The sequence below is a fragment of the Malaclemys terrapin genome, chromosome 7, assembly GCF_027887155.1.
Source record: "Malaclemys terrapin pileata isolate rMalTer1 chromosome 7, rMalTer1.hap1, whole genome shotgun sequence".
In the NCBI taxonomy this organism is placed as follows: domain Eukaryota; kingdom Metazoa; phylum Chordata; order Testudines; family Emydidae; genus Malaclemys; species Malaclemys terrapin.
In genome coordinates, this window is record NC_071511.1 from 52,213,884 (window position 1) to 52,352,136 (window position 138,253).

Consider the following 138,253-nt stretch of genomic DNA (forward strand, 5'->3'; position numbering starts at 1 on the left):
CTGGAGGTGGCTGGTGGCGCTAAAACCGCGCCGCTCAGCTGGAGCCGGGTCAGGCCACCGCCACCGCGCACCACATGGAGCACTGTGGCTGGCAGCGCTACAGCCATGCTGCTCGGCTGGAGCCAGGCCGCACTGCTCGGCTGGAGCCAGGCCATGCCGCTGCCGCGCAGCGCCTGGAGCACCGGGTCAGGCTGAGCTCGCAGCCCGCTGCCCAGCGCATGCGCTGGCAGCGGGGAGAGATGAAGCTGCGGGGAAGGGGGAACAGCCAGGGACTAGCGTCCCCAGCCGGGAGCTCAGCAGCCAGGCAGGAGGGTCTCGTGGGCCACCATAGGGGGTGCCCACCCTGACCCGCCCCTAAGAGCCAGAGGGACCTGCCGGGGTGAGGTGGGGAGTCGAAGTCCCGGCGGTGCTTACCTGGGGCAGCTCCCGGGAAGCATCCAGCAGGTCCCTCTGGCTCCTAGAGGCGGGGTAGCGTAGCTGGGGGGGAGCAGGGGATTACCTGCCGCAGTGCGGGCAGCCCTCCTCGCGCCCCCCCCGCCCCAGCTCACCCCCACGCCGTCTCTGCCTCCCTGGGCCTGAGCGCGAAGCCGCCGCTTGCTTCTCAGCCCTCCCAGGCTTCCCGCGTGAACAGCTGATTCTCTGGAAGCAGGGGGGAGGAGAAGCGGGGCAGAGCGTTTGAGGGGGGAGGAGGAGGAGATGGAGGCGGAGCGGAGGTAAGCTGGGGCCAGGGGCGGGACGGGGAGCTGCCGGAGCACCCACGGAGTCAGTGCCTAAGGCACCACTTTAAATTTAAAAGCCCTTTTAGAACCGGTTGGACAACCGGTTCTAAAAGGGCTTCTAAATTTAACAACCGGTTCCTGCGAAACGGTGCAAACCGGCTCCAGCTCACCTCTGCCTCCGGCTCACTCCTGCAGAGGATGGGCCCTGGCCATCAGTTGTCTGTGCCCAGGTAGCCACACCTGCCCTCTAGTCCAGTGGCTCTTAACCTTTCCAGACTGCTGTCCCCCTTTAGGAGTCTGATTTCTCTTGCGTGCCCCAAGTTTCACCTCACTTAGAAACTATTTGCTTACAAAATCTGACATAAAAATACAAAAATGTCACAGCACTCTATTACTAGAGTTCTCATTTTGTCGGTATGAAATTTTAATTTGTACTGATTTCACTAGTTTTTTATGTAGCCTGTGGTAAAACTAGGCAAATATCTAGATGAGTTGATGTACCCCTTGGAAGACTTCTGTGAACCCCTGACTGAGAGCCACTGCTTTAGTGGCCTCTGCTTGATCACAGATCACACACACCTGTCCCACCCACTAGATACTTGTGCAACACATAGGGAAAATTGAGGCACACACATTATTCACACAAAACATTAAAACAAATCCCATTTAATCACAAATGTATGTAGATACTTCCCTGCGCTCCCTTTCCCATGCTCAGCAGCCTCATCCATGTTGGCTTGGCAGGACTGGCTAAACACTGCAGTTTCAATCAGTGCCTGGCCCCCTGCCATGTCTCCCTCCTCCTCCTCCTCTCCTGCCTCGCTGTTCACAGCTGGGGTCTCCTCCAAGGTGTCCCCAGTGGTCTCTGAGGTGTTGGTGGGCATGGAGCTCGTATAAGCAGCAGGTCTGTGAGGCACTACCAAATATCTGATTGCCATCCATTGCATGGCACTGCATGCCCCTTCTCCTGCAGCCCCTGTGCAACGTGATGGGCCGTAGCTGGGCCTGCACAGCCTCTTCTCCCTGCCAGCTCAGGAACTCCAGTAGCTCCAGGCAGGAGTGCATCTAAGCAGTTCTGGGTGTGTGGAGCTGGCCTGGGTGGTTGGGCAGGTACACACAACAAGCGTGAGCTGTCAGCTGTGCTCACTTAAGGTGAGCACTCAGAAAAAGGCATTTCAGAACCATGCAGGAGGTTAAAAGGTGGGAGAAGGGCTTCCAGACTCTGTGCCCCCCAGGCAGTGGAGGTCAGAATCAGGACTGGTGCTATCATGGGGACAGGGGCACTGTGGGATGGGTGTAGGAGAACTACTAGGGTCACACATTCTGTAATAGAACATGAGGGTTAGAAGGGACCTCATCTGGTCTAACCCCCTGCTCAAAGCAGGACTAATCCCCAGACAGATTTTTTTGCCTGAGATCCCTAAATGGCCCCCTCAAGGATTGAACTCACAATCCTGAGTTTAGCAGGCCAATACTCAACCCACTGAGCTGTTCTTGCAGTGTTGTTACAGCGTTGCTGTCCTGGGTAGCGGGAGAAAGGTGTGAACATAGACACACACACGGATTCACCCAGACCTCACTTTGCAATGTAGACCAGGACTTGCTGGGCAGAGCAACTGGGTGAAGCAGGCAGGCTGGGGCTCAGCCTCAGAGGTGCCCTGCCCTGGGCTCTGGCACACTGAGGGGACCCTCCAAGGATGAGGTGTAGTGCCACTCCTGGGGCTCCATGACAAGCCAAAGGCTGGCTCCCAAAGATGAGTTGTGTGCACAGGTGTACATATGGCCACCCTGAGCCCAGGGATGCTGCCGCAGGGGCTGGGAGCACCAGGCCGTGAGCACCCCACATTTGGAGCCGTGCTCCACAGCCCAAAATCCTGGGGAGCTGGGCAGGTGCCGCAGCCACGCTGTCATGGGCATGGCAGACACGCAGCCCAATGGCACCCTGCAGCTGACACCTGTATGAGTGGCACCAGGGGCCTTTGCTGGGATACGGGCACCTGGCAGCCCTGGAGTTCAGAGTGACTCACGTGTGTCTGGCTGGGGACCAAGAGGGGCTGGGAGTAGAATGGGGGAGGTGGGCCGGGTCCCATACATCCTGGCCACCACCCTAAGAGCGTGCAGGCCGGGCTCTCCCTGGTGCCCCAGCTGGGGGTGGGGGAGGCGGGAGCAAAACACCCAAAGCGCCCCAGCCTCCAGAGGGGCACGGGTGGCACAGAGATCCTATGAGGCAGGTCCCCCCGGGTTGCTCCACTCCCCCGTGTTAAGCCCCTCTCCCCGCAGCACTCCCTCGAGTTAATCCACTCCCCCCACAGCTCCCCCACGTTAATTCCCTCCCGAGTCCCCACGCCGCGTTAATCCCCTTCCCCTGCAGCTCCCCCGCGTTAATCCCCTCTCCCGCGTTAAACTCCTCCCCCCCGCAGCTCCCCCGCGTTAATCCCCTCCCCCGCTTTAAACCCCTCCCCCCGCAGCTCCCCCGCATGAATCCCCTCCCCCCCTGGCGTTAAACCTCTCTTCCCTCGGCGGCCGCATTTCCCAACTGCCGTGCCGGGGGCGGGCCCGGGCTCAGAGGCTGCGGGATGCTGCGGACGGGCGGACGGGCTATGTTGCGGGTCGGGCCCCGGGGCCGGGGGCCCGGGGCGGGCGGGCGGCGGCGCTGCTGCAGCTCCGGGCCGGTGAGCGAAGGCGGGGGGACCCCGGCGTCTGAGTGTGATCCCCACAGTCCGGCCTGTGATCTGCGCAGGGACTACCCAGGGCTCCGGTCCCCACTGCCCCGATACCCCTCAACGTCCACCTCCCGACTGCCCTCTCCACGGCCACCAACTTCCGCCCCCCAGATACCCGACACCCCCGACTGCCCACTGCCCCCAATTTCCGCCCTGAACCTCCTCCCACGCTCTCCACTCCCAACTCTTCTGCTCCCGACACCCACCCCCAACTGCTGCCCTGATACTCCTTAACTCCTGCCCCGTGATTCCCAGCCGACACCCCGGAATCCTTCCCCCCCCATCCCAACCCAGACCCCCTGACGCCCCCCGAATGCCCCTCCACCGACCTCTGACTCCCCTCCCGCTGCCCATACCCGACCCCCTGACTGACCCTCCACAGCCCCCAACTCCCCACCGCCCCAGTACTCCCTGACACCTTTCCCCTAATTCCAGCCCCTACTCCCTTCCTCTGATACCAAACACCCCTGAGCTCCCCCTGCTCATCCCTGACCCCCCACGGCCCCCCAAATCCCATCCCTGACCCCCCTACTGCCACCACCCCAATACACAACCTCCCCAACTTCCACCCCCCGGACTGCCCGTGAGCACCTCCTGCAGGCCCCTGACTTTGCACTCCCCCTCCTCCCCCCCGCCCATCTTGGCTTTGGGTTAAAAACAAATTTAATTTGTAGCCTGGGCTGCTGTAGAGAATCCCCCTGCCCCCTCCCCAACCTATCCCCCTACATGCCCCCCTCCTACATGTGCCCCCAAGCAGAGCCGGCTCCAGCTTTTTTGCTGCCCCAGGCAGCAAAAAAAAGCGCCGCTCCCCCCGAACCCCCCCAACCGAGCGCTGCGCCGTGGGAACCCTCCGCCGAGCGCCGCAGCCTGCCCCCCGCCGTGCCGAGCGCTGCCGGACCCCCCCCCCCCAGCGCTGAGCCCCGCGCTACCCCCCGCCGAGCGCCGCCGGAACCACCCCCCCCCCAGAGAGCCGCCCCCCCATGGAGCGCCGCGCGCAGGAGCCCGACCCCCCACCGTGCCGAGCGCCGCCGGACCCCCCCCCAGCACCGAGCCCCCCCCTCCTCCCCCCGCCGGAGCCCGCCCCCCGCCGAGCGCCGCCGGAACCGCCCCCAGAGCGCCGCGCGCCGGAGCGCCCACCCCCGCAGAATGCCGCGCCGCGCTCCCCCCGCTGCCCCTTACCAGGTGCCGCCCCAAGCATGTGCTTGGGTGCCTGGTGCCTGGAGCCGGCCCTGCCCCCAACTGGCCCCCCCTGTGTCCCCCTATTGCTCCACGAGCTTTCGGGACTATGTCCTCTGTGTCCACCACCCATATGTCTCCCGACTGTTCTTTGTACCCCCTGTCCCCCCTGATTGGGGTGCCCCCATACCCCTGAATACCCTGTCCCCTCAGACTACACCTCCCAACAGCTCTCTTTTTGCCCCTTCAGCTGCCCCCTGCACCTCTACCTGTGCCACTGCTGTGGTGGTGCCTGCCTTAGTGTGCAGAGAGTCTGCCCCGGGGATTGGGCTGAGCCTATGCTGATGCCAACTCTGAACCCTAATGATGAATGTGGACTCTCCCTACTGATCTCTCTGCAGGCAGGGTAGGGGTGGGAGACTGGCAAAGAGCAGGAGCCAGAGAGACCTGGCGGAGGGGGGAGAGAAGCGAGAGGCAGGGACAGCAGATACCTCCCCCTCAGTGACCTTGGACATGCCAATTACAGATAATGAAGAGCACGTGCTGGGCAAAGGGCAGGAGCTTCCCTTGATCTGTGCACACACAACCCTGGGCTGTCTGCGTGGGCACCCCGAATTCTCCCCCATCAGTAAATACAGCCCTCTTTATCCCCATCCCTCCCCGGGCAAGGATGCCCCCCTCTCCTCCATCCAGCAGGGAGGCACCATGGTCCCGAGCCTAGGGCTCTGGCTTTGTTTCAGTGGGTTGCGAGAGCCATGTCCATCATGCTCCAGGGAGCTGGCGCAGCTGTAAGGGGAAGTCCAGCCTTGTGCCGAGCGTTGGCAGCTCTTGGCACATGGGGAAGGGGATGCTGCTGCGGCACAGTGCTGCACCAAGGGGCCCCTCAGCTCCCCCTCAAAGCCATCTCTCTTGCTGGGCAACATGGCCCAATCCTGGGGGTCCTGGCGCCCCTACAGTGTGGGAGGCAGCACTACAGGAAGAGGTGGGAGGAGCCAGAAACCTGGTGGCTGAATGTTCCTGTTAGTCCAGATCTCTGGCTCTGGCACTGGGGCAGGTGCCCCTTCTTGAGCTTCTTGGAATAGCCACATGGGCTGAGACCTGCAGCCTGGTTCCGAGCTGGGGCCCTGGCAGCCAGCCCGGGGGCTCCTCTCCCTTCTGGGGCGCCTGGTGGAGCCCCCTCCTATGCCTCAAGATGAGTGTCCAAGCCAACACTGCAGCCTGAGGCCTCAGCCGGCACAGACATACACTGCTAAAACTTCTGGAATGGGAGCCCAGAGTGGGGGGCAGAGTGTCCTCCAGGCCTCCCCCATCTGGAGCAGGTCCGGCGGGGGCGGGGGGGGGGGCTCAAGCCCTCAGAGACTAAAGGGGAAAGCCTGGACTTTCCCCAACAAGTCCGAGGCAGTCTCCCTGGGAGCCTGCATCCCTGGGCCCAAGACATGCCTGGCTCTGGGGTTACTCTGTGGTGCCAGCAGGTGTCCCTGGGTCTGGGGCACAGCCCTGTGCACTGAGGCTGGCATTGGGCAGGGAGGCGTAGCAGGGTGGGTGGGGGGAGAGAGCCTGCAGCCCTGGGCGCACTCCCAGCCTGGGGGCAGCAGAGGGAGACCCTGCAAGTCAGCCCCAGAGCTGCTCAGGGAGGAGCTGCTGCTGCGCAAGTGTGGCTGGGGTACCAGCTGGTCTGAGCCATCCTCTCCCCGTCTGGGCCATAGGGGCGCTGCTGGGGGTCAGCTGCAGGTTCAGCTCTGTCTCACAGAAGGGTGCCCAAGCTCTGATGGCCAGTGCAGCCCTCGGGTGGTAATCTGCCCTGTGACAGGAACATTGCCCTGGGGCAGTGTCCATCGACATTTCCTGGCAGGGAGCCATGCTGTGCCCTGGACACATGGCTCTGTGCCAGGCGCTGAGCCCAGCCCCTCTTGCTGGGGGCGTTCTAGTGCCAGGGCTGGCCTGATACGGCCCTGTCTCGCCCTGCAGGACGGCCTGAAGCAGACGCCCCTCCACGCCTTCCACCGGCAGCAGGGTGGTAAGATGGTGAACTTCGCTGGCTGGAGCATGCCTGTGCAGTACGCGCTGAGCCACCTGGAGTCCCACCTGCACACACGCCAGCACTGCTCCCTCTTTGATGTCTCCCACATGCTGCAGGTAGCATCGTGCACCCCAGCCGCTCCCAGCCAAGGGTCCCCTGTGCTCACAGCCTGGCCACACGCAGGCCAGGAAGCTGTATGCCCCGTTTGCTGCCCACCCGTTCACCTTGTAGCCAAGCCCTAAGACACCCTGAGATGAGGAAACTGAGGCCCAGGCAGGGCCAGCCAGCACTGCCCAGAGTCAGATCCAAGGGGAGTGACTGGAGCTGTGGCCCTCCTGAAACAGGGCAGGGACTCAGCCAGGCTGCACAGTGAGTTAGGGCAGAGCAGAGAATGGAACCCAGGAATCCTAGCTCACTCGCTGCCCCACTTGCTTCGCTTGCTTAAAAGTATCTTAATACACAAGTACCTGACCCTGCCACCAGGGGACAGGGTGGGACTCTCTGCAATGGCGGGTGGGTTGGACTGGTGCAGGGCTCTCTGCAATGGCGGGGGGGCTGGACTGGCGCAGGGCTCTCTGTGACGCTGGAGGATGGGGAGTGGGGGGAGGGCCCGGCGCGGAGCTCTCTGCGATGCGGGGAGGGGCAGGGCTGGGGCTCTCTCTGACGGGGGAGGGCCAGGGCCAGCACTGGGCTCTCTGCGATGCGATTGGGCCGGGAGGTGAACTCTCTGCAATGCGGGGGACTGGGCTGCCGCAGGACTCCCTGCGATGGGGGTGGAGGGGGCTGGGCTGGCGCAGAGCTCTCTGTGATGGGGGCAGGGGGGAAGGGCCAGCGTGCAGCTCTCTGCAATGGGGTGGGGGCACAGGGCTCTCTCTGTGATGGGGGTGGGGAGTCTGGGCTAGCGTGGGGCTCTCTGCGATGGGGGAGGGGGGCAGGGCCAGTGCAGGGCTCTCTGTGATGGGGGTGCAGGGCTGGCATGGGGCTCTCTGCAATGGGGGAGGGGGGCTGAGCCAGCGCGGGGCTCCCTGTGGTGGGGGGCAGGGCTGGCAGGGGGGCTCTCTGCGATGGGCAGCGCAGGGCTCTCTGCTACAGGGGGGGCGGGTAGGGACGGTGGGGGGCTCTCTGCAATGGGGGCTGGGCATGTCTTGATGGCTATGGGGCAGGGCTGGTAAGCTGGTCTCAAGCTGTGCCCATGCTGCAGATGCCTGCAGCTGGCCCATGCCATCTGACGTGGGTCATGGGACTGGCATGAGGGGCTGTTAAATTGCCCTGTAGAAGTTCAGGTTTAGGCTAGAGCCAGGATCTAGGATCCTGTGAGGTGGGAGGGTCCCAGAGCTGAGCTGCAGCTGGAGCCATAACGTCTACACGGCAATGAAACTGCCCTGCAGCCTGAGCCAGCTGCCTGGCCAGCCAGCGGAGACAGACCCTCAGCAATGTCTCTTCCCCAGACCAAGGTGTTTGGCCGGGACCGGGTGAAGTTCATGGAGAGCCTGGTGGTTGGGGACATCGCGGAGCTGAAGCCGGACCAGGTATGTGGGGTGTGTGACGTCCTCCCCCACGCATGGCCAGGAGTCTTTATAGTGCCCTGGAGACAACAGCAGTGGGTCCTAGGGCAGCCTGGGCATGGGCAGAGCCACCACTGGGGGGAGCCCTGGCTCTAGACCCCCTCTGCCCCTGCTCTGTGTGCAGCAGCAGCCTGGCAGCTCCTGCCATGTGCCCGGTGGGGCGCTCAGCTTCCTGACAAGTGGGGGGAGGCGCTCACCTAGGAGCCAGTGTGTCGATCTGGGCCCAGCCAGCCCTGGTGGCTCTGTGACTCCAACACCTTCTGTGTCCCAGGGAGCAAATTGCTTCTCCCCTCTGGGGTAGTGACGCCATGTGGATAGGTCCCAAGTCAAATGGTTCATAACAAGTGCAGAAAATTGCCCCATTCATCACAGGAGATGTGGCCACCTCAGCTGCCCACCCGTCCTGCTCAGGCCACGGGATCAGAGAGTTGGGGGATCCCATAGCACACGTCCACCACAAAATCAACCCCATCCTCGGTTCAGTGAGAGAGAGACCCGGGGCTGGGCTAGAAGGGGCCTGCAGTCAGGAGCGAGGGGCACTGGCAGACGGGGAGATCCCAGTGCTGGGCTCACAGGGGCTGCGGTCAGGAGTGAGGGGCACCGGCAGATAGGGGAGCCCAGGGCTGGGCTTGCAGGGGTCTCTCACTGAAGGGCCATTAGGAGACGCTGCATGGCATGCTGGTGATCCGTGGCCTTGCCTGGAGTTTCTGAGGTGGGGATGGGCAGGTGTGTGCAGGTCTGCTCTGTGGCCTGTGGCTGCCCAGGCTCAGCATGGCCCCGCTTGCAGGGCACCCTGTCTCTCTTCACTAACGAGGAGGGAGGCATCCTCGACGACCTGATCGTGACCAGCACGTCGGAGCAGCACCTCTACGTGGTGTCCAACGCAGGCTGCAGGGAGAAGGACTGGGCCCTGATGCAGGTATATGTGCAGCTGGGCACCCCCTGCCTGGACCCCGCAGTGACCCCGAGAATGGGATCATTGCTGAGCACCTGTTCTCTCCCCGCTATGCTGGTGCTGCCCTGTTGGTGCCCATCCCCATGGGGCTTCAGCACTGGCTACCAGGGGGCTCCCTGAATGGCAGAAGCAGAAGAATCCATCCCCTGTGCAGACTGGAGGCAGGTCCGATGCTGGTCCATGGTCCAGCTGCCGACCTGGCCCTCAGGAGCTGGGCTCTGTCCCTACTCTGCTGGCCCCATTCCCACCTGCGCTTGTCTCCCTTCCAGGGCCGAGCAGAGGATCTGCGGGCTGCAGGTGGCGACGTGCACCTAGAGTTCTCTGAAAACGCGCTGCTAGCTCTGCAAGGTAATGGGCCGCCCACCCCGGGCTGCCAGCACGTCCCTGCATCAGGCCCTGCACTGACAGCCCCTTCCCCATTGGGGTCACCCTGGTTCAGAATTCCTGCCACCCCCCAAACTGATGGTGCTGGCTCTCCTGCCAGGCTGGCCAAGCCAAGGTAGGACTCCCCAAGTGCATGGGAACGGGGCAGGACACCCTATAGAGAGAAGCTGATGGCACACACCCCTCGGCCCTGTTGTGCTCCCCCCAATCCCCCGGTGCAGGGGGCAGTTGGTAAACACAGGCAGCACTGCCCTGGTACTGGGGGTTGCCAGGTGAGGGTCAAGGCCCATCATTCCTGGGCAGAGCTGTCCCAGAGGTGGGGGTGGGTCAGAAATGCTGACTCACTCAATCTCTTGCAGGCTGATGAATCTTGGAACGAAACCTGCCTGATGGGGGTCGGGCAGCCCTGTGGCTCAGTGCATGGCAGCCTGCCAGGCAGGCAGGCCCTGGCAGATTGGCTGTGTGGGGCAGCGTTGAGAGATCAGTGGGGGGCTGGCAGGAAATGCCCCGGGCTCTCTGCTCATTGGCCCATGGTGGGGACTCCATTTGTTCTGAGTCAGACATACTGAAACTTCCCGCCGGCTCCACCCCAGGTCCTTCGTGCGCTGCCAGGGTGGTGTGATGGGTTGGATCACAGAAAATCCCTTAGGAACTGCCAACTGATGAACTGAGACTACTTCTCTAAGTCTGTTTTCCCTGGCAGCTTGGGACTTCAGTGCCCTGCCTGGTTTGAGCCAGACATGCTAGCCAGCTGCAAACCCAGACCCAGGTCTGAACCATGTTCCCTAACTGCTGTAAGCTTAACTGAAAGCAGCTTAAGAAGTGTTCCTGTCTCTAACACTTAGATGCCCAGCTCCCAATGGGGTCCAAACCCCAAATAAATCTGTTTTACCCTGTATAAAGCTTATACAGGATAAACTCATAAATTGTTTGCCCTCTATAACACTGCTAGAGAGATATGCACAGCTGTCCCCCCCCCTTCCCCAGGCATTAATACATATGCTGGGTTAATTAATAAGTAAAAAGTGATTGTATTAAATACAAAATGTAGGATTTAAGTGGTTCTAAGTAATAGCAGACAGAACAAAGTGAATTACCAAGCAAAATAAAATAAAACACTCAAGTTTAAACCTAATACAGTAAGAAGCTGAATATAGATAAAATCTCACCAATAAGGCTCTTTTATAGACTAGCCTCCTTCTAGTCTGGGTCCAGCAATCACTCACACCCCCTGTAGTTACTGTCCCTTGTCCCAGTTTCTTTCAGGTATCCTTTGGGGTGGAGAGGCTATCTCTTGAGCCAGCTGAAGACCAAATGGAAGGGTCTCTCAGAGGTTTAAATAGACTTTCTCTTGTGGGTGGACACACCTCCCTCCCCCACGTAGAATCCAGCAACAAAATGGAGTTTTGGAGTCACATGTCCATGCATGACTGAGTTCCTTACCAGTCAAGCCACAATTTCTGGGAAAGCTCAGCTGTGGATTGGCATCTCCAAGTTCATTGTTGTCTTAAGTGTTTCTTGATTGGGCACTTACTGAGAATAGTCCTTTCTCAGGAAGCTGACCAACTGCTTCACTGAGGCTACTTAAGATTAAACAAGTACAAAGCCAATATTTGTAACTTCGAATACAAAAATGATACATGCATACAAATAGGATTAATAGATTCAGTAGATCATGACCTTTACAGAGATATGTTACAAGGCATATGTAGCATAAAACATATTCCAGTTATGTCATATATACATTCATAAGCATATTCCCATAAAGCATTATGGGGTGCAACATCACAGGTAGGCATCGCCCGCTCCATGCTCCACCTGCCCCTCTCCCCCAGATGCTGAGGCTTTCGCTGAGCTCCTCCCATGCTCTCTGTGCCCAGGTCCATCGGCGGTGCAGGTGCTGCAGACAGGCGTGTCGGACAACCTGGCCAAGCTGCCCTTCATGAGTAGTGCGGTGATGGGCGTGTTTGGGGTGCCAGGCTGTAGGGTGACGCGCTGCGGCTACACCGGAGAGGATGGTGTGGAGGTACCGTGCTGCCGGGCCCGGGTGGGGGAGGGCGGAGGTACCAAAACAGGAGCAGCCCTGGTGGGGCAGGGAGGGGGCGATGTGTCTCGTGGGTGGCACAGTGCTGGCTCAGGCACTGCCTGGTGGGATGCGGGAAGCTGGAACTTACCATGCCTACCATTGCTTGGCTCAGATCTCGGTGCCCATGGGGCGCGCGGTGGAGCTGGTGGAGCTGCTACTCAGGGACCCACAAGTGCAGTTGGCAGGGCTGGCGGCCAGGGACAGCTTGCGCCTGGAGGCGGGGCTCTGTCTCTATGGCAACGACATTGATGAGACGACCACGCCTGTGGAGGCGGCTCTGGTGTGGACACTGGGTAGGAAGGGGCAAGGAGCAGGACTGGCATGGTGGGGCCTGGGCACCTTAGCAACAGCAGTGAGGAGCACTGCGCACACACCTTGGAGGGGTGGGTGAGCCTGGCATGGGGACTGGAGGCTGGTACAGGGGTGCCAGCTGCCTTGGGGAATGGAGACATGGGGACAGTGAGAGCCCTTGTGGCTGGGGGGGATGGGTTGTGGGGCACTTGGTGTGTGGGGGGCTTGGCTGGGCCCCCAGAGTGCCGGGGCATGGGGGGTTGGCCAGGCACCCTGAGGGCCGGGGGTGGAGGTGGGACAGGGTTTGGAGCGCTGGTGGTGTGGGGGAGGGGTGCCCCACCCCCTAACTTGCCCTGTCTTGCTGCCTGCAGGGAAGCGGCGCCGGCTGGCTATGGATTTCCCCGGTGCCCCAGTCATTGTGCCCCAGATCAAAGGGAAGGTTAAGCGCAAGCGCGTGGGGCTGATTTCCACAGGCCCCCCCATCCGGCCACACATGCCCATCCTGAGCCCAGAGGGCAGGCCCATCGGTAGGTGGGGCGGGCAGGAGCGTGGCGCTTGGGGGGGTGCTTGGGCTTGGCTAGCCCTTCATTAGCCCACTTGCACTGGCCTCCCTTCCCCTCACTGTGCCACAGCCCAGGGGGCAGGACCCTGACCCTGACCCTGGCATGCTTGGCGTGGCCATATCCCTGTGTGACAGGCTCCGACCTGCAAAGCTCAAAGCTGGGCCCCACGTCAAGGAGAATGTAACAGCTGCATGTGTGGGGTCTGTCCAGCTGGGCCCCAGCAGTGGTGGGAGGCTGGCACATGTGCCCACACTAACCCACCACTTGTGCTTGCTGTGCCCAGGCAAAGTGACCAGTGGCTGCCCCTCTCCCTGCCTGAAGAAGAATGTGGCCATGGGCTATGTGGAGGGCGAGCAGAGCCGGGTGGGCACGGTGGTGGCAGTGGAGGTGCGGAAGAAGAGCTGCCCTGCCCTGGTCACCAGGATGCCCTTTGTGCCCACCCGCTACCACATGCTCAAGTGAGATGTGGCTGGCAGCCACGCCTCCCACCCACCCCAATCAATCAGCATGTGCCTCTCTTCACCACATGAGAATCCATGTCCCCAATCAGAACTCCCCACAGGACACGGGTGGCCCCACAGTGCCACCCGTTCAAGCAAGCCTGGGCCCCACCGGGGCCAAAGAGCCAACGTCCAGCCAAGTGCTGCACAGCCAATGCCAAGGGCCTGTGCCAAGTGCCTTCCAGCCCCATCTGAGGCCGATGCCAAACCAGGCCAGTCTGTTGGTTTTCTTGGGGGGGTGGGCAGCCTCTGAGTGTGCCCTCAGTGTCCAGACATGCTCTGGCCTTGCTGTATGTATACCACATGCTGCCAGTCAATGGGCTGGCAAGGTGAGAGTCCCTCTGCTGCCCTAGCCCGTCTGGGCATTCCCCCCATTTCTGTAATTGGGCTGTGATTGTCCATTAAAGACCCCCCTGACTCCACTCCTGCTCTGCCGCTCGTCTTTACCCATGCTAGGCTGGGGCTGTGCAGTGCCCAGAGGGCACGGCCTGGAGAGCAGTCTCCAGCTGCCACCGCTCATGCCTGGCTTCTGAGTATTCTGGGTCCCCCACTGGCCTGAAGCCCATAACCCCCAGTGGAACCTACCAGTGGCAGAGCTGGGGAGAACAGCTCAGGCTGGGCAGCCCAGCTCAGCCCACTGGAGACTTAGCCCTTGCACTGGGGTGGCACAGCACACTGCCCCCCCCCCCCCATGAGAAAGGGGGAGAGAGATTTGGGCACACTGGGGCTGTGGGTGAACCAGGGTGCCTAGGGCCAGTCCTGTGCCAGCAGGGCCCAGCCACAGGCCTGTTCAAAAACAGCTGTGGGGGCATGCCCCTCCCCCCAGGCCCTCTCCCCCCAGCATGGCAGGGCATGCATCTGTGTGGGGGGAGGGATAGTTCAGTGGGTTGAGCAGTGGCCTGCTAAACCCAGGGTTTAGGGATCTGGGGGAAAAAAAAAAAATCTGTCTGGGGATTGGTCTTGCTTTGAGAAGAGGGTTGGACTAGATGACCTCCTGAGGTCCCTTCCAACCCTGATATTCTATGATTCTATGCTGCGTGCTCCTGCCCTTGCCCCCATCCCTGCCTGGAAGAGGGTAAGTAGTTCAAGGCAGCTGCTCCAAGTGTCTGAAGAGCAACAGCATCCACCAGCTAGGACAGCATCTCCCTGAGGAGCAGGGGTCCCCTCCTCCAGGGACAGGGTCAGAGACAGCCAGAATGAATGCAGTCCCCCCCAGTAATTGAACAGCAGCATAGTCACAGCAGAGGGATTTAATCCAGCCAGCAGGTCACAGGAGCCTTCAGCCAGGGTCTGGCAGAGTGCAGAAGGACAGTAGGTGGCCCTGGGGCTAAAGGCCTGGGATACAGGTAACGGGCTCCAAGCCCAGTTGTGCCACCATGTGCCTGCCAGGCCATTAGCCAGGTGCTGCCTCTGAGCCCTGCCCCTTCCTGGGCTTGGAGATACCCTCGCTCACTGCAGGTGGGGCTGGAAGTACCTGGGTCCAGCTATTCCTACTGCCCTGAGGGGCACCCTGGCCCCTAGGCTGGGTTTGCCATGGGCATGCTGTTCCTGCTCTGATCCCAAGGGCTGGCACCTTGGCAGAGGGCACTGGCCTAGGAAGGCCTCACCTGGACCAGGCAGATGGCACATGGGGTGCTGTGTGGAAGCTGGCAGCATTACTGCCCAGGTGCCAGTGGGCTATCACTCCAACACTGCTATGAGACACAGCGCAGGGCAAGAGCAGCCAGGTGGTGCCCCAAGGCCCCCCACACCACCAAACCCCAGGTGTGGGGGGCAGCTCAGCTCTCTGCTCCCACACTGTGTAACCAGTGGGACAGCGCTGCCATCCTGCCCTGCATCTCCCCTGTGCCCAGGAGCAGAATCCTGCCCCTCTGAGGAGCAGCTGCAGTTGCCTCAGGAGCCAGGGTCACAGGGAGCACAGGAGTTCTAGCAGCAGGGAGTAGGACCTCCCACCTTGCCCGCTGGGGCAGAAAGTGGTACAAGTGCATGAGTCTCAGTCCCTGGGGGCAGAGAGGGGGCTTGGCAGCAGGGAAGGGAGGTGTTCAGGCAATTTTCCCTGGAAGGGGCTGGGGGACAGGAAGGCTTTTGGCTCATCGGGGTGGGGGCAGCAGTGGACAAGAGTTGGGGGGAGGGGCTCAGAGCAGGGCTCAGGGGCATGTGCTCAGGGAGGATTTAAGCTGGGCACAAGGACTACTGAGGCACAGACTACACACCACCCCCCATGTACACCTGTGGCCACTGCAGGGGCCTGTTTTGTCTGGGGCAGGCAGGGGGAAGGGCTGATGTGCTTGGGGCAGTGCAGATGCCCCCAGAAGTGACTGCAGGGGTGAGATAGGAGCTTGCCCTGCCTGAGCGGCTGTGCAGAGGCCAGCTGGGATGGGCACAGGCCAGCTGGCTGTACAGCTCCCTGCTGGCCAGGGGCTAGCCCACAGGTGACATGGCTGCGGTCTCCAACGCAGCGAAAGTGCAAAGCCAGTTTCTTTGGCTGGCAGCGCTGGGGCCCATGGGTGGAGCTGTCCCAGGTATACCCCTGCCCACCGGCGTATCCGTCCACGCCTCACTCTCGGTGCGTCTTCACAGCCTCATTGCTTGAGCTGTCCCTAAAGGAGGGTGAGAAGAGAGCAGGCGCCATAGGCAGAGCTTTGGGGCGAACCTCAGACACCTGAGGCTTGGCTCCTGCAGCTCAGAGGCCTAGAGCAGTGGGCAGCCCGGGGTCAGAGTGGTAAAGGATGGGTGGAGTCCTCTGGCAGGCACCACACATGCACACAGATCCTGTGGGGATGGACACTACCAGTGGGCACGCCAACCCACACACCCCGCTGCAGTTGCCTGGGCACGAGAGCCACCACTGGGGTGACCCCCACCCAGGACAGGCGTGGCAGGGCTCCCCCTGCTAACAGGGAAGGAGATGCCAGGGCTGGGCTTCTGCCCGTCTCAGAGCCCTGCATTCTGGCAGTGAACAGGCCAGGACCAGCTGTTTCTGAGGCCTGGGGCTGCACTTGGAGAAGGAGCCTTATGAACTGGTGAGGTGGGGAAGGCCAGAGTCCAGGCCTGTGAGCCCCCTGCTGAGTGGCGCAAGACTGAACAGCGGGAAGCACTCACCACGTGGGGAAATATGAGGCACCAGCGGGGGTTCCTCCGTTCTGGCCGCCTCTGCCTGGAAACAAGGCAAAGGAGCAGTCAGGGTGGGGCCAGGCAGGGCTCATAGCTGGGGGCAGGCAACAGGCACCTTGCTGAGGGATACTTGGGAGATGCCTAGCAGTAGCTCCACATGCCACAGCCAGGCCAGCACCTGATTCCCCCCCATCGATACCAGGGAGCTGCTGGGGACAAGCCAGCCCCTTCCATGCTGCCTGGGGGAGGACCTCTGCCTGGGCAATGGCGCAGTGCTCCTGGATTCTCCTCTGGGCGGGGTGGGGGCCCACAAGCAGCCAGGGACGTGCAGGGGTGTGTGCCCTAGTCCTCGCTGCCCCCTTCCAGCCTGTAGGTGAGACAGCGTGAAGAAGAGCACCATGCCCTGCCCCTGGTGGACTCACCCACTCCCCAGGGTCACTCAGCCCCATGTGCACCAGGGCTAGGCGCACAGAGACATGGGCGCAGCATCCCCTGTCCAGATTCCACAAGGAATGGCTCTGAAGCCTGGCACTATGGGACGAACCTGTGCACAACAGGCCATTGGGAGAGGGTGGGAAGCCAATCTGAACAGGCTAGCTGCCCAGACAAGCCCAAGAGAGCCTGAGCGCTACTCCCCCACAGTGTTATAATTCGTCCACGGTCTGTCTCCCCACCCCACGGCCAGGCCCAGCAGCAACCCCTGCGCTATGCCTTACATAGCTCGGAGCCCCAGTTCTCCCTGACAGCTGGAGCCAGGCCCACTCAGTCTGTGGGGCAGGCAGCTGCTAGGGCAGGGCCTGGCACAAGGTGCCTAGGCTGCTCTGCCCAGGTATGCTTCTAGGATCTGGATGCCAGGGACAGGGCTGGCTCCAACCCCAGACCCCCAAAGTACTTGGGACTGCCCAGGTCAGGCAAGATCGCCACAGGCACGGTACTTTGGGCAACGGTCCATCCTCCAGGGCTCCCCATTCAGAGCTGGCCCCTCACTGGGGGGCCAGGAACCAGAAACCAGGGGCCACTCTGGGGGCCGGGTCACACCACATTCCCCATACAATAGCCCAGTCAGTACCTGAGCGTCAGCCCTGCCCGGGGCAGGAGGTTCAGTTCGGTCGGTACTTGGCCAGCAACCCAGCCCAGCGGGGGATTCAGTTCGGGTCAGCACCGGGACGGCAGTCTGGCCCAGGGCTGGGGGGGTCGGTACCTGGTCGGCGGCCCAGCCCGGGGGTCCGATTCGGAACCAGGGCAGCAGCAGAGCTCAACCCAGGGATTTCGGGTCGGTACCTGTCTGGCAGCCCAGCCCAAGTGTTCGGTTTGACCCGACCAGGGGGGTTGATTCAGCCCGGTTTGCTCGGTACCTGGGCGGCAGCACAACACAGCACATTCCGGGGCGGGTTCAGTTCATCCCGGGAAATGGGGCCCGTACCTGGGCAGCAGTACAGCCAGGCCCGCAGGGTGGGGGACTCGGGCCCGGCCCGGGGGCTCCGTTCGTCCCGGTCGGTACCTGGGCGGCAGCACAGCCCAGCCCGGGGGGTTCGGTTTGGCCCGTACCTGGACGGCAGCAGAGGCGGCTGACGCGACCTCCGTGGAGCCGCCAGGCTAGGTGGATGCCCAGCAAGCTGAGGCCCAGCCAGAGCAGCAGCAGCTGGAAGAGCGCGGCCCGCAGGTCCTGAGCCGCCCAGTCGGCCGCGAACTCCTGCCCCAGCCAGGCCAGGCCCCGCAGCGCCCGGCCCGGCGCCTCCCAGCCCAGCCACGGTGCCGCCATCGCCCTGCGCAGGCGCCAATAGAGCACTGCACTGCCTCCCCTCCTCTCTGGAATGGGAGCACCCCGTGAACCTGCCCCGAGACAGTGAGCGGAGCCGCCGCAGCCCAGCCCCTCCTCCCACAGCCCACCCCCACTGGCCCCGCCCCTTCCCTCACAGCCCGCGTTTCCCCCCCCGCACCTGTTCCGCCCCTCCGCTGATAACCTGGCCCCCACCTGCAGTGGCCTTGCACCTCCTCCCACACTGACCCCCCGGACCTCCCCGCTCGGCCCCGCAACTGGTCCCACTCCTCCTCCCACAACTCGCCCGCCCCTGCACTGGCCCGGCCCCGCCCCTCCCCGCTCAGCACCAGATATCACAGCGGGGGAGGGACAGTGGGAGCTGCATGATGCCAGGTGGTCCCCTTTGCCAGGATACAGTCCATAGGTGCCATTGCTGCGGGTTACCAGACTTCCCCTTCAGCTGTACGCAGCCCCTAGCGCACTGCGCTAGGCCCTGGGCTGGGCACTCGGACAGGGTGGGAGGGGATGTGTCTTTGCTGAGGAGGAAGTCCTGGCTGTGTCTAGACCATGCCCTCCCTACACACTCCAGCGTTCCTGCTGCTCCTGCACCAGTTCGTGCCCTGGCGGCGCTCTGGCAGAGCTCCGGTATCCCCGCTGTCCGCGTACCTCCCTGCCCCCAAGCGGAGCTCTGGTGACGGTGACCCCACTGCCCGTGGCTCAGGCGTGTCTGTGCCTTTAAGAGGCTGAGCCGGGAGGTAGCTGTTCCTCGACTTGCCGTTTCCTGCTATCCTCCTTGAGCTTCTTCTCAGGCGCTTGTGTGGGCATCGGTTGGCTGGGTAAGTGCTGACCCCGCGCCTAGCTGGGCCAGGCAGGTTCGCCAGCCTCCCCCTTTGGGCATGAATCCCAGCAGCCGTGTTATCCCCACCTCTGGGCTGGTTCTGGGCAGGGAGCGGTGTCCGGTGGCTGGAGCAGAGGGCTGGGAGGCAGGTTCTGTCCCGGGCCCTAGAGGGGCTGAGCGTGGCCTGGTTGTGCGGGGCCTTGCTTACCCTCTGCCCATGGGGATAAGACCCAGGCACGGGGCAGGGATGTTTCTGCCCCCATATGCGTGGGCTCCTGGCGCCTGCCCCCTCCTCCTACTGGCATCACTTTGCAAAGCCCCTGCCCTGGTATCCCCAGGACCTTGCTGCTGTGCTGTGCTCTGGCTAGCTTTGTGCCCTGCAGGCCCCCATAATGTGATATGCAGTGGGGTGTGTGGCAGACCCCTGCCCATGCCGGGCGGGTGTCTAGAGGAGTCCCCTTCCTGCTGCATGGTGCCCAGCCCCACCTGACCCAGCAGGTGTGCTGTGCCTGGGCAGCGGGGTACCAGCCAGTCTGAGGGAGGCTACTGACTGCTCCAGTGGCCTTCATGCCAGCAGCTTCTTGTGCCATGTGCCCAACTTCTGCTAGGGTGGGTTGGTCTTTGCTGCCCCAGGACAGGGCAGCGCTGTGCCCATAGCTCCATCAGGCTGCAGTGAGGTGCTGGGATGAGGGTGCTGCCAAGCTAGCCTTGGGGGCTAGGAAGGGATTGGCCCCAGCTCCCTTCCCTCAGCCACAGTCTTTGCTCCCATCTGTCCCTGTGTGGCAGGCGGGCTTCCTGCAATGCATGGGGCGTGGCACGGGGACCGTCTGAGGCTGCTGCCCCAGGATTGGGGAGCTCATGGAATGCAGCCAACTTCCAACCATTGGCAGCAGCTCCCTTCCCCCTCCCCCTCCCATTGCTGGCCTTTCACTTTCACTTTCCTGACAGTCACAGGGCTGGGTCTGCTGGGGCGGGGCTGAGCTAGGGTGCCAGGATAGCACTGCCTTTCCCTCCTAATGGCCAAGCCCCTAGCTGCGTTAAACCTTACGGAGCCAGGCCTCTGCCGGGAGATGCTGGAGATGGGGTTGGAGCCCCTGAGCCTGCCAACCTGTGGCAGGGAGCATCCACCACCTCATGGGGTGCATTCCAGCATCCTGAGCGCCCGCTGCCCCTAGTGCTGCCCTGGTACAGCCAATGGGCTGGCCCTTTCTGGGTGACATCTGTGATGCCCCTTGGGTGCTCTGCACCATGGCTCTAGCCCAGCTTGGGTGCCAGCCACCTGCCAGGCCCTGACAATCTCCCCCATCCCTCCGGACAGGCTCTGCTGCCCACAGCCGTGTGTTAGCTGCCAGCTCTGGGACCCAGAGAGAGGAGCTGCCCACCCACAGCTGGGGGCTGGGCTGGAGCTGGACAGCTCTAGGGGGCCCAGGGCAGCCTGGCTGGCTGCGTGGAGCATCCTGCTGCCCTTTGCAGCCAGGAATGGAGCTGATGTGGAGCCACTAGCCCCAGTGGAGGATCAGGAGCAGGGCCCAGGAGTCCTGGCTTCCAGACTAGTTCTTTTCTCATGCAGGGCTGGGCACAGCCGCACCCACCTCACCCACATCTGCACTGGGCAGAAGCAGCATGAGGCGCTCCGAGAGCCTGGGCGAGATCGACGAGGGCCTGTACTCGCGGCAGCTGTGAGTGCTGGGCCTGGAGATCAGGGGGCACCTGGGGTCAGCCAAGGAGCATGCCAGGTGCAGTGTCCCAGTGTGGGTATGATGGGGCGGGGCTAGTGCGACAGGGCCGTGGTGGGAGAGGGGCCAGGGGCACTGGTGTGGCGGGGACATGTTGGAGTAGGGGCTGTGCCAGCTGTATGTTCTCTCCCCCACACGCCCACTGTGCTTGTCCCATAGCTACGTGCTGGGTCATGAAGCCATGCGGAGGCTGGCAAAAACTGCTGTGCTGGTGTCGGGGATGAAGGGCCTGGGTGTGGAGATTGCCAAGAACATCATCCTGGCTGGGGTGAAATCAATCACTGTGCACGACCCGGGCAATGTCCAATGGAGTGACCTCTCCTCGCAGGTACCTGAGGTGGGGGGGCAGGGCTTGGGGTCCCTCCTCTCTGGGGGCATGTACCTCCCAGCCTTGACTGGTCTGTGTTCATCCTGCGTTCTGGGGCTGGGATGCCACCAGGGCCCAAGCACGCCCATCTACTTGCCTGGTGCCAACCTGTCAGCAGCAGCTGCCACTCAGGAACTGCTCTGGTGGAGACCAAGGCACTGAGAGGGACTCCACTTCTGACGAGAATTGCACCACAACTAGCGACAGGCGTTTCTCCACAGTAGCCCTGTCCTGCCTCTGCAATTGGCGGCAGTGATTACAGGAGTGCTCAGTGACAGCCTCACCTGCTGACTCCCTGCAGCTGTCCCCCCCCCCCCCCCCCCCCCCCCCCCAAACCCGACAGAAGCCGCATTAAGCCTGAGTGCTTCCAAGTCCAATCCCGTCCCCAGCGCCTGGCTCTCCCAAGTACAGGGGAACGCCAAGAAGATCCAGCCCTGCACAGATGTGGGGCCACAGTTTGACCCCATCCCCCCCTGGCCCTGCACTGCCAGCCCGCTTTGACCTGGCCACGGACTGGGGTGGGGCAGGCCCAAAGAAGGGGATTTTTAACAACCCATGTGATTATTACTCTCTCTCCTAGCCGGGGTGGGCACAGGCTGGCTCAGCCCCAGCCCTCGGGCATTGTTCAGTTTAATCTCCTGACCAGGTTCAAGCGCTTAGTTTGGGGATCCTCACCCCAGCCAGGCTGGGTTTTCCCTTCAGTCCCTGTTGGGGCTCTCGGCCATAGCACTCAGGGTCAGTTTCTGTCTGGGAATTTCTCTGGCTTTTCAAACAGCCTGGGCTGGGGTAGGGCTGGCGCTGTGCAAAGGGGAGATCTGGATGTGGGGAGCCCTCTCCCTAAATCCCCTGGTCTCTTCTTTGTAAGGGCTCCCCCTGCACCAGCCCCGCTCTCCAGAGTGCTTGCTGAGGGTGTGGGGAGCCAAGGCTGCAGTGCCATGGGCAGCCTGTGCAGCCCTGATGCTCAAGGCCAGCTGCTAATGTCCCCCGAAGCAATGGGTGGTGCCCAGGTGAGCACTGCGACTGGGGAGGCGCGAGGGGGCTGTGTGCCACGTGACCAAAGCTCAGCCTATCGGTAAGGAGGCTGCGGCCGTGTCCTGTCACAGCAGAGGAGGGTTTCCCCTGGCCATGGGCTGGGGGCACTCCTCATGTGGGGCTATCTCTGCAGTTCTTCCTGTCTGAGAGCGACGTGGGCCAGAACCGAGCCGTGGCCTCCCAGCAGCGCCTGGCAGAGCTCAACAGCTATGTGCCTGTGACAGCCTACACCAGGGAGCTGTCCGAGAGCTTCCTGGCAGCCTTCCAGGTGAGATGGGGCCGTGGCTCGGGCACCCACATCTGTGGACTTGCAGGGGCCTCAAGCAAGCAGGAGCTAGGTCCAGGCTGCCGGTGTGGGGCAGCTGGGAGCTGAGGCTTGGCAGGTGTCACTCAGCTTCTGGAAACGGCCAGCATAACCAGCCTCAGTCTGGGGGGCAAGAGGGAGGATCCACAGCTGAGTCCGAGGGTGGCGGGAGCCGGGGGCGGGGGGGTCTGAGGGGCAGTCTGGGTTGGGGTCCCAGCTGAGCTAGGGTTGCCAGGCATCCGTTTTTTGACTGGAACGCCCGATTTAAAAGAGACCCTGGTGATTCTGGTTGGTACCGCTGATCAGATCATTAAAAGTCCGGTTGGCTCAGGGCTGGCAGGCTCCCTACCTTGCTCTGCGTGGCTCCTAGAAGCGGCCAGCACGTTCAGCTCTTAAGCATGGGGTGGCCATGGGGGCTCCACACTCTGCCCGCGCCCCGAGCACTGGCTCCGCAGCTCCCATTGGCCGGGAACTGCGGCTAATGGAAGCTGCAGGGGCAGCGCCTGTGGGCAGAGGCAGCATGTGGAGCCCCCTGTGGCTGCCCCTGCACCTGGGAGCCGAGGGACATGCCAACTGTTTCCGGGAGCCGCCTGAGGTCTGCGCCACCCGGAGCCCGCACCCTGAACCCTCTCCTGTGTCCCAACCCCCTGCCCCAGGCCTCAGCACCCTCCTGCACCCCAAACCCCTCATCCCTGGCCCCACCTCAGAGCCGGCACCCACCAGCCAGAGCCCTCACCCCCTCCCACACCCCAACCCCCTGCCCCAGCCTCGTGAAAGGAAGTGAGGGTTGGGGAGAGCGAGCAATGAGGGGAGGGGAGAATGGAGTGAGAAGGAGGCAGGGCCTCAGAGAACGGGTGGGGCAGGAGCAGGGCTTCAGGGAAGGGGCAGGCAGGGCAAGTGTGTTTGGTTTTGTGTGATTAGAATGTTGGAAATCCTAAGCTGAGCCCAGGGGGGCGGGGAATCTGGGGAGTGATTCCATCTGAGGCCGGGGTGGCAGGGAGTCTTGTGCTGGGTCCCAGCTGAGGGCTGGCTGTAGCTTTCGGAGTTCCTAAACAAGCAGTTTTGGGATTGCTTCTTCCTGCAAAGAACAATCCAGGTATTTACTTAGGGCTTGCACAAACGGCTATATGAGCACCCCCTTGTGGGCCTTCAGCGCACTGACCCATCTAGCTGGCACTGCCCAGCGGCTGGCAGGGGGAGTGAAGTTCCCATCTAGCTAATGCCAAAGCCAGTTGAGTGGCTGTGAAGTGGCATCAGGGAAACGTGCTGGCCCAGGGGGTGTGGCACTGTGCTTGGAGGCCTCTTCTGGGGGGGCACAGCCACCCCCAAGCCAGATCCCGGTTGCACTAATGCTGGGTCTTGGCTCAGGTTGTGGTTCTGAGCAACTCGCCACTGGAGGAACAGCTCCGCATCAGCGACATCTGCCATGCCTGCAGCATCCGCTTCATCCTGGCTGACACCAAGGGGCTGGCTGGGTAAGCGTAAGATGCTACCTGCACTGCTGAGACACATGCATGCCAGGTGCTCTGCAGCAGGGGGTGCTGTGGGGTGGGGCAGGAGCCCTGGCTATAGGGGGAGCCCTCGGCTACTCCCAGTCCCAGCCTCTCCCAGCAGGGGATGCTGTGGGGAGGGAGGTGCATTGGCCAAGGGTGCTGACCCAGCCCCTGCTCCTGCCTCTAGGCAGCTGTTCTGTGACTTCGGGGAGAACTTTGTGGTCGACGAACCCTCGGAGGCTGAGCCCGTCTGCGCCTACGTCCAGCAAATCTCGCAGGTACAGCCAGGCCGAGCGCCTTCACTGTGGCCTCGGCTGGGCACCTGGGGAAGCCTGTCTCCCCCCTCAGGGCCCGGGCCCCCAGCCAGGAGTCACCCAGGCACCACAGAGGGAACCCCAAGGGGCAGGAGTTCATCCCTTGCCCACCCTGGCCAAGCCTGCGCCATGACGAGCCGGCCAAGCTGTGATGGGCCTTGGCTCCTCCCTGTCCTTCCTGCTCAGCAGGCAACCCCCCATTCTTCGCTCTTGGGCAGGCTCTGTGCCCAGCATCCCTGCGGAGCCGTGCGATCTGGCTCCCTCTGGGCTGTGGGGCGCTGTAGGTCCCTGTCCTGGTGACTGGCTCTGCCACTGTTTCCTCAGTGTCTCCATCTTACGAGTCGGCCTCGGCCAGTCCTCAGTGACTGCCCCCCCACCCCCTTTCCCCCGGCTCAGACCACTGGGCAATACCCACACACCCATGAGACTCCCTGGTGACCCCCACATGCCCATGTGTCGTCCCCCCCCAGGCAACGTCCACATGTCCACCCCTAAGAGCACACAGGCCTTTTCCACCCTGGGGAACAATGTGACATATGGGGAAACTGAGGCACACATGGGCTTTGTAAAAAATTACAAAAATTCCCACCTTGTCACACCCTCCCCCACCCCGTAGCCCTCTCCCTATGTGGGTTGCCCCAGGGTCACCCTCCCTCCTGTAACCCCCTTGCCATGTGGCCCAAGTGGGGTTGCTGACCCCTTCTCTCTCCCCAGGGCACACCCGGGGTGGTGACCTGCAGGGACGGGCAGGGCCATGGCCATGGCTTTGCAGATGGCGACTTTGTGACGTTCTCCAACTTGGAAGGCATGAGCCAGCTGAACGGCTGCAAGCCCCACGCCATCCATGTTCTGGGTGAGCCCCCACTGGCTGGGGCCAGGAAAGCACAGGGTCAGGGATCCCAGGAACGGGGAGCATTGGGGGGACCCCGTTCTGAGGACCAGGGAGCATTGGGGGATCCCGCTCTGGGAGCAGGGTAGCACTGGGGGGGACCCTGCTCTGGGGGGAGGCCATTGCGATGGGGGCTAGGATGTAGTTTTTCACTGAAAGTCACTAGCCCCACCTCTCCGGGGCGGGGGGGGGGCAGAGAGGGATGAGGGCTTCCCTGCTGGCTCCCTGCTTTCAGCCCAGCCCCTTGTGGGGGCTGCTGGGCTCCGACCAACCCTCCGTGTGCCCCACCTGGCCCGTGTGAGTCCCCTAGTGCCAGGGTTAGGCTGGCCTTGGGCTCCTGGCTCTGGGTTGGGCCCTGGGCAGGTCTGGGCCAGGCCGAGATGGCAGAGACGCCCTTACACACAGGCCGTGCCCAGCTGCCACAGACTGCGGGGGCCCAGGGGCAGGGCCACAGGCTTACAGAGCCGGGGAGGAGTTGTGGGGACTCAGGGCCCCCCTCACCCGGGCACTGCCTCCCCCAGATGAGTTCACGCTGGAGATTGGGGACACCAGCTCCTTTGCCCCGTACCAGCGTGGTGGAGTCATCACCCAGGTGAAGGTGCCACAGCTGCACTCCTACGTGAGTATGCCCCCAGCTGACCCCACCCCCCACCACCAGGGCCCCCCATGGCTGGCCAGGGCCCCCCATGGCTGGCCAGGGCCCCCCATGGCTGGCCAGGGCCCCCCATGGTCCCCGTTGCAGCTGGCTGGGCCCCACCACTTTGCGCCTCCCCAGGGCCCCTGTGGCTGGCTGGGCCCCCCACTCAGCCCCCAGTTTTCTTCCCCGCAGCTGAGTCCCCAACTCTGCCCGCCCTGGGACTGGCTGGGCTGCCCTATGGCTGGCTGGGCCGCCCGACTCCCACCCCTCACAGATGGCTGGGGCCCACCCCCGGTTGCCCCTTGCTCCCCCCCTCCCACGGCTGTCCAGACCCTCACCCTGCAAATGGGTGCAGTGTTACAAACTGCTGCCCATCAGAATTTGCTGCTTTGCTGGGACCAAACATGTCCTTGCGGATGCTCAGTGTGCTGGAGCCGCTGGCCTCGCGCTGCCCCCCCCGGGGGACCTCCTGTTCCCTCGGTCTGGAGGGGGCAAATCGGGGGGGGGGCAGGCTGTGGCCAAACTGATTGCACAGGAGGGGCAAACTGCTGGAGGCAGAGGTGGGAGGGGACCAAATCAGGGCTGGGGTTAGGAGCCGGGGCACTGCCAGCTTGAGGCAGAAGGGATAACAGTTACCGGTGGCGGAGGGCATTTGGAGTGTGGTGGTGTCAAGGCTGAATCCCCACTCTGTCACTCCAAGTGCAGAAAGTGGGGGCCTGCAAGGATTCTAAAAATTACTACTGGAATCTCCAGGCTTGTATTAAACTCCCAAGGTTACAGCTTTTCTCTGACTTTTTGGCTTGGTAAATGCTGCGACTACCCAAATGCAAAAAAGCCCCTTGGACCCAGGAAGGAGCACTTGGGAATTCCTCCCTGTGGGGTACCCTGAAGCCCTTTCACCCTGCCCCCCTCCAAGGAAGAGCTGAGAAAGAAAACAAAGGAAATTAGCTGTTGCCACCAGCTAGTCAAACAATGTATGCACAAATCTCTTAGGACACCAAAAATCCAATTCTGTTCTTAAAAAGGTAAACTTTATTTAAAAACAAAAAGAAATAAAATACATATGGAACTTGGGCTTTTGCTAGATTTTAAAAGAGCAATTCCAAAAATCAAGCATCCAAAATAGCTTTCTTGGCGGTTCAGCTTAAAGGTTACAAGCAAACAAAGCATCTGAGGTTAGCACAGAGGAGTCCACAAGCCAATAAGAAATAACCCTAATCACGTCTTTTTAGACATTCCCTAATTGTACTTACATATCTGAGGCTTCAGATAAGTAGGTTTGAGGTATGAATTGATAATCTATAATCATACCTGGCTTAAGCTGCTTACACCATTGTTGCTCTGTCCCTGCAGCCCAGAGAACAACAGACAAAGGGAATATTTCTTTCCCAATTTTAAAAAGTTCTACCTTCCCATTGGCTATTTTGGTCAGTTGCGCACTCCTTTTCTTTTACCTGTGGGCTTTTTAACTCTTTACAGGTAAAACAAGTAAAGAACAGACCAAGAGAGATTTTACAGTCTGTCCATCAAAGGGAGCTACTCCCCCCCCCCCCCCCATGTATCACAGGGGAGCAGAGGGGCTTTTTGTTTCCTCTGCCAGGACAGTGCAGCTCAGCTCCTGTCTCCCAGGGCCATGCTGCCTAGCCAAGGCAGCTCTGCCTCAGCCGCTGGGATGTGCTGGGCGGCTGAAGGAGACTCCATTCAGTGCTGTATTTTGCCCCCCCCCCCCCCCCCCAAAGTGACAGTTGTCAGCCATGGTTTAGTGTACATGGGCATCCCGGCTCAGCTTCTCATTCTGCAGAATGCCCATCGCAAATTTGCCTTGGCCGCTGTTCTTTTTCCTGCTCTGGCGCCTGCCGCTGCCAGGCCAGTATCACTCTTGGCCATTCTTTATTTGAAAATGTTACCCCTGATTTCCCTTGGCACTTCATCTTGGGCCGTCCTTACCAGGGGGGCCGGGAGGTGGCACTGCCACTTGAGAGCAAATCACTGACTATGTGTCGCTAGTACCTTCAGCAGTCAGAGCTCACAGTGTTTCTGGAACAGCACTTCCTGTCTGTATGGTGACATTAGGTTTTAATTCTAAATTTCATCCTTTTCTCCTTTGTTTTAATCCACACGTTAATTCTTTGGACTCAGGACATCAAGGCTGGATGATTTCCTGCTTGGGTGTCAAACCTCTTCCCTTTCCTTTGATCCACCAATGGGGATTGCCTTCTCAACTGTTCCTTTGCTTCTTTAGCCGGCCCCCTGGGGCTTCTTCACGTCTCAACGGGTGTGTAGCACTTGGCTCCCAAATATTCACCCCAGGCCAGATCTCTGAAGGGTGAGAGCATCTCCGTGCCTTTGAAAATCCCACTAGCTGCCTAAATGCCTTTAAAAATCTGGCCAATAGGGCATTATACTATCGTGTATGAAGCCCTTCTGAAAAGGCAAATTGCTACTGCCATTGTTACTAGAGAGAAGTATGCAATCAGCAGCCACAAGTGTTCAAAAATTACGAGTTTTACGCCGGAAAGTCATGGAATTAAATGAACTAAATACATCGGTTTGGGGGGCTTGAATTTTACCTTTTTGTTCACGAGCCTTTCGGTTGCACTAGCTTTGTACTTTCTCTGTTCCCTCTCCCAAAGACACCAATGATCCAAAATGGACATAAATTCCTGTAACATCCAATCCCATTTGGGACTTCCAGGAACATGTGTTCCCTCTCCTGTCATCACTGAAAATTGATTAAAATCCTTATTTCTGTAAGTAATTTCCCCCCGCCCCGCGCAAACACCGGAATGCACATTAACACTTTACTCTTATTTCATTTGCTGCATGCCTAAATGTTGATTTTTCTGCTGAATTGTTTATACTTTTCCCTGCATATTTTAATGTAATGTTTTATATATGCTACATATTGTGTTACGATACATTTCAGTATCATCTGCTCTCTACTGCCGAAAGCAAGGATTTTTAAGGTGAATTATGCTGTTACTCCTTTGCATTGGCTGCCTTTTGGAGAAACTAAAATGCTGTGTCTCCACTATGTTTGCAGTGATGTTGTAGCTGTGTCAGTCCCAGCATATTAGAGACACGAGATGGGTGAGAGAATAGCTTTGATTGGACCAACTTCTGCTGGGGAAAGAAACAAGCTTTCGAGCCACACAGAGCTCTTCTTCAGCTCTGGAAACCAATTGAGAATGTCCTGGCTAAATTTAAGATTGAACAGATAGTTTTAGCGTAAGTAGTTACACATATTGTAAGAAACCATTTAATGTAGAGTGGCCCATTAACACCCCTGTAGTCACAGGACACAAAGGGAGAGGGGGTTAGTGGTTACAGATTGTTGTAATAAGCTATAAATCCAGTTTCTTTATTAAGACAATTTTTAGTGTCTAGCAAATTTATGAATGTAAACTCACAGGCTCGTCTTTTGAAGGAGTTGTGCAGATTTCCTGTGCGGCCGAGGACTGAGAGGTCAGACATGGAGTGATCGCTGTGTAAGAAGTGTTCACCCACTAGTGGCAGATAACATGTTTTTGTCCTTTGTCTTTTTCCTGTGCGAGTTCATTCCATAGAGATTGTCTGATTTTACCTGTATAGCTGTTAGTGGGACATGTAGAGCACTGGGTCTTCACAGGGAGATGCTAATGCAGAGGTGGGCAAACTACGGCCCGGGGGCTGCATCCAGCCCTCCAGATGTTTTAATCTGGCCCTCGAGCTCCCATCAGGCAGCAGGGTCTGGGGAGTGGGGTTGGGGGTTGCGTCACTCCGCGCGGCTCCCAGAAGCAGCAGCATGTCCCCTTTCCGGTCCCTACATGTAGGGGCAGCTAGTGGGCTCCGCACACTGCCCCCACCCCAAGCGTTGCCCCCGCAGCTCCCATTGGCCAGGAAATGTGGCCAATGGGAGCTGCAGAGGTGGAGCCTGCGGACAGGGCAGTGTGCAGAGTTGCCTGGCTGCACCTCCCATGTAGGAGCTGCAGGGGGGACATGCCGCTGCTTCTGGGAGCTGCTTGAGGTAAGCGCTGCTCAGAGCCTGCACCCCTGACCCCCTCCAAACCCCTTCATCCCAGCCTGGAGCAACCTCCTGCACCCCCAACCCTCATCCCCAGAGCCTACACCCCCAGCCAGAGCCCTCATCCCTCCCCCCCCCACGCCCCAACCTCCTGCCCACAGCCCCCTCCCACACCCTGAACTCATTTCTGGCCCTATTCCAGAGTCTGCACCCCTAGCCAGAGCTCTCACTCCCTCTCGCACCCCAACCCCCAATTTCAAGAGCATTCATGGCTTGCCATACGCTTTCCATACCCAGATGTGGCCCTGGGGCCAAAAAGTTTGCCCATCCCTGTGCTAATGCATATTAGTTCTCCCACAGTAAACTCACGTTTTCTTAACAGTGAGGACACAGACTATAATGCTAAATTAACCATTAGTATCTAGAGCTTGACAACTCGGATTCCGATTGTGTGGCTAAGGGCTTGTCTACACTTAAAACACTAGAGCATGCTGCTGTAGTGTTCAGTGTAGACACTACCTGTGCCAATGGAGGGGCTCTCTGGTCAGTGTGGACAATCCACCTCCTTCAGCAGCGGCAGCTAGGTCAATGGAAGGATTCTTGTGCTGTCTACCTTGGGACAGCTTAACTCTGCCGTTGGCGGGGGCATGGATTTTTCACATGCCTGATTGATGTCATTAAACCAACCTATTTCTCCAGTGTAGATGAGCCCTCGCGCTGCTGCTTCACCAGCACAGGGCTTTGTGTCAGACTGGCTGCAGGCCCTGCTATGGGCGTGCCATGGAACCCCAGGGAAAGCCTGTGAAACTAAAGGAACCTGAGGCTTGTCTTAGTAAGGGCATGTCTCCAAGGTGTGACACTAAAGGTGTGAAGCCAGGCCATGCACTGCTCCGAACCCCTGTGTGGATGCTCTTGTTCAGGGGCGAAGTGCCCAGCGTCAGTCAGGGCAGCCCCAGGAGGTTGGCGTCCATCCCCACCCACTGTTAATCATCAGGCCTGTGAGTATGTTGAATGTTGGTAAAAGTCTCATTCCTGTGACGGGGGCTCCACTGGGCTGGTGCCTCCCCTGGTCACTGGGGAATAGCTTGCTAGGTGGAGCCTCTTCCCGCAGTCGCAGGCCCTCCCTCCCTCCATCTCTGTCGCTGGGTCTGCGACGCCCCAAGCTGCTGCTGCCTCTTGGTGACTCAGCCTCCGGCCAGGCCACTACCAGCCCTTTCCCTTCCAGGCACCAGTCTCCCTCCCTGGCAGACTCCTTTTCACTGCCCCAGTGCCACTCCTCAGTGGCTGGCAGGGCCCCGGGCCTACTCTCTGCTCCAGGTTCTGACTCAGGGCCCCTCTGCTCAGCTGCCAAGGCCTGTTCCCTTTGAGCTCTCTCCTGGCCCTGTCCCTCTCTGGGGTTTGCCAGCCCCACAACACTTCCCCCCCCCCCCCCCCAGGGAGGGACTGTGGGCTACCTGGTCCTGTAGCCTCCCAGCCCTCCTCCCCCTGCCCAGTCGGGACTGCGGCCTTCCCCAGCAGCCCCTGTCTAGCCCAGCTGGTTCCTTGGGCTCCCTCCTACAGCCACCTGCTTCCCCTCTGCAAGGGGCGCTTGGGGATTAGCTCTGCCAGGCATTGCACCCTCCTCTGGCAGTGTCTTCCCCTATCCTGGCTCGCCCTGAAGCCCCTTTTGCCTCCGGCTGACTCCCTACAGGATTCCTTCTGGGGTTGCCAAAGCCCTTCCACACAAACAGCCTCAGGCAGTCTTCTGGCACCATATCTGCAGGGGCTGGCAGAGGAACCCGCCTGCTACTCGAGGGTCCAGTCTGGGGCCCCATACCTGGCAACTCTGGCTGCTCCCTGCAGCCCTTGCTCCTTCCCTGGATTCCTTCCTACAGCATCTGCCCCCCTTTACCCCTGGCTGTACCAGCTCCAAACCCTTCTCCCAGGAGTAGGCTGCTTGCTCTAGCCCCAACACCCCTCCCAGAGAGGGACTGCAGCCCCCACGGGTGCTAGCTTCCTACTCTTGCCCAGCAGAGTAATGAAATCCTGGCTCCTTCTCCGTGGGCAGCCTGAGCAGCTGATTGGCCCCTTACCTGCTTCATCCCTCCAGGCCTTGTGTGGGGTGCACACAAACACTCAGACTCCTGGAAATGCAGGTCTGGAAGGGACCTCATGAGGTCATCTAGTCCTGCCGCCTGCTATATATTACATGGACCGTCCCTGAGAGGTGTGTGTCCAACCTACTCTTAAAAGTCTCCAGTGATGGAGACTCCACAACCTCTTTGGGCAATTTATTCCAATGCTTAACCACCCTGACGGGAAGTTTTTCCTATTGTCCAGCCTAAACCTCCCTTGCTGCAATTTAAGCCCATTGCTTCTTGTCCTACCCTCAGAGGTTAAGGAGAACAGTTTTTCTCCCTCCTCTTTGTAACAACCTTTTATGTACTTGAAAACTGTTATCATGTTCCCTCTCAGTCTTCTGCCCTAGGTGGGATACTTTCGAAAGTACCAATTCAGGACAAATTGCTTAGAGCAGGGCAGTTACAGCTCAAGGCTGGGGTTCCTTTGCACACCAAGACAAACCAAAGCAGTCAAACAGTGAAGACTTTGGTTTTACCCCACTGGCTAACCATAAGTCATACAAGCAATTTCCTTAGACACTCCAGTTTCCCAGTATCACCACCAGTGCCGCTCATTATGTGGATGAATGGTTATGAAAATCAGTATCCCAGTACAAGGAAAAAGGTTCTCCCGATCCCACAAGACCAAGCTCCAGACCCAGGTCCAGGGCCAGCTTTAGGAAGTGCGGGGCCCGATTCGAATAGTTTTGACGGGGCCCCGGCAGGGATGACTCACCCGGCGGCACTTTGGGTCTTCGGCAGCACTCAAGGATGCCGCCAAAGACACGGAGCGATTGAAGCACCTGCTGCCGAAGTGCCACTGAAAACCCGGAGCGCCGCCGGGTGAGTAAAAATTAAAAAGGTGCCTAAGTTAGCCACTCTTCTTTAGAGCGCGGGGCCCTCTTCGGCGCAGGCGCGGGGCCCTCTTTGGCGCGGAGCCGGAATCGGGGGAATTGGCCTAAAGCCTGCCCTGTCCAGGTCCATATACAAATCAGATCTTACCCATGAATCACGCTGTTGCCAATCCTTTAGAATCTAAAATCTAAAAGTTTATTTCATAAAAGGAAAAAGATATCGATTAGAGCTAGAATTGGCTAAATGGAATCAATTACATACAGTAATGGCAAAGTTCTTGGTTCAGGCTTGTAGCAGTGATGGAATAAACTGCAGGTTCAAATCAAGTCTCTGGAGTACATCCACAGCTGGGATGGGTCATTCAGTCCTTTGTTCAGAGCTTCAGTTTGTAGCAAAGTACCTCCAGAAGTAAGAAGCAGGATTGAAGACAAGATGGAGGTGATGCAGCAGCCTTTTATAGTCTCTTGCCTGTTGAAGGACACCTTTTGTTCTTAGTGTGGAAAATCACAGTAGCAAGATGGAGTCTGGAGTCACATGGGCAAGTCACATGTCTAGGCATGACTTAATTTGCAGGCCGATGCCATTGTTTACATGTTAGTTTGAACGTTCCCAGGAAAGCTCAGATGTGGATTGGCATCTCCCAAAGTCCAGTGTCAGTTAAGTGTTTCTTGATTGGGCACTTACTGAGAATAGTCATTTCTCAAGAAGCTGACCAAACGATTCAGTGGGACTACTTAGAATCAAAACACATTGATATACAAGTACCTAGCCAATATTCATAACTTCAACTACAAAAATGATACAAGCATTCAGATAGCATAATCATACCCAGCAAATTATAACCTTTCCATAGTCACTTTATACGACAACTTTTGTACAATATTTGCTGCAAATATATAATAGTGGTGGCAACAATGATCTATACAGTCCCAAGTTCATATTAATAATGTAATAACTCCATTATGCATTATTAATGAAAACATTGAATAGTACCAGCCGCAGGACTGACCATTGCAGGACCCCATTAGATGTACCCTCCCACTATAACTACTCTTTGAGAATGGCTTTTCAGCCAATTGTACCCCCACCTTATAGTAGTTTCATCTAGACTAAGGGTGGCAAACTACGGGCCGTATCTGGCCCACAGGATTGGCACTCCCATGGTGCTGCAGGGGTAAGGCAGGCTCCCTGCCTGCCTGGCCCTGTGCCACTCCCAGAAGCGGCTGGCACCACGTCCCTGCAGCCCCTGGGGGAGCGGGGGGCAGAGGGCTCTGTGCGCTGCCGTCACCTGTGGGTACTGCCCTTCGCAGTTCCCATTGGCCGGGAACGGGAAACCACGGCTAATGGGAGCTTCGGAGGAGGTACCTGCAGTCGAGGGCAGCATGTGGAGCCCTCTACTCCTCCTCCCCCAGGGGCCACAGGGACGTGGTGGCGGCCGCTTCCGGGAGTGGCACGGGGCCAGGGCAGGCAGGGAGCCTGCCTTAGCCCCACTGAATGCTGCTGCCACCCCGGAGCCGCTCAAGATAAGCAGAGCCGGGCTGGAGTCCACACCCCAAACCCACCCTGCACCCCAACCCCCTGCCCTGAGCCCCCTGCCGCATCCCTCCTGCACCCCAAACCCCTGCCCTGAGACCCCTCATACACCCCACATCTCTCCTGCGCCCCAACCCCTTGCCCTGAGCACTTTCCTGCACACCTCACCGCCTCTCACAACCTGCACTCCGTCCTGCACCCCAACCCTGTGCCCCAGCCCTACAATCATGCCCCTGCATGCAATTTCCCCATCCAGATGTGGCCCTCGGGCCAAAAAGTTTGCCCACCCCTGATCTAGACCACTTTCTCCTAGTTTGCTTATGAGAATGTCATGGGGGACTGGGTCGAAAGTCTTACTAAAGTCAAGATACAGTAACTCCTTGCATAACGTAGTTATGTTTCTGAAAAATGCGACTTTAAGCGAAACGATGTTAAGCAAATCCAGTTTCCCATAAAAATTAATGTAAATGGGGTGTTGGGGGGGGGGAGGGCTTAGGTTCCAGGGAAATTTTTTTCACCTGACAAAAAACTATATATTATATAGATATACACACACTATATGTTTTAAACAAACAATTTAATACTGTTCACAGCTATGATGATTGTGAAGCTTGGTTGAGGTGGTGAAGTTAGAGGGTGGAAAAGGGAGGGATATTTCGCAGGGAATGCCTTGCTGCTAAATGATGAACTAGCACTTGGCTGAGCCTTCAAGGGTTAACACGTTGTTAAAGTAGCCTCTCATCAAGGCAGCACGAACACGAGGGAGGGGAGACAGCATAGCAGACAGAGACAGACACACACCTTGTGTTTGGGGGAGAGAGAGAAATGCACACTGCCCCTTTAAGTAAGCTGACCCACTCTTAAGTGCATTGTCTTTTTAAGTGGATCAGGAAGTTGAGACAGCAGCTGCTGCCCCAAGCTCTCTCTGTCTCTCTTCGTCTGTGTCCCCTTCCTGCTCTATATGGAGAAGGGGTAAGCGGGGTGAAGGAGCAGGGGGGAGGGGGGACACCCTGACATTAGCTCCCCCTTCCTCCCCCTTGCACAGCAAGCAGGAGTCTCTGGGAGCAGCTCCAAGGCAGAGGGCAGGAGCAGGACATGGCAGTGGGGGGAGGGAGAGCTGAACTTCCTATTGATAGCCTGCTGGGTGGCTGCAGCACAGGGAACTTAAGGGAATGGGGAGCTGATAGGGAGAGCTGATGGGGGGGCTGCCGGTCCACCCTGGTTACAAGCCCCCACCAGGTAGCTGCAACGGGCTGCTCTTCCTGCAAGCAGTGGACAAAGCAGGCGGCTGCCAAACAACGTTAGAAGGGAGCATTGCACAACTTTAAATGAGCATGTTCCCTAATTGATCGGCAACGTAACAACGAAACAACGTTAACCGGGACGACTTTAAGTGAGGAGCAACAGAGGGTCCTGTGGCACCTTTAAGACTAACAGATGTATTGAAGCATAAGCTTTCATGGGTGAATGCCCACTTTGTCAGATGCATGTAATGGCAATGCGTCTGACAAAGTGGGCATTCACCCACGAAAGCTTATGCTCCAATACATCTGTTAGTCTTAAAGGTGCCACAGGACCCTCTGTTGCTTTTTACAGATCCAGACTAACACGGCTACCCCTCTGATCAGGGCCGGCTCCAGGCACCAGCCGAGCAAGCTGGTGCTTGGGACGGCAGATTGAACGAGGCGGCATTCCGCCCAATCCTAGGGCATCACGGCCGCTTTTTTTGTTTGTTTGTTCTGCTCTGGCTGCCCTGTAGGGGGCAGCGGTGCGGAGGACGGGAGCACCCTGCAGCAAGCCTGGCAGGGCAGTCCTCGTCCTTCCCTCCCCGCCGACCGGAGTGGAGCCCTCCCAGCAGGCGGCGCGGCGGAAGGGGCTGCGTGGCAGTGCCCCGCTGTAGCCCTGGCCGCCCCCCTTCTCTCTCTCTCCTGCCCGCTCCCTCCCCCTTCCCCCCGCTAGCCGGTCCCCCTGCACCTGCGCTCCGGCGCACAGATCACTGGGTTTTTGGTTTGGTTTGGTTTGGTTTTTTTGCTTGGGGCAGCCAAAAAGCCAGAGCCGGCCCTGCCTCTGATACTTTGTTTGGAGTTACTGTACATCAGTTCTACTGCTCCTCTCCTGTCCACCGGACCAGCAACCCCGACGAAGCAGGAAGGCTGGTTTGCCATGATTTGTTCTTGACCAATGCCTGCTGGTGATGCCTTAGCCCCGATCATCCTGAGGGTGCTCACAACCGGCTGGTTTGTTCATTTGTTCCAAGGAGCAAAGAGAGGCTGACTGGTCTGTAATTCTCTCGTCCTCTTTGTTCCTCTTTATGGAGACTTAGGGCTTGATTCGCAAAGGGCTCGGTGCTGATGTCCCAATTTTAGGCTCCGCTGCAGTTCCCCAAACTCCCACCAAACGCTGCAGGCACCTGAGCTCAGTCGGCACCACATTGTCAGGTCAATGCTCCAGCGGTGCCCCCGGTTCCACGTGGCACGGGCGCACTGCTGCCATGCTCCAGCATCTGGGTGTCAGCGTCCCACCAACGCACCAGAACAATTTGCAAACCAGGCAGATGGGGGCAATGCTCATGGGGCATGTGGGCCCGATCTGGTCAGTGTGCTCAGAGGCTGTGCGCTAGATCAGGCCCCACCAGAGGCTGGCTGGAGGAGAGGAGATGGGGCACCATCCACCTTGTAACTGCTTGCCTAATGGCTAGAGCCACAGACCCAGGGTGGGGAGATCCCAGCCCCCTCCTCCCCCCCCCCCCCCGGTCAGAAGGGTTTGAACAGTGCACTAACCCCAGGACTACAAGGTGGGTCTCACCCGCCGCTGTGTATGGAGCTGCCTGACTCCAGAGGAGTCCCCGTTCATGGATCACCAGGCTGAACCTAATGTCTCCCTGCTCTGGGGAGTTAGGTGCTGAACTCTGTGAGGGGTGGGGCTTAGCATGACCCACCCAGCATACTGGCTTTTGGGGATCCCGCTCTGATCCCCCCCATTCTTGGCACAGAGAGTCTAGGTGCCCCACTCAGGCTGTGTGCACCGTGGGGTATTCCTGAGGCTGGGCGCTGGGACAGTGAGTGGGCAGTGCCCTCTGGAAATCAGCCCTGTTCCCCATGGCTAGAAACCGGGATTGCTGTGGTGTTAACATGGGGAACTGAGGTGCGGGGGCTGTTCTGCAGTGGAACTCCAGGGAGGGTGAGGCCTGAGGAGACACTGGGCAGCAGATTCACAGGTAGCGGGTGTAGGGGGGAGCGAGCACAGCAGGGAGTGGGCACAGCAGGCTCAGTGGGTGGAGTGGGCACAGAAGGGAGTGGGCTCATTGGGCAGTGGGCTCAGTGGGGAGTGGGCTCAACGGGCGCAGTGGGGAGTGGGCACAGCAGGCTCAGTGGGCAATGGGCTCAGTGGGAAGTGGGCACAGCGGCCAGCAGGCGCACATGGGCCCCAAAGGTGGAAGAACAAATTTGAAAACTTGACCAGTTTGTGTAGAAGTGATGGGGGGAGGGGCTGTGTAAGGACCAAGGCCAGTTTTCTGCCTAGATTTCCCCAACCTGTTCCTGGCGCTCCACATAACTCCAGGGCAGTGAACAGTGGTTATATGGGCCAGGGTCTAATCTGCAATGGCAAGAGACGAACACAGACAAACCGAGACCTGTCGGCTCTGCCAGATGCTCACCCTGCGCTCTGACACCATATTGGCCTTGCCCAGTCACACACACACATCTGGCAGAAGCAGCAGACAAGCCCCCGCCCCCCATCAGTAGCTCGAATGGTAGCCATTTATAACAGCCCCCAGATGGGCCCATCACCTATCTGCATCCGGGGGCCCTGGCGGAGGTGGGGGGACCATTCTGTGCCAGATCTCGGCCCAACAGCTCTTTGGGGCATTGGTGTGTGGGCCTGGCACCATGTCCTGCTGCTAGGCATGAGTCCAGGCCCTGGCATGGCTCTCAAAGCCTGGAAGCACCATGCCAAGAGCCTGTCATGGGGCAGAGTAGCCTAGCCCTGCCTGTACCCAGCTGCCTTGCTCTGTGGGAGGTGCGTCCCAGCCTGTACCCAGCTGCATGGGCAACACCACCCCAGACTCTGATCTCTGCCTGCAGGAGCCCCTGAGAGCCTCCCTGGCCAAGCCAAAGATCAAAGCCATGGACGACCGAGGGCACAGCTTGCACCTGGCCTTCCGGGCACTGCACGCCTTCGCTGCTGAGATGGGACGGCTGCCCCGGCCCAGAGCCCAGGTGAGGAGGGCCCTTGCCTGGGAGTCAGCCACCTTCTGGCCTCGTGCCCCCTACCTGCACCCTTCCCCCACTTGCACCCTATCCCTGCCTGGACCCAACTTGCACCTGTGCCCTGCCTGTGCGCCGCCCCTGCCTGGGTCCTGCCTCGCCCCCACCTGACCCATGCCTGTCCCTGCAGGCGGATGCGCAGAGGCTGCTGGAGCTGGCACGAGGCCTGACCGCGCACCAGGAGCTGCTGGATGAGGGTCTAGTGCGGACGTTTGCCCATGTGAGCGCAGGGGAGCTGAGCCCCATGGCCGCCTTCCTTGGAGGCCTGGCTGCCCAGGAGGTGCTGAAGGTGCGTGGCCAGGTTGGGGGCCCACGGGGGGAGGGGAGTGCAGGGCAGGGTGAGCCTGAGGCCTGGCTGCTGGCTTGGGGAGGGGCAGGGCCACAGCAAGTGCTTGGGAAGTGGGGGAGGGGTAGGAGGCGGGTTTCCAGACACTCAGACCTTGTGCCTGATATGTCCTTGGGTGTTGCCACATGCCAACGTGGACCAAAACCACTGGGTTCCTGACACAGCCACCAGGTGGCGTCCCGATCCAAGCCAGACTTCAGCTGCAGCCCACCTTTGTGGGTGAATTCAAGGAACGCCCTAGAGTTGGTCTCCTGGGGGATGGGAGGTGCAGCTGGGGCAGAAGGAGGCTGGGTTAGGCTGGGACTCATGTCTGGGAGAAGCTCGCTCCCTGGCAGCCACCTTCTACCCCAGTCCTGGTCTCCCCCCAGCTGTGTGTAAGCGGGGGATTGATCCTGCTATTGTGGGGAACTTTCCTGGCTTATACACCACCCCAGTGAAATGGATCCTCCCTCTCATTCCCTTTACCCAGAGGCCTGCCTGACCTCGAGAACACCCCTTCTACTCTCATGTGTGGCAGAATCCTCATAACCCCAACAAGGCTGGGCTCAGGATTCCTGGGGGGGCTCAACTCCCAACCTTGTTGTGGTCACCTAGGGCAGGGGCTAGGGTGTCCCCACTCCGGGGTGCTCTCTGCACTGGATGCTTCCCTGACTCACTAATCATTACATAAAGTTCAAAGTAAATACAATTTATTAAACAGCAATCAATTAAAAAATAAGGAAAAAACAGGAAAGGTGAAAGGAAAACCCATCACCCCACTCTGTGGCATGGGACCACCATAACCAGCCATCTCCGGAGGGTAAGGGAAGTTCACAGTCTGTTCCTCATACGGCCCAGGCCTCCTGCCCAGGCCCTGGCTGTGCTGCAGGGATGCTGTGGGTTGGACACTTGCTCTGGCAGGGGCCACACACCCTCAGGCTCTAGGTTGCAGGGCCCTTCTTCCTAGTGTCAGCCCCCCATCAGGGTTATGATCCCCCTCCCAACTCTTCCCTGCACTGGGTCTTCTGCCCAGGATCCCCCCCGCTTCGCTCTCCCCAGCTGCTTCCTGCACATGGCTCCGAACTGCCCCAGCTTCAGCCCCAGCACTGCTGCTGCTCTGCCTCCAGTCCCCTGGGCTGCTCCTCTGGCCCCTCTGGCTTCGGCTGGCATGGCTCTGCTCCCAGCTCAGCCTGGTCCCCGGCTCTCTCCTTAGTTCAGCCCCACTCTGTTCCAGGCATCCCCAGTTCACTGGAGGATGGGACCACTCTGCACTCCTGACTCCCTCATTAGCCTGCCCGCCCTGTCAATCAAGCTGACCTGGAGCATTGGCTTCTCCCCATTGCCCCTGGGGACTGTCAGTCTCAGGGTCCTGATTTCCCATCGACCCTTCCCCTTCCTTTTGGTACTGGGAGCTAGCAACCAAAACACCTCACTCAGCTTTAATAAGGGGCTAACAGTCCTCTTACATCTGCAACGCCAGGGCCGGCTTTAGGCACCGCAGGGCCTGATTCGAAGGAGCTGCCGCCAAAGCAGGGCCGGCTCCAGGCAGCAGGCACCCAAGCACATGCTTGGGGGGGCACCTGGTAAGGGGCGGCAGGGGGAGCGCGGCGCGGCATTCTGCAGGGGTGGGCGCTCCGGCGGCGCGGCGCAGCGCTCGGCGGGCTCCGGCGGTGCTCTGGGGGGGGGGTTCCGGCGGCGCTCGGGGGGGGGGGCAACGCGGGGCTCGGCGCTGGGGGTCCGGCGGCACTCGGCACGGCGGGGAGGCGGGCTCCGGTGTGCGGTGCTCTGGGGGGGGTTCCGGCGGCGCTTGGCGGGGGGCGGGCTCCGGCGGAGGGGGCAGCGCGGGGCTCGGCGCTGGGGGGGGGTTCGGCGGCGCTCAGCACGGCGGGGGGGCGGGCTCCTGCGTGCAGCGCTCCACGGGGGGGCGGCGCTCTGGGGGGGGTTCCAGTGGCGCTCGGCGGGGGGGCAGCGCGGGGCTCGGCGCTGGGGGGGGTCCGGCGGCGCTCGGCACGGCGGGGGGCAGGCTGCGGCGCTCGGCGGGGGGTTCCCACGGCGCAGCGCTCGGTTAGGGGGCTTCGGGGGGGCGGCGCTTTTTTTTGCTGCCTGGGGCAGCAAAAAAGCTAGAGCCGGCCCTGCGCCAAAGTCCTGCCACTGCCTTCGGCGGCAGCTCTATCGGCTGCCGGTGCCTTCGGCAGCACTTCAGCGGAGGGACCTTCCTCCGTGGCAGCAATTGAGCTGCTGCAGAAGACAGCAGCGAGACTTCGGTGGCAGCTCCTTCGGGACGTTGCAGGGCCCTCTTAGGGGCATGGGGCCCGATTCCGGGGAATCAGCTGAATCACCCTAAAGCCGGCCCTGTGCAACGCCCCTCACTCCCAGCCCTGGGCTCCCCCCAGATCTGCTGGTGCCCCTCACTTTTGCCCCACAGCCCCTGGCTAGCCCAGCCCTGGGCACCTCACCAGCTTTGCTGGTGCCCCTCACTACTGCCCCGCAGCCCCTGCTAGCACAGTCGTGGGCTTCCCCCAACTCTGCCGGTGCCCCTCACTCCCTTCCCATAGCTCCCTGCTAGCCTTGTCCTGGGCTCCCCTCAACTCTGCCGGTGCCTCTCACTCCTGATCCACAGCCTCCAGCTAGAATCATAGAATCATAGAATCATAGAATATCAGAGTTGGAAGGGACCTCAAGAGGTCATCTAGTCCAACCCCCTGCTCAAAGCAGGACCAATTCCCAGCTAAATCATCCCAGCCAGGGCTTTGTCAAGCCGGGCCTTAAAAACCTCCAAGGAAGGAGACTCCACCACCTCCCTAGGTAACGCATTCCAGTGTTTCACCACCCTCCTAGTGAAATAGTTTTTCCTGATATCCAACCTGGACCTCCCCCACTGCAACTTGAGACCATTGCTCCTTGTTCTGTCATCTGCCACCACTGAGAACAGCCGAGCTCCATCCTCTTTGGAACCCCCCTTCAGGTAGTTGAAGGCTGCTATCAAATCCCCCCTCATTCTTCTCTTCTGGAGACTAAACAATCCCAGTTCTCTCAGCCTCTCCTCATAAGTCATGTGCTCCAGACCCCAATCATTTTTGTTGCCCTCCGCTGGACTCTTTCCAATTTTTCCACATCCTTCTTGTAGTGTGGGGACCAAAACTGGACACAGTATTCCAGATGAGGCCTCACCAATGTCGAATAAAGGGGAACGATCACGTTCCTCGATCTGCTGGCAATGCCCCTACTTATACAGCCCAAAATGCCGTTAGCCTTCTTGGCAACAAGAGCACACTGTTGACTCATATCCAGCTTCTCGTCCACTGTGACCCCTAGGTCCTTTTCAGCAGAACTGCTACCTAGCCATTCGGTCCCTAGTCTGTAGCAGTGCATGGGATTCTTCCGTCCTAAGTGCAGGACTCTGCACTTGTCCTTGTTGAACCTCATCAGGTTTTTTTCTGCCCAATCCTCTAATTTGTCTAGGTCCCTCTGTATCCGATCCCTACCCTCTAATGTATCTACCACGCCTCCTAGTTTAGTGTCATTTGCAAACTTGCTGAGAGTGCAGTCCACACCATCCTCCAGATCATTAATAAAGATATTAAACAAAACCGGCCCCAGGACCGACCCTTGGGGCACTCCACTTGAAACCGGCTGCCAACTAGACATGGAGCCATTGATCACTACCCGTTGAGCCCGACGATCTAGCCAGCTTTCTATCCACCTTACAGTCCATTCATCCAGCCCATACTTCTTTAACTTGGTGGCAAGAATACTGTGGGAGACAGTATCAAAAGCTTTGCTAAAGTCAAGGAATAACACATCCACTGCTTTCCCCTCATCCACAGAGCCAGTTATCTCATCATAGAAGGCAATTAGGTTAGTCAGGCACGACTTCCCCTTCGTGAATCCATGCTGACTGTTCCTGATCACTTTCCTCTCCTCTAAATGTTTCATAATTGATTCCTTGAGGACCTGCTCCATGATTTTTCCAGGGACTGAGGTGAGGCTGACTGGCCTGTAGTTCCCCGGATCCTCCTTCTTCCCTTTTTTAAAGATGGGCACTACATTAGCCTTTTTCCAGTCATCTGGGACCTCCCCCGATCGCCATGAGTTTTCAAAAATAATGGCTAATGGCTCTGCAATCTCACCCGCCAACTCCTTTAGCACCCTCGGATGCAGCGCATCCGGCCCCATGGACTTGTGCACGTCCAGTTTTTCTAAATAGTCCCGCACCACTTCTTTCTCCACAGAGGGTTGGCCACCTTCTCCCCATGCTGTACTGCCCAGTGCAGCAATCTGGGAGCTGACCTTGTGCGTGAAGACAGAGGCAAAAAAATCATTGAGTACATTAGCTTTTTCCACATCCTCGGTCACTAGGTTGCCTCCCTCATTCAGTAAGGGGCCCACACTTTCCTTGATTTTCTTCTTGTTGCTAACATACCTGAAGAAACCCTTCTTGTTACTCTTAACATCTCTTGCTAACTGCAACTCCAAGTGTGATTTGGCCTTCCTGATTTCACTCCTGCACGCCTGAGCAATATTTTTATACTCCTCCCTGGTCATTTGTCCAATCTTCCACTCCTTATAAGCCTCTTTTTTGCGTTTAAGATCAGCAAGGATTACACTGTTTAGCCAAGCTGGTCGCCTGCCATATTTACTATTCTTTCTACACATCGGGATGGTTTGTTCCTGCAACCTCAATAAGGATTCTTTAAAATACAGCCAGCTCTCCTGGACCCCTTTGCCCTTCATGTTATTCTCCCAGGGGATCCTGCCCATCTGTTCCCTGAGGGAGTCAAAGTCTGCTTTTCTGAAGTCCAGGGTCCGTATTCTGCTGCTCTCCTTTCTTCCTTGTGTCAGGATCCTGAACTCGACCATCTCATGGTCACTGCCTCCCAGGTTCCCATCCACTTTTGCTTCCCCTACTAGTTCTTCCCTGTTTGTGAGCAGCAGGTCAAGAAAAGCTTTGCCCCTAGTTGGTTCCTCCTGCACTTGCACCAGGAAATTGTCCCCTACACTTTCCAAAAATTTCCTGGATTGCCTGTGCACCGCTGTATTGCTCTCCCAGCAGATATCAGAGTGATTAAAGTCTCCCATGAGAACCAGGGCCTGTGATCTAGCAACTTCTGCTAGTTGCCAGAAGAAAGCCTCGTCCACCTCGTCCCCCTGGTCTGGTGGTCTATAGCAGACTCCAACCACGACATCACCCTTGTTGCTCACACTTCTCAACTTTATCCAGAGACTCTCAGGTTTTTCTGCAGTATCATACCGGAGCTCTGAGCAGTCATACTCCTCTCTTACATACAACGCAACTCCCCCACCTTTTCTGCCCTGCCTGTCCTTCCTGAACAGTTTATATCCATCCATGACAGTACTCCAGTCATGTGAGTTATCCCACCAAGTCTCTGTTATTCCAATCACATCATAGTTCCCTGACTGTGCCAGGACTTCCAGTTCTCCCTGCTTGTTTCCCAGGCTTCTTGCATTTGTGTATAGGCACTTAAGATAACTCAACGATCGTCCCTCTTTCTCAGCATGAGACAGGAGTCCTCCCCTGTTGCGCTCTCCTGCTTGTGCTTCCTCCCAGGATCCCATTTCCCCACTTACCTCAGGGCTTTGGTCTCCTTCCCCCGGTGAACCTAGTTTAAAGCCCTCCTCACTAGGTTAGCCAGCCTGCTGGCGAAGATGCTCTTCCCTCTCTTCGTTAGGTGGAGCCCGTCTCTGCCTAGCACTCCTTCTTCTTGGAACACCATCCCATGGTCGAAGAATCCAAAGCCTTCTCTCCGACACCACCTGCGTAGCCATTCGTTGACTTCCACGATTCGACGGTCTCTACCCCGGCCTTTTCCTTGCACAGGGAGGATGGACGAGAACACCACTTGCGCCTCAAACTCCTTTATCCTTCTTCCCAGAGCCACGTAGTCTGCAGTGATCCGCTCAAGGTCATTCTTGGCAGTATCATTGGTGCCCACGTGGAGAAGCAGGAAGGGGTAGTGATCCGAGGGCTTGATGAGTCTCGGCAGTCTCTCCGTCACATCGTGTATCCTAGCTCCTGGCAAGCAGCAGACCTCTCGGTTTTCCCGGTCAGGGCGGCAGATAGATGACTCAGTCCCCCTGAGGAGGGAGTCCCCGACCACCACCACCCTCCTCCTCCTCTTGGGAGTGGTGGTCGTGGAACCCCCATCCCTAGGACAGTGCATCTTTTGCCTTCCAATCGGTGGAGTCTCCTTCTGCTCCCTTCCCTCAGATGGGCCATCTAGTATACTCTCCGCATTAGCACCTGTAGAGAGAACATGGAAACGATTCCTCACCTGTATCTCCATTGCTGGTGCATGGACGCTCCTCTTTCTTCTTCTGGAGGTCACATGCTGCCAAACCTCCTCACAATCCTTCTGTCCCTGCTGCGCCTGCTCTGAATCTTCAGAACATTGTGGCCGTAGAAGCATCTCCTGACGTCTGTCCAGGAAATCTTCATTTTCCCTTATGCAACGCAGAGTTGATACTTGTTTCTCCAGCCCTCGAACCTTCTCCTCCAATATGGAGACCAGCTTGCACTTTGTGCAGACAAAGTCGCTTCTGTCCTGCGGAAGAAAGACAAACATGGCACAACCTGTGCAGGTTACAACAGCTGATCGCTCACCTTCCATATCACCGTCCTCTTAGGAGCTTCCTCAACTGTTGCAGGAACTACTCGGAGAAACCTGCAGATGAAAGCCTCAGTGCGCTCTCCCTAGGCGAACTCCCAGGCAAACTCCCGCTGTTAGCCTCTGCTGTTCGCCACTCAAGGCCCAGCTGGAACAAAGCACTCCCAATTCACACTTTTCAAACAAACAAGCAAGCAATCAAGCACACGGTCAAACTGACCAACTGTCCCAGCAGCAGACACTCAGATACTCACCAACACAGCCCCCCTAATGCAGCACTTAGCGTACCTCCTCTCGGACAGCTCCCAGGCAAACTCCCGCTGTTAGCCTCTGCTGTTCGCCGCTCAGCTGGTTCGCTGCTGACTGCCCTTATATACCAGTCAGGCCCACTCAAGGCCCAGCTGGAACAAAGCACTCCCAATTCACACTTTTCAAACAAACAAGCAAGCAATCAAGCACACGGTCAAACTGACCAACTGTCCCAGCTAGCCGAGCCCTGGGCTCCTCCCAGATCTGCTGGTGCCCCTCACTCCCTGTCACGGAGTCACCAGGCGATGCTCTGGAACTACTCCATACGAAGCCAGTCAGGACTCTGGGGGAGCATGCCTCCCCTCTCTGAGCTTCTGTCTCCAGAAGTTTACACAGCTTCGACCTTCCTGGTTCTGACCTCGGAGCATTCAGCATCCCCTTCCACACCGTGTGCTTCCCGCAGTGAGTCCACCCGGGCGGGGTTCCTGGGAAAACTAGAGGGCCCTTCACCCCAGCTCTGCAGTCAGATGTGATTCTCAGCCAGCCAGTAAAACAGAAGGTTTATTAGTTGACAGGAACACATCGTAGGACAGAACTTGTTAGCACAGAAATCAGTGACTTTCAGCCAAGTCCATCTTGGGGAGTCCTGGGCCAGAAGCCCTGGACACCCCCTCTTCCAGTCCCCCCAAACAGACTGACAGCTTCCAGTGTCCCAACCTCAGATACCCCCGTTGCTCCTCCTTGTCTTTGTCTCTCAGGGCCAAGAGTCACCTGGTCATCACCTGGTTGCATCTCCCTCCTGGGTCTCAGGTTATGAAAAGCACAGGTCATAGCATATGTGCAGGCAGCTGGAGCAGCTTCACCTGCCATAGAAATCTCAGCCAAAGTCACACACACTTATTCCCACCACTGAGGTATTGGTGCAGCACACAGGGAAACTGAGGTACACACAGTATTCATGCAAAACAGTAAAACGGACATAGGCTCAACAGTAAGGCCTTGGTTACACTTGCAGATGTACAGTGCTGTGAGTTAAACCTGACTTTGTGCAGCTGAGTAGGGAAAACGCTGCAGTCTGTCCACACTGACAGCTGTCCAGCGCACTGTCATGGCCACATTTGCGGCAATTGCAGCGCTATTGGGAGCGGTACATTATGGGCAGCTATCCCACAGAGCACCTTTTCCCATTCTGGCGCCGTGGGTTGTGGGAAGGGGGCGTGGGTACGGGGGATTCTGGGTCCTGTCCCAGTGCCCCGTGATGCATCGCTTCGCATCCCAGAAATCCCTTTGTTTCCATCCACCTTTGGCGCCATCTTTCAACGGTTTCTGTGCAGCGCGATCTGTCTGCGGGAAATAGAGTCCGAACTGCTGAGGCATATGCTGACGAGTCTCGCCAGCACGTCACGTTTGGCTGTCGAACTATTCCTTAAGATCCAAAGTGACAGTGAGAATGAGGGTGAGGAGTCCGGCGATGCTATTGAGCTGTGTAACGCGTACGACACGAAATTGCTTGTGGCATTCACGGACATGCTCAGCACCGTGGAACGCCGCTTTTGGGCTCGGGAAACAAGCACCGAGTGGTGTGATCACATTGTCATGGATGTCTGGGATGACGAGCAGTGGCTGCAGAACTTTCGGATGAGAAAAGCCACTTGAGTGGGACTGTGTGAGGAGCTTGCCCCCACCCTGCGGCGCAAGGACACGAGATTGAGAGCTGCCCTGCCAGTGGAGAAGCGGGTGGCTATTGCAATCTGGAAGCTGGCAACTCCAGACAGCTAGGGGTCGGTCGCAAACCAGTTTGGAGTGGGAAAGTTGACTGTTGGAATCCTGTTGATGCAAGTTTGCAAGGCCATTAATTGCATCCTACTCAAAAGAACCGTGACTCTGGGTAACGTGCAGGAAATAGTGGATGGCTTTGCACAAATGGGGTTCCCTAACTTTGGAGGGGCGATAGATGGGACGCACATTCCTATTCTGGCACCACCCCACCTAGGATCCGAGTACGTTAATCGGAAGGGGTATTTCTCTATTGTTCTCCAGGCACTTGTGGATCACCATGGGCATTTCATTGACATTAACACAGGCTGGCCCGGAAAGGTGCATGACACACGCATCTTTCGGAACACTTGGCTGTTCAGGAAGATGCAGGCCGGGACTTTTTTCCCAGAGCGGAAGATCACGGTAGGGGAAGTTGAAATGCCCATTGTGATCCTTGGAGATCCCGCTTACCCATTAATGCCGTGGCTCATGAAACCCTACACAGGGAGCCTTGACAGCAGCAAGGAACGGTTCAACTACAGGCTGAGCCGGTGCCGAATGACTGTGGAGTGTGCCTTTGGCCATTTAAAGGGCCGCTGGCGATCTCTGTATGGGAAGCTGGACTTGGCCGAAAACAGCATCCCCGCGGTTATATCCGCGTGCTGTGCCCTCCATAATATTTGTGAAGGGAAGAGTGACAGCTTCACTTAGGCATGGACCTCCAAGGTTGAACACCTGGAGGCCGAATTTGCATAGCCACAGAGCAGGGCTATTACAGGGGCCCAGCGCGGGGCTGCAAGGATTAGGGATGCCTTGAGGGAGCAATTTGAGGCTGAAAACCAGCAGTGATATCTGGTGCCCTGCACGGGAGTGAAGTGCAGTAGTTCCAATCTTTAGGAATCAGTGTCTGCTTAGCAGACAAGCAGACTTGCAGTGCCTGTTTATTTCCTGGGCTAAGGAATCTTTTACTTTATGCAATAATAAAGAATGTTTTCAAAGCCAAAGAATCCATTTATTGAAAAAAAAAAAAAAGGGGGTGGAGTGGGGAACAGTACAATCACAGATTCGCTTATGTCCTGTCTGGTGTGCTGTGCAGTGAGTGCTGCACTTCAGGATAGCTATACTGCATGGTGATGGGGGTTGAGTGCAGAGGGTAAGGGTCGTGGTTTTCAGGGCTGAGTAGTGAAGATACTGGTGTTGGAGGCAGCGGGTGGCGTGAAGAACACGGAAGTTGGGGAAAGTGGGTTGGAGGTGACAGTGGGGCACAACGGAAAGAGTTTTGGTACAAGGGCTGCAGGGGGGGGATGGCGTTTGTGTTTGCAGTACTGCTCCTCTTTCTGCATGGCTACCAGCTCCTGGATAGCATCTCCTTGGGACTCCAGGATGCTTATGAGCTTATCAGTGCTTTGCTGCCGGTGCGCGGTGCTTTGCCGCCGGTGCGCTATGTTTTCTTGGCGGATCCTGCTTTCTCTCTCCCTCCAGTCCTGTGCTTTCTCATTCTCTTTAATAGATTGCCGCATCACTTCTTGCAGCATGTCTTCTTTGCCTTTTCGCGGTCTCTTCCTGAGTCTTTGCAGTCTCTGAGCAGGCGATAAGAGGGACGGCTGAGGTCTCAAGGTTGATGCAGCTGTATAGGCAAAATGCAACATTTAACAGAGGCAGCATTGTTTATACCAGACAGAGTAATGATTCCCCCCGCACTTAAGGAGTAGAAAACACACAGGGTCTACACAATAGCATAATTTTCCCGTCCAAAACAGAGCACACATATCCCACGGGAGCCTCAAAATGGTGAGTAAGGGGGACTGATTGTTTCAGGGCTGCACTGTCCTCTGGGTTTCTGTGCCTTGGGGAGAGCCAACAGCTTCAGGGGGCACCTACACTGAACACTGTCCCAACATTTTTCACAGGAGTTTGTCCTGGACGATATCTCGCTGCTGAGGGTGACCTGGGAAGCAAGGGAGGGTCTTCTACTGCAATGCGGCTTCCGCCCTGGCCCATATGCAGCTTGCCTGTGTGCAGCAATGGTCCCCCTGCCCCTCGCGGCACAGTGGCGCGGATACATTAGCCTGGCTGGGACAAGGACCACGGTGGCTCTCCCGATAAACCTGCGCAAGCGCATTGCACACATTCTGGATGAGACATTCGAGGAGATTACCAAGGCCGATTACTGCAATGTGATAAACCACATCAATGCACTATTCCGCATCTAGGCATGCATGCCTAACCCTCCTCTCCCAAAGAGCCCGCAACAAAAAAATTCCTTCCCGAAAAAAAAAAACCCGCTTACCGGGAACCTGCTCTTCTGTTTGTCCTCCACCAAGTACTGGCTGCTGCGACTGGCTACCTTCCTCCTGCTCGAGAAGAGCTCCTGACTGCATGGCTCCAGGGATTCTGGGGTGTCTCCATCCGGCCCACCACCATCACTCCCGTTTTCCTCCTCTTCCTCCTCCCCCCTCCCCCACTGTCTCTGAAGTGTCCATGGTGGTGCTCGGAGTGGAGGTGGGGTTAACCCCAAGTATCGCATCCAGCTCTTTGTAGAATCGACAGGTTGCGGGGGGAGCACCCGAGCGGCCGTTTGCGTCGTGGGCTTTGCGGTAGGTACTCCGCAGCTCCTTCACTTTAATCCTGCACTGCAGGGCGTCCCAGTCATGGCTCCTTTCCATCATGTCCTTTGATACCTTCCCGGAGGTATCGTAATTCCTACGGCTGGAGCGCAGCTGGGACTGTACAGCTTCCTCCCCCCGAACACTGATGAGGTCCAGCAACTCGCCATTGCTCCATGCTGGGGCTCGCTTGGTGCATGGAGGCATGGTCACCTGGAAAGATTCGCTGATAGCACTCCACACCATGCCGGGCTGAGCAAACAGGAAGGGGATTTTTAAAATTCCCGGGGAATGTAAAGGGTCATAGAATCATAGAATATCAGAGTTGGAAGGGACCTCAAGAGGTCATCTAGTCCAACCCCCTGCTCAAAGCAGGACCAATTCCCAGCTAAATCATCCCAGCCAGGGCTTTGTCAAGCCGGGCCTTAAAAACCTCCAAGGAAGGAGACTCCACCACCTCCCTAGGTAACGAATTCCAGTGTTTCACCACCCTCCTAGTGAAATAGTTTTTCCTGATATCCAACCTGGACCTCCCCCACTGCAACTTGAGACCATTGCTCCTTGTTCTGTCGTCTGCCACCACTGAGAACAGCCGAGCTCCATCCTCTTTGGAACCCCCCTTCAGGTAGTTGAAGGCTGCTATCAAATCCCCCCTCATTCTTCTCTTCTGGAGACGAAACAATCCCAGTTCCCTCAGCCTCTCCTCATAAGTCATGTGCTCCAGACCCCTAATCATTTTTGTTGCCCTCCGCTGGACTCTTTCCAATTTTTCCACATCCTTCTTGTAGTGTGGGGCCCAAAACTGGACACAGTATTCCAGATGAGGCCTCACCAATGTCGAATAAAGGGGAACGATCACGTCCCTCGATCTGCTGGCAATGCCCCTACTTATACAGCCCAAAATGCCGTTAGCCTTCTTGGCAACAAGAGCACACTGTTGACTCATATCCAGCCTCTCGTCCACTGTGACCCCTAGGTCCTTTTCTGCAGAACTGCTACCTAGCCATTCGGTCCCTAGTCTGTAGCAGTGCATGGGATTCTTCCGTCCTAAGTGCAGGACTCTGCACTTGTCCTTGTTGAACCTCATCAGGTTTTTTTCGGCCCAATCTTCTAATTTGTCTAGGTCCCTCTGTATCCGATCCCTACCCTCTAGTGTATCTACCACGCCTCCTAGTTTAGTGTCATCTGCAAACTTGCTGAGAGTGCAGTCCACACCATCCTCCAGATCATTAATAAAGATATTAAACAAAACCGGCCCCAGGACCGACCCTTGGGGCACTCCGCTTGAAACCGGCTGCCAACTAGACATGGAGCCATTGATCACTACCCGTTGAGCCCGATGATCTAGCCAGCTTTCTATCCACCTTACAGTCCATTCATCCAGCCCATACTTCTTTAACTTGGCGGCAAGAATACTGTGGGAGACCGTATCAAAAGCTTTGCTAAAGTCAAGGAATAACACATCCACTGCTTTCCCCTCATCCACAGAGCCAGTTATCTCATCATAGAAGGCAATTAGGTTAGTCAGGCACGACTTCCCCTTCGTGAATCCATGCTGACTGTTCCTGATCACTTTCCTCTCCTCTAAATGTTTCATAATTGATTCCTTGAGGACCTGCTCCATGATTTTTCCAGGGACTGAGGTGAGGCTGACTGGCCTGTAGTTCCCCGGATCCTCCTTCTTCCCTTTTTTAAAGATGGGCACTACATTAGCCTTTTTCCAGTCATCTGGGACCTCCCCCGATCGCCATGAGTTTTCAAAAATAATGGCTAATGGCTCTGCAATCTCACCCGCCAACTCCTTTAGCACCCTCGGATGCAGCGCATCCGGCCCCATGGACTTGTGCACGTCCAGTTTTTCTAAATAGTCCCGAACCACTTCTTTCTCCACAGAGGATTGGTCACCTTCTCCCCATGCTGTACTGCCCAGTGCAGCAGTCTGGGAGCTGACCTTGTTCGTGAAGACAGAGGCAAAAAAATCATTGAGTACATTAGCTTTTTCCACATCCTCGGTCACTAGGTTGCCTCCCTCATTCAGTAAGGGGCCCACACTTTCCTTGATTTTCTTCTTGTTGCTAACATACCTGAAGAAACCCTTCTTGTTACTCTTAACATCTCTTGCTAACTGCAACTCCAAGTGTGATTTGGCCTTCCTGATTTCACTCCTGCACGCCTGAGCAATATTTTTATACTCCTCCCTGGTCATTTGTCCAATCTTCCACTTCTTGTAAGCTGCTTTTTTGCGTTTAAGATCAGCAAGGATTTCGCTGTTTAGCGAAGCTGGTCGCCTGCCATATTTACTATTCTTTCTACACAATTTACTATTCTTTCGGTCACATGGTTGGTTACCTGAGGCCAGGGCAGTAGAGTTTGAACTGATGCCAGAGTGGCTAGAACAGGCATTGTGGGATACTGCCAAATAATTCTGGAGGCCATTCACAGTGCATTGGGCGGCCACACTGGTGCTGCAGCGCTGCAGCGGCAGCGCAATACTTGCTATTCCTCTCAGAGAGGTGGAGTACATGCAGTGCTGCAACCACGGAGATACAGCACTGCAAATGCCTTACCAGTGTGGACGGGGAGTGAGTTACAGCGCTGGGGGAGCCTTTACAGCGCTGTAACTCACAAGTGTAGCCAAGGCTTAAGACTCACATACAACATAACAAGGGAAAATCCCCACTTCGTCACATCTCTCCCCCTTTGAGACTGAACTGAGCAGAGTCACTTTAGCCAGTGGCCTGGGGAAGTTCAGGTCTCCCTCTCCAGGACAAAGCATCAGCTATAACATTTGCACTCCCCTTAACATGGACCTCCATCTCATACTCCAGGAGGGACAGACTCCACCTCAGGAGCTTGACTTTGGCCCCTTGCATCTGGTGCAGCCACGGCAGAGCAAGTGGTCCGGATACACAGTGAAGCACTGCCCAAATAGATCTGGCTGCTGCCTTTCAAGAACCCACCCCAGGGCCAGGCATTCCTTCTCTATGACTGCATAGCTCTGCTCCCGGGGCAGCAGCTTCCTGCTCAGGAACATGATGGGGTGTTTCTCCCCCTTTGCATCAGTGTGCATCGGCACCACCCCCAGCCCTGTGTGTGGGGCATTGGTGAACACCAAAGGTCTTGTCAAAGTTTGGGTTTCCCAGCACGGGGCCCTTGAGCAGATCCTCCTTCAGCATGCAGAGAGCCCTCTGGCACTGCCCAATCCAGATCAGTTTGTCTGGCTCACCCTTTTGCATAACTCAGTGATGGGAGCTGACTCAGAGCTAAAGTGGGGCACAAACCTCTGGTAGTGCCCCACCATTCCAATAAAGGCCTGGGCCTGTTTCTTAGTCTGGGGAGCAGGCCAGTCTCTGATCGCCTCCACCTTGGCCAACTCTGGCTTTAGGCAGCCGCTCCCCAGCTTGTGGCCCAGGTACGACACCTCTGCCATCCCCACCTTGCACTTGGCAGCTTTTACAGTCAGCCCTGCATCCTGGAGGGGACTCAGCCCCCTCTTTACCTTGGACACATGGTCCTCTCAGGTCTGGCTAAAGACATAAATATCATCAATGTACGTTAGGGTAAAATTCTCCATCCCCCTCAGTAACTGATCCACCTGGTGCTGGCAGGTGACCGGCGTCAACTTGAGGCCAAAAGGTAGGACCAGGGATTTGTACAGCCCCAAAGGGGTGACAAAAGCAGGTTTCAGCCTGCCATCTGGATCCAAAGGCATCTGCCAGTAGCCTTTGGTGAGATCTCTGGTCGTGGGGTACCAAGTCCTCCCCAACTTGCCTAGTATCTCATCAGGCCTAGGCATGGGGCAGGCACCAGATGTAGTGATGGCACTGAGCGTCCAATAGGCCACATAGAATCGGATCGACCCATCTTTCCTGGAGACCAGCACTACGGGAGAGGCCCCGGGGCTGGTGAATGGCTGGATCACCCCTAAAGCCAGCATGTCTCTGAGCTCTCCCTCCAGGGCCTGGGCTGTGTTCCCAGTTACTCTGAATGGGGAACACCTGATGGGAGGGCTGGCTCCCATCTCCACCCAGTGGACAGCTCGGTTAGTGAGCCCAGGCCAGTTGGAAAACAGCTGTTGGTATGATCTCTGATCTCTGCCTGCTGGGCAGAGGTTAGCTGGTCAGAGAGGGAAATTGATTCCAGCAAGGGGCCGGCTCCTGTCTCAGGGAAGAGACCCACACATGGCCAGTACCAGCCTCTCCCTGTCACAGTACGGCTCCATCATGTTGACCTGGTCCCCTCGGACTGTGAGCCCAGTTGTGCAGTTCCACCACATCGTTCTCCTCATTCAGCTGTTTGATGACCTTAGAGGGCTTGTCCCAGGCAGCTTGCAGCTTATTCTTCCTCACCGGGACGAGACCCATCACCTGGTCCCCGGTGCCATACGCTGAGTGATCGTACCAGACCTTCTGCCTCCCTTGGGCCCTGACTAGGTTCTCCCTGGCCAGACCCATGAACTCATCGAGCTTTTCCCAGAAAGTCAGTACATACTCCACTACTGATTCTCCATCGGGGGAAGCCTTCCCCTCCCATTCGTCTCTCACCAAATCCAGGGCCACCTTCTGAAAAGGCTCCACTGTGACAGGCAGGTGTCTCAAGGGTGCTTTACCCTTGTCCTGGGCCTTTTTCACCTCTGGACAAGGGAGCCCTGGTTGGCAGCTGTCCCACCCTGGCTGTGGTTCCCCACACTCAGCTGGGGTCTCCGATCCCCCTGGGCTCATCTTTTCCCCTGCTGTCCCAGTGAAGGCAGGCAGCAAGCCCGCTGCTTTGCTCACAGCATAAGAGCCAGCGTGAGCGGGCTGTGACGGGTTCGGTCACAGAGACCCCCTTGGAACTGTCACCTGATGTGCTGAAACTACCTCTGAGCCCATTTTCCCTGTCAGCTTGGGACTCCAGAACCCTGTCTTGTTGAGACATGCTAGTCTGCTGCAACACAGACCCAGGTCTGAACCACATCCCCAAAGCTGCAGGCTTTAACTGAAAACCACTCAGCAGGTACTCCTATCTCTAGCACCCAGACACCCAGCTCCCAATGGGATCCAAACCCCAAATAAATCTGTTTTACTCTGTATAAAGCTTATACAGGGTAAACTCATAAATTGTCCGCCCTCTATAACACTGATAGAGAGAAATGTACAGCTGTTTACTCCCCCGGGTATTAATCACTTACTCTGGGTTCAGTAATAAATAAAAGTGATTTTATTAAGAATAAAAAGTAGGATTTAAGTGGTTTCAAGCAATAACAGACAGAACAAAGTAAGTTACCAAGCAAAATAAAACAAAACATGCAAGTCTAAGCCTAATATATTAAGAAACTGAATACAGGTAAATCTCACCCTCAGAGATGTCCCAATAAGCTTCTTTCACAGACTAGACTCATTCTTAGTCTGGGCCCAATTGCTTCCCTTGGTACAGTCCTTGTTCCAGATCAGGTGGTAGCTTGGGGATTTCTTATGACTGGCCACCACCCTTGTTCTGCTCCACCCCCTTTTATAGCTTTGGCCCAAGGCGGGACTCCTTTGTCTCTCTTGATCCCCACCCCTCCTTCTAAATGGAAAAGCACCAGGTTTAAGATGGATTCCAGTATCAGGTGACATGGTCACGTGTCACTTTAAGACCTCATTCTTCATCACCCACAGGCTGGCCCCCACCCTTCCACGAGAAGACTTGCAGGTAAATAAACCATCTTCAACCAATTGTCTTAGTCAATGGGAGCCATCAAGATTCCAAGTCACCATTAATGGCCCACATTTTGCATAATTACAATAGGACCTCAGATTTAACTTCATATTTCTAGTTTTAGATACAAGAATGATACATTCATACAAATAGGATGAACACACTCAGTAGATTATAAGCTTTGTAATGATAGCTTACAAGAGACCTTTTGCATAAAGCATATTCCAGTTACATCATATTCACACTTATAAACATAGTTCCATAAAACGTATGGAGTGCAATGTCACACCCTCCTCCTGAACTTACTCCCGGAGTCTTGGACACTGTCCATGGCGGAGGCAGTACATGTAAAATTTCTGTTTGTCTCTGGTTGCACACCCATCCAGAACCTTTAAACCCTATAATGTCATTCATAGGTGTTCTAGCAAAGTTCTGGGTTTCTGGTCCCTGGGTGCCTGAAAACATGTTGGGGTGTAGTATTGCTAACAGTATGCAGATACACTTTAACAGATATTGCTAAGTGTCTTGGCATTTAGCCACCAATGCCATGAGGTGGTGTGCCTCCGTTTCTGCTTCCACACAGTAGTGTAGGCCTGTTATGCGTCTGCTGATGTGTCAAGCTCTAAGCCTGTTTACAGGTATTAGCTGAGAAGCATCAGGTTTGTGGTACTGTCTTGTTACAACCCCTAGCATGTACGGAGGTTTTTTCCACAAATCAGGTATGTCACACATCTTCAAAGCATTTACCATTAGCATCAACTTCTTTGTCACAGTATTCATGCAAAACAGTAAAACTGACATAGACTTTGTCTTGACCCATAGATGAAGTAGCAAAAGACACAAGATTAACAGCCAATTTATGACAGACAGACTTTGTTCACACAGTTTGGCTTCTTTAGTGTCTATTCCATTTTCCAATCCCTTTGTGTATCATAGTAGGTGCTCAGATACAGATTCTTCTGCCTCTTTGGAGAAGGCTCTCAATTCAGGCATGTGTTTGAGGTTTTGGCAAGGAAAGGATGTCCTGCAACCATGCCTGCCCTCGGTCCCTCCCTTTGGAAGACTCTCCCGTGTGCAGGGGGATGGGAAGTATCTCTCTGTCCCACTCAGCTCCAGGGCTCTGGTTACAGACAGGCAGGTATCCTGAGCTTAGCAGCTCCTGCCCCCTGCCAGCCAGGTTATTTGCATATTGACTGACCACTTCAGTCTCAGCCAACTGATTCCCTGGATTCAAATTCAAATCATCGGCCGTTACAGGAGCAGGGCCTGGATCCTGTCCCAAATAGACACAGTCATCCCACAACAGGAGGTCACAGTTAATATTTTGGAGAACCCCCAACTACCAGCCAGCCCGACCCCTCCGGTGTGTGCACAGGGATCTGGGCCATTGGCAGGGCGAGGGGCTTCATCCCTGGGACCTTCACCCAGGTCACACAGCCCCTCAGCATCTGGTGAGGCTGCGCCACCCAGGACCTGACAATAGTTCTCTCTGTCTCAGGATCTCACCACCCCAGGAATATCTCCCCAATGACCATCACCTTCCGCTCCCACTGGGGGTCTGAGGGGCCCGAGCCCAGGAAAGTCCACGCAGACATATGCTGGGGCAGGGAGTGAGGGCCAGTCTGCCACCCCGCCCATCTGGCTAAACAGCTCTATGGCCTTGGGACCCAGGAAGGGGGCTAGACACCGGAGCCTTTCCGCAGGGCCAGCCTGGTTCCAATTGCCAGCCTTCCCAAAGGCCATGAGACAGGCATCTATATCTTCCCCCTCCTTAACCTGGGGCAGCAATTTAGTGTTGAGGTTCCCTGTGGATTTGGCACCCCGAGGTCCATCCCCACTCACCCCATGGCGGGTCATTCTGCCTCTCAGGTCAACCATCACGAGTCCATGCTGCCGCTGTCTCTCCTGCTGTTCTGCTTCATGCCTTCCCTGCCTCTCATGGTCCTCTGACTCCTTCGATCTCAGCTCCAATTCCATCCATCTCAGATCCACCAACGGGGATCCTGGTAGAGACCCCCTGCTGGTCGGGCATGGGTCTTCGGGACACCGGCTGCTCCCAGCCTCTCTCACGCCCCAGCTGGGTCAGGAACCAGTGCGGGTCCTGGGCTGCCTGGCTGCTCTCAGCCTCTCTCGCAGCACCAGTTGAGTCAGGAACCGGCTCCTTACAGTGATCCTCCTCTTCCAACTGAGCAATCAGCTGTGCCTTAATGAACTTTCCAATATGCAGTCCTCTCTCTCTGCACAACTCTACAATGTCCTTCTTAAGGAAGTGGTTATAGGCCATCTCCATGCTGTTCCCAAGTAGTCATGGACTCACAGGCCTGTGCTCTCTCAGCTCCCCACGGTCCCTGGGAGGAACCCCTTCAATGCGACAGCACTTCTTGGGGGGTCCACTCTCTCTCGGAGTTAAGCCGTTGGCTCCTCCACCTCCTGGAACCTGCCACCAGTTGACACAGAGTCACCAGGGCGATTCTCTGGAACTACTCCATATGAAGTCAGTCAGGACACTGGGGGAGCATGACTTCCATCTCTGAGCATACTGTCTCCAGGGCAAGAAGCTTACACAGTTTCGACCTTCCTGGATCTGACCTCGGAACATTCAGCATCCCCTTCCACACCATGCGCTTCCTGCAGCGAGGTTGCCTGGGGAGGTTCCTGGGGAAGCCAGAGGGCCCTGCACCCCAGCTCCACGTCAAATGTGACACACAGCAAGCCGGTAAAACAGAAGGTTTATTAGTTGACAGGAACACAGCGTAGTACTGAACTTGTTAGCACAGAAATCAGTGACTTTCAGCCAAGTTCATCTTGGGGAGTCCTGGGCCAGAAACCCTGGACTCCCCCTCTTCCAGTTCCCCCAAGCAGACTGCCCAGCTTCCAGCAACCCAACCTCAGACACCCGGTTGCTCCTTCTTGTCTTTGTCTCACTTCCTGGCCCAAGAGTCAACTGGTCTGTACCTGGTTGCATCCCCATCCTGGGTCTCAGGTTATGAAGGGCATGGGTCATAGCATATGTGCAGGCAGCTGGACCAGCTTGACCTGCCTCAGAGGTCAACATCACACACCTTTATTCCCACCACCGAGGTGTTGGTGCAGCACACCGGGAAACTGAGGCACACACAGTATTCATGCAAAACAGTAAAACTGACATAGACTCAACAGTAAGACTCACATACAACATAACAAGGGAAAATCCCCACTTCGTCACGCTCCCACCCCACAGCTCCCTGCTAGCCCAATTCTGGGTTTCTCTCCAGCTCTGTCGGTGGTCCTCACTCCCGCCCCACAGCTCCCTGCTTGCCCAGTCCTGGGCTCCTCCCAACTCTGCCGGTGCCCCTCACTCCCGCCTCACAGCTCCCTGCTTGCCCAGTCCTGGGCTCCTCCCCAGCTCTGCTGCTGCCCCTCACTCCCGCCCCACAGCCCCCTTGCTAGCCCAGCCCTGGGATCCACACATAGCTCTGCTGATGCCCCTCACTCCTGCCCCACAGCCCCCTGCTAGCCCAGTCCTGGGATCCACACACAGCTCTGTTGATGCCCCTCACTCCTGACCCGTAGTCTCCGGCTGTGCCAGTGCAGGGTGCCCTAGTGAAGAGGAGCTAGTTGCTGCAAAGTAGGTGGCTGGGATGTGACAAGCAGGGCTCAACTGAGCCCCGCAGCTCACGTTGTGTGTGTAGCGCTGGGGCTGGGCAGGGTCCCTGACTCCCTCGTCTTGGGGACTGGCCTGCATGCTCACAGGGAGCCAGTGGCAGGATCCTGTTGTCTCTGAGCTACGTCTGCACAAATGGCCAGCAGGTGGCACTACCATTGCACAGGGTCAGGGGCCTGGAGGCTGGGGGTGCAGCCCCCCGCAGCGGGATGGGATAGGAAGGTCTGGGGGTGTTCAGGTCCCTGTTCCTGTGCCAGGAAGCTCTGCTCTGCTGGGCACCTGGTGATACTGCTGGGCCTGGCACAGTGTGCTGTGTCCTCCTGTGGCAGCCAGCCCATGGTGCTGCCAGTCTCTCTGCTACCCAGCGCAGCTAGCCCTGCTCTACAGGCAGGCACTGGCCAGGCATTCGGGGCCCCAGGAGAACTGACGTTGCCCATCTCGCTGTGCCCAGGCTGCCTCAGGGAAGTTCTTGCCGCTGGCGCAATGGTTTTACTTCGATGCGCTGGAGTGCCTGCCTGAGCAGGGCACCACGCTGCTGACGGAGGAGTCCTGTGCCCCGGTGAGTGCTGTGCCCACTGCCGCCCGCTGATAGACACAGCCTGGGAGCCACTGGCTCTGGGGCTGGGCCCCTCACTCAGCCCTGTGCAGGGATAGGTTGCTAGGCGTCCGGTTTTTGACTGGGATGCCCGGTCGAAAAGGGACCCTGGCGGTTCTGGTCAGCACAGCTGACCGGGCTGCTAAAAGTCCAGTTGGCACCCCAACCCTCTGCCCCAGCCCTGAGACTCTTCCCACACTCCAAACCCCTCAGCCCCAGCCTGGAGCCCCCTCCTGCACCCCAAACCCCTCATTCTTGGCCCCACCCCAGAGCCCACACCCCCAGCTGGAGCCCTCACCCCCTCCACACCCCAACCCTCTGCTCCAGCCCTGATCCCCCTCCCACATTCCAAACCCCTCGGCCCCAACCGGGAGCCCCCTCCTGCACCCCAAGCCCCTCATCCCCGGTCCCACCCCAGAGCCGGCACTCCCAGCTGGAGCCCTCACCCCCTCCTACACCCCAACCCCCTTCCCCAGCCTGGGGAAAATGAGCAAGTGAGTGAGGGTGGGGGAGAGCGAGTGACGGAGGGAGGGGGATGGAGTGAGTGGAGGCAGGGCCTCGGAGAAGGGGCAAGGCAGAGGTGGGGCCTCAGGGCATGGCAAGGGTGTTCGGTTTTCTGCAATCAGAAAGTTGGCAACCCTATGTGGGGAGCCAGCTGGGGGAGGAGCAGGGTGGGCCCTGCTGAAGGGGGTCAGTGTGGGGAGCCAGCTGGGGGAGGGGCGCTGTGGGGGAAGTTGGTTGGGGGAGGGGTGCTGTGAGGGAGCTGATGTCAGTCTGTCCCTCTGCTCCAACAGCGTGGCAGCCGCTACGATGGGCAGATCGCTGTGTTCGGGGCTGACTTCCAGGAGAGGCTGGGACGGCAGAAGTACTTCGTGGTGAGCAGGGTGGGAGAGGGGCCAGGAGGTGGGACGGAGGGCTGGGGGGCAGAGTGGGTGAGGCAGGGCACTCAAGGCGGAACCATGCTGACCTCACCTCCTCTCGCTAGGTGGGAGCCGGAGCTATTGGCTGTGAGCTGCTGAAGAACTTTGCAATGATTGGGCTGGCGGCTGGCGAGGGCGGGAGCGTCACCGTGACGGACATGGACACCATTGAGCGCTCCAACCTCAGCCGGCAGCTGCTCTTCCGCCCGCGGGATGTGGGTGTGAGTGGGGCGAGGGCCGGGCAAGGCCTTGACTATGATTGCTAACTGTCTAATCACACAAATCCAAAAGCCCTGCCCCGCCCCTTTCCCTGAGGCCCCACCCCTGCCACGCCCCTTCTCTGAGGCCCCGCCCCACTCGCTCCATCTGTCCCCTCCATCACTCATTGTCCCCCACCCACACTCACTTTCACCAGGCTGGTACAGGGGGGGCGTGTAGGCTTTGGGCTGGGGCCGAGGGGTTCGGAGTGTGGGAGGAGGCTCTGAGCCTGGGGGTTGGGGTGCAGGAAGGGATGCGGGGTGCAAACTCTGGCCAATGGGAGCTGCGGAGTTGGCTCTTAGGGCGGGGGCAGCGCATGAAGACCCCCTGTGCCTGCCCCAGGGGCTGCAGGGATGTGCTGTCCACTTACGGGAACAGCGCAGAGCCAGGGCAGGCAGGGAGCCTGCCTTCACCCCGCTCCGGTGCCAGATTTTTAGCACCTAAAATCTCTTGGCTTGGCTTCAGTAGCCTCCAGGAGATTGAGCCCAATTCTGGGAGACTCCGTTAGAAATCGGGAGAGTTGGCAACCCTAGCCCTTGACACCCTTCACTCTTAACCTGCAGCCCCCTGCTGCCCCAGCCCTGGGCTCCCCCCAGCTCTGCCAGTGCCCCTCACTCCCCGACCTGCAGCCCCCTGCTAGCCCAACCCTGGGCTCCCCCATCCCCCAGCTTTGCTGGTGCCCCTCACTCCCAACCCGCAGCCCCCTGCTGCCCCAGCCCTGGGCTCCCCCTTCTCTGCTGGTGCCCCTCTCTCCCGACCTGCAGCCCCCTGCTTGCCGAGTCCTGGGCTCCACCGTCTCCTAGCTCTGCCATTGCCCCTCACTCCCGACCCACAGCCCCTACCTGGGCGGTTCTGCATGGGGGATAAGGATGGGTGCGTCTGAGGGAGGGGGAGAGGGAGTGCAGCCTCCTGCCTGGCTCTGACTCTTGCCCTTTGTCCCCTGGCTGTGCCCAAGGGGTCCCTGGTGTGCAGGGCCGGCTTTAGGCTCTGCGGGGCCCGATTAAAAAGAGCTGCTGCCGAAGATAGTGGCGGGACTTCGGCAGCAGCTCAATTGGCTGCCGGTGCCTTCGGTGGATGGTCCTTCTTCCGCGGCAGTGATTGAGCTGCCGCTGAAGACAGCAGCGGGACTTCGGTGGCAGCTCTATTGGCTGCCGGTGCCTTCGGCGGCACAGCGGCGGAGGGTCCTTAGGGATGTTGCGGGGCCCTCTTAGGGGCGCGGGGCCCGATTTGGGTGAATCGCCCTAAAGCCAGCCCTGCTGGTGAGGGGTCGGGCGCCATCCAGGGGCACTGACTTTCCACAGCCTGGACCGTTATCCTCCCTGCCACTGGCTCTGGGCCCGGAAGCGGTCCGTGGAGCTGGCAGATAACAAAGGAGCAGCCCAGCCTGGCCCAGTACCTGGGCTGGGGTCTCCCTGGGGGGTGCAGCACCAATGGGGGTGGGGTTCCCTGGTCCCCCCTCTGCTCACGGCTCCCGTGGCCCTTGCAGAAGCTGAAGTCAGAGACGGCGGCGGCAGCGGTACGGCGCATGAACCCCACGACCAGGGTGACGGCCCAGCCGCACCATGTGGGGCCCGACACGGAGACGTTCTACGGAGATGACTTCTTCATGGCCCTGGATGGTGTGACCAACGCACTGGACAGCATGCAGGCCCGTGAGTGTCCAGGCACTGCCAGAGGCAGCCTGGCCCTGAGCGCCTGGGGCCACGCCCCTGTCACATACTCCCACTGCCCACACCCCACACCTTGCCATGCCACATGCCTGTGTCCCCACACCCACATTCCCACACCCCTGCCACATACTGCCACTGCCCATGCCCCACACCTCACCACGCCACATGCCTGTGCCTTCACGCCCACTGCCACATTCCCACGTCCCACCCCATACTGCCATTGCCCACACCTCACACCCTACATGCTTGTGCCTCCACGCCCACTGCTACATTCCCACGTCCTGCCCCATACTACCATTGCCCACACCCTGCCATGCCACATGCCTGTGCCTCCACGCCAATTCCCACGTTCCTACGCCCCTGCCACATACTGCCACTGCCCACGCCCAACAGTCCGCCACGCCACATTTCCATGCCCCTGCCACACCCACCCACCCACATCGCCAGCTTGTGCCAGCTCGCCACAGGCCCCGCCTGGCACAGAAACTGACCCAGGACAGGCACTGGGAAGAGGTTGCTGCTTCCTTCCCTGGCCTTGGCTCAGTCTCTGCTCTGCCTCCCTTGGCTGGGGCATTTCCTGGGGGTCTCTGCTGGGTGGAGCTTCCTGAGATCTCATCCGAAAGGCAGTGCCTCCTGGGGGGCTAGCAGAATGCACCCCAGGGCCTTGCTCTCTAGCTGACCCAGAGGCTGCCTGGGCGGGGGGAGGGGCAGAAGTGTGGCATCCCCATGAGCTCGCCACTTGTTTCCCACAGGGGCCTATGTTGACGGCCGCTGCATCCGCTACCTCAAGCCCCTGCTGGACTCGGGCACTGAGGGCACCAAGGGCCACGTGCAGGTCGTCGTGCCCCACCTGACGCAGCCGTTCGGAAGCCCCCCGGACCTCACGGAGTCAGCCGTGCCCCTGTGCACCCTGCGCCACTTCCCCAGTGCCATCGAACACACCCTGCAGGTGGCTGTCTCTCCCCGCTTCCGGAACCTGGGCCCTCTCCATCCTGGGCTTGGGACTGGCCCCTCCCCACCCCTGGCCTGGCCCACTCCTGTCCAGAGATCGGGCCTCCCCACCCCTGGCCTGGGCCTGGCCCCTCCCTGCATCCTGAGGTTAGGCCCGGCCCTTCCTCCCTGCCCCAGACCTGAACCCCCTCCAATCTGTGCCCTGTCCCCAGCCGGTGCCTTCCCCGACCCCAGTTGCCCAGTAGATGCCCGCCCCATGGTGAAGTCCCGGAGCCAGTGGCCAGGCTGCGCCATAGCCCTTCTCTAGCTGTCCGATGCAGGCCCAGGCCATCTGGGGCTCAGCAAGGGCAGGGGCGACTGTGCCTGCGGCAGGCCTGGGGAGCACTCTGATCTAGGGTTACCATTCGTCCGGATTTACCCGGACATGTCCTCCTTTTTGTGTTAAAAGTAGCGTCCGGGGGGGAATTTGTAAATCACTAAAAATGTCTGGGATTTCCCTCCCATGCAGAGCGAGGCACGGCTGGGAGGGCTGCAGCAAATTCAGCCACTCGCATGGGGCTCTGGCAGCCAGAGCCCTTCCCCCGCAGCTTGCCGGTCTGGACTCCGGAGCAGCTGTAGAGCTCCTCCTCCCCCCCTTCCCTCCCCACATTCTGAGCCGGCCGGCCTGCCAGGCCATTTGCATCGGCCTTGGCAGCTCCTCCTCCCCTGCAGCCCAGCGCCCCGCTCTGGCAGCACTGTGCAGGGTCAGGGACTGGGTTGTGTGTTGCGCTGGGGAGTGCAGCCACGTGTCCGGCTCTGCACAGAGCCCAACACCATGTTCTGAGCGGCGGGTAAGGGGGCCAGCGGGCAGGAGAAGGGGCAGGGAGATTTTGGAGGGGGCAGTCAAGAGACGGGGTGGGGTCGGGAGTTTGGGGGGGGGCTTTTTGGGGGGGTGGAGAAGGTTTTGGGCAGTCAGGATACAGGTAGAGGGTAGGGTCCTGGGGGGCAGTTTGGGGGGGTGTCTTAGGAGGGGGCAGTTAGGGGACAAGGAACAGGGAGGCTTAGGTAGGGGGTGGGGTTCTGGAGGGCAGTTAGGAGCAGGGGTCCCAGGAGGGGGCAGTCAGGGACAAGGAGTGGGGGGGGGGTTTGGGAGTTCTGGGGGAGGGCTGTCAGGGGGCAGGGGTGGGGAGAGGGATCGGAGCAGTCAGGGGACAGGGAGCAGAGGGGTTTAGATGGGTCGGTAGTTCTTGGGGGGGGGCTGTCAGGGGGTGGGGAGTGGTTGGATGGGGCGTGGGAGTCCCAGGGGTCTGTCTGGGGGTGGGGGTGTGGATAAGGGTTGGGGCAATCAGGGTACAGGTAGGGGGTAGGGTCCTAGGGGGCCAGTTAGGATGGGGGGAGGGTCTCAGGAGGGGGCAGTCAGGGGACAAGAGGCAGGGAGGCTTAGGTAGGGGGTGGAGTCCTGGGGGGCAGTTAGGGGCAGGGGTCCCAGGAGGGGGCAGTCAGGGGACAAGGAATGGGGGAGGGTTGGGGGTTCTGAAGGGGGCGGGAAGTGGGAGGGGCAGGGGCGGGGCTAGGGCAGGACGGGGGCAGGGCTCCTCCCGTCCTCTTTTTTGCTTGCTGAAATATGGTAACCCTATCTGATCTGCCAAGTGGCTCTCCGGGCACTGCAGTTCCCAGCCCTGCACTGGGCCCCTAGCCTCTGGCCTGCTTATTTGGCAGAGGAATGGGCTGTCGGGGCTGCTGGCAGGGCCTTCCTGCTTCCCAGCCAACACACTGCCCCTCCTGCCCACACGCTGCCCCCTACTCACATGCTGCCCCCCACCGACACAGACCCTTGGACATGCAGCCCCGCACCCTGCACACACCATGCGCACGGCCCAGGCCCTGCCTCTCTCCCTGTCTTGGGGCCTGGCACTAGGCCTTGGGGGCTGCAGGAGCTGTCGCCGGGCCCCCTCCTAGAAAGCCCCTGCCCTGGCCTCCTGCCCCTGCTCCCGCCCCACTGCTGGGGCTCTGAGCACCCAGCAGCCAGAGCATTTGGCCCTCAGCATGGGCCGCGCCAGGGGGCAGCATGGGGGTCCTGCCCATGCCCTGATAGGATTGGGTGAGAGTGGGGCAACCCCAGCCTGTGTGTAACTCACCCCCTCCCCTACAGTGGGCCCGGGATGAGTTTGACGGTCTCTTCAAGGTGCCTGCGGAGAATGTCAACAAATTCCTGGAGTGAGTGTGGGCCGGAGGGGGCTGTAGGGTGGCTCTGGGGGGTGGGGGTTGTGTGGCTGAAGGGAGCTGTGGGGGTTGGGGGGCTGAGGAGGGTGCTGGGGGGCAGGGGTTGGGCAGCTGAAGGTGCCTCTGGGGGGTGGGGGGCTGAGGGAGGTTCTGGGGGGTTGGGTGGCTGATGGGAGGTGTGAGGGTTGGGGACTGGAGGGGGACTCTGGGGGGCAGGGGTTGGGCAGTTGAGGGGGCCACTGAGGATTTGGGGGGCCGGAATGGGGCTCTGACATTGGGGCCTGTCCGTGGTCTCTGTGGCCCAGCGGCTCACACGTACCAGGGCTCAGGGGCCAGCCTGGAAAGGTCCAGGATGCCTGGGTTCTCCCTGGCTGGGTGACCCTCCCCTGCTGGCCCTGGCTCTGGCACTGTGCTGCACTGTGTGTGTGTGGGACTAGGGCTCAGCCTGACACTGCCCTGTACCCATAGGGACCCAGCCTTCCTGGAGGTACAGCGGACGATGCAGGATCTGGAGGGGGTGCGAAGCAGCCTGCAGGAGAAGCCACGCAGCTGGCAGGACTGTGTGAGCTGGGCCAGGCAGCGCTGGGAGAGCCTCTATCACCACACAATCCTGAACCTGCTGCACGCTTTCCCACCCGGCCATGTGAGCAGCACCGCGGGCACCCCAGGCTCCCATCCCCCCGGCTCAGTGCCCCGGACTCCAATCTCTCCCCCAGTGCCCCCAAGCTCAGTGCCCCAGGCTCCCATCCCCCCCCCCCAGCTCCCATCCCCCCACCCCTGGCTCAGTGCCCCGGTCTCCCTCCCCCACTTCCTGGCTCAGTACCCTGGGTCTCCTGTCCCTCTTGTTGAGCACCCCTGGCTACGGTCCCGGTCCCGCATCTCAGTACATCAGGCTCCGATCCTCCCGGCTAAATATTCCTAGTTCTGATCCCCCCCAGCTCAGTACTCCGGGCTTCAATCCCCCGGCTCAGTGTCCTGGGTTTCCATCCCCCCGGCTGAGTACCCCAGCCTTCAATCCCCCTGGCTCAGTGCGCTGGACTCCGATGCCCCCGGCTCAGTGCCCCTGGCTCCCATCCCCCCCCAGCTCAGTACCTTAAGTTCCCATCCCCCCCCCCGGCTCGGTAGCTCAAGCTCCCATCCCCCCCCCCCCCGGCTCAGTAGCTCGGGCTCCCATCCCTCCCCCTCGCTCTCCCCCGGATCAGTAGCTCGGGCTCCCATCCCTCCCCCCTGCCCCCGGCTCAGTAGCTCGGGTTCCCACCCCTCAGCTCAATGCTCCCATCCCCCCGACTCAGTACCCAGGGCTCCGATGCCCTCAGTTCAGTGCCCCGGGCTTCCATTCCCCTGTAAAGATGCTGCTTTTGGTGGGACACTTCTGAGAGTATCAATTCAGGACAAATTGCTTAGAGCAGGGCAGTCACAGCCCAAAGCTGCGGTTTCTCCACTTCTAAGGCAAACCAAACCAGACAGAGAGGGCTTTGGTTTTACCTCACTGCAACACATTAGTTACAAAATCACCATTAGCATTAACAACAAATCCATTGCAAGTGTCCATTTACAATCATGGTTGTCATGCCACACCTTTGGCTCAATACCATTGGAGTTTGGGCATTTTAGGGTTAACCTGTTGCTTCCCTTTGCAAAATTCAGTTTTTTCTTTCCTCCTTGTCCTGCAGGATCAAACCCTGATTTTTCTTGCTTAACAGAATTCACTGGCTGATGGGGTGGGCTCTCTGTGCTAACAGCTATTAGCAAGTCCTTCCCCTCCCAGCCAGACAAGTAATTTGCATTACCACAGACAGGAGCCAGTCCACCAGTTTTCATATCCTTAACTGCTATCATTTCCAAGGCTGGACTCTGTCTTAAAGAGATACCACACAAATCCAAAGAATCTGAGGGTGAGAGTTTGCTTGCTCTCCTCTGCATCCTCAAGCATTTAGCCATAAAACTGTTCTGCTTTGAAACACCAGTAACCAAATCTGTCCTCAGACCCTGAAGCACAGACTGCTCACTTAAAGAATTAGAATGGAGACATTCCTGTTCCAACACCATTGTCTTCCCAACAAGCTGGCCAAACACAGCCACTTGGTTATAGGGTTGCTCAACTTTCTTAACAGCTCTTACTCCATCTGAGACCTTCTCAAAGCTACCCACACTGGATCTTTCAAAAGGAAAGTCAGTGGATCCATTCACAACAGAAAATTTCTGGCTGTTAGGAACTGAAACTTCCTTGATTAAATCACTCTCACACCCTTCAGTTTCAGGGAACTGCTTGCACAGATTACCATGAGGATTCCTTTCCCCAGGAGCTTTTCTAAGCAGCAAATCACCCCTCACAGAAATTTTGCCCTTACCCTCTTCACCTAGGGTGAAGGAACACTTTCCTGAGCAACAACAGACTTTTTCTGGGTCTTACTTACATCCAGGATCACCTTTGGCCCATCAGGCAGATTTCTACACAATCCCCTTTCAGGCAAACCCATAGACTTCCTAGATAAAAGGTTAGAAACATTTCCTTTCCCTTTGCCACACACAACTTCAGGAATCCTTTCCTTCTTGCTACAAGTTTCCACACCATCAGTAGGTAACACAACCAAATCACCTTCATGCTCTCCTTGTGCCCTGGCTAGGGTATTACCCTGATTAGACAGAGTTGCTACACCCTTTACCAACCACACACTAGCAATAGGAAAAATATAAGCACCAGAATTGTCTGGTCTCTGGGATTTTGCTAAGACACTAACTGGATGCAACTTAGTTACAGTGCCATTCGCCCCAGTAGACACAGACTTAGGACCATTCCCTTCCTGGGCTTTAGTTGAATTCAGAACCAATTCTGAGACAACTGCACTATTCTCAACCATCACAGGCTGAAAGGCACCTTCTGTCTGCTCCACAGACAAAGAAGAGCTGGAGACATCTTTTTTACCAGACACACAGCTCAGGATTTCATTTCCCTTGTCCCAGCACACAGGGCTGTTCACAGACAACTTCTTGGAGACTGAGGTAGCTTCCTCCATAGGCAAGTCAATACCCCTGACAGATACAGGCACATTTCCTTCACTATCACTATTCTCCACACAGGAAACAGGTAAGGTATAGGGACATTCATCTTCCACTATCCCTGCCTTCCCAAACTGCTGACTAGACAAAGCCATCAGCTCACAAGGCTGCCTTGGCTCCTCCAAACTTTTCCTGCCTTCCTCTCCTTTGGCCTGGTCCCCACTAAGTCCCCACTTCGGACTAAGGTACGCAAATTCAGCTACGTTAATAACATAGCTGAATTCGAAGTACCTTAGTCCGAACTTACCGCGGTCCAGACGCGGCAGGAAGGCTCCCCCGTCGATGCCACGTACTCCTTTCGGCGAGCTGGAGTACCGGCGCCGACTGCGAGCACTTCCGGGATCGATCCCAGAACATCGATTGCGTGCCGCCGGACCCTCCGGGAAGTGAAGACAAGGCCTTTGTCCCAGCACACAGGGCTGATTACAGACAAAGACTGGGAGAGTGGGGCAGCTTCCTTACCAGGCACCTTGCCACTCCCAACAGATAAACTGCTCTTCTTACTACACTGAGCCACTGCCAGCAAATCACAGTTACCCTTTTCAGGTTCACTTTTACAAGCTGTACTAGCCACCAATGCATCACCCATCAAAACTCCACCCTTTCCTTCCTCAGTTAGGGCTTCCACCTGACCATCCACTTTAATCTGCTCCAGAGAAACATTTTCCTGCCCAATAAGATTTTGCTGCTCTTGATTTAACTCCAGATTCACTTCGGAGACACTAGACCGACATTCAGAAACTTCATTTACAAACAAATAGCTCTTCTCATACAAACCTTTGGAGCAACCCTCCCCAGGCAAATCATTGCCCACAATAGACACAGGTTTAAGATCATTCCTGTCCTGTGACTGACTACCTGGACTGAACAAAGCTTTAACATTTTCCCCAATCAAAAGATCCTTAGGCAATAACTTTTTTACACCAGCTATAACTTCATGCTTAGCACCATTCCATTCAAGGTGGATTCTGGCTAAAGGCACGCGTACAGTAAACTCATAGAGGACTACAACATTCACACTTTGATTTGGTAAATAATCTTCCTCTTTGACAAGATCTGCTTTAACAAGAGTGATGTTAGAAGCCATAATTTGCCCTAAACAGCTTTTACTATTGACTTTTACAGTCTCTGTGAATTTTTCATTACCACTCCCATACAGAGCATTGGCACAAGTTATGGAGCCACCCTTTACTGAACACACAGTAAAAGCATTTACATAAAAGGTGGCAGTATTGGGGTACATTTGGTTACACCCAGACAACTGCTCAGAGTTATACAACATACCAACATTGTTATAAACTGGACTTTCAAGAGGATACAATTTCTGTTTTTCTTCCCTTGCTTTTTTGACTTGGAGCTGAAATCTTTGCACTTTTGCCTCAGCTTCTAGTTCCTGCAATCGAATTTCCGTCAGTCTTTGTTCATGCTCAAGTTGCAGTTTACTTGCTGCCTTTTGCATTTCAATTGCTTCTGCCTTCTGATCACTGGCCATTAACAGATCTCTCAGTTCTTGATTTGTAGCTTTCTTTCTAAAGCTTATCCCCTTTTCTGAACGCAAATCTTTCAGGGCTTTTTTGTCAAGGCCCCCATAAGCTCTTTGCTCACCCATTGCAACTGTTCTTTAACCAACCAAACTCTCAATCCCAAAATTCAAATTTGGATAACGTGGGGTTCTGACCCAAAGCTTAATTGACCTGGTTCTGTGGATCCAAGCACGACTACGCCACTGTGACAATGCGGTTCTGGCGGAACCCAACTGAGAGTGCCAACTCAGGACAAATTGCTCAAACAGGGCAGTTACAGCCCAAGGCTGGGGTTTTTTCCACCTCTAAGGCAAACCAAACCAGCCAGACTAGGAGGACTTCGGTCTCACCCCACTGGCTAACCGCAAGTCTCACAAGCAATCTCCTTAGACACTCCAGTTTCCCAGTATTACTACCAGTGCCACTTGTTATGGGGACAAATGGTTATGAAAACCAATACCCCAGTAAAAGAAAAAGGTTCTCCTGATCCCAAAGGACCAAGCCCCAGACCCAGGTCAATATACAAATCAGATCTTACCCACAAATCACACTGTTGCCAATCCTTTAGAATCTAAAATCTAAAGGTTTATTCATAAAAGGAAAAAGATAGAGATGAGAGTTAGAATTGGTTAAAGGGAATCAATTACATACTGTAATGGCAAAGTTCTTGGTTCAGGCTTGCAGCAGCGATAGAATAAACTGCAGGTTCATATCAAGTCTCTGGAATACATCCCCCGCTGGGATGGGTCCTCAGTCCTTTGTTCAAAGCTTCAGCTTGTAGTAAAGTTCCTCCAGAGGTATGAAGCAGGATTGAAGACAAGATGGAGATGAGGCATCAGTCTTATATAGACTTTTCCAGGTGTAAGAACACCTCTTTGTTCTTACTGTGGAAAATTACAGCAAAATGGAGTCTGGAGTCACATAGGCAAGTTCCTGCATACTTTGCTGAGTCTCAAGGCATATTTGCCTTCTCTCAATGGGTCCATTGTATAGCTGATGGTCCTTAATGGGCCATCAAGCAGGCTAGGCAGAGCTAACACCAGTTTGTCTGGGATGTCACCCAGCAGCATAGCATAAGTTTGAAATACAGACAGTATAGAGCCAATATTCATAACTTCAACTACAAAATTGATACACACATATAGACAGCATAATCATAACCAGTAAACCATAACCTTGTCTTAGACACCCCATTTGACCCCCTTTATACAAGATTTGCGTGCCACTACAGGACCTTGGTTGCAACAATGATCGATATGGTCCCAGATTATATCAATAACGTCACACCTTCGTTGCAGCAATGATCTATACAGTCACAGTTCATGTCAATAATGTCACACCGCCTGGCTCAGTGCCACGGGCTCCCATCTCTCTGGCTCAGTACCTTGGGCTCTGATCCCTCCTGCTCAGTGCCCCGGACCCCGATCCCTCAGACTCTGATACCCCCGGCTCATTGCCCCGGGCTCCCATCCTCCCAGCTCAGTACTCTGGGTTTCCATCCTCCCAGCTGAGTGTCCCAGGCTCCCATCCCTCCGGTTCAGTGCCCTGGGCTTCCATCCCCCCGGCTCAGTGACCTGGGCTCCCATCCCCTGGCACAATGCCCCTGGATCCGATCCCCTCTGGCTCAGTACCCTGGGTCTCCGATCCCCCTTTTTGAATAGTTCTAGCTCCGATCCCGTGGCTCAGTACCTCGGACTCTGATCCCCCTGGCTCTATACTTCTGTCTCCCATCCCCCCAGCTCAGTGGCCTAGGCTCCAACCCCCTGGCTCAGTACTCCTGGCTCCCATCCCCCCAGCTCAGTGGCCCAGGCTCCATCTCCCTGGCTCAGTACTCCGGGCTCCCATCCCCCAGGCTCAGTGCCCTGGGCTCCCATCCCCCTGGCTCAGTGCCCCGGGCTCCCATCCCCCCAGCTAAAGTGCCCCAGGCTCCCATCCCCCCAGTTCAGTGCCCCCGGCTCCCATCCCCTTGGATCAATGCCCCTGGCTCCGATCCCCCCGGCTCAGTGCCCTGGGTCTCTGATCCCCCCTTGTTGTGTACCCCAGGCTCCGATCCCCACCTCCCAGTAGCCCCCGGCTTGGTATCCCAGGCTCCAATCCCCTGGCTCATACCCTGGGCTCTGATCCCTCTGGGCTCCAATCACCCCCAGGGCCTCCAGGCTCAGTACACCAGGCTCTGCCCCCTGTACTTCGCATGGATCTGGTCCCCCCTGAATTCCTGGGCTCTCATCCCCCCCGGGCCTCTATCAATCCACCTCTTGACGCCCTCCTAACCCTTCGGCCCTTGCCTCCCGGCCCCCCCAAACCCCCAGTGCACCCTCCCGCAGGGTCCCCTGAGCCCACAAGTCCCTTCTGCGTTTCCCACAATGGAGCTTCAGCTCCCTGGTTCCTATGACCTGCCCTGGAGCTGCACACGGGGAGGGGAGCCTCCATTGGCTGGGCCTCTTGCTGGCCCTGGCCTGACCCCTGGCTTCCCCTGTCCTCAGGAGACCAGCCCCGGGGTCCCCTTCTGGGCAGGACCCAAGAGATGCCCCCAACCCCTGGAGTTTGACTGCGACAATGTAAGTGGGGAGCAGGTGAGGGTGCCTGCGGGTGGGGGCTGGGGCTATGGGGGCAGGGCCAGTGGTGGAGCCAGGACCCAAGCTGCAGGGAGCTCTGTGCTGGGGCTAGTGGATGAGGCGTGGCCCCTGTTGGGGTGGTGCCTGTGTTAGAGTTTGGGTTATGGCGACCAAGGCCCAAGGGGTGGGACCCATGCTAGGGGCAGGGCTCATGTTGGGGGTGAGACTGTGAGGGGCAGGATCTGTGCTTGGGGCAGGGGCTGAGGGACCTGGGGGCAGGTGGGTGAGTGTGGTTGGGTGATGGCACCAGGTGTGGGCGAGTGGGCGAGGATGCCAGGCGTGGGCGGTTGGATGTGGGTGATGGTGCAGGGTACAGGCGGGCGAGTGGATGATGGTGCAGGGCAATGGTGGGTGGGCAATGGTGCAGGGTATAGGCAGCCGGGTGGATAATGGCACAGAGTGATGGTGGGTGGGCGAGTGAGCGCGGGTGACAGTGCATGGTACAGGTGGGTGGGTGGGCGAGGGTGCTGGGCATGGGACGGTACAGGTGGTGTGTGGGTGATGGTGCAGGGTAGAATCATAGAATATCAGGGTTGGAAGGGACCTCAGGAAGTCATCTAGTCCAACCCCCTGCTCAAAGCAGGACCAATTCCCAACTAAATCATCCCAGCCAGGGCTTTGTCAAGCCGGGCCTTAAAAACCTCCAAGGAAGGAGATTCCACCACCTCCCTAGGTAACGCATTCCAGTGCTTCACCACCCTCCTAGTGAATTAGTGTTTCCTAATATCCAACCTAGACCTCCCCCAAATATATGGAGAGATACACTTATCTTATAGAGCTGGAAAGGACCCTGAAAGGTCATTGAGTCCAGCCCCCTGCCTTCACTAGCAGGACCAAATACTAATTTTTACCTCTGATCCCTAAGTGGCCCCCTACAAGGATTGAACTCACAACCCTGGCTTTAGCAGGCCAATGCTCAAACCACTGAGCTATCCCTCCCCCCACTACAGGTAGGCGAGTGCATGATGATGCAGGGTGATGGTGCCGGGCACAGTGTGCGGGTGGGTGGACGAGGGTGCCAGGCATGGGCGTGTGATGGTGTCACGCCCTGCATCCCCCACTTCCTGCAATTCACTGTGACTCTAGCTAGCCAGTAAAACAGAAGGTTGATTAGACGACAGGAACACGGTCTAAAACAGAGCTTGTAGGTACAGAAAACAGGACCCCTCAGTCAGGTCCATCCTGGGAGGTGGGGAGCCCAGACCCAGGTTCTGGGCCTCCCTCCATCTCCCCAGCCAGCTCCAAACTGAAACTCCCTCCAGCAGTCTCACCCAGCCACACTACCAGCTCCTCCTCCAGCCTCTGTCCAGTTTCCCTGGCAGAAGGTATCACCTGGCCCCAACCCCTCCTGGGCTTAGGTTCCGAAGGGCAGCCGCCATCGTTTACGTGCTGGCCATCAAATATCATCCCTTAGTGATGTCACACCCTTATTGCCCATCACCATCTAGTATTGGTGCAGTACCCCAGGGAAACGGAGGCATGCCCCGTGTTAGCAGAAGACAGTAAACTAGTAAAACCCCCATGCAACATTACCAGGTTAATACTCCCTATTCTATCACAGATGGTGCAGGGTATGGGCGACTGGATGATGGCCAGGGCAATGGTGCCGGGTATAGGCGGGTGACGGTGCAGGGTACAGGTAGGCGGGTGGATGATGGCACAGGGCGATGGTGACAATGCAGAGCACAGGCAGGTGGGTGGGCACCGGGCGGGGGCGGGTGATGGTGCAGGGTATGGGTGGGTGGGTGATGGTGCCGGGTGTGGGCAGGTGGGCATGCGTGACAATGTAGGATAAAGGCGGGTGGGCGGACAACAGCGCTGGGTGATAATGGGGGGTGAGGGCATTGGGCATGGGTGCGTGACGGCGCAGGATGCGGGTGGGTGGGTGATGGTAAGGATGGGTGGGCATGGGTGCCGAGTGCGGGTGACGGTAAAGGGTACAGGCGGTAGGTGGGCGAGTGTGCCGGGTGTGTGCGGGTGATGGTTCAAGGTACCAGCAGTCGGGTGGGCAAGGGTGCTGGGTGTGGGCGAGTGACTGTGCAGGGTACAGGAGGGTGGGTGGATGATGGCACAGGGTGATGGTTAGTGGGACGGAGCAAGGAACAGGCAGGTTGGTTCATGATGGTGTTGGGCTTGGGTGACGGTGCAGGGTACAGGCGGGCGACTGTATGATGGTGCTGGACCTGGGTGCAAAGTACACACAGGCAGGTGGGCAAGGGCACCGGGCATGGTTGGGTGATGGTGCAGGGTACGAGTGGGTGCGTGGCCGAGGACTTCGGGCGTGGGCGGGTTACAGTGCAGGGTAGAGGCGGGTGGGTGCAGAGACAGACGGGTGTGTGGATGATGGCACAGGGCAATGGCACCAAGTATGGGCGGGTGCTGGTGCAGGGTACAGGCTGGCGGGTGAATGATGGTGCAGGGCAATGGTGGGTGGGACGGGTGACAGTACAGAGCACAGGCCAGCATGTGGGCAAGGGTGCTGGACATGGGTGGGTGATGGTGCAGGGTATGGATGGGCAAGGGCACTGGGCAATCATTTTGGGTGTGGGTGGTTGATGGTGCAGAAGGTACAGGCAGGTGGGAGAGGTGGGAGATGGAGGAGTGGAGCAGGGAGTGTAGGGGGAGGGGTCGGACAGGGAAGTGTGGGACAGAGGGAGCAGGGACTGCCCTCCCCCCCGCCTCGCCCCCGCGCTGAGCCAGGCTGTATTCACAGAGCACCCACATGGACTATATCATGGCAGCTGCAAGCCTCTTTGCCCAGACTCACAGGCTGCAGGTGCCCCGGGACCGGGCAGCTGCCAGGGAGACACTACGGGCCATGGCCGTGCCTCCCTTCCAGAGGGAGGTGGGGGTGCGGATCCCTGTCACGGAGGAGGAAATGGAGGAGGTGCCCGGCTGTGTCGGTAAGGGCCATGCTTGGGCCGCGGTGCCAGAGGCTGTGCAGCGGGGAAGGGAAGTGGGTGCCGGCCGTGGTAGGGAGCTCAGCCTGGTGCCAGTTGGGTGGGAGGGGCTCTGCCTGGTGCCGGCGGGCAGGGAGCCCTGCTTGACGTGGGTGGGGGGGGGCTCTATTCTGTCCTGTGGGAGTCGGCGGCCAGGCACCCCAGGACCCAGCACAGAGCAACCCATCACCCTCTGCAGACACCTGCAGGCTCGCTGGCCTGGCGTGGACCCTTCTGGAGTTGACATTTCCCTCGCAGGCGCCGCCTTGGACAGCCCCTGCCCACCAGCCTGCATCTCCATTTGTACCTGCTGCCCAGGGCGGGTGGGTGCCCCCCCACCTGGGCCAGGGGAATCCTGTCCCAGTCTGGCTCCCTGGGGAAAAGGGCACCCTGACTCCAACACCGCCCTCGCTAGGGCTCAGAGGGCGTTGGCACAGGCAGGGCTTGAGCCTGGCCTGTTCCTTGCCTGAGGCTCGGCTGCAGGTCCCATGCTGTCCCTGGGCCCCTCCGAGGTGTGTACTGGCCCCGATCCCCAATGGGCACCACGCAGGCCCTGCTCTGCTGGCCTGGCAGGGCTCCTGGCACCATCTCAGAACAGCCCAGGGCAGTGCCTGCTGGGGACATTGCTGTCCGTGGCTTCACCCCAGGACGGCGCTCAGCCCCAGTCTCCCTGCCAGAGCTGCCCCACCCTGCTGCTGGCTCAGGGGTTTCCTGAGTACCACAGATGGGCCCAGGGGACCAGCCCCCAGCTGCAGCCCCACTGTTCTCTGTGTCCCCTGCAGATGAGGAGCAGCTGGCAGCGCTGAGGCAGGAGCTGGCAGAGCGCAGACGGACATTGCTGGAGGGGGGGTGCAGTAGCACCCACCTCATGGAGCCTATCCACTTTGAGAAGGTAGCGGGGGGCTGCGCTGGCCAGGGTCACTCTCCCCCAGGTGCTGGGGTGGGGGTGTGCTGTGAGCCGTGGCTGGGGTGGGTGGCCGGCCTGGTTGGCATCGCCCAGGGGCTGGGGCTGCAGGAGATTCCAATGTGCCCAGGGGCAGCATGAGGGGCTAGGGTGGAGCATACGGCCCCATCAGCGGGCTGGTCTTTGCCCTGTGGGCGCTGTCTGGGTAGGGACTGTCTATTACTGCCACGTGAGGTCGGGCAGGAGCCAGTGAAGCCACGCAGGGTCGGGCAGGGGCCGGGGTGGGCAAGCAGGGTCAGGCAGGGGCTGGCATGGCCACGTGGGGTCAGGCAGCAGTTGGGCAGGGGCTATTGAAGCCACGTGGGTCAAGCAGGGGGCTGGCATGGCCACATGGGGTCAGGCAGACCCACGGGTCGGGAAGTGCCCAGAGTTGCCAGGCAGCTAGGTGTCCGTGTCACTCAGAACAGGGGTTCATGTCAGAGCCGTGCTGGGCACCCGTGTGCCCCCGCCCCCAGTTCTCATCACGCTCCTCTCGCACTGGCCCTGCAGGATGACGACAGCAATGGCCATGTGGATTTCATCATGGCCGCGTCAAACCTGCGGGCTGCGAACTATGGCATCGCCCCTGCCGACTGGCACAAGGTGCGGGGGGACAGTCCTCTCAGGGCCAGAGGTGGGGTGGGGGCAGGGCCATGCACCCCCAGGGACAGACAAAGGGCGGGGCCAGGGCCATGGGCCTCCCAGGGACAGACACGGGGCGAGGGTGGGGTGATGGCCTCCCCAGGGACAGATGAAGGGTGGGGCCGGGGCCATGCGCCTCCCGGGGACAGATGCGGGGCAATGGGCCCCCCTGGGCACAGATACAGGGCAGGAGTGGGGTGACGGTCCCCCCCCGGGCACAGACATGGGTTGGGGGTGGGACTACGGGCCCCCGGGAACAGACGTGGGATGGGGGTCGGATGATGGGCCCCCTCGGGACAGACACAGGGTGGGGTCGGGGCTGGGGCTATGGGCCTCCCTGGGGACAGATGAGGGGTGGGGGCGGAGGTGGAGGTGGGGCGAAGGCCTCCCCAGGATAGCTGCGAGGTTTGGGGCCCTGCGCCCGCCCTGGCAGCCGCTGCTGACACAGTTCCCTGTTGCCTGGCAGAGCAAGCGGGTAGCGGGCAGGATTGTGCCCGCCATTGCCACCACGACGGCGGCAGTGGCCGGATTGGCATGCCTGGAGCTCTACAAGCTGGTGTGGGGTCACCGGGACCTCGGCTCCTACTGCAACAGTTTCCTGCAGCTTGCGGAGCCGCTGCTCGCCCGCTTCCGGCCCCTGTCGCCCCCAGCCACTTACAAGGTGAGACCCCATGCCCGGCCTTGCCAATGACCTCCCCCGCACCCGGGCAGGGGTTGAGTGGCAAGGAGGGGGAATAGGCCCTCCTCAAGGGCAGCAAAGTCAGTGGCTGGGGGATGCCGGAATCTGGTGCCCGCGCCCTGGCAGTGAGGACTGGCCCAATGCCCCAGTGCAGCACTAGGAGCCACTGTGCTGCAGGGAGCAGGGTGAGGGTCTCCCCGGCAGTCAGGGCTGGCACTTATGCCCCAGTGCAGCACAAGGGGCGCTGTGCTGCAGAGACCCATACAGAGTCTCCCCTGGCAGTCACGGCTGGCTTGATGCCCCAGCGTGGCCCTACGGGGACTGTGCCCTGGAGGTACAGTGTGGGAATGGCCCCAGCCTGTGGCCGTGGGGAGGTTGGCACAGGGAAGGTGCGCCGAGGGTCCTGGCTCACTGTTACACTCCCATCTTCTGTGTGCTGTTATCGGCTCTGGGGTGGCTGCCTGGCTGCACCGCGTTCCTCCCCAGCACGGGCTGCATCTCAGTGGTGGTGGAGGGGAGCATAGCTCTGGACAATGGGCTGCAGCTGTAGCTAGGGATCCCCCACTCTGGGTGGTACTGGAGCAAGGAGAGCCACAGCTGGGGCATTGCAGGCCTATGCCTTGCCCTCTGCCTGGGCACAGGGCCCAGCATGTGAGGGGGGCCTAGACGCTGTGCGCACAGTGTGGGGAGCTGTCCAGCCCCTGACGCCTGGACCGTGCTGGGAGCCAGCATCCCAGGGACCGGGGCTCTGCCAACAGCTGCCTGGGCATGGCCAAGCAGCTTTCAGACAGCCCCTGTAGCCGCCCTTCTCTCTACCACGCGAAGCTACCCCTGACCTACCCCTGGCCAGGCCTTGCTGCACGAGAGCGCTGTGGGGCAGCAGGGGGAGCAGGCAGAGCTGTAGGGCATCGGGGGCGCGCAGGCAGAGCTGGGGGGCTCTGGGGCACCGGGAGGCACAGGCAGAGCTGTGGGAATTAGTTGGGGGCTGTAGGGCAGTAGGGAGCAGGCAGAGCTGTGGGGCAGTGGGGAGGGGCTGTAGGGCAGATGGGGGAGCAGGCAGAGCTGTGGGGGACTATGGGAGGCTGTGGGGCAGTGGGGGGAGCAGGAAGAGCTGTGAGGCAGTGGGGGGCTATGGGGAACTGGGGGAGCAGGGAGAGCTGTGGGGCAGTGGGGGGTTGTAGGGCAGCGGGAGGGAGCAGGCAGAGCTTTGGGGAATCAGTATGGGGCTGTGGGGCAGTGAGGGGAGCAGCAAGGGCTGTGGGGCAGTGGAGGGACCAGGTGAATCTGTGGGGCAGCAGTCTGAGCTGTGCGGCAGCGGGAGGCTCTGGGGCAGAGGGGGGAGCAGGTGCAGCTGTGGGGCAGCAGGGCCTGTAGGGCAGCGGAGGGAGCAGGCAGAGCTGTGGGACAGTGGGAGGCTGTACAGCGGATGGTGGAGCAGGCAGAGCTGTGGGGCAGTGGGGGGCAGTAGGGCAGAGGGAGGAGCAGGCAGACCTCTGGGGAAGCAGGGGCTGTAGGGCAGAGGGGGGAGCAGGCAGAGTTGTAGGGTAGCAGGGGCTGTAGTGCAGAGGTGGGACAGGCAGAATTGTGAGGATCAGTGGGGGGCTGTAGGGCAGTGCAGGGAGCATCAGATATGAGAGGCAGTGGGGTCTATAGGGAAGCAGTGGAAGCAGGCAGAGCTGTTAGGGGCTGTGGGGAAGTGGGGGGAGCAGGCTGAACTTTGGGGATCAGTGGGGGGCTGTATGGCAGCGGGAAACAGGCTGATCAGTGGGGCAGTGGGGTTTTGTAGGGCAGAGGGGGGAGCATCAGAGCTCTGTGGCAATGAGGGGCTGTGGGTAGCGGGGCAGCAGGCAGAGCTGTTGGGCAGCGGGGTTCTGTAGGGCAGAGGTGGGGGCAGGCAGAGCTCTGTGGCAATGAAGGGCTGTGGGGTAGCAGTGGGAGCAGGCAGAGCTGTGGAGATCAGTGTGGGGCTGTAGGGCAGAGGGGGGAGCAGGCAGAGCTGTGGGGCAGCGGTGGGCTGTAAGGCAGAGGGGGGAGCAGGCTGAGGTTTGGGGATCAGCGGGGGGCTGTGGAGCAGCGTGGGGAGGAGACAGAGCTGTGGGGATCAGTCGGGGGCTGTAGGGTAGCGAGGGGAGCAGGTAGAGCTGTGGGTATCAGTGGGGGGCTGTAGGGCAGTGGGGGGAGCATCAGATATGTGGGGCAGCGGGTCTATATGGAAGCAGTGGGAGCAGGCAGAGATATGGGGCAGTGGGGGGCTGTATGACAGAGGGGGAAGCAGGCAGAGCTGTTGGGGGCTGTGGGGGGAGCAGGCAGAGCTGTGGAGATCAGCGGGGGGCTATGTGGGGAACAGGCAGAGCTGTGTGGCAGCGAGGGGCTGTAGGGCAGGGAGGAGCAGGAGGAGCTGTGGGGATCAGTGGAAGGGCTGTGGGGCAGTCAGGGGAGCAGGCAAGGCTGTGGGGATCAGTGGAGGGGTTGTGGGGCAGTGCGGGGAGCAGGCAGAGCTGTGGGGCAGTGGGGGGAACTGGCTGAGCTGTGGGGCAGTGGGGGCTATAGGGCATTGGGTGGAGCAGGCAGAGCAGTGGGGGGCTGTGGGGAAGTGTGGGGAGCAAGCAGAGCTCTGGGTCAGTGGGGGGCTCTGAGGCAGTGGGGGAAGCAGGCAGAGCTGTGGGACAGCGAGGGGTTGTAGGGCGGGGGGCAGGAAGAGCTGAGGGGATCAGTGGAGGCGCTGTGGGGCAGTGCGGGGAGCAGGTAGAGCTGTGGGGCAGTGGGGGGAGCAGGCTGAGCTGTAGTAGGGCAGTGGGAGGCTGTGGGGCAGCGGGTGAAGCAGACAGAGCTTGTGGGGAGCAATGTGGGGCTGTAGGGCAGCGGGGGAGCAGGCAGAGCTGTTGGACAGTGGGGGGCTGTAGGGCAGAGGAGGGAGCAGGCTGAGGTTTGGGGATCAGCGGGAGGCTGTGAGGCAGCAGGGTAGCAGGGGCTGTAGGGCAGAGGGTGGAGCAAGCAGAGCTGTGGGGGGCTGTAAGCCAGCAGGGGGAGCAGGCAGAGCTATGGGCTAGCAGGGGCTGTGGGGTAATGGGGGGAGCAGGCGGAGCTGTGGGGGGCTCCAGGGCAGTGGGCAGAGCTCTGGGGATCTGCAGGGGACTGTGGGGCAGTTCTGGGAGTAGGCAGAGCTGTGGGGATGAGCCGAGGGCTGTAGGGTAGCGGGGGAACAGGCTGAACTCTGGGGATCAGCGGGGGGCTGTAGGGTAGTGGGGAGCCATGGGGCAGCGGGGGCCTGTGTGCAGAGCAAGGGCTGAGCACAGGGCCTGTTACTGTGGGGTGGGGGGCAGGAGCCATCTGTCTGTGGGGCATGGTGGGGAGAGGCTGTCTGTGGAGCCAGGGGCCATCCCGTCCCAAGTTTGGGTGCTCAGCATGGAGCCCCTGGCCATCTCTAGCTCTCCCCCTCCAGCGCCACCCAGCATCTGCTCCCGTCCCCGCTGTGTGCCAATGCCTGGCTCCCCGCGAGGTCTGGGACGGGCACCCTCCCAGCTCTTCTCCCCAGCAGCCTGTGCCGGACATCCCGCACATTCTTCTCCCCCATCTGGGATGGGCACCCCCCACTCTGCTCCCCTCCGCAGGCCTGACACTCCGCTTGAGCAGCAGATGTGGGGTGGGGGAGGCAGGGCCCTAAATTGGGACCATGTGGCGGGGGAGGAGGCAAGTTTCCTGCTGCACAGGAAGCGCTGACGGGAACCAGGCTGCCTGTGAGGGCGGGGGAAGGGGAGCCAGGCTGGCTGGGGCGGTGGGGAAGAGGAGGCGCCAAACATTTGTCTCTCAGTGTATTTCCACTAACACAGCCAGGTCAGCTACCGGCCTGCACTTGCCTTCCCGCAACCGCCCCCCTCCCCCCGGCAGTGCACCCCCCCAGGAGCAGGGCACCCCACAGCCTGGCCAGGACCCCAGCAGCAGCAACACCGCAGTTCCTGGGCCTGGGGTGCAATGGGGTTGTAGGCTGGTCCCAGCGTGGGTAAGGAGAGCACCCCCTACAGGGGCAAGGGGGCCAGCCCTGTGGGCCCGGGAGAACCCCCTGCCCCACATCCTGCTGCACAGCCCCTCATCTATGCTGGCCCAACCCGTGACAACCAGGGAAGAGTGCCCCCTGCTGAGTAGTCCAAGCTGCAGCCCAAGGGGGTCTGGAGTCCCTCTTAAGGCCTGGGCGACTTGGGGGAGCCCTTCCCTGGCTGGGAGACCAGTAGGGCCATGGCTCCAGCACACAGCGGCTGGCAGGAGAGTAGGCCAAGGGCGGCAGGGGCAGAGGCTGGCTTCCGTGGGCTCTACGCAGCCTGGCTGCCCTGAGCATGCTGAGCTCTGGCTCAATGTGCGGAGGAGCGGAGACGTCCGGGTCAGCGCCCTGCTGCCCTTGGGGGCAGGAAGGGGGCGCAGGCTGGCAAGAGTGGAACAGTCTCCTGCCAGCCAGGAGCGGCGCTTCTCTGAGCATTCAGGGGGCCTGGGGTCTTCGGCGGCGGGGGTCCTTCCACTCCGTGGCTTCGGGGCACTTTGGTGGCCAGTCCTGGAGTGAGTGAAGGACCCGCCGCCGAATTTCCGCCAAAAACTCGAAGCGGAAGGACCCCCCGCTGCTGAATTTCTGCCGAGCGCGGCAAAATGCCGCCCCCCAAATTCTGCCGCCCTAGGCAACCGCCTAGGGTCGCCTACTGGAAGCGCCAGCCCTGCTGCCAGCCCCCGTAGGAGCACCATCCCCTTGCCCAGAGGGGACCTGAGGTGCTGGGATCAGACGAGCTGCGCCAGGTTCCCCCAGCGGGGCAGCATTAGGCAGGACTTGAACCCAGGAGTCCAGGAGCACAGCTGGCATCTCCCAGGCTGGGCTGAGGGGATGTGGGGCAGGTCCCCCAGCTCCGTGTGGGGGCCAGAGGAGGAGCTGTGCCATGGCAGGCACAGGGTTAACTCTGCCAGGCTCTCAGGCTGCAGGTGGCGAAGGGGGTGGGGTGGGGGGAGCGGCCAGGTGCTAATGCCTTGACCCACCCGGGTGAGAAGGGGTGGAGTCCTGCTCAGCACTTGGCAAGAGCAAATGGCCAGGGCCAGCTGCAGCAAATGGCCAGGCTGTTCCACTCCCAGCACACCCAACCCAGCCCCAGCTGCCCATCCAGGGGCCATGCTCAGCTCTGCCAGGCTTGCTGCAGGGACTTTCTCAGGTCCTGCAGCCTCTGCGCCTCAGTTTCCTTACCATGAGCTCACTGCCTGAAGGGTGGCAGAGTGGCCAGGAGCAGGGAGCTGGGACTGGGCACAGTGGGGGCTCTGCTGGAAGGCAGAGCAGAGAGCCCAGCAGGGGAGGGGCAGGGGGCTAGCTTGCCCTGGGGCTGGCACTGAGTAGCGTGGGCACTAGGCCTGGGAGTTAAGCTGTGAGGCTGGGGGAAGTGCTGTGGGCTGATCAGTTGTGATGCAGGAGGTGGCTGGGGCAACTGTGCTGCCCCCTAGATCTCTGCAGCCCAGGGTGGAGCCAGCTGGGGCGATGCTGGCCCTGGGTTGGGGGGATGAGCCATGCCAGGGCCGAGCCAGTGAGAACTCCTGCCCCCGAACCCCAGGTACTCCAGTCATCTCCCCTTTGACAGCCTTGTGTGCCCTGTGTGCTCTCCCCACTTCCGGGCTGCCCAGAAAGGCCTGGCTTGTTGGCAGTCGAAGCCGCCCCCAGCCCCAGCTGGCTGGGTCCTGTGCAGGGCAGAGACCCGCAGGGCTTGGCAGAAGAAATGACTGATTGTGTGTGTGCGGGGGGAGCACTGCCTCAATGGGGCTTTGTGCAGGGCTGCCCCACCCAGCCTCTCCAGAGCTCAGCAGCCCAGACCCCCCTGGCGCTGGCAGCGCTGGCGGCACAGACAGCAGTGGGGGCCATGCCAGTCCCTCACCTCGGCAATGCTTACAGGGGAGCTATATGCCTGGGCACAGCCCACAGGGGAGGGGGGTTGTCCCCTGTCCCAGCCTGGCCAGCCAGGGGCTCCAGCGACCCGTGGGGAGGGCAGAGCTCATGCCCAAGTCTGCTCGGGGCTGTGCCCTGCCTCCACCTCCAGTGTTCCCCCCCTACCCCCCACAGGCCGTATGTCTTGCCCTGACTTCTGCATCCTGCCCGTCCCAATGTGAGGGGACGGGGGGCTGGGCATGGCCCCCATGCCCTAACACTGCTGCGCCCAAATGCAGGGTCCTGTTTGCACTCACCCTCACCAGCCAGAGGCCAGGACTGGGACAGGCATTGAGGAAGTGGGCTGAGTGCTGGATTGGCCAGGGAGGCTCTGGGCCCCACTGTCAGGATGTGGATTTTCTAATTCACATTCTGGAGTGATTTTGATTATTCTGAAAAGGAGGGAATTGCAAAAGGGACCAGCCAGGCAAACCGCCCCCTGGCTCGGCTGGTGCTCCTCAGCTCCAACCCGCAGCCCCTGCTAGCCCAGCCCTAGGCTCCCTCCACAGCTCTGGCAATGCCCCTCACTCCTGACCCACAGCCCCTGCTAGCCCAGCCCCAAGCTCCTGCCAGCTCTGGTGATGCCCCTCACGACCCGCAGCCCTGTATTAATGGGCAGCGCAGGGAGAGATCGGTGTGCCATTGTTGAGGGGCAGTGCCAGTGTACCATGGCCATGCACAGAGCTGGTGCTCGTGGGGGGGGAACAGATGGGGATACCCAGCTCCCTGGTCCTGTGGTGGCTACAGAGGGGTGGGGGGTACCGCCACATGCTGACATCAGCCTGCCCTTGTGTCCCCACCAGTATGGCCAGGAGACATGGAGCTGCTGGCATCGGGTTGAGGTGCCCGGGATCGGCGCCCACAGGGAGGAGCTGAGCCTGCAGGAGCTCCTGGACCAGCTGCAGGTGACCCTTCCCCCCACCCCCCGCCAGACCCTGGGCTGTGGGAACAGGCCTGTGCCCCCTCCATCCTGCTGACCCCCCCTTTCCCTCTGGGACCTGAGCCCTGTCCCCACTGCCTAGAGGCAGTGGCTGGGCCTTGGGCAGTCTGCCCCCACCCCAGGCAGGCACTCACCTCCCCCACAGCTCTCACCCACCCCCTACCCAGGTCTCTCTGGGGTGCCCACTGCCAGACATGGCTGCTTGGGAAGGTCTTGGCTGGCCCACTTTCTCCAGACAGCCCCCTGCATGCTGGCCTAGTCCAGGCACATCCAGTCTGGGACTTGTGCTGGGGGGAGCCACTGATGCTACCCAATGGCTAGAGAAACAGCCTCGTCTGGGGCTTGGGAGAGACCCGGGGATGGGGGGAGACCCCCCACTTACTCCTTTTTTCCTATTCCACAAAAGCCTATGGGAAGCGAGTGCCCAGTGCTGGGCCTGGCACTGACCTGCCTCATCCTTGTCGCCCCTCCTGCCTTACAGGGGGTGCACGGTCTGCCAGTGCGTACAGTGCTGTGTGGGGTGACCATTCTCTATGCCAGCTTCTGGGCCAAGCAGAAACGCGAGGCACAGCTCGCCCGCAGGTAGGCGTTGTCTGGGCCTCTGGGCTGGCACCCGGCTCTCCTCTGGCCCTGGGCTGGCTGCCCTCCCTCTGCAGGGGGCTGATGGGTCTGCAGCAGGGGGCATCACCCCACGAGCCCCCATCCCGAGTGAGGTCCTGGGGACCAGCACCAGCTCCCCCGCTACCAGCTCCTGCGTAACCCACTGCCCTTCCCCTGCCAGTCGCCAGGACTCCAGCTCCCCCTGCCCCTCCCTCCCTCTCCCCCTCTCCAGGGCTCCAGTTCTGCCCCCTGCTGCCCCTCCCCCCACTCACCAGGACTCCAGCTCCCCCCCTTCTCTGACAGCTGCATCACTGGCTCCCAGCCAGTCTGACCACTGGGTAAACATCCTGCTTCCTGCATCGGGACCCCCGCCCGGCCCCTTGCTGGCTGCACTCAGCAGGAAGGCCCTGAGGGCCAGGTGGCATTGCCCTCAGGCCTGGCCATGGGAGCTCCTCCAGCCAAAGACCCCTGCCAGCACCCCTGGGCTCGGCGAGGAGCAGGACTGGGACTAGGGTCAGCATGGGGAGGGGCGCTAGGGGAGCCTGGCGAGGGGCAGGGATCAACCCCCGCAGGGCTGACATGGGAAGTCACTCAGAGCTTGGGGTGTTGCCCCAGGCAGGCCAGCTGGATGCCCACAGAGAGGGGGTCTTCAAACCTGGCTTCGGGTGCTTGGACCCCAGCCCCCTCCCCAGCCAGGGCTGTGCTCACTGGCACTGCCAAGTCTCCACTGATGCAGGGTCGCCAGGGGGTTGACTGGCACAGCCTCTGGGCATATACACTGGGCCTGGTTCCTGCTGGATGTCCCGTGGCTTATTCACCCTTCCCCTTCCCTAGACTGACGCAGCTGGTGGGCGGCCCCTCTGGAGCAGCCTGGCCGCCCCCCCGGATCCTGGTGCTGGACCTGGTCTGTGAGGACCAACAGGACGACGACGTCTTACCGCCCGTGCATGTTCGGCTGCCCTGTGGCTGAGCGAAGCCTGCTGCTGGGCGTCTCCCTAGGCACAGACAGGCAGCAGGGGCTTGGCTGTATGCTACAGGGCCCCTGAGATGCTCAGCAGGACGCTGGCCCCCTTCTCACCAGCCTGGCAGTGGAGAGCCCAGGATGTAGATGGGCGCACTAGGAGCAAGGCCTGCCCCCACCCCCCTACAGCTAATAAACCCCTGCCCCGTCAGTAGGAGCCAGAGGACTGCTCATTCGGGGGGGGGGGAGGGGGGGAGGGGGAGGGTTGGGCAGTGCCTCCATCTGTTAACTCACCTGCTGCAATTCTCCTGCTGAAATGGGGAGGGGCATAACAGGTTCAATAGCCCCACTCCCCGGGCAGCTTCTGGAACAGCGAGGGGCCTGGCTGGAGGTGTTTCAAGGACCCCCTAGTCCCGGGACAGTCTGGCACCAGCGCCAACTCTGTGCCACAAATCAGGGTCCAGCCTGGTGCCGCCTCATGGGAGCTGGGCATGGCAGCCTCGGATGGGCAGGGGCAGAACAGCTTGGCACCCCCCACCAGCAGCTCCCTGGCAGCTGGCGAGGGAAAAGGGGGAAATCGGCATTTCAATGGGTGTGCCCTGTGCATGCAGCATGATTGTGCAGCACGCAGTGTATGCATGTGCACTGTGGGGGTGTGCATGTGCGTGCATTGATCATTCTGTGTGTGTGGGTGCGTGCACTGTGTGTGCACCATCTGGGTGAGCCAGGCTCCCTCCCCTGCCCCAGTGCAGGCTGCAGCCATCCAGGTGAAGCTGGCACAAAGCCCCTGGTGAGGACAAGAGCACACTGGGCCAGTGACGGGCTCTGGCCGTACCCGGCGCTGCCCCCTCTCTCCCAAGCATGGGCTCCGGCTGTGCGTTCCATACAAAAGCTGTTTGTTTATTTACATAGCCGGGTACAAATGCAGAGCTGGGACAGGAATGTGCCAGGGGTGGGACTAAATGTAGCCAATAATGTCATTGCAGATGATTGGCTGCCGGCTGCGGCTGTTCAGGAGGGCAGCAAAGCGGGTGCAGTCAGTGGTGAGCTTGGCAATGTCGCCGTGTGACTGGTGGAAGAGGGGTCCCTGCGCCCGCCCACCGAGGCCCCCTGGGCCAGAGAGGTGCTTGGGGCCAGGCTGGGGGGCGGTGGGGCCCCTGGGGCGTGCCAGGCTGGCCAGCTTGCGCCGCACGTTGCCCGAGAGGCTGAGTAAGAAGCTGTGGGGCTTGGCCAGCCGGCGGGGCAAGACACTCTCCTCAGGCAGGTCCATCCAGTTCTCCACCAGGTCGGCAAAGCAGTTATCACCCAGCACGAGTGGCTGCCGGTTGCGGCTCTGTGAGAGCAGTGCCACAGTCCAGTCCTGTGTGTCCGCCGGCTCCAGCACCCGCCACTGCTCCAGGCAGGCATCTGAGGTGGACTTGGGCCGGACCCGCCGGCCAGGGGCCTGGCTAGGGCTGCTGCGGAGGAAGCCCCCCGTGGAGAGCCTGTGTGCCCGCTGGCAGGAGGGCGGGGGGTTCCTGCGCAGCACTGGCCCCTCCTCCTCCCGCCACGTGCCCCCTGACACCTCCGAGTAGCCCGAGTCGAACTCCAGGCTCCTCTCACTAGCGGGCGGCGCGCACTCCTCCTCCTCCGCCAGCTCCAGGCAGCAGGCAGAGTCTGCCTCTGAGACAGCCGATGCCCGGTTCTCTGCAGGCTGCTCCCAGCAGGGCCGGGGGGGAGCTGGTGCCAGCTTGCGGGGGCCCAGCTGTGGAGCTGGGCCTGGCACCTGCTTCAGCTCATGCAGAGTCCGCATCATGCCCTGCATCTGGTCCCGCAGCGTGTCCCCCGCCGCCCGCAGGTACAACTGTGGGGAGAGGAACATGGTGACGTCATCGCTGCCCTGCCGGACTGGCCCCCCAGGCAGCATGGCTGGCCCATCCCCTATCCCCCTAACAGCTCCATCTCCCATCTCCATCAGCCCCATCACCATCCCAACAGCCCTGTCCGCCCAACAGCCCTTCCACCCACCATCCGTCCTGACACCTCCAACAACCCCATCTCCCCAGCAGCCTTGTCTCCCGTCACCTGTCCTGACACCTCCAACAACCCAGTCCCCCACCTCCATCAGCCCTGTCACCACCCCAACAGCCCCATCTCCCTCACAGCCCCGTCACCCGTTCCAACACCTCCAACAGCCCCATCCTCCGCCTCCATCAACCCCATCCAGACACCTCCAACAGCCCTGTCCCCCACCTCCATCAGCCCCATCAATGTCCCAACAGCAGCCCCATCACCCATCCCAACACCTCCAACAGCCCCTTCCCCCATCTCCCTCAAGCCCGTCCCAACCGTCCTGCCACCCATCACCCGTCCTGACACCTCCAACAGCCTCATCCCCTACCTCCATCAGCCCCGTCCCTGCAGCAATTGCCCCGTCCCCCACCTCCATCAGCCCTATCAATGTCCCAACAACCCTGTCACCCATCACCAGTCCCAACACCTCCCAACAGCCCTGTCCCCCGTCCCAACAGCTCCATCCCCCACCTCCATCAGCCCTGTCCCAACACCTCCAACTGTCCCGTCCCCTGCCTCCAACAACCCCATCCCCCGGCCCGACACCTCCAACAGCCCCATCCCCCGCCTCCAGCAGCCACGTCCCCTATCACTTGTCCCAACACCTCCAACAGCCCTGTCCCCTCAAAAAGCCCCATCACCATCCCCTGCCTCCAACCGCCCCGTCACTGTCTCCCCCATCCCAACACCTGTCACCCTGTCCGCAGTCCTGGTCCTCTCCAATGCTCTCCCAGCACCGGCCCAATGGCAGCAAGGCCCCCCGGAGCCAGGATGGGATGGACATTCAGGGATTATTGGCTGGGGCCCAGCCCCATGGGCCAGGTCGTTCCATGGCAGCGACCCTGTCCCCAGTGACCGGCTATGGGACACCAGAGTGCCCACCCCATCCACCACCTGCCACCCCACATACCCCCTGCCCTGTCCCCACGACCCCCATCCACCTCCCTGCCCCGTCCTCATGCCCTCATACACCCTTTACCACCCCACACCCCATCCACCCCGTCCTGTCCCCTTCCCCCATTCACCTCCCGCCCCATCCCCCATGCTCCCATCCCCTATCCCCACACTCCCCATCCACCCTCTGCCCCCATCCATCCCTGCTCCATCCCCACACCCCATGCCTCCTGCCATCCCCACCCCCTAGCCACATGCCCCTATACACCCCCTGCCACCCCACCCCCCCATCCATCCCCCTTACTGTCCCCACACACCCCATATGCAACCACAACCTCATATACACCATGCCCCACATCCCCTTCCTCTATACACCCTCTCCATGTCCTTCCCCCATACACCCTCTGCCCTTTCTCCACACCTCCCATAAACACCCCACCACCACCTATACACCCTGCCCCACACCCTCCCCCATCCCCACACCCTACCCCCACACAAATGCTGTTCCCCCCCCATGCTCACCAAGCACTGGCTGCAAGGAGCCCCCCTCTGATCCCCATGTCACTCAGCCCCCAGGGGAGCCCCCAGACAACTCACCAGGCTCTGGGCTCCTGGGCAGCGAGCCCAGCTGGGCCCAGGGCCCCCAAAGCTGGAGCTGAATCCCTGTCCCCTCTCTGGGTGGTCACAGGAGCTGCCCTGGGAGATGCCCGGGTTGGGCTGGGCATTCGAGCAGTGGTCTCTGTGGTTGCAGCAGTGTCTGCCCGGGTTGGGTGTGGAGCTGCAAGGGGGAGCCGCACACGCAGGGCCCCGCTGCCCGGACGTGCACTCAGCCCCGGGGCACCACTTTCCTGCTGCTCCTGCACCAAGTGGGCCCATCCCTGCCGCATGCTGCAGCATGTTGGGGTGAGCAAGCAGCTGCCCCGCCGCGTCGGCAGCTGCAGCTCCAGCCCCAGCCCCAGCCCAGCCCAGCCCAGCCGCTGGGACATGACAAATAGAGACGGCAGCTGGAGTTACACAAGCTGGGCCTGGCCAGAGACGCTGGGTGCCCAGGAGAGCCCAGCGCTGGGGGACAGAGGGAAGGGGCACCACATGGGCCTGGCCCGGAGCGGTGTGGAGGGACCCTGGCTCCCACCGACCCCTGGGAATTCCTCGGGGCTGGCATGTACCACTGGCAAAGGGCCATGAGCCAGGGCCTGGGGCAGCCGTGGGCCACACTCCACCGGGACGCGCCAGCAGCGCGGGATGATGTGCGCTCTGGGGGCCATCGGAGCTGTCCCACACAGCCAGCACAGGCATCGGGTCCGGGGAGGAGGGAGCTGAACTGCTCACCAGGGCCAGGCACACATGGGGCACCAGCCATGCCAACAGGCACCCTCTGATGGGATCTGCTAAGGTCCCCTTGTCAGTACCAACCCCTGCAGTCACACCCAGACGGCTGGGCAAACCTCGGGGCTGGGCAAACATCCCTCACGGACACACACGAGTGTGCCAGAACTGGGAACTGAACCCACGAGTCTGGACTCCTTGGCCTGGCTCTAACCACTAGCCCCCACTCCCGCCCAAGGCAGGGAAGCAAACCCTGGAGTCCTGACTCCCAGCCCCGCCAGGTACACAGAGGAGCGCGCTGTGTGGTAGGTGGCCAGCAGGGACATGCCGCGGCTGGAGTGCCAGGAGCCTTGCCAAGGGCAGGCCATGAGGCCATGGGAGCAGAAGCATTTGGGGCCTTAACAAGGCGATCCCGGCCTGAGAGGCTCCCTAGTGCTCCAGCTCTGTGCTTTGGGGTGGGGCTCCTCCTGCTTCCAGCCACCCCCACATCCCACCGTGCCTGCCAGCCACCACGCCTCCCCCTCCGCGCCCTGACTGAGGGCGTTGCTGCACTTCCCGCAGGGAAACACTGGCAATTCCAGAACTTGGCAGCTCAGCCCCTCTGCCTGTTGCAGCCCCAAGCCCTGGAAATCTCCTGCACTACTGCACCACGAGGGGCTGCTCACCCAGTCGCCCCGTGGCTCCACCCTCATGTCCCTGACCGTGAGCGATGGCACCACAGCTCGGGCTCAGTCCCTTTGTCCTAGAAATGAGTCGGTGACTCCCACTTGCTGGCTGAGGGCAGCTGGGCTGCAAGGCATGGGGTGTGCAGACTGCCCTGGGTCCTGGGGGGCTGGATGGACCCAGGGCAGGTCCAGCTCCACAGTCCCTGCAGGCAGGGCAGGGCCGGGCCCTTTCTCATTTGCTCCCGGCTCTTCTGGGCCACGCCAGCCGAGGTCCTGGCCAAACGCAGCCCTGCAGGGGGTAGCTTGGGCAGCTGGTCCCGGCAGCCTGGCATCCAACATGCCATGGAAACCGTCTATCATTTGGCTCCGCCAAAGCTCCAACCTGAACTGGGGCCAGGTTTGCCCAGAGCTACCAGAGGATTGAGGGCATCAGGGCCACATGCTCCCCAGGGGCCAGGGAAATTGCCCTACCAAGCGTGCAGACCCACATGGGCCCAGAGACAGCAGGGCTAGTGCCAGGGGCCCACTCCCATAACAGAGGCCATGCCCAGGGCTCCAGAACAGCCACAGGATCTGCCCGTTCATCCCTAGCCCCAGCCCAGGGACACGGCAGACCCTACAGGAGGGAGACATGGGACCAAGTGACAGGGCCCAACAGCACCTCTGCCACTGCCAGTCAGGGTTGAACTGGGGCCAGCTTGGGTGGATTGGCTTCCCGAGTTCTGACATCACTATCCCCTCCGGTGGATTGGCTCGCCCAGCTCTGATGTCACTATCCCGTTGGGCAGATTGGCTCCCCCAGCTCTGATATCACTATCCTATCACCCAGCAACCAGTTGTTCAGCAGTCAGCACTTTCTTGACATCAGATGTAAAACAACAAAAATGGCTTCCTGTGTCAGCCACCTGCGAGAGGAGGAACCCCTGCTGCTCCTCCCCTGCCCGCAGGGACCACCCAACCCCGGACACAAAGCACACGCGCCTGCTGCCCCATGCAGGTAAAAGTGCATGTGGGTGCCCAGAGATGTGTGTGTGTGTGTGTGCACAGCCCTGCCCAGGGACCCTGCCCTGCGCCAGCACAGCCCACCCACCCGGGGGCCAAAAACCAGGTTTTCAGAGGTGCCCAGGGACTTGGGGAGCCCTGAGACCAGCAGCGGGCAGTACCCAGGTCACATGGAATCAGGCCCCTGAGGCCAGCAGGGGAGAGGGGGGGCCTGTGCCTGGGTCACACGGGATCAGGCCCCTGAGGCTGGCTGGGGAGGGGGGGGGGGAAATCAGGCCCCTGTGGCTTCAAGCGTCAGTCCCCAAGTCCTTGGTCACGTTTTGACGCCAGTAACTGCGAGCGGGTCACACTCTGCCCCCCGCCAACGCCCCCAGTCCCCCACCTCATGGCAGGGCAGCCTAGCGCCCACCTCCCAGGGGGCAGTCAGTTCCTCCCCCGCCCCATGCAGAGAGGGCAGGGTTGGAGCCGGGCTGAGCCCCCGGGCATGGAGCTCCCGGAGCCAGCGGAGCAACAGGAGGGCTGGGGGCAATCCGGACCCTGCTAGGGTCCCGGGGGTCCCAGAGTCGGGCAGGCCCAATCGCAGGGGCTGGAGGTAGCTCTGGTCCAGCACAGCCTCTGGCCCGACACTGTGGCCTGACCCTGGTGACGCCCAGCCTGGGGCTGCCCGGCCCCCCGTGCAGCTCTGGGCACAGGAGCGGGCAAGGCTGGCATGTGCCCAGCGCGGGCAGGCGACCGAACCCAGCGGTGCCAGGCGTGGTCCGGGCAGAGCTGATCCCCAGTACTCCAGGCACGTCCCTGGCCTCTGCCCTGCATCCTCGGCGCCCTTCCCCGGGCTAGCCCCGCCGCTGCCAGGGGGCCGGCCGGACCCGCTGCCCTCCCGGGCCCAGCGCGCCCCGAGTCTGGCCACTCACCACTTCTGCCCGGAGGCGACCGAGCGAGGCGTCCAGCCGGGCGCGGCGCATGTCGGGGTTGGGGGGGGGCTAACCAGGCAGCCCTGGTGCGCGCAGGAAGCCCCGGGCGCCCCGCCAGCCCGGCGCTCGGCGCTGGCCCGGAGCTGCGAGCTGGATCCCAGGCGCTCGCTGTCCCAGGCCCGGCCCTCGGCCCGGAGCAGCCAATGAGCCCCGGTCTCCCCCGACCGGGGGGCCGGGCCGGGCCAATGGGAGGCCGCAGTAACATGACTCCTGGGGCGGCGGGGGCCTGAGTCCGCTAGGGGCATCCCCGGGACTGGCCGGGGCCAGACGGCGCGAGGGGCCCCGGCAGGGGGCCGGCCCCTCCAGCTCTGGGCAACCTAGGCACAACGGGTATCAACCCCCCCCAAGCCAGAGCACCATGGACACAGCAGCCCCGGGCACCAGCCCTCCAGCCCTGGGCACCGTGGGCACCAGCTCCACCCAGCCCTGGGCACGGAAGGCACAAGCCCAGTTGCAGAGCGCTGGGGGGTGGGCGCGGGGAACAGGCAGTTGCAGAGTTTTGGGAGGGCTCTGGGTGAGTGGGGGCTTGGGGTGAGCATGGGGTGTGGGGGGAGGAAGCCTGGGGGGGGGACAGGCATTTGCAGAGCTCTGGGTGGGCGGGGGGCTGTGGAGGGTGGATGCGGGGCTGGAGTGCGGAGGGGACAGGCAGTTGATGGGTGGTGGCTGGTGCTCGGCTGGAATCTCTGGGCAGTCCACACAGAGGGTGCCCCCACTGGGCGTGCTGAGATTGCAGGGACAGCTGATGGTAGACAGGGCCTGCGCTAGGTTTTTTGCTGCCCCAAGCAAAAAAAATTTTGGCTGCTCCCCACCCCAGCCCTGGACTCTCACGTCCCCACCCCCTGCTGCCCCAGCTCTGGGCTCTCTCTTCCCCCCCCCACACACACACACCCTGCTGCCCCAGCCCTGGGCTCCCCCCCCCCACCAGTGGTGACTCCGCCCGCTCCCCCCTCGCCTCCAGCCGGTCCGGCACTGGCAGGGTCGGGGTAAGCAGTGGGGCTCCCGGCCCGTGCCTCAGCCCAGGGTCCCTCCAGCCAGGGCTCCCGCCTCCAGGACCGTCTGGGACCCAGGAGGGCAGAGCCGGGGAATCGCCCTGGCAGGGGGCTGAGGAGCCGGGGCAGGGTAGCTCCAGAGGGAGTGGAGCCCAGAGAGCGGGACCTGGGCCCCACGGCAGCACCCTGCCCTCTATGGCCCTGCTGCTGCTGCTGCTTCTGGCTGCCCTGCTGCAGTCCCTGGACAGCTTGGGCCACTTCGCCCAGCCCCGCTGGGGGGCGGCCACCCTGTGGCACCTGCAGGCGGCTCCGTGTGCCCCTAGGGCGGCCCCCAGTGAGTGTCCCCCTCTGGGAGCCTGCCCAGCTCAGCCACAAGGTGCGGCACTGCTCCCCCGCGGCACGAACTGCAGCGGTCCCAGGGCGCCCCCCCCCGCGCACAATGCGCTGCTGCTGCCAAGGCTGGCTCTAGGCTTTTGCCGCCGGAAGCATGGCCGGCTCCAGGCACCAGCCGACCAAGCATGTGCTTGGGGCGGCACCTTGTAAGGGGTGGCCAATCTTGGGGTGGTGGGGGGCGCTTGGGTTTTTGTTGTTGTTGTTGTTTTTGTTTCGGCCGGGCAGCACTCGGGGGGTGGGTTGTTTGTGTTTCGGTGGCATGGCGTGGCACTGGGGGGGGGTGTTCCGGTGACGTGGCACAGGGGGGGTGGTGTTTCAGCGGTGCAGTGCTCTTTTTTTTTGTTTGGGGCGGCAAAAAAGTTAGAGCCGGCCCTGGCCGGAAGCAATCAACCAATAAATAAATAAATAAAAATGGCCAGAATGCTACCCTTGAAAATGTGCCACCCCAAGCACGTGATTGGTGCCTAGAGCCGGCCCTGGTCACAGAGGACCAGGCTGCCCCCTTTGGGGGAAAAGAGGGGCACTGTGTATGCAAATCGCTCAATAAACTAGTTTGCGTTTTGGCAAATAATTTGCATATTTGTATATAACCCTAAACTCCGTTTAAAATCTGTTGGTTTAGTTCTGGCAAGCCCCTCCTGCCATCCAGTTGCCAGACTGGCACCCCTGAGCTGGGGGAACTGCAAGGCCCTTCACAGCCACAGCACAGAGCTCCCCACACCTGCGGCAGCAGTAGACCGTTGTCCTTTGTGCCGAGCAGGAGAGTGCACAACCTGCCTTCTGCAAACACAAATGTTTGCTAGAATGTTGGAGCCAGGACTCCTGGGTTCTGTCCCTGCCCTGGGAGGGGAGTGGAGAAAAGGGGGAGTTCTAATGGGTTGGGGGGGTGGTTGGGATTCCTGGGTTCCATCCCTGGCTTTGGGCAGGGAGTGGGGATCTTGTGACCAGAGTACTGGTTCAAGCAGCATAGCCTAGCCCGTAGACATGGCACCTTCATTGGACAAGGCGGCAAGGCCACAGGGCAGAGCTGTGGGGCTGGTTGGGGCTGACCCTGCCATGGAGGGCTGTTTGCAGGCTCACACTGGGCTGTCCTGCTCCATGCCACTCCCTGAGCTCGCCGTGCCTTTGTCCTGGGGTGCCCTGGCATGGCAACAGCACGTGTTACAGCCCATCAGCCAGAGGCCCCTGCTTAGAGCCCAGGCCCCATGCTACTCTGGGGCAGCCCCATGGAGCTACTGGCGCCCCCCACTGGATAGAAGTTTACACAGCAGGATTTAAAGCAGTGGTCCCCAAACTTAATTTGTTGCAAATCCCCCTCCCTTTGGTTGTACTGTAATCTGTCTCTGCCCCCCAGGGGCTGGGAGCCAGGAGTCCGGCTACGGTTGGGGGCTGAGGTCAGGGACAGAAGCCGAAGCGGGAGCCTTGGTTGGGGGTGGGGCATTTTCCTGATGTGTTTCCTGCGTCCAGTCCTTCTGGCCTAAGGTGCCAGCAGTCTTCTGCCTGCAACAACTCCCTGGCTTAGGGGTCCCTGGTTCAGCCCCCAGTTCCAGCTCCCTCCCAGGGCGCGAACGCCAACCCCTGCTCCCTCCCAGTCCCTGCTCTCTCCCAGCCCCTGGCCCCCAAACCCTGCTCCCTCCCAGCCCCCAGCCCCTGACCCCTGTTCCCGTTCAGCCACTGGCCCCCCTGTGATGCTCTGTACCTCAGGGGAACACCCAGCACCCCCGTGTTCATCCTTGTAAAATGATTGTGTGGTATCTAAGGCAAAGTTTGTAGTGTTCGGTGTCTTCAGAAGGCTCATGATCCACTGAGCATTGTTGTTATAGTGATGTTGTAGGTTATAATTTCATATATATAATTATGAGGCTGAAAATGTGTCCTCGTGGCTTAAAATAAGCCCAAGCATAAACTCTCTAAGAACAGAGGGGCAGTTCACACCGCATCAAGGCATGTTTAGGACAAACCCAGCCCGGCCTCACAGGAACAAAGGACACTGGCCTAGGCAGCAACAAAGGATCTGTTGGACTCTCAAGTGAGATTTGTTATGCTTTGATTTATAATCACTTAACATTTATCTTTGCAGTTAGTAAGTCTGTTTGTTTATTCTAGCTGAAGCAGTGCATTTGGTTTGAAGCATGTCAGAGACTCCCCTTGGGATGACAAGTCTGATACATATAAATTTCTTTGTTAAATTGATGAACTCATATAAGCTTGCAGCGTCCAACAGACATAACTGGACACTGCAAGACAGCGGTTCCTAGGGTTGTGTCTGGGACTGGAGATATTGGCGAGTGTCATTCGGTTGCACAATCCAAGGAACAGCTTACATGCCAGAGGCTGTGCATGAACAGCCCAGGAGTGGGGGTTCTCACAGCATAGCAGGGTAAGGCTGGCTCCCAGAGTCAAGGATTGGAGTGACCTAGCAGATCACTGGTCCAGATAACACCAGGGGAACATTACAGTGGCACAGTGAGCAGTGTATATGTGCAGCTTGTTACTCCAAGTGGAGTTTACATTTTAAGCACTGATATTTGTGATTTTAAGTGAGTCTTAAGTGCAGTGGCTAAGAACAGTCAGGAGGAAGTCACAGTTTTGTTATTTTCTGTTTGCTTATTTCGGGAAAGGGAAGTAGGAACAGAAAAACAGGAAAGTGAGTGAAAGCAGTGAAGCAATTGCAAAGTTTGGGCTTTTTGGAATGAAGTCTGCAGAACAGAAGAGGGAGCACCAGACATTATTGTAGCTGAAAGAACTTGAGAGAAAAGGAAAAGGAAAAGAGGCAGCCAGAGAAGAGGCTGCATACAAAAGGGCCATGGTAGAAAAAGAGAGAGAGAGAGAGAGAGAGAGAGAGAAAAGAAAAAGAAAGAGAGAAAACACACCAACTGGACCTGCTAGAGAAACAGAAACAGAACCCCCGACTGCAAAAACTCCCATCAATCCAAAAATCCACAAATGGGAACATTTATGTCCTGCATACAGTGAAGATGATGATATTGCTGAATATCTGACTACCTTCGAAAGGCTGCATGTAATACATGAAATCCCTGATGATAAGAGAGTTCCTACCCTGATTGCAAGATTAACTGGTAAAGCTTGAAATGTATTTGTAACCCTTCTGCCCATCTAAGTTGGCAGCAACAAGGGCCGGGTTCTGTATCTAGGGGTTCCGTTTCAATAACGGAATGCAAAACCGGCTCGAGACCCCACCCAGTGACCTGGGACAATTACATACCACCCCCTGGGCGCCCCTAAGAGACAATACTTCCCCTCTCGCAAGCACGGAGTCTGAGTGTAACAGAAAATGTTTAATAACATGAGGTAAATGACATCAGCATTAAATTGGAAAAAACACCACAAACAGGATTCATAACACAAACCATGAGCAAAAAACCCACCCCAGCAAGTTGGGCTGTGTCCTTTCCCTTGGGTTCTTCAAACCAGCAACCCAAGGTTCACCAAAGTCCCAGAAGTCCAACAACCCCCCAAAGTCTCTGTCCCTGGTCAGTGCAGCCCCAGAGTTCAGGGGAGTGGGGCACGCAGGGTGTTAAGGGGCACCTTACGTGATCCGAGGCCGACGGGATTCCGCCGCAGCCTTCACCACGAGCCGCTCCACTCCACCAGCTGCCCCGTGAGCTGCTCCCGCCGTCCCACGAACTGCTCTGGCAGCTGCTCCACTCTGCTCACCGACCTGTGAGCCGCTCAGCTCTGCTCCACTTCAGCCGTCCCTTGGGCTGCTCCCACAAGGCTCCGCTCTGCTAGCTGCTCCTCCAGCCACTCCGCTCCGCTCGCAAGGCTCCACTCTGCTTGCTGCTCCGCCAGCCGCTTAGCAATATAGCTTCAGGCTCCCCCACTAGCTAACACAGCCTCAGTGATCTCAGCTCTTTTGTGATTTCAGCTCTTAGCGATTTCAGCAGTAGGGGAGCCCCACTGCTAGTGCACCATTGACCCAAAGTGAATTCAGCTCAGCAGTCAGTAACTAGACTTCTAATGGAATCAAATTTAGCTCTGATATTTAACAGTGGAGAGAGAGGATAGTGCAATTGGTGTTTCAACCCCTCAGAGAGGGGCCCATCCCATCAGGTACAAATAGGCTCTCTGAGCTGTGGTCCAAGTGTTAGTAGTCTCTTGGTCTATCCAAGGCCGTGATCAAGTGTCTTGATGTTTTTGGTCTTTTGGCCTCGGGATGAAAACCTTGCCTCTGCTTCTGGGACCTCGAAGTGAAAAAATTCTCTAAGTTATATCTGTTCCCATCCTCTCTCCCTTCACTGGGTTTTGTAACCCATGCCCCTTGTCAAGCAAGTGCTACTTAGGTAATGGTGAAGGACTCCCTCAGTCCTTCTGTCATACAACAGTTCCACTGGCCTTGATTCACAGAATCAGGGTAACAAAATTTTATTCTTCCTGCCCCAATAACAGAGAAACTGGGGATCCCACACCAGCCAAAGTAACCACTTTGAGTTGCTGTTGTTTCATGCCAGGCGAGTGGGTGTGCCTATGCAAACAAGATCAGCCCCTGCAGTTCTTTTCCACACTCGCCATAATTCACCACCAGATGTCAGGGTAGAGCTCATCCTGACTCTGCTTACATCTTCAATGGAAAGCCTATTGGAGATGCTTTAGACTATTGTAAATTTAAAGATACTGTTTTGTGAAGTTTTCAGATTACCCCTGAAACATATAGAGTTAAATTTAGGAATCTTAAGAGGGATATTGGTATGAGTAATAGGGAATATGTAAACAAAATGAAAGATTTGTTGGGAAAATAGGTGAGGGGTAAAGAGGAGGCAAGTTTTGAGGGAACGTTGGAAAGGTCCGGAGGGCCAGGGGTGGAGGGTGGGCGGGGCGTGCCCTCGTGCAGGACCTGGTTGAGGCAAACCTGAGCAGCGGGCGGCAAAGCGGCCCTCACCTCCTGAAGTATGCGCCGGGGAGTACAAGGCCTGGAGAGCCCCATGCGCTGAGCGAGCGTCAGGGGATCCAGCCAGTCTCCCCGGTCGTAGTCCAGGAGGTCTCCGACTCTAGTAACTTCTGCCAGGACCAACCTCTGGCGCACCGCGGGGGACTCCGCCACCTGCACACGGAGCTGGGGGTTGTGTAGCAGGGGCTCCGCGAGGAGATCTGCCCCCCACGGACCTGGTCGCTGAGAACAGTTTCCAAGTCCGGAGGAGGTCCTGGTAGAAGACCGGCAGCCCGGAGAGGTCTCGCAGAAGACCTCTCAGATCGAGATAAAAGAGCTGCTGGTCGTATCGGAGCCCTCGGAAGCGGCGCAGGAAGGCATGCGCCAGTACACTCCACGCCGGACTACCTGCACCATAAAGGAGCCTCTGCAGGGCCTGGAGGCGGAAGACATGGACCTGAGTGCGGAGGCACTTCAGGCCCTGCCCTCCCTCCTCCAGGGGCAGATGGAGGACCCCCGCAGAGACCCAGTACAGTCCTGGCCAAAAGAACTCCAGAATCGCCCTCCGGAGGTCGGCCAGGAAGCCCGGGGCCGGGACCAGGGTGTTGAGACGGTACCAGAGCATGGACAGGACTAGTTGATTGAGTACTAGTGCCCTCCCGCGAAGGGAGAGGCACCGGAGTAGTCCTGTCCATTTCTGGAGCCGCTCCGTCACCCTGCCCTGTAAACCTTGCCAGTTCTCCGGCGGAGACGGATGCATGGCAGAAAGGTAAACGCCGAGATAGAGCAGTGGACCCGCGCTCCACCGGATGGCCTGAAGCACAGGTGGCTAGGCCCTGTGTAGCGGGATGGTTACCCGCTCCTGCCCTGCGGGGCTTGAAACAGCCCAAGAGAGGCTGGGGCAAGAAGCCTGGGCTGATTGGGGAAAGTAGGCTCAGCTGGGGCCATGCCCCAATCAGGCCCAGCTGGCCCCTATAAGAGGCTGGGAGCCAGGGCCCAGTAAGACTCCCTTGGCTTGTAGGGGGAGAAGGACCTCGCTGTAGGGACCCAAGCAAGACACCTAGATTGGGAGCAGTGCTGGGGAAGGGCTAGGGGAGCTGGGAGCTCCAGCCTGGAAAGCCGCAGGCCTGACTATAGGCCGAATAGGTGCAGGGTTGCAATGGGGCAGCCCAGGGGTGGCCAGAGGCAGCAGGTCTGAACCCCTTTGCCTGTGATGAGTGGCTTATACTGCAGTCTGCCCCAGTGAATGGGGGCTAGATGGAGACTGGGCAGTAGCCAAGACTGAAGCGAAGTGGGGATAGTGGGTGGGGGTTCCCCTGGGAGGGGAGACCCAGAACTGTGGGGGTACTGCCAGGGGGCAGCACCCAGTTAAAGGGGCACCGGGGTCCTGGGAGGGACACGGGGGCCAGCAGTGGCAGCGAGACACTGGCCTGAAGGGGGCACTCCGGAGGCTGGATGCTTATTCCCAAGGACATCCAGCAGGAGGCGCCGCCAGGTGAGTCTGTGCACGCTTACACCCTGCATTAAAGTCTTGCGTTATTAAACAGAGGAGTTAGCCTGACTCTTGCTCTTCCTGGAAGACTAAGATGTCTGCTTTTTTCCCAACTTCCACACTCCCCCCTTTTGTGCTTCCAGCACAACTATCAATCTTAAACTTCCATTTTCATCAAACCTTGTATTTCTGACTCTAGCTCACATGGTACAACCTTCTGGGGTTTAATTGAATACAACAACAAAGCATGGTTAGTATGAATATGGAAGGTGCTATTATTAGTACATCCTTTACAACAACGATAACCTAACCCTAAACTCAACAACAATAAAAGCATTAACATTCCCATTCACGTTAACAACATTGTAATGATATGATGGGGTTGCTGTACAACCTTCGTCACAGAACACAATGCATAATACTTAGTACATAAAGTAGACCCTCTATAGGCTGTAAGAAAAGCATACTTTTCAATTTGATATATGTTTTGGAGTATATGAATTTGCCCTTGTAATTCAAAAATTTTCTGGGACCTCTGGTAGGGGTAAAAGCAAATTTTTGAATCGATCAGGTGCTAAGGCAGTCCAATTAAAGGGTATTTGGAACCTAAGGGCTGACTGTAGAATTCTATCTGGAGGCCAATAAATGATATTATTGCCTGCAGTAGTGGTGAGATTAAAATATATGTCTTGCAAAGTGGTGGCCTTAACATATACAAAGCTATCATTAGCTTGGAAAAGCAGGTGTCCTGTCAGGATAGTTTCTTGTCCCATACTCTCCCAACAAACATTGTCATGAACAGTGACAACTTCTCCGTGCTTCAAGTTTATGTACACACTGAAGTTGTGGGGGTTCTAACGCCAGAGTGTCCATTGACTCCCTATCCCTATCCAAATGTCAGGTGTTATTCCCGGAGCACTAACTATAAATCGATTAGGCATACCAGGTAGTTTAATTTCCCAAATGTCTTGGTGAATTATCCAATCCCACATGCATCCTCCCCATGGACCCAGCAGGATTCGGTATGTGGGAGCCCACGCCCCTCCAATCAGCCCGTATGCTTGGAAGGAGCACTGCGAACGTCTGCACTTCTGCCCAGAAAGTCTCCCAAGTATGTCTCCAGGGCCGCAGATCAGATGGCATTCCCGAAGCACTAGTAAGGGCAGTAGGCCAAGCTTGATGCTCAAGCTCACTCCAAATGGCCATGAACTGGTCATTCAGAAAATCCCTTTTTTCTAAACATTCCAGATCCCACTGCAATTCCTTTCCGGCCTCAGTGATATTCAATACCATCTCTGTCAACAGCTTCTGGGTCATGAAGCTAAGAGCAGAGATAACATGTAATTCACCAATCCCAGCCTGTACCTTGGTTAACTGTGCTCCAATAATAAGACCAGTGGCCTTTTCTAATTTCTCATTCTGTTGTTGGCCTTTGTAAATGTTCCAAATTGCTGCTGCACTATTGGCACCATCCCATAGGGATTACTAAGGTGTAAAGGCCTTGGCCATTGGGTTTCATCAGAGTATACAGTATTGTCTGTATTAGAATGTGTTATAGAGGTGGTAGTGAGGATAATGGCAGGGGCAGTGGTCATGGCAGCAAGGTGCCTTTCGTATTCATCATCTGAAAGCCAATTAGGGAGGGCTATACATGCTGAAGGTACTTGTCTGAAAGCACAGAGCCCAGTCCCTGGAATAAACCCAAACCACCACTCAATACCACAGTCCCAAGCGTGGTTCCCACAAGTTCCTCCCTGCCAGGTTACGATACTCCATCTCTTCCACCAGGGCCAATTCTTAATGTCATTTGTAGTCAAGAATCCCTGGACTTTGGCGGTTTCAGTGGAAGGCACATACCTCCTTCTTTCCTGGAACAGTGGTGGTTCAGAATCATACAGGGGAGAGGTTACCAGCACATCACCCTGTGATAACTGGGTTCCTCTAGCAGATGATGAATGTATGGTGGTTTTGTTAGTGAACAAAGGAGGGGTTACCAGCACTTCACCTTGTCCTTTTCTTCTGCTGTCCAGAAGGAGGAAAAAGTACGAGAAGGAGGGACAGGCTGATCGGCAGTCGGAGGGTCATCTTGAGGTGGAGGGGCCTTCTTGTAGTATGACGCATGGGTCCAGGCAGTTAGTTCTTGGCACTTTACAGCAGTGTTGGTAGTTAACAGGACTTAATAAGGGCCTTTCCAGCATGGAGTCAGAGCGGTATTTCATTGATGGACCTTTTATGTAGACCCAGTCTCCTGGTTCTAGCAAATGGCAGGGTTGCTCAGGATCCTTGAGTAGTGCTTCTTTCACCTGTGTATAAAAAGACCTGACACATTTCATTAATGCCTGACAATAATTAAGCATTGTGTCATCCATTAAATGAATGTCCATCTGGGCAAGGGCCAGACGAGGCACTGCTGGAAGTAGCATCAGGCTCCCTGTCAGGATCTCGTGTGGGCTAAGTCCAGTTTTTCGGTTGCGGGTGGCCCTCATGCTCATCAATGCTAATGGCCATTTTAAGTTTTTTTCTGCACAAATCTTGGCCAGTTTGTTTTTCAGAATCCCATTTTGATGTTTCGCTGTCCTGGCAGACTGTGGGTGGTGGGGGCAGTGGAGGTTGTGTTGGATCTGCAAGGCTGTACATAACTCCTTTACAATCTGTCCAGTAAAATGAGTTCCATGATCACTGTTGATACTCACAGGTATGCCAAACCTTGGAATGAAATCCTTAAACAAATGTTCACAACAGTCTTGGCATCTGCCTTTCTGCAAGGGAAGCCCTCAACCCAATTTGAAAATACATCAACTACAACAAACACTCATAATTACAATGTTTGATTTTATTCAAATGTCTAATCTGAATATTTACAAAAGGTCCCCAAGGGGATGTGCTGCTTTTCTAGCTCTAACTGCTTTTCCAATATTATGTTGCTGGCAGTATTCCAATATTATGTTGCTGACCCTCCTCCCTCAGTGAGTCTCCAGGAAAGGCAAATCAGCACTGTATGTGGCCAATGCTATTGCAAGCAGAGGCCGAGGGGAAGAGAAACAAAAGAAAGGAGCAGAGAACGAATGAATTCATCACTACAACTAACAAACTCAATGCAAAGATAAGAGGACTCCAGCCCAAGACCAGCTGCTACCTGCCAAGACAGAAGGGGGGAGGTCCAACCCCCCCCTCGACCAGCTGGGGGGGGGGGGGGGGAAGAACTAAGTGAGATACAGGGCTGCAAAGATAACTGCGAGAACAGTGAATGCCAAGGCAGAAAAAACAGTCTCCGGAGCCGCGATGTTTTGGAAAAGGAAAACGGATTTAAGACTACAAAGATGGAAAAACACCAACTACCAGGCAAATTAAAATTAGGTGCATAACAATCTCATTAACTGCAGCAATCATCCCTCCCCTTTGCTCGAAATAGGGTGAGAGCACCTGAGGCGCAACCAGGTGGCAGTCCGGGGAGATGCAAGGTGATCAGGGTGTAAAGTGCACCCAGTAGCACTCCAAAAACATTTCTCAGCTTGGCTCAGCCTCTGTCACATATCAGGAAATACTAAGGTTTTAATATAGTATCCAAACCACTTTGTATTCCAAGTTGGATAAAACAAGTATCTGCATTTAGCTCTAACCCTTCCATTTGGTTTTAAACTAGGCTGTCCTGTAGGACATTAAACACAACAATTCTAGCCACAAGACAAAACACCACAAGGACATAGGACACAGAACACAATTTCTATTGTGCCAGTAATTGCATGGTATATTGGATTGCTCTTTAGCTTGCATTAGCTTTCTCTAATTTTCTAAAAGACAAAAACATATTCCTACCCCTTCTGGGGCGATCAGTCATTGTTTAAAATATTTTATTCTTATACAAATGCCCTGCTGATTGCAGGCAAGACAGAGGAATTACCCCCATATTTTTCTGTGTTTGTTTCATAGGCAGGCCAAGTTTCAGTATCAGTTAGGAAACCCTCACCGGCACACAGATGCCCTGGCTCACTTTTAGATCCAGAGCCATTCACAGATTAAACTTTTACTTAAAAGGAACACAATTAACTTTTACCAGAGTTCTGATTGCCTGTTACCTTTAACTCCTATTTTCAAAAACACACAGTAATTCAAAAAGGAAAACATAACCTATTGTAGCCCCTTGGAGCCTAATAGGATTTTAATTAAGTAGCATTGCATATTTGCATTTTCCTCACTCCTTTTACAATATCCACTACACATGTTCTTTTCCTTGACATTCCTTTCATGAATTTGGGTGGTTATATTCCAATAGACTGTATGTTTTCTCTAATCCGACTAAAATGTTCATAACCAAATGATTTTAATTAAATAGTCTCTTTGCCAGGATTTATTTAGACATTTCTTTGGAAAAGGGCCCATTTTTCCTTCAGAATGGCTGCAAAGAAACCAAAAATTTTCTTTTCATAACATCTTTTCTTTAACATTGTACAAAATGTTACTGCTAATTCCCTCCAGCAACTACAGAGTTAACTTCTCACTCTTTCCTTAAATCACTTGCTTATTTTCCCAAACCAACACCCCAATCAACTCAGATTTTACCATTCAAATTATTTTTCCAGGGGTTTAAATTCCCCATGCCTATATTTACTGCTTTCCCTTAGTCCTGCCACCATGCCCCTCAGGGCTTCCAACCAGCTTTCCATTTTTTTTCTTCTCTGCTTGCCTGTTTGCTTGTCTGGGCCTGATCCTTTTTTCTTTGCTGCACCGTCCCTTTCCATGGGCACAGGCTCGTTCTACTAACAATTTAGCAACAGAGCCGGCACCAGCCTGGCAAGCAGGTGCTTGGCGCGGCCACTCCAGAGAGGGGCGGCATGTCCAGGTATTCGGCGGCAATTCGGTGGATGGTCCCTCACTCCTGCTCGGTGCGAAGGACCGCCTGCCGAATTGCCGCCGCAGATCGTGATCGCAGCTTTTTTTTTTTTTTTTTTTTTGGCTGCTTGGGGTGGCCAAAACCCCAAGCAGCCGGCCCTGTTTAGCAAGGAGGGTGGTCTTCTTAACTAACCCTCACCCCTCCTGGTCCTGTTCTTAAACATTCTCACTCACTAGGCTACCTGAGTCCTTCTCCCCCCCCCCCCCCCCATGAGGCTTACCACCTGGACAGAACGCATGGCCAATTGGCGTTTTAACTGTTCAATTTTTTCTAGCTGTCAGGTACACATCTCTTCCCTTTTTTCCCAACTCTTCTTATTGCCTGGTCCTGCTATGACCGGGGGTAGACCCACCTGCAACCTTTTTTTAAATCTATATCTATATCCTCACGAACACACTGCCCGGACTGGCCAGGCCCAAGGGTAGGAGAGCGAGAGAGAGAGAGAGAGAGAGAGGAAGGTTATCCTGTGCACAGGTTGTCCAGAGGTATGCTTCAAAAATCTCCCACTTGCTTCCACTCTTGGGTTTTTCACCCTGGGGTCCTTTACAGAGACCTTTGCTCAGTATTCCAGTCCAGGCCAGCTGCCTGGGCTTCTTCAGCATCCCCAAACCACATCGTCTCCCGGGTCGCAGAGGCAGACTGTTGGGTCTCGCTGGGCGGCCAACCTTTGCAAATGTAATCTCAGTCCTGTAACTTGTGTTGCTTTTGTTTTGCCTCTGCCTATATTTTTCACAGCCAGTTGGGTTTTTTGATGCTTGGCATGCAGAGCAAGGTAGACTGTGTTGATTCTTGACCTTGAACGCAGAGCAGCTTTCTCTTTATCTCTGGGCTAAGCTGAATTTTCAAATTAACCCGTTCCTTTCCCTCCTCGCTTTTAGCTGTAACTAATTGGGGATATAAAGGAGCTGAAGGGATTGATGAAGTGGTTTGGGTAGGGAGGCATCCGGATGCTTTACATTTTGTTTTTAAATCCTGCACTTGAGTCTTTGATTTTTCCTGGGAGTCCTTTAGAGTCCGCCTTCGAGACTCATGGAGTCTCTTTGTAGCTTCCTCCCACCAATAGACAAATTGCTCCCACTGTGTATCAGAGGCTTTTGGTGATGTGAGTGTTCCTCTGAGGTATGTGAGTTTAGCTAAATCAGAGGTACCTTCTACTGGGAATTGTTTAGATGGATTATCATGTGTGTAACAGTTCCAATTCTCTACATACCTGCAGGTTCTTGGGCCATAGTGCACATATATATATAATGTGCATAGGTGCCCTTCGATGGGTGGGGGACAGTCTTAGAATTTCCCCATGCCATTTTCCAATCACACACACCAGGGAGGGCATCCTGTCTGCTAGCGGCTCATAAATTAAAGAAAGGTCTCTCACTCTCTGGGGAAGGCGGGCATCCACTAGATCAGCGGCTCATAAGCTAGAAAGGACTTCCCACACACTCCGGGAAATGCCCTGTCCGCTCAGCAGCTCATGAGCTTAAAAAACAAAAAAATTCTCACTCTCTCTCATCTCCCTGGGAAAGGGTCCACTGGGGTCAGTAGCTCATAAGTAAGGTGCAAATTCCTATCCGCTGGGTCACAAGGTTCGGCTGACCTGACCCCTCTCCCCCCCCCCCCCCCGGCTTTCAGAACTCCCACGTGGGGTAGCCCTGGGGCAGCTGGAGTCAGCTTAGTCTTAGACCTGGTCAGCAGCTCATACCACTTTTTCAATCATACTCACACATTCATTCCCCATATCTAGATGCATCTCATTTAACAATAACCTTAATTCATTATTTCTGGACTCAATACAATTTTTCTCTTCATTTTGAGGCAGTAAAACCCCCTCAGCACCGGTGCATTAACCTTATTGGGGGTGGCAAACTAAGTCCCCAGCACCACATCAAACTAACCTACTTGAGGGTGGCAAAAAACTATTCCTCAGAACCAGGTAGCATAGAGCAATTTGTCCCAGAGGAGAGCTCAGAGAAGAGGCAGGGAACCTCAGAAACCATTGAGGTGGGTGAGGATTCCTGTGACACTAACACAGGGAAAGCAGTGTGCTTCCAAGTATGGGAGGGGCTGAGACTAGCTCCTTTCCAGCAGAAGGCAACATGCCCTCTAAGGGGCAGGAGAGGTGTTGAGTGATTAAAGAAACTGTCCCAGTTGTTAGCTGGCAGAGTTTTGCAGCTGAACAAGAGACAAAACCCTTCCCAGGGAGCACAGAGAAATGTGTCTTAGGTGGGGGCTGTGATGAAGTGGGGATTTTCCCTTGTTATGTTGTTTGTGAGTGTGACGTTATTGACATAAACTGGGACCGTATAGATCATTGTTGCAACCAAGGTCCTGTAGTGGCATGCAAATCTTGTATAAAGGGGGTCAAATGGGGTGTCTAGGACAAGGTTATGGTTTACTGGTTATGATTATGCTGTCTATATGTGTGTATCAGTTTTGTAGTCGAAGTTATGAATATTGGCTCTATACTGTCTGTATGGCAAACTTATGCTATGCTTCTGGGTGACATCCCAGACAAGCTGAGATTAGCTCTGCCTAGCCTGCTTGATGGCCCATTAAGGACCATCAGCTATACAATGGACCCATTGAGAGAAGGCAGATCCGCCTTGTAACTCAGCAAAGTATGCAGGGACTGGCCCATGTGACTCCAGACTCCATTTTGCTGTAATTTTCCACAGTAAGAACAAAGAGGTGTTCTTACACCTGGAAAAGTCTATATAAGACTGATGCCTCATCTCCATCTTGTCTTCAATCCTGCTTCATACCTCTGGAGGAACTTTACTACAAGTTTATTCCTGCAGTTTATTCCATCACTGCTACAAGCCTGAACCAAGAACTTTGCCATTACTGTATGTAATTGATTCCATTTAACCAATTCTAACTCTCATCTCTATCTTTTTCCTTTTATGAATAAACCTTTAGATTTTAGATTCTAAAGGATTGGCAGCAGCGTGATTTGTGGGTAAGATCTGACTTGTATATTGACCTGGGTCTGGGGCTTGGTCCTTTGGGATCAGGAGAACCTTTTTCTTTTACTGGGGTATTGGTTTTCATAACCATTTATCCCCATAATGTGTGGCACTGGTGGTAATACTGGGAAACTGGAGTGTCTAAGGAGATTGCTTGTGAGACTTGCGGTTAGCCAGTGGGATGAGACCGAAGTCTTAGTCTGGCTGGTTTGGTTTGCCTTAGAGGTGGAAAAACCCCAGCCTTGGGCTGTAATTGCCCTGTTTTAGCAATTTGTCCTGAGTTGGCGCTCTCAGTTGGGTTCCGCCAGAACCGCATTGTCACAGTGAGCCTATGTGAATCTTACTGTTTTGCATGAATGCTGTGTGCCTCAGTTTCCCTGTGTGTTGCATCAATGTCTAGGTGGTGGGAATAAGGGTGTGTGACTTTTGTGGAGGTTGCCCCAGCTGCCTGCACTGATGCCATAGCTGCCCCTTCATAACCTGAGACCCAGGAGGGGGATGTGACCAGGTGACTCTTGACCCAGGATCAGGGCTGCCCAGAGGATTCAGGGGGCCTGGGGTCTTTGGCGGCAGGGGGCCCCGGCTGCCGAATTGCCACTGAAGACTTGGCACTTCGGTGGCAGGTCCCGGGATGGAAGGACCCCCCCGCCACAGGTCTTCAGGGCACTTCAGCGGCGAGTCCTGGGGCTGAAGGACCCCCCACCACTGAACTGCAGCCGAAGACCCGGAGCAGAAGACGCTCCGGGGGCCTGGGCCCCGTGAGTTTTCTGGGGCCCCTGGAGCGAGTGAAGGACCTTTTTGGGTCTGACCTCAGAGCATTCAGCATCCCCTTCCATACCATGCACTTCCTGCAGCGAGTCCACCCAGACAGGGCTCCTGGGGAAGCTAGAGGGTTCAGCACCCCAACTCCACAGTCAGATGGGACTCTCAGCCAGTCGGTAAAACAGAAGGTTTATTAGTCGATAGGAACACAGTGTAGAACAGAGCTTGTTAGCACAGAAATCTGTGACTTTCAGCCAAGTTCATCTTGGGGGAGGGGAGCCCAGAGCCAGTGATCTGGTCCTCCCCCTGTGCCCCAAGCCAGCCAAAACTGACTCGCTTCCAGCTGCTTGGCACCTGCCCTCCCTGTTGCTCCTCCTCTGGCCTTTATCTCATATCCTGGGCAGGGCTGATGGGGGGGGGGGAGTGGGGCAATTTGCCCCAGACCCCACAGGGCCCCCCCCCATGAAAGTTTTGGGGCCCCTGGAGCGGGGTCCTTCACTCGCTCCAGTGTAGCTCTGTTCTACACTGTGTTCCTATCGACTAATAAACCTTCTGTTTTACCGACTGGCTGAGAGTCCCATCTGACTGTGGAGTTGGGGTGCTGAGCCCTCTAGCTTCCCCAGGAGGCCTGTCTGGGTGGACTCGCTGCAGGAAGTGCATGGTATGGAAGGGGAGGCTGAATGCTCTGAGGTCAGACCCAGGAAGGTGGAAGCTATGAAAGCTTCTTGCCCTGGAGACAGTATGCTCAGAGAGAGGAGGTATGCTCCCCCAGAGTCCCGACTGGCTTTGTAGGGAGTAGTTCCAGAGCAGGGGCCCAGAGGAGGAAACTGGGGAAGGAATAGTGATAGTACAGGAATGTCTCCTCACTGGTCACTTAGGGCAGAATGCTCAGGAGGATGGCTGGGGCAGCATCTGTGCACTCAGGCTGTGACCCAGGTTTTGAGAAGAAGCTGTGTAACTGACCTCCTGGAGGGGAGCAGTCGCACAGCTGACTTCTCAGGAACAGACAAAGGGGTGGAGGAGAGTACCCCAATCCAGGTCCCAATTTTTCAGGATGCTATTTCTGGTAAGTTTTTGGAAAGTAACTGTGTCTCTTTAAATCAAGATGCAGCTCCAATGCCTGTGCTAACAGAGGAGTTGGGTCCAGGAAATTGCCAGGTGGTAGTTTGCCAGAATACAAATGATCCAACTGACAGAGAAGGGGGTGTTTTTCCCCCAGGCTGGTGAGACACAGAGAGCAGTTATGGGGAAAGCTGCTGTGAAAAGGTGAATCTGATCAAAGGGTAAACACACCTAGCACAGATCACAGCCCTCTAGGGGATAGGGAAGGACTCAGTGCTAGGAGGGGGAAACACTGGGTAACCCAAAAGGGGAGCTGGATTTTCTGTATATGTACAGTCCTGGGGTTGGGAGACCGCTCCCCAAAGTCAATGTGCAGGATCCCCCTGAAAAACCTATCTTGCCAGACCCTGAGGCACCAAAATTAAGAGCCCACACAGCGGGGAACACTGGAGGGAAGGAAAAGCCAGTGATTGATTACACAGGAGAAAGTCAAAGGACTCCATGGATAAAGAACAAACTACCATAACCTCAAACTAGAATATCTGAACAGAGGGCGTGGTATCATAAAGATACTTGTAAACACACATCTGAGACACAAGTTTTGGTACTAATGTTAAGTTTTGGGGATAAGAATTTTGACATGGATGTTAAACCTTATGATAATACTTTTCAATTAATTCCTGTAAGCAGGTTTAAAGCTTATCACAGCAGAGAAACCATAAAAAACCTAGTTTGCTGTATGTGAATGGGGAAACTGAGGCATGCTGTCTCATGGCTTTAATGGCTGGATGCCAAGAGAACTATAACACAAACTGCCTTTGAGCTAGTCCAGGGGTGGGCAAACTTTTTGGCCTGAGGGCCACACTGGGGAATAGAAATTGTATGGTGGGCCATGAATGTTCACAAAATTGGGGTTGGGGTGTGGGAGGGGGTGAGGACTCTGGTTGGGGTGCAGGCTCTGGGTTGAGGCAGGGGATGAGAGGTTTGGAGTGCAGGAGGGTGCTTCAGACTGGGATTAAGAGGTTTGGAGGGCAGGAGGGGGATCAGGGCTGGGGCAGAGGTTTGGGGCATGGGGAGACGCTCAGGAGTGCAGGCTCCAAGCAGTGCTTACCTCAAGAGGCTCCCGGAAGCAGCAGCACATCCCTTCTCTGGTTTCTACGCGTGGAGTGGCCCCCGACCCTCAGAGCGAGGCCATGCGGCTGCTTTCAGGAGCTGCGTGGTGCAGCTCCCAACCCGGTGCCCCAGCTGGAGATCGTGGGCCAGCTTAAAACGGCTCGTGGGCTGGATCTGGCCTGCAGGCCATAGTTTGCCCACCCCTGAGCTACTCCGTGACTAACCCTCTTGCAGTAAACTAAGGGTGGAGGTGTGATGCTCTGTACTTCGGAAGAACTCCCAGCACCCCCATGTTCATCCTTGTAAAATGATTGTGTGGTATCCAATGCAAAGTTTGTCATGTTGGGTGTCTTTGGAAGACTCATGATGCACTGAGCATTGTTGTTATAGTGATGTTATAGTACTTGTTGTAGTAATGTTATAGATTATAATTTCATGTATATAGTTATGAGGCTGAAAATGTATTCTCATGTCTTAAAATAAGCCCAGGCAAAAACTCTCTAAGAGCAGAGGGGCATTTCACACCTCATCAAGGCATGTATGGGACCTGCCTAGTCTCACAGGAAGAAAGGATGCTGGCCTAGGCAGCAATAAAGGATCTGTTGGACTCTTGAGTGAGTCACCACCCTTCCTTTGACAGGTTTCAGAGTAGCAGCCGTGTTAGTCTGTATCCGCAAAAAGAACAGGAGTACTTGTGGCACCTTAGAGACTAACACCCTTCCTTTGGTCAGTTTGGGACTGCGATGAGGTAGTGCTCCCTGACTCTGAAAGGGAGGGGGGGCAAAGCCAAGAGTGAAGAAAGAACATGATAAAAGGGAGAGATGTTTGCTATGCTCTTCCTCTCTCTTCCGCCTACACCTACAGCTACCACACCAAGCGACTGAACAAAGGGGAGAGCCTGGCTGAAGAGCAACCAGCCAGCCTGTGGTGAGAAGCATCTAAGTTTCTAAGGGCATTCAAAGTGTTAAGATCAGCTTAAAAGTAAAATGCATTCTATTTCATTTGACCAAATCTGACTTATGCTTTGACTTATAATCACTTAAATTTTATCTTTTTGCAGTTAATAAACATTTGTTTATTCTACCTAGGAGGGTGGTGAAGCACTGGAATGGGTTACCTAGGAAGGTGGTGGAATCTCCATCTTTCGAGGTTTTTAAGGCCTGACTTGACAAAGCCCTGGCTAAGATGATTTAGTTGGTGTTGGTACTGCTTTGAGCAGGGGGTTGGACTAGATGACCTCCTAACGTCTCTTCCACAGAATCACAGAAGATTAGGGTTTGAAGAGACCTCATGAAGCATCTAGTCCAACCCCCTGCTCAAAGCAGGACCAATACCAACTAAATCATCTCATCCACGGCTTTGTCAACTCAGGCCTTAAAAACCTCTAAGGATGGAAATTCCACCACCTCCTTAAGTAACTCATTCTAGTGCTTCACCACCTTCCTAGTGAAAGTGTTTCCTAATGTCCACCCTAGACCTCCCCCTGCAACTTGAGACTATTGCTTCTTGTTCTATCATCTGCCATCACTGAGAACAGCCTAGCTCCATCCTCTTTGGAACCCCCTCTTCAGGTAGTAGAAGGCTGCTATCAAATCCCCCTCATTCTTCTCTTCTGTAGAGTAAACAAGCCCAGTTCCCTCAGCCTCTCCTCATAAGTCATGTGCCCCAGCCTCTGATCATTTTCTTTGCCCTCCGCTGGACCCTCTTCAATTTGTCCACATCCTTTCTGTAGTGGGGGGGGGGGGGGGGGCAAACTGGATGCAATATTCCAGATGTGGCCTCATCAGTGTTGAATAGAGGGGAATAATCACTTCCCTTGATCTGCTGGCAATGCTCCTACTAATGAAGCCCAATATGCCATTAGCCTTCTTGGCAATGAGGGCACACTGCTGACTCATATCCACCTTCTCGTCCACTGTAATCCCCAGGTCCTTTTCTGCAGAACTGCTGCTTAGCCAGTCAGTGGTGCATGGGATTCTTCCTCCAAAAGTGCAGGACTCTGCACTTGTCCTTGTTGAACCTCATCAGATTTCTTTTGGCCCAATCCTCTAATTTGTCTAGGTCCCTCTTTATCCTGTCTCTATCCTCCAGCATATCTACCACTCCTCCCAGTTTAGTGTTATCTGCAAACGTGCTGAGGGTGCAATCCACTCCATCCTCCAGATCATTAATAAAGATGTTGAACAAAACTGGCCCCTGGGGCACTCCGCTTGATACCGGCTGCCAACTAGACATTGAGCCATTGATCACTACCCATTGAGCCTGACAATCTAGCTAGCTTTCTATCCACCGTGTTGTCCAGGGATCTCAAACTCAAATCATCGCGAGGGCCACATGAGGACTAGTATGTTGGCCCTAGTGCTGCATCACTGAAACCTTTTCATACAACGATACAAAAGTATAGTAAAAAATGAAGAGTAATATAGTATGCTATTAAAAGTCAATGTATTAACTTTTTAAAAACTGTAATGCAAAGAGGAGTTTTAATAAAATATAGATACCTGTACCTATTCCTTAATGTAGATCATCAGTGTTACTGACCACATAACGGTCTATCAACATAGTTGTAATGGCAGGAACGTTTTAAAGTAACTATTCATAGAAAATACATTGCCACTTTTTACAATCTTCCCACCTACTCACAGCAAAGAATCATACATGCTGAACTTCATACCTCAGACTGCTCGTCTAGTCTATGAGGCCCCATCTCTTCCTGCCCCCATTCCAACCCCTTTCCCAAAGTCCCCGCCCCAACTCTGCCCCCTCCCTGCTCCTATTCCCACCTCTTCCCCAAATCCCTGCCCCTGCCCAACCTCTTCTCCACCTCCTCCCCTGAGCGTGCCTCGTTCCTGCTCCTCCCCCCCCGCCCCGGAAAATCCTAAGTGCCACCAAACAGCTGTTTGGTGGCGGGAAGCGCTGGGAGCGGGGACACAGCGTGCTCGGGGGAGCGGGAGCTGGGGAGCTTGGCTGCCAATGGAGTCAGTGCCTACAGCGGGCCGCAGGAAATAACTGGCCCCCTCCCGCCTGTTTAAGACCCCTGTTATAATCCATTCATCCAATCCATACTTCTTTAACATGCTGGCAAGAATACTGTGGGAGACTGTGTGAAAAGCTTTGCTAAAGTCAAGATATACCACGTCCACTGCTTTCCCCATATCCACAGAGCCAGTTATCTCATCATAGAAGGCAATCAGGTTGGTCAAGCATAGGGTGACCAGATCACTGACATGAAATATCGGAACATAGGGGGGAGGGGCCAGAGCAAAAAAAAAAACACCACTAAAAAAAAAAAAAGCCATTTTGCAGGTGCTGGGGGAATTAGCAGGCCCCAGCAGCGCCATGGCCATATGCAGCGCATCCCGCTGCCCCGGGGGGAAGGAGCCGCTAGAGCACAGCAGAGCGGGAGAGGCACGGGGCTCCGGACCCCGGCAGCGGCGGGGGAGAGCGGCTCAGGGCCGCGTGAGTGGCCACGTAAAGTTTATTGGCTGGGGGGAGGACCCCGGCCGGCTCCTCGCCCTGCTCTGTAGGGGATAGCGTCCCCGCCCCACGCCAGCATGTTTTGCCGGACGCCGCAGGCCAGGTAAGGAGCCGAGTCCCCCCTCGTCCTGGCTCCTCAGCTGAGCGGCATTCCTCCTCCCTCCCAGGCTTGCAGCTGTAATGCCGGCAGAAGCCTGGAGGGAGGGGGTGGTGGCCGGCTTCCAGTTCCTAGAGCTGGAAGCACCGGGCGGGCAGGCAAGGGGCCTGCTCCCCCAGGAGGGAGATGGGGGCGGGGCTCAGCTGAGGAGCCAGGATGAGGTGGGACGGCGGGGACTCGGCTCCTTACCACCCCCTACAGGGGCGAGGACCAGCCGGGGTCCACCCCGAGCCGATAAACTTTACATGGCCACTTGTGCGGCCCCGAGCCGCTCTCCCCTGTTGCTGCTGGGGTCCGAAGCCCCCTCGTCTCCCTCCTGGGGGAGCAATACCCTGGCCCGCTCGGTGCCCGTTCTCACCAGCATTGGAACTGGAAGCCGGCCACCACCCCCTCCTTCCAGGCTTGCTGCCATTACAGTGGCAAACCTGGGAGGGAGGAGGAATGCCACATGCTTGGGGAAGAGGCGGGGCCAGGGCGGGGATTTGGGGAGGGAGCCAATGGGGGAAGGAGGTGGTGGAGTCGGGGTGAGGGTGGGGCACGTGCCCTTCCGGGAGGGCAAAGTTGCTGGTTTGTCCAGTGTCCCGACCGCACATCGGTCGGGACACGGGACAAACAAGCAAATATCGGGACAGTCCCGATAAAATCGGGATGTCTGGTCACCCTAGTCAAGCATGACTTGCCCTTGGTGAATCCATGTTGACTGTTCCTGATCATCTTCGTCTCCTCCAAGTGCTTCAAAATGGTTTCCTTGAGGTCCTGGTCCATGATTTTTCCAGGGACTGAGGTGAGGCTGATTGGTCTCGTAGTTCCTTGAGTTCTCCTTCTTCCCTTTTTTAAAGATGGGCACACATAGGGGTGTGCTGGGTGTGCACAGGCACATCCTAATGCAGGGGTGGGCAAATGGCTCCACTCTCCTGGCAGCCTCCGGCCCCTCCCCCACATTCCCAGGCCAGCCCCCGCCTGCCACCACCCCCCGCGGGTCTTGCCTGTCACCCCCCAACCCCAGAGCATCCCTGCCTGAAAGAAAGTGGCGCGGGCTTCTCCCGTGCCTGCTTGTGCTGCACATTCCTGCTCAATGGCTGTCTGCTGCCCCAGGGTCCTAGTGCCCCCATCCTAAATGGCAGGGCAGGGCTGCCCTTCCGCCCTAACCCTGAACCTCTCCAATGCCCCAAACCCCTCAACCCCAGCCCTCATCCCCCCGCACCCTAATCTTCTTCCCCAGCCCTGGCCCTAGCCCTGAGCCCACTCCTGCATCATGAACCCCTCATTCCCAGCCAGAGCCCTCATCCCCCCGCACCCTAATCCTCTGCCCCAGCCCTGAGCCTCCTAGATCATGAACCCCTCATCGAAGCCACGTCACTGCAGTGCTGCCCAGGGCCTCTCCTGGATGCGGCTCTCTGGGCTCTGGGAGAGGGGGGAGGTTGGTGTAAGCAGCATGCTAAGCCCCTCTGAGCTGGGCACCCCCTGACCCCATCCCCCGCAGACCTAACCCCAGCTCTGAGCCCAGCCCCTCTGAGCTGGCCAGCTGGGCACCCCCTGACCCCATTTCCCCCCAGCTCTGAGCCCAGCCCCTATGAGCCGGGCACCCCCTGACCCCAACCCCCCACAGCCCTGACCCCTAGCTCTGAGCCCAGTCCCTGTGAGCCGGGCACCCCCCAACCCAGAGTCCAGCGCCCCACCCAGCCCTGGGCAACAGCCGCGCCACCCCAGGCAGCGACAGACCATTGGCACCAACCATCACCCAGTGACAGCCCATTATGAATTGCAAATGTATACATACCATTAAAGCATTTAATGTTTTAAAATAATGTATTTTGTGTATTTTCAAATTATTAAAATAATTTTTGAATGTATTTCACTGGTTATTTTTTACATTTCCAAATACATGTTACTATAGTATTGCAACTTTTTTTTATGGAAGCGGCCCCTGAAATTGCTTTGCCCCAGGCCCCCTGAATCCCCTGGGTGGCCCTGCCAGCGGGACCTGAGCTCCTCCCACTTGGCTGCAGCTCACAGCCCCGCCCGCTTACCCCGCAGCTCTGAGTGGGAGGAGCTCAGGCCCTGCTGGAACCACCACAGCGCTGCCCAGGGCCGCTCCTGGATGCGGTGCACTGAGGCGCTGGGGGAAGGCAGAGGTGGGGGGAGCCTCTGACATTCTCGTGGGGACCTCTGGGGCTAATTGCCCCACTTGCCCCCCCCTCTGGGCGGCCCTGCATCCTCAGCCAGAACCCTTATCCCCCCGCACCCTAATCCTCTGCCCCAGCCCTGAGCCCCCTCATCCTCAGCTCCACAGCCCTCACCCCTGCACCCCCTCCTATCCCCAAACTCCCTCCCAGAATGTGCACCCCCTCCCCCTTCCCACACACACCCTCCTGCCCCCAAACTCCCTCCCAGAGACTTCATCCCCTCCTATGCCCTCAGCCCAGAGCCTGCACCCAAACTCTGTCCCAGAGACTGCACCCCCTCACCCCCTCCTGCACACCCACCCGCTGCCCCAGCCCGGAGCCTGCACCCAGCACCCAAACTCCATCCCAGAGCCTGCACCCCAGACCCCCTCCCCCACTCAAACTCCATCCCAGAGCCTTAGGCAGGTGGGGGAGCAGAGTTGGGGGGGGCGGGTTCTGGGCTCCACCAAAATTTCTACAAACCTGCCACCCATGCGCAGGGCAGCATGTCTGGCTCTGCGCGGAGCAAAACATGCTGCTAGGAGCCTCATGGTAAGGGATCCGGGGCTGGTGGGGTTGGATAAAGGGTGGGGGCAGTCAGAGGACAGGGAGCAGGGTGGGTTGGATAGGGGGTGGGATCCCGGGGGTGTGGTTAGGGGTGGGGGGGTCTCTGGAGGGGGTAGTCAGGGAGCATGGGGGGTTGGATGGGGCATGGGAGTCCTGGGGTCTGTCGGGGGCCAGTGCCGGCTCCAGGGTTTTGGCTGCCCCAAGCAGCCAAACAAGCAAACAAACAAAAGCCGCGATCAGGATTGCGATCTGCGGCGGCAATTCAGCGGGAGGTCCTTTGCTCCGAGCAGGAGTGAGGGACCGTCCACCGAATTGCCGCTGAACAGCTGGACGTGTCGTCCCTCTCCGAAGTGGCCTCCCCAAGCACCTGCTTGGTAAGCTGGTGCCTGGAGCCGGCCCTGCAGGGGGCAGGCGATGGATAGGGATCAGGGCAGTCAGGGGACAGGGAGCAAGGAGGGTCCGGGGGGGGCAGTTAGGGTGGGGGTGTCTCTGGAGGGGCTTGTCAGGGGACAAGGAGCTAGGGAGGTTGGATGAGTTGGGGGTTCTGGGGGGGCTGTCAGGAGGCAGGGGTGTGGAGAGGGGTTGGGGCAGGCAGGGAGCAGGGGGTTTGTATGGGTCGGGAGTTCTGGGGGTCCTGTCAGGGGGTGTGGTTGGATAGGCGTGGGAGTCCCAGGGGTCTGTCTGGGGCGGGGCTGTGGATAAGGGTCGGGGCAGTCAGGGGACACGTAACAGGTAGGGTCCTAGGGAGGCAGTCAGGGGACAAGGAACAGGGAGGCTTAGATAGGGGGTGGAGTCCTGGGGGGCAGTTAGGGGCAGAGGTCCCAGGAGGTGGTAGTCAGGGGACAAGGAGCAGGGGGGGTTGGGGGTTCTGAGGGGGGCAGTCAGGGGGTGGGAAGTAGGAGGAAGTAGATGGGGTGGGGCTAGGGCAGGGCTCCCTGGGTGCACACCCTAATGAAATGTGCTGTGCATGCCTATGTGGGCACTATATTTGCCTTTTTCCAATCATCCAGGACCTCCCCAATTGTTATGAGTTTTCAAAGATAATGGCCAATGGCTCTGCAATCACATCAGCCAGCATACTTGAATGCATTAGATCTGGAACCATGGACTTGTGCATGTTCAGCTTTTCTAAATCTTAACCTGTTCTTTCACCACTGACGGCTGCTCACCTCCCCCCTATAATGTGTTGCCCAGGATAGCAGTGTGGGAGCTGCCCTTGTCTGTGAAGACCGAGGCAAAAAAAGCATTGAGTACTTCAGCTTTTTCCACATCATCTGTCACTAGGTTGCCTCCCCCATTCATTAAGGGTCCCACACTTTCCCTGACCTTCTTTTTGTTGCTAACATACCTGTAGAATCCTTCTTGTTGCCCTTCACATCCCTTGCTAAAGGCAACTCCAGTTGTTTTTTGGCCTTCCTGATTACGCTCCTGCATGCTCTAGGAGTATTTTTATACTCCTCCCTAGTCATCTGTCCAAATTTCCACTTCTTGTAAGTTTCCTTTTTGAGTTTAAGCTCACCGAAGATTTCACTGTTAAGCCAAGCTGGTCGCCTGCCATATTTGCTATTCTTTCTGCACATCAGGATGATTTGTTCCTGTGCCCTCAATAAGGCTTCTTTAAAATACAGCCAGCTCTCCTGGACTCCTTTCCCCCTCATATTAACCACTGAGAACAGCCTAGCTCCATCCTCTTTGAAACCCCCCTTCAGGTAGTTGAAAGCTGCTATCAAATCCCCCCTCAATCTTCTCTTCTGCAGACTAAATAACCCCAGTTCCCTCAGCCTCTCCTTGTAAGTCATGTGCCGCAGCCCACTAATCATTTTCGTTGCCCTCTGCTGGACTATCTCCAATTTATCCACATCCTTTCTGTAGTGGGGGGACCAAAACTGGACGCAATACTCCAGGTGTCTGCTTTTCTGAAGTCCAGGGTCTGTATTTTGCTACTCTCCTTTCTTCCTTTTGTGAGGAGCCTGAACTCAACTATCTCATAGTCACTGCTGCCTAGGTTGCCACCCACTTCTACTTCCCAACCCTAACCTTCTATGATTCTATCTGAAGCAGTACATTTGGTTTGAAGTGTGTCAGAGACTCCCCTTGGGATAACAAGCCTATCAATTTCTTTGTTAAATTGATGAACTCATATAAGCTTTCAGCGTCCAGCAGACATAACTGGACACTGCAAGACGGAGGTTCCTAGGGTTGTGTCTGGGGCCAGAGATATTGGCTAGTGTCATTTGGTTGCACAATCCAAGGAGCAGCTTATATGCCAGAGGCTGTGCGTGAATAGCCCAGGAGTGGGGGTTCTCACAGCAGAGCAGGGTAAGGCTGGTTCCCAGAGTCAAGGATTGGGGTGACCTAGCAGATCACCGGTCCAGATAACACCAGAGGGGAACATCAAACCCCTGACCCCTGCTCCCTCCCAGCCACTGCCCCCCACATCCTTTCTCCCTCACAGTGCCTGACACCCAGCCCCTGTTACCTCCCAGCCTCTGCTCCTTCCCAACCCCTGGCCCCCAACCCCTGCTCCCTCCAAACCCCTGACCCCCAACCCCCGGCCCCTCTCAGCCCCTGGCCCCCGACCCCTTATCCCCCCCAGCCCTTCCCCCCTGACCCCTGCTCCCTCCCGGCCCCTGATCCCTCCCAGCCCCTGACCCTGACCCCTGCTCCCTTCCAGTGCCCAGCCCCCTGCTCCCTCTCAACTCCTGGTCCCCAGCCCCTGCTGCTGGCGCCCAACCCCTGCTCCCTCTCAGCCCCTGGCCCCTGACCCCTGCTCCCTCCTGGCTCCCAACCCATGATCCCTCCCATCCCCTTCCCCCGACCCCTGTTGCCTCCCATCCCCTGGCCCCCAACCCCTACTCCCTCCCAGCTCGCGGGCCCTGACTCCTGCTCCCTCCCAGCCACCGGTCCCCAACCCCCACTCCCTCCCAGCCTCTGGCCCCTCCTCCCTCCTGGCCCCCAACCTGTGCTCCCTCCCATGCCTGCCCTCCCAACCCCTGCTCCCTCCCATCTCCTGGCCCCCGACCCCTGACCCCTGCTCCCTCCCAGCTCGTGGGCCCCGACCTCTGTTCCCTGCCAGCCCCAACCCATGCTTCCTCTGAGCCCCTGCTCCCTCCCAGCCGCTGGTCCCTAAGCCTGCTCCCTCCCAGCCCCCAGCCCCTGCTCCCTCCTGGCCGCCAACCCGTGCTCCCTCCCATGCCTTCCCCCCGATCCCTGCTCCCTCCCAGCTCCTGCCCCCGACCCCTGCTGCCTCCTAGCTCCCAATCCCTGTTCCCTTCCAGCTCCCAACCCCAGCACCCTCCCACTACGTGAACGTCAATCCCTGCTCCCTTCCAGCCCCAACTGCTGCTCCTTCCCAATGTCATGAAGTCACTGGGGCGATGCTCTGGAACTACCCCCTATGAAGCCAGTCAGGACCCTGGGGGAGCCTCATCTCTCTGAGCATACTCTCCAGGGCAAGAAGCTTACACAGCTTCCACCTTCCTGGGTCTGACCTCGGAGCATTCAGCATCCCCTTCCACACCATGGGCTTCCCAAGTGAGTCTGCCCAGATGGGGCTCCTGGGGAAGCCAGAGGGCCCTGCACCCCAATTCCACAGTCAGACGTGACTCTCAGCTAGCCGGTAAAACAGAAGGTTTATTAGTTGACAGGAACACAGCGTAGGGCAGAACTTGTTAGCAAAGAAATCAGTGACTTTCAGCCAAGTCCATCTTGGGTGGGAGGGGAGCCCAGAGCCAGGGCTCTGGTCCTCCCCCTGCACCCCAAGCCAGCTGAAACTGACTCGCTTCCAGCTGCCTGGCCCCTGCCCTGCCTGTTGCTCCTCCTCCAGCCTTTGTCTCCTTCCCTGGCCAAGAGTCACCTGGTCACATTCCTCTCCTGGGTCTCAGGTTATGAAGAGGCGGCCATAGCATCCCTGCAGGCAGCTGTAGCAACCCCCACAAAAGTCACACATAGCATCCACGCAAAACAGCAGGACACACACAACACAACAAGGGAAAATCCCCACTTCGTCACACCCAGCCCTTGGCCCCCGACCCCTGCTCCCTCCCAGCCCCTGGCTCCCAAATCTTGCTCCATCTCAGACCCATCCCCAGGACCCCGAAATCTGCTCCCTCTCAGCCCCTGGCCCCTGAGCCCTGCTCCCTGTCAGCCCCTAGCCCTCCAACCTCAGCTTTCCCATCACCATCTAGTATTGGTGCAGTACCCCAAGGAAACGGAGGCAAGCCCCGTGTTAGCAGAAGACAGTAAACTAGTAAAACTCCCATGCAACATTACCAGGTCCGTCACATCTATCCCCCCTTCGAGACTGAAATGAGCGGGGTCATTCTAACCAGTGACCTGGGGAAGTTCAGGCCCCCCTCTCCGGGACAACACATCACCTATCACGTTGGCACTCCCCTTCACATGGACCACCTCCATATCGTAATCCTGGAGGAGCAGGCTCCACCTCAGGAGCTTGGCACTGGCTCCTTTCATCTGGTGTAGCCAGGTCAGGGGAGCGTGATCAGTGTACACAGTAAAGTGTTGCCCAAATAGATATGGCTGTAGTTTCTTAAGGGCCCACACCATAGTCAGGCATTCCTTCTCTATGGCCACGTAGTTTTGCTCCCGAGGAATCAGCTTCTTGCTCAAGTACACGATGGGATGTCTCTCCCCGTTTTCATCAACCTCCATTAACACTTCATCCAGCCCCGTGTCTGAGGCATCGGTGAACACCATAAAGGGCTTGTCAAAGTCTGAGTTTACCAGAACTGGGCCACTGACCAGAGCCTCCTTTAGCGTACAGAGAGCCTTCTGGCACTCCTTGGTCCAGACCACCTTGTCTGGCTTCCCCTTCTTGCTTAGCTCAGTGATGGGGGCAGCTATGGAGCTAAAGTGGGGCACGAATCTTCGATAGTACCCCATCCCAATAAAGGCCTGGACCTGCTTTTTGTTTTGGGGAGCGGGCCAGTCTCTAATCGCCTTCGCCTTGGCTGGTTCTGGATTTAGGCAACCGCTCCCCACCCAGTGGCCCAGGTAAGATACTTTGGCCATCCCCACCTTGCACTTCTCAGCTTTTATAGCCAGCCCAGCCTAGTGGAGTTGGTCCAGCACTTATTTAACCTGGGATACATGGTCCTCCCAGGTCTGGCTAAAGACATAGATGTCATCAATGTATGCCATGGCAAATCTCTCCATCCCCCTCAGTAGCTTATCTACCAGATGCTGGAAGGTAGCAGGCACCCCGTTGAGGCCGAAAGGCAGGGCGAGGAACTCATAGAGCCTCAGAGTGGTGATAAAGACAGATTTCAGCCTTTCATCTGCGTCCAGCGGCACTTGCCAGTAGCCCTTTGTAAGATCCATAGTGGTAAGGTAGCGAGCTCCTCCCAGCTTGTCTAGGAGCTTGTCAGGCCTGGGCATAGGGTAGGCATCAGACACGGTGATGGCATTAAGCTTCCGATAATCCACACAGAATCGGATCAACCTGTCCTTTTTGCGGACCAACATCACAGGAAAGGCCCAAGGGCTGGAAGATGGCTGGATAACCCCCAAAGTCAGCATGTCACTGACCTCTCTTTCCATGTCCTGAGCAGTTTTCCCTGTGACTCGGAAGGGGGAGCATCTTATAGGAGGATGCAATCCTGTCTCCACCCGGTGGACAGTCAGATTAGTGTGTCCAGGCTGGTTGGAAAATAGCTGTCGGTACAAATGCAGCACTGCTCTGATCTCAGCTTGCTGGGCAGCTGTTAGCTGATCAGAGAGGGGAATTGTTTCCAGGAAGGAACCAGCTCCTGTCTCAGGGAACAGATCTACTAAAGGGTTATCTCCCTGCTCCTCCCAATGCCTACACACGGCCAACACGACATTCCCCCTGTCATAACATGGCTTCATCATATTAACATGGTATACCCGATGGCGGTGTGCCCAGTTAGACAGTTCCACCACATAGTTTACCTTCTTTAGTTGCTTGACAACCTTGAAAGGGCCTTCCCAAGCGGCTTGTAGTTTGTTTTTTCTCACGGGGATGAGAACCATCACCTGGTCCCCAGTGGCATAGGTGCAGGCCCGCGCCATGCGGTCATAGCAGACCTTCCGCTTCCTCTGGACTCCGGCCAGATTCTCCTTGGCCAAGCCCATGAGCTCAGCAAGTCTTTTTCGGAAGGTGAAGACATACTCCACCACTTTGATTGTCCATTGGGAGTGGCCTTCCCCTCCCATTCATCTCTCATCAGGTCCAGGGGCCCCCTTATCCTTCTTCCGTATAACAGTTCAAAAGGCGAAAATCCAGTAGACTCCTGGGGCACTTCCCTGTACGCGAACAGCAGGTGAGGTAAATACTTGTCCCAATCCTGTGGGTGCTGGTTCATAAAGGTTTTCAGAGTCATCTTTAAAGTTCCACTGAACCTCTCCACCAGCCCATTGGACTGGGAGTGATATGCTGAGGCCCAGATGTGCCGGACCCCACATTTCTCCCACCAGCACTGGAGTAGGGCTGACATGAAATTGGATCCCTGGTCTGTCAAGCCTTCCTTGGGGAACCCTCCTTGGCAGAAAATGATCAGCAGCGCATCTGCCACTGTGTCTGCTTTGATAGAAGACAAGGCCACTGCCTTGAGATAACAGGTAGCGAAATCTACCACCACCAGAATGTATTTCTTCCCCGTCCAGGTCGTCCTGCTGAGAGGCCCCATTATTTCCACAGCCACCTTCTGAAAAGGCTCCTCCATGATGGGCAAAGGTCTCAAAGCCGCTTTCCCCTTGCTTCCGGGCATTCCCTGCTCTCTGACAGGGGTCACATCATCAGCTGGGAAAGGTGTTGGAGAAGGAGAAGAATCGAGAGGCTGAGCTAGCAGGTGAATCAGAGCCCAGACAGGAGGGAAGTGACATAATAACAGAAGAAAAGGAGAGTTAAAGTAGGGCCCTGGGATGTGAGGAGGAAAGAAGGAAAGTGAAAATAGGTCTGGGTACACGAGCAGATGCCACCAGAGAAGGGAAGGAGAGAGTGAGGATCGAGGGACACTGAAAGGAAATTGAATGGTGAAAAAGGGAATTGATCCAAAAGCTGCGTGAGAAGCAGACAGCTCCTGGCAGGGGTCACGTCCCTGACCAGAGCAAGTGACTGTGAGAACATCCATGGAAGGAACACAGGTCAAAGTGTAGGGGAGAATTTCTGTATTTCTATTCTGGTTGTTAATACCCACACGCCATCTTGAATTCCTGACAACAACAATGAGGAATCCATCTTGGCTGCCTTTCTTCCCCCTCCTTAGGTACAGTTTCCTGCCCTTTTTGCCGAAAGGCAGGAAACTGGATAACCATGTGACATGTGATCTGCCCAGTAACAACAGGGCATATAAGGGCTAGCATGTCCGAGGGATGGTGCTGCCCATCTGAGTGGCAGAGTGCTGTACTCAGGTGCATAAGCCAGAGCACTGTGCCTTAGGGTTGTGGGAGGGTTTAACACAGTTGCATGCAAGGGTCAGCTGCTAGCTGCCACCCTCTCATCTGAATCTTACTTGCACCCATGACGCAGCAGAGAAGAAGGAAGAGGAATCACCAGCTGTCAGGGTTCCCTCCCCACTCTGAACTTTAGGGTACAGATGTAGGTACCTGCATGAAGACCCCCCTAAATTTATTTCTACCAGCTTAGGTTAAAAACTCCCCTATTGCTTGGATTAAGTAACGCTGCCACCACCAAGTGATTTAAACAAACATTTAGGGAGGGCCACTTGAAGCCCTACCTTCCCCAAATATCCCCCCAAGCCCCTACACCCACTTTCCTGGGGAGGCTTGAGAATAATATCCTCACAAATTGGTATAGGTGAACACAGACCCAAACCCTTGGATCTTAAAACAATGAAAAAAAACAATCAGGTTCTTAAAAGAAGAATTTTAATTAAAGAAAAGATAAAAGAATTACCTCTGTAAAATTGGGATGGTAAGTACTTTACAGAATAACGAAAGACTCAAGAACATAGAGGATCTTCCCTCTAGGCAAAACCCTAAAGTTACAAATCCAGGGATAAACCTCCCTGTAGACAAAACCTCCCTCTAGCCAAGGAAAATCACAAGCCAAAATAAAAGTAAGCTAACGCATTACCTTATTATTACTTACTAATTCTAATTGAGTTGGATTGCTTGTCTTCTTGATCTGTCTCCGGCAAGCACACAGAACACACAGATAAAGAACAGACAAAACAAAGCCTTTTCCCCCTCTCCAGATTTGAAAGTATCTTGTCCCCTTATTGGTCCTTTTGGTCAGGTGCCAGCTGGGTTACCTGAGCTTCTTAACCGTTTACAGGTAAAAGGATTTTGTGCCTCTGGCCAGGAAGGATTTTATAGTACTGTATATAGAAAGGTGGTTACCCTTCCCTTTATATTTATGACACCAGCATTAAGCAGAGTTACCACCTGCCTGTTGCCTGAGGTCCACTTCTCACCCTGCTGAGTCACCTGGTCGGTTCTGGACCCAATCCGCGCCGTGAGGTTAGGAGGCCCCAGACAAGCTGCAGGAAATGGTAGAGACCTTTTAAGTCCTCCATACCCCTTATCTGGGACCTGTCTTAGGGAGAGAGTAAACACTTTTGGTCACAGTCAGTATAGTTATAGTATCACCTTTACCTATTTACCTTGCTTACCTGTGTTGGGAGTCCTTTATAGCATACCCTGTTTACTTACCTTGTTGAACTGTTGTTAGTCTAATAAACATATCTGAGTTTTACTCCTGCACTCCTGTCACGGACTCCCAGGTCATGCCCACGCTTGGCCCCGTACAGTCCCTAGGAGGAACCCCTTTCAGTGTGAAAGCCCTTCTCAGGGATCCACTCTCTCTCAGGCGTTAAGCCCCTTTGTCTCCTGGAACCGCACCTCTCTGAGCCTTTAGCATGCCTGTCTGTCACCATGGGTCCTCTCAGGGAATCCACTCGCTCTGGACCCCAGGGCCTCCACACCCAGACGGAATAATGCAATCCTGTTCTCTAGACCGGAGCCACTCTCAGCCAGCATAAAACAGGAGGGTTTATTGAGCATCTGAACACAGCATAGGAAACTCTCAGGGCCCTCAGGCCTGGCCTCCCTCAACACAGTACATCTAAGTCTCCCCTGCATCCAGGTGGGCTCTGGCTGCTCTCTCTCCGCAGTCCAGAGACCCTGCGCTTTCCAGCTGGGCATCCAATATCATTGGCCCCAACAGCTCTTCCATCCCAGGTAAACAGGTCGCTCCTGGTCAGGTCACCGGGGTCCTCTCTCAGCAGCCCATAGTCCTCCCACTGACCACATCAGGCTGACTGCCAAGCTGGGATGGGCCTTAGTCTCCAGGTCACCAGTTGTTAGGGTTCCTCATCTCCAGGCCTTATCTGACCTTAGTGATCAATGGCTCCATGTCTAGTTGGCAGCCGGTTTCAAGCGGAGTGCCCCAAGGGTCGGTCCTGGGGCCGGTTTTGTTTAATATCTTTATTAATGATCTGGAGGATGGTGTGGACTGCACTCTCAGCAAGTTTGCAGATGACACTAAACTAGGAGGCGTGGTAGATACACTAGAGGGTAGGGATCGGATACAGAGGGACCTTGACAAATTAGAGGATTGGGCCGAAAAAAACCTGATGAGGTTCAACAAGGACAAGTGCAGAGTCCTGCACTTAGGACGGAAGAATCCCATGCACTGCTACAGACTAGGGACCGAATGGCTAGGTAGAAACACTGGAATGCATGGTGAAACACTGGAATGCGTTACCTAGGGAGGTGGTGGAGTCTCCTTCCTTGGAGGTTTTTAAGGCCCAGCTTGACAAAGCCCTGACTGGGATGATTTAGTTGGGGATTGGTCCTGCTTTGAGTAGGGGGTTGGACTAGATGACTTCCTGAGGTCCCTTCCAACCCTGATATTCTATGATTCTATGAACTTTGTCACATCTCTCCCCGCTTCGAGTCTGAACTGAACTGAGTGCGGTCACTCCAGCCAGTGACCTGGGGAAGTTCAGGCCCCCATCTCCGGGACACAGCATCAGCTATAATATTTGCATTCCTCTTAACATGGACCACCCCCATATGATCACCCTGGCAGATCAGATTCCACCCTAGGAGTTTGGCATTAGCCCCTTTCATCCACTGCAGCCACATCAGGGCGAGTGGTCAGTGTACACCAATGGTCCCCAACCTTTTTTGTCTGGCGGGCGCCAGACGATGAGCCACCGCGGACCGTGGCCGGCTGACAAGCATCCGCTGAAATGCCGCTGAGAAGCGGTAACGTCAATAGGTGTCGCCACCGAAATGCCGCCGACAAGCAGTGTCATCCAGAGGTGTCGCTGCTTGTCAGCGGCATTTCGGCAGATGCTCGTCCACCGGCCAGTACGCAGGCACACATAGATTCCCCGGCGGGCACCATGTTGGGGACCACTGATGTACACCATAAAGCGTTGCCCAAATAGATATGGCTGCAGCTTTTTAAGAGCCCATCCGAGGGCCAGGCATTCCTTCTCTATGGCCTCGTAGTTCTGCTCCCACAGGAGCAGCTTCTTGCTCAGGTACACAATGGGGTGTCTCTTCCCCTTTGGATTGGCCTGCATCAGCACTGTGCCTAGTCCTGCGTCTGAGGTGTGTCGTTGAACATCCTAAAGAGTTTGTCCAAGTCTGGGTTTACCAGCCCCAGCCCCTGGGTTAGAGCCTGCTTCAGCACTCAGAGTGCCCCCCCTAGCACTGCTCGGTCCAGACCACCTTGTCTGGCTTGCCCAACTTACCAATCTTCGTAATGGGAGCTAAAGTGGGATACAAACCTTCAGTAGTACCCTGCCATCCCATTAGAGGCCCGGGCCTGTGTCTTGGTTTGAGGAATGGGCTGATCTCTGGTTACCTTCACCTTGGCTGGCTCTGGCTTTCGGCAGCCACTTCCCACCTTGTGGCCCAGGTACAACACCTCTGCCATCCTCATCTTACCCTTTCTGGCCTCTATTATCTGTCCTGCATCCTGGAGGTGTCCCAGCCCCCTCTTCACTGGGACACAAGGTTCTCCCAGCTCGGCTGAAAACACAGATATCATGAATGTACGCCAGGCACAGTCCTCCATTCCCCTCAGTAACTGATCCCCCAGGCACTGGGAGCTGGCAGGCATCTCCTTGAGACCAAAAGGAAGGACCAGGAACTCAGAGCCCCATAGGGGTGATGGGAGCAGATTTTAACCTGGTAACTGGGTCCAAAGGCACCTGCCAGTAGTGCCTGGTGAGATTCACAAAAGTGAGGTAACGCCTCCCCTTGTCTAGGATTTTGTTAGTCCTGGGCATGGGGGAGGCGGCAAACACGGTGACGGTATTGAGCTTCCAATAGTGCACACCGGGTCTGATCGACTCATCTTACTTGGGGACCAGCACCACAGGTGAGTCCCAGGGGCTGGAGGATGGCTGGATCACCCCTAACGCCAGCATGTCACTGCCCTCTCTTTCTGGATCCCAGGCTGTTTTCCCATGACTGTGAATGGGGAACATCTCCCCTCCCTCCAGGGACAGCTAGATTAGTGAGCCCAGGCCAGCTGGTGCCCGGCTGTGGGTAGGGGTTAGCTGGTCAGAGAGGGGAAGTTATTCCATCAGGAGGTTGGCTTCTGGCTTAGGAGAGAGATTCACTCTCCCCTTCTCCTTCCCCTGCCCACACACATGGCTGTCAAAGCACAGTAGGGTGACCAGATGTCCTGATTTTATAGGGACAGTCCCGATTTGTGGGTCTTTTTCTTATATAGGATCCTATTACCCCCCACCCCCATCCTGATTTTTCACACTAGCTGTCTGGTCATCCTAAAGCACAGCTTCATTATGTCGACATGGTACAATTGCCCAACTGGGCAGCTCCAGCACATGACTCACCTCCTTCAGCCAGTTGCTGATTTCACAGGGCTCTCCCCAGGCACTCTTCGCACTGCGATGAGACCCCTCTTTTGGTCTCTGACCAGGCACATTGTTGTACCTGCTCTTTTGCAGTTCCTGGGCCCCGGCTAGGTTCTTCCTGGCCAAACCCATGAGCTCAGTGAGCTTTCCCCAGAACGATAGTTCAGAATCCACCACTGATTCCCCATTTGTTTCACATCAAGTCCAGGGGTGCCCTCCTTCCATACACCACCTCAAAAGGGTGGACCCTGTGAATTTCCAGGGCAGTAAATGTTCTGCAGCATCTCTCACTGGGTGTGCTGAACCCCCAGATGTTTAGCAGAAGGGACATCCCCCCGGTGGTACTTCTGGGGGACCACCAGACACCCTCTGATCCCCCAAGTCCAGTTTTCCCTCAGTCAGCCCTTTCTTGGTACCAGGTCGTTTCTCTCACCTGGATCCTTCCCCAGGACTTGCAACACCAGGACCCAAGGGATCATTCTGCAGCTAGGTCTAGAATTCAGCTGCTGGGATTGGGGCCAAGCCCTCATTGCTGTGCCTTAGTTTTCCCACCTCGGGACAAGGTCTTGGTCTCAGCCCTGTTAAGCCCTGTCCCTGGCAACTCACTTCCTCCCATTGGAGGTTCCACACACCCCTGCTGGGTGGATTGCCAGTGCCAGGCCAAGTGGCCCTCCCTGACTTCAGCCACAGGCAAGGACCAGGGCACCCTCTGGCCAGTTCTTCAGTCCATCCCCCATTATCACCTCTGCAGGTAGCTGATCATGCATCCCAACCTCTTTGGGGCCCCCATTCAGATGAGTCCTTGCTACAGAACCTTGAGTGGGGGTCCGACCACCCGCAGCACCCATGTCCCAGTGAGGGCAGGGAGTGAACCCACTGCTTTGGTTGCCGCATTAGAGCCAATGTGAGACACCTCTCCCCTGTGCAGGACTGTTGTCCCACTGAGCTCCAGGGGCTGGCTACAGACAGGCAGGTAACCAGAGCTTCACAGTTCTTCCCTTGTGTTACTAGCCAGGGGGGAAAGTACCCCCCTCCCTGCCGGCTGGGACATTTATGGGCCATTCACATGCTCACTGGCTCCTGCCCTCTCCACCTTCGGATCTCTGGGTTCAGCTCTTTGGCCGTTACTGGCACGGGGTCTGGATCCTGTCTTAAAGAGACACAGTCACTTCCCAAGAGTTCATCAAAGCTGATGTGCCCCAGTTAACAGCCCTGCACCCCGATCCTTCCTGTGTTTGCACAGGAACCCTGGGTGAATGGCTGCCGTCTGGGACCCTTTCCCCAACTTACACTGCCCCTCAGCAGCTGGTGAGTTTGCATTACACCCACAAGAGTCTCAGTCCCAGAATCTCTTTACCCCCTGAATATCTTCCCACTGACCCCCACCTGCCACTCTCACTGGGGATCAGAGGGGCAGGGCCTGAGCCCAGAAGTCACAAGCAGACATAGCTGTTGGGCTTGGAGTGGAAGCCTGTCTGCCTTCCCCTCTCCCCTGACCAGCTCTGCCCCAGGAGCTGGCTGGGTGACGGATTCCCAGCTCACTCTCTCAGCTTGTGTTACAGGCTGTCTCCCCTTCACCCGTTAACCCTTCGAGGGTTCTCTTGGGCAGAAATTTCCTGTGTCTTTGGGCATGACACCACCTTGTGTCCTTTTTGGCCGCAGTAATTACATTTCAGGTCCCTCAAGTCCCACGAGGGGGGTCGGCCCGCCCCGGCCTTCACGGGCACCCCTGAGTTGGGCTTCCTGGAGTCCCACCTTTGAGAGATCTCTGGGTGACTCCCCTTCTGAGTTCCCAATGTGGGCCTCCCTCTTCACCCCGATCTGCTGTCCACAAACTTTTCTGCCAGTGCCCCCACACTGCAATGATCTTTAGGTTAGCTTCCGGTCCACTAACCATATCTTAAGGTCTGGAGGGCAGATGTCATACAGCTGCTCCAACCCCACTGGGTTATATACGTCCTCAACGGTAGTGGCCCCTGTGCCCTTTCCCCACTTGCGGAGATATTCCCCCAGCAGATTGGTGACCTCCTTGTAGTTGACGCCTGAGGTCTTGCGTACACCCTGGAATCGTTTCCTGTACGCCTCAGGGGTCAGTTCAAACTTCAGCACCAAAGCCTGTTTGAATAGGTCATAGTCCCCCATCTCAATACCATCCATTTGGCTGAATGCCTCTATGGCCTTGGGACCCAGCAAGGACAGGGGCGGCAGGTTTGTATAATTTTTGGTGGTGCCCAGAACAAAGTCCAAGTCCAAGTCCTGCCCCTTCCCTCCTCCCCCACACCTGCCTTGTAAGCCAATATACAGTAACTCCTCATTAAAGTGGTCCCGGTTAACGTTGTTTTGTTGTTACGTTGCTGATCAATTAGAACTTTTTTTTCCGTGGACGTCTTGAAAATTGCTGAGGGTCTTGATGGACCACTTAATGATCTTTCCAAATGTTGTATGTACCGTTAGCTAACTATTGTAAAGCACCTTGGATAAAAGTGCTATATAAAAAAAACCCTAAATAATAATTAACTTTTTTTGTTCTACGCATAAAAGCACACAACTCATATTTTAATATCAGTAGTCTTAATCTTTCTAATGCGATGGATGTGCCCTCTCTCCCCTGCCGCAGCAGCCCCCAAGCTGGGATTGGGAAGAAGGGTTTTTTTCTCCCTCTCTCCCCCACCGCAGCAGCCTCTGAGCTCTGGCTGGAAAGGTGGGGGGCGGGGTCTCTCCCCTGCCACAGCAGCCACAGAACTGAAGCTGGGAAGGAAGGGGGTCTCTCCCCAGTAGCTGCAGCCCTGAGCCTCTTTCTCTGGCCACCGTAGCCCTGCATGTCTCAAATTCTCCCCATCCCCTCTTCTCACACCACTGCCCCCTCCTACCTACTCCCTATTCCTCCCAAGGCCACCACCTCACCTTACATGTGCATCTTCTCCAGGGTCCAGGCACCTAATTGGAGGAGCCACGCCTGTGTGGCTCCACTAATTAGGTTGGTGGCCCTTCATTCTCTCATGTGCGGCCACCCAGGAGTGCACCTTAGGAGGAACTATTCACGTACCACCTGTGGTGGTCCGTGGAGCACAGTTTGAGAACCTCTGAATTAGAGAACATGCTTGTTTAAAGTTGCACAATGCTCCCTTATAGTGTTGTTTGGCAGCCGCCTGCTTTGTCCACTGCTTGCAGAAAGAGCAGCCTGTTGGAGTGAGCTGGTGGGGGCTTGGAACCAGGGTGGGCTGACAGCCCCCCTATCAGCTCCCCTAAGTTCCCTGTGCAGCTGCTGCCCTTCAGACTATCAATTGCTGGGCAGTTCAGGTATCCCTCTCACCCACTGTCCTGTGCTGTTCCTGCCCTCTGCCTTGGAGCTGCTCTGGTAGCCTCCTGCTTGCTGTGCAGATAGGGTGACCAGATGTCCTGATTTTATAGGGACAGTCCTGATTTGGGGGTCTTTTTCATATGTAGGTTCCTATTACCCCCCACCACCTGTCCTGATTTTTCACACTTGCTGTCTGGTCACCCTATGTGCAAGGGGGGGAGGGGGAAGAGGGGTGCTGTTGTCAGGATGTCCCCCTCCCCCGTTCCTGCCCCCCGCATCTCCACAGGGCGGGGGGGACATGACAGGGCTCAGAATGGAGGCAGCTTGCTGGTAGCAGCTGCTGTCTCAAAAGTCTCTCTCTCACACACAGGGTGTGTGTCTCTGTCTCTCTCTCCCATGCTGTCTCCCCCCGCCCCCATTCGTGCTGCCTTGTAGAGTGTAAGGCTGGATTAACAACAATGTGTTAACCCTTGAGGGCTCAGCCGAGAGCTAGTTCATCATTTAGCAGTAAGGCATTCCCTGGGAAATAGCCCATCCTCTGACTCCACCACCTCAACCAAGCTTCACAATCATCATTGCTGTGTACAGTATTAAATTGTTTGTTTAAAACTTATACTTTGTATATATATAAAATATAGTCTTTTGTCTGGCAAAAAAAAAATTCCCTGGAACCTAACCCCCCATTTACATTAATTCTTGTGGGGAAATTGGATTCGCTTAACATTGTCTCACTTAAAGTAGCATTTTTCAGGAACATAACTACAACATTAAGTGAAGAGTTACTGTATATTTTTTTAAAAGCATGTAAAAATGTAAGGGCTCTGGGGTGGGGCTGGTGATGAGGGGTTTGGGGTGTGGGAGGGGCTCAGGCAGAGGGCTGGGGTACAGGGGTGAGGGCTGTGGATGAGGGGTTTGGGGTGTGGGAGGGGGCTCAGGGCTAGGGCAGAGGGTTGGGGTACAGGGAGTGAGGGCTCTGGGGTGGGGCTGGGGATGAGGGGTTTGGGGTATGGGAGGGGCTCAGGGCTGGGGCAGAGGGTTGAGGTGCAGGGGGTGAGGGCTCTGGGGTGGGACAGGGCTGGGGAAGAGGAGTTTGGGGTGCAGACAGGCTGCCCCAGGGCAAGGGCCAGAGAGGAGGATTCCCCCCAGCCCTCTTCCTACAGGCAGCAGCGAGCTCTGGGGGAGGCCCCCCCCCACTTCCCCTCTGCACCACACTCACCTCGCACCACTGTCACTGCATGTGCTCCTAGGGCCCCTTTCAGGTACAGGAAGCCCCCTTGTCTCCCCTGCGGTGAGTGCCGGGGAGGGGGAGCTACCATCACATGTGCACCTCCTCCCCTGTTGCTGCCCCTCACTGTAGCCTCACTGGGGGTGGGGCTTTCCCTTGTCCAGCGTGGTGCAGGAGCGGTGACTTCAGGTGGGGAGGGGGGGCGCTGTGCTGGTGGAGGGTCCCATTGGAAAATGAAAGGGTCTGAGGGGGAAGGGTTAGCCTGCCCTGGCAGTAGTGATTGGGGGGCACTAGGACCCTGCGGCAGCAGTTGATGCAGGAGGCAGCATGGAGCTGCAGAGGAGAGACTGAGATGCTCTGCTCCGGGGACCCTGGAAGGCAGTGTTGGGGGGGGGGGCAGCAAGTGGGGGCCAGGGGACACTCGGGGGAGGCGCGTGGGGGCGGCAGGAGGGGCCAGGGGAGAGACCCAGCCCCAAACATTGGTGGAGCTGGGCTCCTGGGCCTGGAATATTGCTGGAGCCCAGGCACCATGAGCCCATATAACTCGCCACCTATGAGCAAGGAGGTCAATCTGCGAGGTCAATCTGGTTCAGATCACAAGCCTTCTCAAAGGCTGTGAGGTAGGCATCAATATCCCCCTCCCCCATAAACTAGTGCAGCAGTTTGGTGTCTAGATTCCCCAGAGAACTGGTGTCCCAGGGCCCTTCCCCATTTACGCCCCCCAGCAGGCCCTCTTGGCCCATCTCTCCTCCAACTCCAGTTCATGTTTTCACTGCTCATGTCAGCTAGCCTCCACTCCTCTGGCTCCAGCACCTTCACTCTAAACTCCAGTTTCCATCTGTTCACATCCACTGAGGGGAAACCAAGTGGGAAGCCCCCCTCCTGGCTGGGGAACTGGGTCTATCCCAACTGCTCCCTGCTACTCTCTGGAGATCCCGGAAACCCCGCTGGGATCTGAACCTTGGTCCTCGGACTGGGGTCACTCCCTACCAGTCGGGCAATAAGCTGCTCCTTAGTGAGCCTCCACATGCTCAGCCCTCTCTCCCTGCACAGACATGCCAGGTCCCTCTTACAGAGCTGGTTATAGGCCATTTCTGTGCTGGTTCCTTCAATTCCCTCATTTTATTGCTGGCAGCCACTCATTGCAAAGTGCCTGTGCTCGCAGACAACTGTCTACAGGGAGCATCCACCAACCATCCTCTGCTACCACGTTGTCGCGGACTCACAGGTCGTGCCCACTCTTGGGCGGGGCTCCTGGGGAAGCACTCCAACCCTGCAGTCAGACGTGACTCTCAACCAGCCGGTAAAACAAAAGGTTTATTAGTTGACAGGAACACAGCGTAGGACAGAACTTGTTAGCACAGAAATCAGTCACTTTCAGCCAAGTCCATCTTGGGTGAGGGGAGCCCAGAGCCAGGGCTCTGGTCCTCCCCCTGAGCCCCAAGCCAACCGAGACTGACTCGCTTCCAGCTGCCTGGCCCCTGCCCTGCCCGTTGCTCCTCCTCCAGCCTTTGTCTCCCTTCCCGGGCCAAGAGTCACCTAGTTGCATCTCCCTCCTGGGTCTCAGGTTACGAAGGGGCAGCCATAGCATCCATGCAGGCAGCTGGAGCAACCCCCGCAAAAGTCACACACCCTTATCCCACCACCTAGACACTGGTGCAATACACAGGGAAACTGAAGCACACACAGCATTCATGCAAAACAGTAAGACTCACATAGGCTTACATACAACATGGGAGAATCTCCAGTACATCACAAGAAGGCCACGAGGTGAAGAAACCGGCTTGTGGCTAAGGTCTGTGCAAAGAGGAAGAGCGAATCTATGGAGCACGGCAAGCCAAAGGGAGGCAAAGAACAGGACAGCATGAGCAGAGCTGGACTTCCACCCAAGACGGAGAAGTTGATTCTTCTTGCAGTGACCTAACCTATTGTAGATACTCTCTTCTGTTGCTGTTCATAACAATGCATTTGATGCTAGCCGCACAGCGTGGCCAAGTTCCCCAAGCCTCATAAGCTGTCCCCCCAGGTTATTATTACCAAGAGTAGGTCTTTGGCAATGGTCTCTATTATTTATCCTCTGCCCCTCCTCCCAGTTAGCACAGCCAGGAGGGGTCTTTGATCGTATTTCTGGCAGCCCACGTTACCCACAAGTGAATGGGGAGGTGGTGGGAGCTGTACAGACAGCCAAGAAAATCCTGCAGCAGGAAGATCCATTCCTTGCTCCTTTGGGCTGCAGATAAGCATTGATAACAGCTTCTGGCTGTTGTCTAGCACAAGGCAGCTCAGAGCTGCTGTTCGGGCTTTGCCAAAGAGCCTAACCCCCAAGTGGCGAGGCACGAAGAGGGGCCAAATCAGATAAAGGCACAAAGAGCTTATGGAGGCTTTTACAACAGACCTCGCTCAGCTCGAGAAGCGCCAGGGTTAGCGCCCAGGGGCTGCGTTTGGGTCAAACTGAATGGAGAGAAACGCAGGAGAACTTCAGAATTCATTGCCAAGCACACCAGTGGAGAGCGACTCAGGAATCATAATGTGTCTGATGGGGGGCATCTTCATCACCCCACCAAGGAGAGGCAAAGGCTATCCAGAGGCCAAACTATGTTTTCTCTCAATCAGTCGGGGCAAAGGAGAATCAGGGAAGTGGGGAGGAATCACAAGTAAATTGGAGTTAGTTGTTCGATTGTTCTCCACTGACAGGGCCTGGGATCCTAATAACACTCCCATTGTAGGTAACAATGGACATTTCTGAAAACACAGAATCTGGAATAGAAAACACAAGGCCATAGAACCCAGCTCCTCTATCCATTCCCTGTCCCGTGGCTCCCATTCGCAGCCTCTGCAAGCCAGAGTCTGGAGGAAAAATTCTTCAGCTGCTTAGCCACATCTATCACAGGCAGGGTATGGGCAGTGAGCCCTGGTAACTGGAGCCAGAATGGGAGTTGGCTGGGTCAGGATACAGGGAGGTCAGAACTAGGAGTTGGATGCCAGGCAGGGCCAGTTCTAGGTTTTTTGCTGCCCCAAGCAAAAAAATTTTTGCCTGCCCCCCACCCCAGCGCTGGGCTCTCTTTCCCCCCCCACCCCTGCCACCCCAGCCCTGGGCTCCCCATCACCAGTGCTGACTCCGCCTGCTCCCCCGTCACCTCCAGCCGGTCCGGCGCTGGCATGGTCAGGGTAAGCAGTGGAGCCGTGCCTCAGCCCAAGGTCCCTCCAGCCAGGGCTCCTGCCTTCAGGACCATCCGGGACCTGGGAGGGCAGAGACGTTGGATCGCCCTGGCAGGGGGCTGAGGAGCCGGGGCAGGGAAGCCCCAGAGGGAGTGGAGCGCTGAAGAGCGGGATGCGGGCCCCACGGCAGCGCTCTGCCCTCTATGGCCCTGCTGCTGCTGCTTGTGGCCACCCTACCGCAGTCCCTGGGCAGCTCGGGCCACTTCGCCCACCCCGACTGCGGCGCTGGGGGGCGGCCACCCTGCGGCACCTGCAGGCGGCTCCTTGTGCCCCCAGGGTGGCCCC

The 138,253-nt window shown here is 57.4% G+C and overlaps 4 protein-coding genes across 10 annotated transcripts; 2 read left to right on the forward strand and 2 right to left on the reverse strand.

Moving 5' to 3' along the window:
- Positions 1–3,230: 3,230 nt before the first annotated feature.
- Positions 3,231–13,404, forward strand: AMT (aminomethyltransferase). 2 transcript variants are annotated; one of them, XM_054036187.1, is made up of 9 exons: positions 3,231–3,391; positions 6,587–6,754; positions 8,087–8,167; positions 8,991–9,122; positions 9,428–9,506; positions 11,378–11,568; positions 11,741–11,921; positions 12,291–12,446; positions 12,766–13,404. In XM_054036187.1, exons 1-9 carry the CDS (start codon positions 3,296–3,298, stop codon positions 12,942–12,944), a joined length of 1,263 nt encoding a protein of 420 aa, XP_053892162.1. In that variant the 5' UTR covers positions 3,231–3,295; the 3' UTR covers positions 12,945–13,404. The 2 variants fall into 2 exon arrangements, with proteins under 2 accessions (XP_053892162.1, XP_053892163.1); XM_054036188.1 differs by having other exon boundaries at positions 3,232–3,391; positions 11,423–11,568.
- Positions 13,405–14,217: 813 nt separating this feature from the next.
- Positions 14,218–17,952, reverse strand: TCTA (T cell leukemia translocation altered). 2 transcript variants are annotated; one of them, XM_054036189.1, is made up of 3 exons: positions 17,645–17,952; positions 16,085–16,139; positions 14,218–15,582 (listed from the first exon to the last, which is right to left on the reverse strand). In XM_054036189.1, exons 1-3 carry the CDS (start codon positions 17,856–17,858, stop codon positions 15,540–15,542), a joined length of 312 nt encoding a protein of 103 aa, XP_053892164.1. In that variant the 5' UTR covers positions 17,859–17,952; the 3' UTR covers positions 14,218–15,539. The 2 variants fall into 2 exon arrangements, with proteins under 2 accessions (XP_053892164.1, XP_053892165.1); XM_054036190.1 differs by having other exon boundaries at positions 17,520–17,952.
- Positions 17,953–18,183: 231 nt separating this feature from the next.
- Positions 18,184–86,762, forward strand: UBA7 (ubiquitin like modifier activating enzyme 7). Of its 4 annotated transcripts, none has more exons than XM_054035411.1 (25): positions 18,184–18,694; positions 20,267–20,375; positions 20,592–20,760; positions 21,965–22,099; positions 23,504–23,610; positions 23,816–23,906; positions 24,657–24,795; positions 25,353–25,450; positions 38,044–38,178; positions 38,357–38,515; positions 59,564–59,671; positions 60,502–60,582; positions 60,693–60,848; positions 62,372–62,537; positions 63,308–63,504; positions 65,638–65,702; positions 66,177–66,351; positions 72,775–72,849; positions 75,620–75,809; positions 76,595–76,737; positions 77,299–77,391; positions 77,897–78,091; positions 84,854–84,955; positions 85,472–85,572; positions 86,425–86,762. In XM_054035411.1, exons 2-25 carry the CDS (start codon positions 20,320–20,322, stop codon positions 86,558–86,560), a joined length of 3,072 nt encoding a protein of 1,023 aa, XP_053891386.1. In that variant the 5' UTR covers positions 18,184–18,694; positions 20,267–20,319; the 3' UTR covers positions 86,561–86,762. The 4 variants fall into 4 exon arrangements, with proteins under 4 accessions (XP_053891386.1, XP_053891387.1, XP_053891388.1 ...); XM_054035412.1 differs by having other exon boundaries at positions 76,601–76,737; XM_054035413.1 differs by having other exon boundaries at positions 60,693–60,842.
- Positions 86,763–87,430: 668 nt separating this feature from the next.
- Positions 87,431–93,584, reverse strand: INKA1 (inka box actin regulator 1). 2 transcript variants are annotated; one of them, XM_054034591.1, is made up of 2 exons: positions 93,402–93,584; positions 87,431–88,394 (listed from the first exon to the last, which is right to left on the reverse strand). In XM_054034591.1, exons 1-2 carry the CDS (start codon positions 93,450–93,452, stop codon positions 87,510–87,512), a joined length of 936 nt encoding a protein of 311 aa, XP_053890566.1. In that variant the 5' UTR covers positions 93,453–93,584; the 3' UTR covers positions 87,431–87,509. The 2 variants fall into 2 exon arrangements, with proteins under 2 accessions (XP_053890566.1, XP_053890565.1); XM_054034590.1 differs by lacking the exon at positions 93,402–93,584 and adding an exon at positions 90,095–93,394.
- Between the last annotated feature and the right edge of the window lie 44,669 nt (positions 93,585–138,253).

Excerpts from the sequence above, each read along its gene's own strand:
- AMT (XM_054036187.1), top strand. The coding sequence starts at position 3,296 with ATGCTGCGGACGGGCGGACGGGCTATGTTGCGGGTCGGGCCCCGGGGC. Across the intron at positions 6,755-8,086 it reads ATGTCTCCCACATGCTGCAG|ACCAAGGTGTTTGGCCGGGA; the intron begins GTAGCATCGTGC and ends TCTCTTCCCCAG. Across the intron at positions 9,123-9,427 it reads AGGACTGGGCCCTGATGCAG|GGCCGAGCAGAGGATCTGCG; the intron begins GTATATGTGCAG and ends TCTCCCTTCCAG.
- TCTA (XM_054036190.1), bottom strand. The coding sequence starts at position 17,858 with ATGGCGGCACCGTGGCTGGGCTGGGAGGCGCCGGGCCGGGCGCTGCGG. Across the intron at positions 16,140-17,519 it reads CTGGCTGTACTGCTGCCCAG|GCAGAGGCGGCCAGAACGGA; the intron begins GTACGGGCCCCA and ends CCTTGTTTCCAG. Across the intron at positions 15,583-16,084 it reads GCCTCATATTTCCCCACGTG|GGACAGCTCAAGCAATGAGG; the intron begins GTGAGTGCTTCC and ends ACCCTCCTTTAG.
- UBA7 (XM_054035411.1), top strand. The coding sequence starts at position 20,320 with ATGAGGCGCTCCGAGAGCCTGGGCGAGATCGACGAGGGCCTGTACTCG. Across the intron at positions 38,516-59,563 it reads CTGCCCAGGAGGTGCTGAAG|GCTGCCTCAGGGAAGTTCTT; the intron begins GTGCGTGGCCAG and ends CGCTGTGCCCAG. Across the intron at positions 76,738-77,298 it reads AGCCTATCCACTTTGAGAAG|GATGACGACAGCAATGGCCA; the intron begins GTAGCGGGGGGC and ends CTGGCCCTGCAG.
- INKA1 (XM_054034590.1), bottom strand. The coding sequence starts at position 90,961 with ATGTTTGCCCAGCCCCGAGGTTTGCCCAGCCGTCTGGGTGTGACTGCA. Across the intron at positions 88,395-90,094 it reads GCCCAGGAGCCCAGAGCCTG|TTGTACCTGCGGGCGGCGGG; the intron begins GTGAGTTGTCTG and ends CTCTCCCCACAG.